Here is a 144179-nt window from a genome sequence, read left to right on the forward strand (position 1 = left end):
ACCGGTGCCACACTCCCCAATTGACTCATGGAACACCAGATCACGACCAGAAAATTGGCGTTTGGTGCGCGGTGTTTAGGAACACGAATAGTGGGCACCAATTTTCTTCAAATCAACTGTGATCACTTGGACATCTTTGAGCAATTTTATGACCAACTAACACCAGAAGAAAATAATGTACTGCTTTTTCCAACAAGATGGGGCAACATGCCACACCTCACGTGACTCCCCGGACTTGTCCACATGCGATTTATATCTGTGGGGAAAATTTAAAACAGAAAGTGTACACTAACAATCCACATACCCTGGATGAACTCAAAGAAAACATCACGAACGCTATCCGCAGCATCACCGTGGAAAAGCCGACGGGCCCAAAGGTGCATAGCCATGAACGGGGACCGCTTTCAGCACCTGTTGTAACTTGTGGGTTAAACAAACAATCCACTTGCTCGCTCATGTTGTCATACTATTGTCGGTGGTGGGCTACTTTTTTGTAGGGTTTAAGGGACAGAGCGACATGGACACAAGAAGAACATGCAAACACCAAGCTCAGGACTCTGTAGCTCCAAAGAAGCAGAACCCTCTGGCACGCCACCTCAGATAAAATTACCTCCAGTTAAAAGTAAAACAGAAATAAATGAAATTTATTGATATTCGCTTAACATTTGAAATGAGAGCTCACTAAAATGCAACATTTGCTTGCTCGCATTTTAAGGAATTTTGTTTTACGACAGAATTTGGTTTGTTCCGCTTCTTGATTTATTGCTGCTGTTCATTCCAGTTGAAGACACTGAAAACTATAATCTTTTAATAAAATGATATAAAATTGTCATATTAGTGTTTCTTAAAGGAATAAAAATGAGGTCCATTATAGATAAACAATTAAATGATGCTGGTACAGGTAATAAAAATGTTTGCTGTTATGGCACACCTTTCGCTTCTAAATCTTCATCTTTTGGCTTTTCCCGTAGTTTAACATACACGTCAAACACTTCCGGGTTTTCCTGGGCAAACAATTCCGGTGTGTTCTTTTGGAGCCAATCTGAAGAGCGCATTTGCTGCTTCAGAATTTCAATCAGATTGTCTAATCCTGATGATGTTGGCTGGGATTGGCAGGACACCTGCATGATGTCGTCTACACCGCTACCGAGTATGTGGTCAAAGCTGGCAAGTACAGTTTGTTTTGTGTCCTCCGGCGGGCTCAGCCAACTCCTGTCCTCGGACGTGCCTGACTTCAGTCTACCGTCGCTCTGCCTGCTTCTCTTTGGGTCTTCTGTCTGATTATTCTTCTTCTTTAGATCTTTGGTTAGATCGTTTTTCCTCAATTCCTCCAAGGCTTTCCGAAGCCTCTGCATTCCTAAATGGGTAAAGAAAAATCAAAAGACAATTTGAGAATTTTGTATGGAAAAAGATGTCATAATCTATTCTGCCAAGAAATGACAGAAACCAATGGGAACAGACGGAACCAGACTCATTATAGCAGACAAGAGTCAGTATTAGTGTTGTGTGGCACACCAACACTACAAAACTACCAAAATACCTAATTTTGAAAAACGTACTATACCATCATTATGCAAACTTCAGTATTGATGGCCTGACAGTTTTCTGTTGTAGCATACCCTGTGCTCTGAGTCCCAAGGGGGACCACCCCCCAAACCCCTTTCTTCAAAGCAGTATTTGTATATTACCATGATCAAAACTCCAAAGGGGAATTCAATATAATACACAAATAACAGCTCACTGAAAATTCTTAGGGGGGACCTGAGAAGAACATGTTCTCCTACAAGCCATAAACTGTAGAGGAGGTTGCGGATCCAGCACTGTGAGAATCTCTTTATTACACGTCTCTCCCTGTTGCTGAGGCCTAATGGCCTTTGAGCTTGGCTGGCAGCGAGCCTTGGACTGACCCTGGAGGAATCAGGGGGATAGTGTGGCAGTTACCTTTGACCCCAGGCTAGAAGAATGTGGCTGTCTGTTTGATCAAAGCAGTTGGGAAGTTGGAGTTACCCATAATTTGGTTCAGTATTATTAAGGCACTGGTACAGAGATGAAAAAGCTTGTATCATTACCAAAGTCAAAATTTTAGTACCGATCCAACACTAATGGGTACACGGGTAAGCAAACTATTTTTCGTTAAATTCAAAACGAAAAGAAAAAGTTGAGGTCAAGAAATCGGAAATTTACTCTTTTAGGGCGGATGTCGACTTTTGTCGACAGGAGGGGTTGAGGGCGCATGTCGACTAAAGTCGACATCCAGGGATAGAGGGCGATAATCAGCTGTTAATGGCGACAAATCTCACTGTCACGTCACAGGCATTCCCTCTGTGCTTGGAGGAATGCTAGACTCGTTGACTCGGCAACTAATCCTAGCGTGTGCGTGAGTTGCGAAATGTAAACAATGGCAAGATGGCATCGACATGTGACAAGGGAGCGAAGTGAGTGCAGAAAAGAAAACACTCGGCAGACAATGTTTTGCGCATTATCGCTGAGTCGGACTCTGATTTTTCAGAATTGGATTTTATTGACAGTGATCAGGAGATCGAGCAATAGAGTGAGAAGCCGGCATCAGCTGATCAAACACCAGCCGATGCCACGCCAGCGGATCTGCTGCCAGTTGAGCGCTTTGCGCAGCCGATGCATCTACGGCAAGGTTCGCGTGGGATAAATACACAGACATTGATCCTTTGAGAGCCGATCTGGCTACCGGACTTCACAAGACGGCATGGCTTGCTGTTGGACACGACAGATCACCAGCTGCTGTACTTCAGGCTGCTCTCTCCTGATGTTGCTTTTCAGCTACCGTCAGATGAGATAAACAGGTAGGCAGAGAAATTTTTTGAATCGCGGGCTGCGTTTGCATCGAATTCTCGTTTTTCAAAATGTAAACCCACAACTAAAGACGAGATGAAGCGTGCTGTGGTATTACAAATAGAGATGGGACAGAACTGGTGATATAACTTCAGGGAGCATTGGTCCAAACGTGCTTTGTCCCCTGGTGGCTTTGGACAGGTTATGCAGCATGGTGATAGGTACGTGCTGCTGCAAAGTTTTATTCACTTCTGTAATAAACAGAAGCAAATCCCATGGGGTGAGCCAGGCTATAATGCCATGCATAAAGTTCATAAAGTTTCAGAAGATGAAAAGAGGTGACAATACGGTTTTCATGCAGGCAGAAAACTTGGTGGCAGTGGAATGGCACGATGGCAAAAGGGTGACTTGTCTCTCTACAGTACACACTAACAATATATGTGAGAAAGTACAGCAACAGACAATTGAAAAGTAGGCACCAAAGCAACACGTATTGTAAGCAGTGCAATGTGGCAATGACTGAAATTGGCTGCTTTGAGCGAGATCAGACTTTGCTGTGTAAAATGTATGTGATATGTATGTGAAATCATAGAGTATGCAGGCTCATACAACATGCAAGACAGGAACATTTGTCAAAAGTAAATATTTGTTGTTGATTTGATATGTAAAGCAATTGCTTTGTATTCTTTTTTAAAAAATGTTAGTTTTTGGAAAAATATTCAGCCCTGGGAGATAAGAAACAAAAAAAAAATTAGCCCTAAAAGAGTTAAGCTATACACATGGGCCCTGACAAAATTCCTTCAGAAAATTAAGCACAGCCCACACAACCACATAGTGCTGCCATCTTAAATAAGGTGAATTCATGATGTCACTCACAGCAGTGCTACCAGTCACAAGGAATTGACACCATCATGTCTATTAAAGATACATGAATAAAACACACAATTGGCGGTAAGTATGAAGCTAAATGCCGGCACAAAATGTTGGCGTATGATATTATTATTATTATAACAGGGTTAAAAAAAAACAAAAAAAAAAAACAATTGAAATTAAAAAAAAAACTGACAACCGTCTCTCCACCATTTTGGAATGCAGGGCAGGTGCTGCCATCTATCGGCAGCAAAAAGAATTTTTTGTGAATTCTCTATGTAATAAGCTTAATAAGTTATAGCGTAATGAAAATTGCATAATTAGATCTGGACCACCATATCAAACAATTATTATAAAAGTAAAGCTGAATAAATCAGACATTGCAACTGAGTGAATGAAAAAGTACCACTTCTGGTTAGCGGAAATAGCTCAAAAGTTGATAAAAATCTATGTTTTGTGCCTAATACTTGTATGCAAAATTTAGTTGGCCTAAGTGAAAGTGTGCTCAAGTTATTGTGTTTACACACACACAGACATAATTCTAAAAAATGGTATTTCCAGACTCTTAAACTCAAGTCTTAAACGTCGAGATTCATCAAAATCTTGAAATCAAAAATTTGGATGATTACAATACTTTCCCTATAAATCGTATAAGAGAAAGTAAAAAACTGAAATATCCCACTGACACAAGTAGTCACAACTCTTTGCTAGGACATTTGAAATTTGTCTCAGGTGGACCCCATTCTGTTCATCATCATTGCGATGTTTCTACACTTTATTTGCAGTCCACCTTTGGTCAATTCAATGGATGAGACTGTTTATACAACTGCCTGTAGAAGGTTTCACAGTTGAGCAGAAACCAAGCCATGAGTTGGAAGGAATCATCTGCAGAGCTTAGAGACAGGATTGTGTCAAGTTGCAGATCTTAGGGAGGCCATACAAAAGCAGCATTGAAGGTTCCAAAGAGCACAGTGGCCTCCAAAACTCTTAAAAGGAAGAAGTCTGGAACAACTATAACTCTTCCTAGAGCTAAGTGCCCAGCTAAACTAAGCAATTAGTGGAGAAGGGCCATGGTAAGAGAGGTGACCAAGAACCCAATGGTCACTCTGGCTGAGATCCAGAGAACCTGTGTGGAGATGAGAGAAACTGTCAGAGTGACCAAGGTGACACATGAAAGCTTGCTTGATGTTTGCAAAACAACATCTAAAGGACTTCAGACTATGAGAAACGAGATTCTAGAGTCTGATAAAAACAGGACTGAACTGTTCAGCTTCATTTCTAGGTGTCACGTCTGGAGGAAGCCAGGCACCTCTCATCATCTGTGCCCTACCATTCCAATGGTGAAGCATAGTGGCTGCAGCACCCTTTTATAGGGTTGTTTTTCAACAGAATGGGCTGTGACTATAGGCAGGTATGAGGGAAAGCAGGAAAGGGCAAACCGCAGAGATATCTTAATGAAAGCCTGCTGTGGATCTCACACTGGGCCGAAGGTGAAACAGAATCAGAAACAATGACTCTAAGCACCAAGCAAACATAACACAGGAGTGGCTTAGGATCAACTCTTAGAATGTCCTTCAGTTGCTTTAGCAGACCCAATAGAACATCTCTGGAGACAGCTGAAAGTAGATGTCCACCAATGGTCTTCACCCAGCCTGACCGAGCTTGAGGGAATCAGCAGACAACGATGGAAAAACATATCAGACCCAAGAAGACTCCAGGCTGGAATGGCAGCCTAAGGTGCTTCAATGAATTACTCAGTAAACGGTCTGAATAACGGTGTCAATGGAATAAATATTTCAGTCCTTACTTTTAAAAAATCCTGTTTTCACTTCATCATTCTCGCAGAAAATAAACTTAAATGATTTTAGTGCAAGGTTACAATATAACAAAAGGTGACAAAATTGAAGGGATCTGAATGCACACTGGAGACACTTTCTATGTAAGAACTTACATTAATAAATGTCCATTAATGGAAATCTCAAGAATGCATAGGGCTTTATTTTTTATTTAGCGCAAAATGTTTAAAAATTATTAATAAAAAATATCTGATCTCATTAAATAAATAGCACTTGCCACACATGGGTGATAAACCACAGACAATCTTGGTGAATATGACAAAATAAAAAAAATTTGGATGTAAGCGTCAGTATGCTTTGTGCACTAGGAACCACGATACTCAAATTATTCTCTATCATTTTTGTAACTATTTACCGCTCTGATGCTGATCTTTCTGATCATAAAGTAGCAATTGATGAGAAGAATTCATCAGTAATTGCAGAATTCCGGTATTTGAGGGTTCCTCTAGAGAGCCTCTTGCACAATTTGGCTCAAAAACTAATCAGCACATCGTCATCTCATAACAGGTTTAAGTTTCGAGTTTTGGATTTTTCTGTTCAGCCATTTTAGCTCAAGAAACTGTGACACACAGACAGGCAAACATCCATCATCGAGATATCAAGGTTTTCGGTATCGGGGACCCTAAAATGTCGAAACCCGTCAAAAAACCAGAGATCAAAATTTTGGACGAATCCAAAGTTTTCGCTCCTCCCCCACAGACGATAGGTTATGGTGTGGGAGGGCGCAAAGCAAAAAAACAGTGAAGCAAAATTAATGTACTTTAAATCACACAACAGAAATAGTTTAAACCAAGGGTGTGCAGAGTATGTGAAACCTATTTTTAAACATCGTACAATTTTTGATAATGTTATAGTACCTCACAGAGTTAGATAAGACAATAAGATGAAAAAAGAAACCACTAACTGACGACTGATGCCTCAGCAGAGACGCCCGGATACGTCACGGCTGGGATGTGTATTTGAAAGACTCTGAGTTCCAGCAGGCTGCCGACTGACCTGTGACTGAGCCTACTGTCCCTGCTCCCCAGTTATAATATGCGACACAAGCGCATGAAGCACAAAATGATTAAAAATGGTGACCAGGTCCACAGAGTGCAGTACTATCCTTCACCATTAGTGACAATTACTATACACTCATCCAGGTCAAAAATTCAGTAGTTTGCTTTGTTCATAAGTTAAAGGTCAAACAAAATGACCCCTTTTATTGGCTAACTAAAAAGATTACAATATGATAGCTTTCGAGGCAACTCAGGCCCCTTCTTCCACATCTATCTATGTCACCGTTTGGGTGACGGTGCGCCCTCTGGAAGTCCACACCAGTTACACCACCTTGTGGTTGCAATGACTTTCTATACAGTGGATTCATAAAGCATTCAGATACCTTCACTTTCTGAACACAATATTGTATTGTACTGTAGGTTTAATTTTAATAACATACATTTGCCATTTTTGCCCAGCAATCTACACTCAATAACTCACAGCGACAAAGTAAAGACATTGTTTTCAGAAAGGTTCGCAAATGTATTAAAAATCACATACAGAAATCTCCCATTCATAGACGTATTCAGGCCCTTTGTGGTGGGATGCATCCTGTTAGTTTCAGTTCTCTTTGAGTTGTGTCAAGAGCTTGATTGAACTGATTGGACGTAAAAAGGCACACGTGTACCGGAGTATATGACGTTCAACCATTCACACTGCATGTCAGGACCAAAACCAATGCATGAAATCAATGGTACTCTCTGTGGCGAGGAACAGATCAGGGCAAGGGGATAAAACTATTTCTAAACATTTGACTGTTTCCAAGGGCACAGTGGCTTCTGTGAAATGGAAGAAATTTGGATCCACCAGAGTTGGCATTCCAGTGTTGGGGTGTGAAATGTTGTATACAAGTTGATAAATATTTTGTACGTCTTTATTTGTAACTTTGGAAGCTTCTCACCAATGAAGCACTAATATTACATTACTTTTTCAAAGTACACACGTCCCCATACCCCCTAGTCTTTAGGACTGAGCCTTTGTAAATTTATGACAGGGTTGGGCGAAGAGCCTAAAACCAGTTTGGCATGCAGTTCTCTGCAGGACTCTCTCAATCAACCCCCACAGGAAAGCCACATTGCCCAGCTGGCAAGCATCAGCTCAACAAATGATTTTGGGGGCAGCTGTGAAACCGTTGTGGTCTAAAGTTGACAGGTTTTACATCAGAAGCCATTAAGTACCACAAAACCCTATTGGCTGTAGGGTTTGGACCGGGAGTCTATAAATTTGCTTGCTTTACCCCTCCCTCTCTCTCTTACACCATCATCATGAAGAAGCATCCCACACAGAAGACCACACTGAGAAGCACAACTCGGCAGCCATTTTGAGACAGGCATGCGGCCTGTTCTGAAGGAAAGCTGACCACAAAATGAGGAGTTAACTGGTAACTAACAAGTCTGTGTGCCGCCTGATACTACACATCAGCATTTATCAGGTTGTATGGTTGCCAATATTCAAATGTATTTTGCTTATTGTTATTATTTATGAATTTTAAGGGCGGAGTGGTGGCTCTGAGGCTAAGGATCTGCACTGGTATCCTGAAGGTTACCGGTTCGAATCCCCTTTACTGCCATAAGAGATGCTACTCTGCTGTGCCTTTGAGCAAGGCCCTTAACCTTGAATTGCTCCAGGGGCGATGTACAATCACTGAACCTGCGCTCTGACCCCAAGGGGTATGCGAAAAACCAAGTAATTTCCTTCGGGATTAATAAAGTATAAAAAAAAAAAAATAACACATTATTTAACTCCTGCTTGTCCTTTACTACACCTAATTGCCTGAGGTTATAAATGTATAAGGGAAGGTGGGGAGAAGTTATAAAGTACTGTACAATACCTTAGAAACAGTGGTAAGTCTGGGAGATTTGAGGCATTCTGACAAAGGCTACATATTAATAATACAAAAGGGGAAAGTAGAGATTGTAATAAGTAAATAAGTTTAAAATGTCACTGTGCTCTGTACAAAAAATATTTTATAAATCTACTCAAATGTACAGCTAACACAAGGCCAGATTTAGCACACAGGGGCTCATCATTTAGAACTGCTAGGCAAACATTAGAAGATAAGAAAGGAACAACTATGAAAATGGGCATTGTACTATTTCTGTGTGCATGACATTGAATTCTCTCTTTGCCTTGTTTGGAATGGCATGATATACCAAAGTAAGGGCCTGCACATGGAGAAAGAGTATAAAGGCTTGGAACATCGCCTGGCATCCCTTTGAAGCTAACAGACGGATGGGAGATCACGTCATCCGATCCTGAAAATCCTTCCAGCGCAGCAATGAAAATGGTAGACTGTATAAAGATCCCAATTCGATAATAGTCTTGCTATGGCTTCCTTCATCTTTAATGCCGTGTAAATCGTCATTAAAGAAAGCTAAGATATTTTCTCTTATGTGATTTCTTACTGCCGTATCACTAAGTGAGGGGTATCACCTCTTTAATATTATATTTATATAGTTTCGGGTTACTTAAGACGCAGCAATTGTAAAAGAATTTATTTCAACCAGGAAGCTAGCTCCCCCTATTGGAAAACAGAGTCATATAGAGCTCTACCAAGACAAAACATGGCAAAAACAAGTGACTGGGCAAGAAGGAGCCTTGGTCTGGGAAGTGACAAAGAACCCAATGATCACTCTGAGAGAGTGCTGAGGAAAGACGACCATCTCAGCAGCACTCTGTCAATCTGGCATTTTTGCAGAGTGGCCTGACAGAAGAAGCCACTCCTTAGTATAAGGGATACTGTATGATGGCATTTAGAGAGCCTAAGAAAATAAAAGATTCTCTGGTCTGATGACAAAGAATTGAACTCCAAGCACTATGTTTGGTGAAGACCAGGAACTGCTGATCATCTGACTAATAACATCCCTGTGGTGAAACATGATGGTAGTAGCATCATGCTTATAGGGCTGCTTCTCAGCAGCAGGGACAGGCACACCGGTCTGAGTTGACAAAAGTATGAATGTAGCCAACTGCAGAGAGGTCCTCAAAGAAAAATTGTTTCAGAGTGCACATCCACCCTAGACTGGGATGGCGGTTCACATTTCAGCTCAACAAGGAGCCAATACATACAGTCAAGACAACGATGGAGTGGCTTCAGGACAAGTCCCTGAGCGTCCATGAGTGGCCCAGCCAAAGCTAAGACTTAAACCCCAAAGAACATCTGTGAAGTGACCCGAAGATGGCAGTTTACAGACTCTTCCCATCCAATATAACGGAGATGGAGAGGAACTGCCAGGAAGAATGGAATACACTGCCCAAATCTGAGTGCACAAAAGCTTGTAGAGACTTAACCAAGAAGTCTCAAAGCTGGAACTGCTGCCAAAGGAGCTTCTGCAAAGTACTGGATTAAGGGTATGAACTCTTACATGAATGAGAGATGACTTACATAGGAGAAACCTTTCTGAAGTGTCAATTGTTTGTCTGTGCTGAGTGTATTTTGTTTTCATTGTCCCGTTTGCCATACTATATGTGTGTATCAGTAATTGCTGTCCCCATCAGTTAAAAGAGGAAGGATGATGAAGGGAGACTGCAACCCCAAGATGGAAATTACCTGTTGAATCCACCAGTTACATCCGGGACATTCTGTATTTAAACAAGAGGAGCAAAAGACAAAAGAAGGAGGAGAAGAGAGAGAGAGAGAAGAAAAAGAATAATTTACGCTTCCATATTTTATCTCATTTCTGTTCATCGTACAAGTCCATTACTTTCTTCTTAAGGATCCGTATCATTATCATGACTGCCAGCACCGAGAAACACCAGGGTTTGGATACATATCAACCATTGCTGAGGACACTTCTGGTTAGGACGTTTTTTTGTATTGTCGGGAGGAAGCAAAATATCACATCAGCCAATATTCAACTATTATCGGACTTTATTAGCTTTTGGACTCATTTATCACTTTCATTTCAATTGCTGTTTATCATTCATCTGTGTTTGTGTTTCGTGTTTATTCATTTATTATTTAGGGGCAAGGTAGGGTTTTTGTAAATATTGTGTATTCATATAATTAATAATTATTCACTGGTGTCATTGGGATAGTGGTGGTTTGTGTGCATATATATATTTTTGAATATTCGTCTGTCTTCGTGTGTATTAATATTTATCACTGTCGCTCTGACGTCACATGTGATGAAGACCATGGAGCGGCTGCTGCTTCACCACCTGAGGCCACAGGTCCACCATGCCCTCGACCCTCTGCAGTTCGCATACCAGGAGAAGGTGGAAGCGGAGGATGCCATCATCATCTATAACATCTATATACCGATCCCTCTCCCACTTGGACAGAGGCAGTGGTGCTGTAAGAATTATGTTTTTGGACTTCTCTAGTGCCTTCAACACCATCCAACCTCTGCTCCTTAGGGACAAGCTGACAGAGATGGGAGTAGACTCACACCTGGTAGCATGGATCATGGACTATCTTACAGACAGACCTCAGTATGTGTGTCTCGGGAACTGCAGGTATGACAATGTTGTCTGCAACACAGGAGCACCGCAGGGGACTGGACTTTCACCGGTCCTTTTCAGCCAACATACACCAGACTTCCAATACAACTCAGAGTCTTACCACGTGCAAAAGTTCGCTAACGACACTGCTATCATGGGCTGCATCAGGAGTGGGCAGGCGGAGGAGTATAGGAACCTAATCAAGGACTTTGTTAAATGGTGTGACTCAAACCACCTACACCTGAACACCAGCAAAACCAAGGAGGTGGTGGTGGATTTTAGGAGGCCAAGGCTCCACATGGACCTTGTGATCATCAGAGGTGACTGTGCAGAGGGTGCAGACCTATAAATACCTGGGAGTGCAGCTGGATGATAAATTAGACTGGACTGCCAATACTGATGCTCTGTGCAAGAGAGGACAGAGCTGACTATACTTCATTAGAAGGCTGGCATCCTTCAACATCTCCAATAAGATGCTGCAGATTTTCTATCAGATGGTTGTTGCAAGTTCCCTCTTCCATGCGGTGGTGTGCTGGGGAGGCAGCATAAAGAAAAGGGACGCCTCACGCCTGGACAAACTGGTGAGGAAGGCAGGCTCTATTGTAGGCACGGAGCTGGACAATTTGACATCCGTGGCAGAGCGACGGGCGCTGAGCAGACTCCTGTCAATCATGGAGAATCCACTGCATCCACTGAACAGACAGTGGAGCAGCTTCAGTGACAGACTGCTGTCACCGTCCTGCTCCACTGACAGACTGAGGAGACCCCACACTATGCGACTCTTCAGTTACACCCGGGGGATAAACGTTCACATTATACAAAGTTATTGTCTATCTGTTATACCTGCATTGTTATCACTCTTTAATTTAATATTGTTTTTTATCAGTATGCTGCTGCTGGAGTATGTGAATTTCACCTTGGGATTAATAAAGTATCTATCTATCTATCTATCTATCTAATATATCCGTATTTAGTTTTACATATCTGTCTACTGTTTGCTTGTTATTTCATTGTGTGGGGAAAAATAGGACAACCTGTGAGGAGTACGGCTTGTTATTGTCTCGAGAGTCTTCAAGCTAATCCAAGGAAACAGTCTTGGTAGTGTAGTGGCCGGTCTGGGTAAGGGGTCAGCCATTACAAATTGATGGGCAAAAATGGCAAATGTATTCATTCAGAATTAAACCTACAGCACAGGAAAGTGTGCAGAAAGTGAAGAAGTGAAGAGATATGCAAACCTTTGTTGTTCCACTCTGTTTTACTCCTTCACATATCTAACAGGCACTCCCAGGGTCAAAACAGAACCACAGTACAAGTCAATGAAAGGCCGGAAGAGTCACACGAGGGTGGAAACTGGCCATTGTGTTAGAGGGTGAAACAAACCTCTGCCATATTAACTCAGTTCGCCCGCTACTTGAATGTGTACCTGGTAAGTTTGTAATCATAAAAGGACACAAATGTAAAGAAGGAAAGGAAATCATAAACACTTAACTAATCTAGAAATGAATAGAAGAGGGCGCTCTCTCAGTGTTATGCGTACTGTGAAAAAACATGGAGTCAGTATTGATATGACACTTAAAATAAACTTAAATAACGGCATTAAAGATCACTTTCCATATCATTCAAAGGTCCCCAGATGGATGCTATGTTACTCTAAGCATACATTTTTTAACCTGTTTTAATATGTTGTATTCAACTGTGGACATGCCTCGTTCTTACCTAACTGAAGACGGTAGGTCTTGTCCGCAAATACAACTCGGAACCATCCTGGCTGGCAGCAGTCAAAGGCTTTTCCACAGCTGAGCAAAATCTTGTTATTTAGAAAATGGCGCCACAAAGCAATCTCCTCTTCGGGTGTTTCTTCTTTGAGAAACTAAAATACAAGATAGGACCGTGAATGGAGCAAGACACTGCTCGGCACTTTACTTCAAAGTCTCATACACAAGTACAGGGGCATCAAGAGAACAATAAAAGGGTGTTAAGACAATCACCGCTATTGAAGTGCAAGTCTAGACCTGAGACTTGTGTCGATCACCAATGTGTTTTTCACTGCAAAGTTGCTGGTTCACCGCTGACCTTTTTGCCAAATTCTTCACTGACAATTTGCTGTGTGATTGGCTTAGATGCACTTTTTCCAGCACCCATGATGTTTTCTGAAGCCGACTTTACATCCCTGAGTTGTAGCGGCCATGTTTGATAGGGATATTACTGCCTGATCAACGCTACTTGCCCAGTTCACATCGCAGATGTGCAAAACTTCCACACATCCATATTGTAGTCCACCTCACACCTTATGGCACTGCTCAATCTGCTGCACACATGCATAAATAATTTACAGATGGACTGGCATCCCAAGAAGGAGGAGAGTTCTTTACCTGGACAGGAGGCCACACTTCAATGGACAGGCGTCCCAGTCGGGTTTACCTTCAGCACCTTTCCTGACTGGGAAGAAATGGAGAGACAAGAAAGGATCGTCTCTCTGGGGTTGGCGATTTAATCCCCTACTACGCTAAGTGACAGCTTCCCTCAGGTGGAGCCCCCATTCATACTCTCGCAGGGAACTCTGGGTAAATGTAGTCTTGGTGAGCGGCCTAGTCGAGGTGTGTGAGGTTCACCAGAGGGAGCTGTAAGAAAGGTACACACTTAGAAAGTGGTTTCACCTGATTCAAAAGTACTTCCACGCTGTAGTCACTTGACACCTTAAGTATTCCTGGGTCTGGAATAAAAAGATGAGTCGGGAGGAGTTGGACAAAGCTTGCCTGGAGGAGTGAAGGAGGATTTATTGTGGCGAGAAGTCGGTGTTTTGAAGGATTATAACCTGTATAAGGTATTCTGTATAAGGTGTTCTGTAACCTGCATATGATATATAAGTTAAGGTAAGTCATCACTTTATTTAAGCTTTTAAGTGTGTGTCTTTACTTGTGTTTGGAGTTTGGGGCTTTCGGAGCCCCCTAGTGTTCACACAGCGTATAATGCATGATGTCACTACCCATTTGCTACTCCAGCCAGATTTGCAGTATTTTCATGTGAGAGGTACATTAGCTGGCCATAATGAGAATAGTATAGAAATAAGTCATTGTTCTATATACAGTAGATTCATTGTATGTTGTGTCTTCACTGTTGGATTAAGCATCTTCTGCTCCTCAATAAGTAGCACAGATCAGGTAGTGACAGGGACAGTCCGTCCCCAAGTATATAATGCTGATCCCATGAATCACAGGAACTGTGGGTGTTAGTTAGCTATAGTGATTAGACCTCAAAAGATAAAGGATTTGGAGAACTGTGAATTCATAGTATAAATTTATCTCGAGGAAGCACGGTAGTGCAGTGCTGCTCCACAGATCGTGTCACATTATTGGACAAAATAATTGGTCCAGCAGATGTTTCCCTAATCCTCATGGACACTTAAAAGACCTTTGTACTTTTATAATCCACTAAAAACTAGTTGTTTCTCCCTCCCCATTGACTGAGTTCCCTGAAATTCACGAGTACTGTATATTTTCGAATCTAATCCGCACCTGAATCTAATCTGAATTCAGTTTTTTGCGATTTCTTAAATGAAAAAAAGTTAGTTCACGGTTCTAATCTGTACCTTTTCTTCAACCGCCCCCTTGCCAGCTCACGCCACAAGTGCACTCCTGTTGACTGTGTGAGGACTTCTGTTGCACTACTGTTCGCATGCTTGACTCTGCCAATCTCCCATCTCCTCTCCTCTCCATCCTATGGTTTCTGACTCTTTTGTTTTGAATTCCTTTCCTTTCAGCCGAAAGACCTACCCCAAGAGGTGTAATAGCTAATAGCACAAATACATCATTCTTACGGCACATACAGCTCTCGACCGCAAATCTAATCCGCATGTGATTCTAATCCGCATCTGATTTTTTTAGCCCTCTGAAGCTGTAAGAAGGGTGTGGATTAGATTCGAAAATATACAGTACCAGTAACGGCAGACTGCACGATACCATGCAGTGAATACACTTGACTTGAGCATCCCTAGTTTTCATCCTCTTTCTTTCTCTGCATGTTTACCATTCGTTTGCTCAGAGGTTGATGTGCTTGCTCCTTCTTGAGCAGCTGTTCTTTTCTCTACCCTAGAGGCCTGCTTCTTCTCTACTTCCATCGCCATCTTTTTGCGTTAAAACTCATTAAGTCAGTGTTTGTGTTGAAATTACTTAGTATGTTTTCTTTAATTATTCACTTAAGCTGGCACTCAAATCTTCAATCTGCCTCAGGTATGATTTAAGATATGAAGTAGGGGAAGTGATGGCGAAGGTGGTACGGATGAGAACGGCGTCCATATGCATGTGCCACACTGAGAGTTGATTCTAAAATAAAATAAAATCAAAATAAAAAGAGAAATAACCTTGGAGGTCAATCATCACTTCAATAGAGGATAGTAGACGTCACGTAGTATATGTATAACAAATTTCAGATCAATAGGTCAAACAGTTTTTGAGCTACAGATGAATTAAAATCCTGGACAGACAAACAGGCAGCCACGGTAGCGTATTATATATGAAGATTTCCTAATTGTAGCCGAACACAATGTGAAGCAAATTCAGCGAAATTTTCTTATCACTTCTAATCCTGGGAATAACAAGGAGTGTGTGGCTAAAGGTGGAGGAGTTATCTCAGGGATAACGCTGAAGTGGTAAGGAGGACTCGATCAGCTAGTCTAACTGTCAGTATGCATTGTGGGAAAACAAAGAACAAAATTCCCATACGCTTCCATGTGACGGATAAGGCTGAAAGACATGAAATTACTATTATGAGATAAAAATGAAAGTAACTATATGATGGAGAGATGAGAATGGCACTGTAATTGAAATAGTTTCAGAAATGAAATTACTATGGATAGATAGTAGACATTAAAGGCACTGCATTATGGATAGATATAAGAAATGCAGCGCGTAATCGATGGGTAGGTTATTCTTTATTAATCCAAGGTACGAAACACGGCTTGTTTCAGCAGGAACACATAACATGGTAACTTGTTCCCAGAAGGACTTTGGCTTTTATAGAAGCACAAGAAATATAGTGTGGAGGACTGCCAGCTTCGTGCTCCGGCCCTCACCCCCAGGCCGCCAGGAGGAGCTCTCCCGACAGCAGGATCGTGCCCCGAGTTCCAGCAGGGCCTCATGGACTATGTATTGTTTTTACACAGCCCTGCTGGATACCTTGGGGGCCACCGTGAGTCGCTGTAGGGGGGCTCGTGGGCTCTTGTGTGCCCTATAACCCGGGAGTACGTCACGGTCACGTGACAGGAAGGAACAACGTGCTCCCGGGTTGAAGAAAAGGCCTGTTTACCCTGACCCGGAAGTAATAAAGAACTGTGGACTTAATTGGGCAGGAACACCTCCGGGTCAGGGGCTATAAAACGACTACGGGCCAGTCCAGACACTGAGCTGAGCTGGGAGTTAGAGGGGCGAAGTGTCTGGGCGAGGAGGAGAGAATAGTGTTGGTGTTGTTGGGTTAGTTTATGAGTAGTGTGGAGGTTGCTTTGTGCACATTATTATTAAACAATAAAAAGTCTTGGACTTGTATCCGGTGTCTGGAGTCCTACCTGAGGGTTCAAGGGAGCACTAGCGCCCCCTACTGCCACAATAGCAACAAAACTCCAAAAAGTTCAAATATCAAACAAAGCCAACAAATTCCTAAAAGAAATATTGAATTTCAAAGCAGCAATATTGGCACTAAAACCACAAAGAAGAACAAAATAACAAAGTTAAAAGCAAAAAAATAAATCATCAAAACCAAAAGAAAAACAATAAGCAACAGCTGAGTCAAGAAATAAACAAAGAATCAGAGCAAAAATGGCCAAAGAATGAAAATCACAGCAAAGGGCTGGAAAAAAAAAAGGAGTCGAAGAGCAGAGCTAAGCAGGGCGCATATCGACAAAAGTCGTCATTCAGGGGTAGAGGGCGACAATCAGCTCTTAATAGCGACAAAACTCACTGTTACGTCACAGGCATTCTCTCTCTGCTTGGAGGAATGTTAGACTCATTAACTCGGCAACTAATCCTTGCGTATGCGTAAGTTACGAAATGTAAAAAAATGTAAACAAAGGCAAGATGGCATCGACGTCTCACGAGGGAGCGAAGTGAGTGCAGAAAAGAAAATACTCAGCAGATGATGTTTTGCGCATTATGGCAGAGTCGGACTCTGATTTTTCAGAATCTGATTTTGTTGATAGTGATCAGGAGATTGAGCAAGAAAGTGAGGAACTGGCATCAGCTGATCGGATACCAGCCGATGCCGCCCCAGCTGCATCCGTGCAGCCGACGCACCTACGGCAAGGTTCGTGTGGGAGGAATACCCAGACATTGATCCGTGGGAGCTGAACTGGCTATCGGACTTCCCAAGACAGTATGGCTGGCTGTTGGACACGACAGATTACCAGCCACTGGACTACTTCACGCTGCTTTCTCCTGATGCCGCTTTTCAGCTACTGTCAGACGAGACAAACAGGTATGCAGAGCAATTCTTTGAATCGCGGGCTGCGCTTGCATCGCATTCTCATTTTTCAAAGTGGAAACCCACAACAAAAGACGAGATGAAGGGCTTTGCGGCATTACAAATAGAGATGGGACTGGACTGGTGATATAACTTCAGGGAGCACTGGTCCAAATGTGCTTTGTACCCTGGTGGCTTTGGACAGGTTATGCCAGTGATAGGTATGTGCTGCTGCAAAGTTTTATTCACTTCTGTTATAAACAGAAGCAAATCCCATGGGGTGAGCCAGGCTATAATCCCGTGTATAAAGTTCAGCCCCTGCTTGACATTGTGAAACCAACACATAAACGATTTTATCAGCCTGGCCGTGATTTGTCTACGCATGAATCTTTGATAAAATAAAAGGGACACCTTTTTCTCTGTCAATATATGCCAAACAAGCCCACAAAGTATGGCATAAAGGATTTTGTACTGGCAGAAGCAAACACTGGTTTCTGCCTGAAAGTAATCACATATACAGGAATGTATTTCTATCAAAGACAGAGCTGCCCCTTGATAAGTCAGGTTGTGCTGGAGCTGATTCAGTTCTATGAACATTTGGGTCATGTTTTGTACATGGACAATTTTTATACATCACCAGAATTGTTCATGGAGCTACAGAGCATTGGAATTGGAGCTTGTGGCACAGTGAGGGTGAACAAGAGATACATGCCTTCATAGTTGAAGCCAGACAGGATGAAGATGAAAAGAGGTGACAATATGGTTTTCATGCGGGTGGAAAACTTGGTGGCATTGGCATGGCACGATGTCAAACGGGTGACTTGTCTTTCTACAGTACACACTAACGATATATGTGAGAAAGTGCAGCAACAGACAATTGAAAGGGAAACACCAGTGCAACACGTATTGTAACAACAACAACATTTATTTCTATAGCACATTTTCATACAAAAAGTAGTTCAAAGTGCTTTACATAATGAAAAAAATAAAAATAAAAGACAAAATAAGAAATTAAAATAAGACAACATTAGTTAACATAGAAAAGGAGTAAGATCCGATGACCAGGGTGGACAGAAAAAACAGAAAAAAACTCCAGACGGCTGGAGAAAAAAAATCTGCAGGGGTTCCAGGCCACGGGACCGCCCAGTACCCCTCTGGGTAAGCAGTGCAATGTGGCAATGCATGCCAATTGGCTGCTTTGAGTGAGATCAGACTTGGCAGGACTTTGCTGTATGTATTTGCATGTGTGTAATATGTATGTAAAATCATATAGTATGCAGGCTCATACAACATGCAAGACAGTAACATTTGTCAAAAGCAAATATTTTTTTGTTGATTTGATATGTTAAACAATTGCTTTGTGTTCTTTTTTTTTTAAAAAAAGATAGCTTTTGGAAAAATATTCAGCCCTGGGAGAAAAGATACAAAAACAAAATTAGCCCTAAAGGAGTTAATCTCATGTTCTCATGGAGAGCGATGCTGGACAACAGCAAAAAATAACATAACATCCTTTGACAAAATCTCACGTTACTTGTATCATATGTCAAGTCATTCAGCAGTGCATGAACAGGAAACACTCCGTCTCACAAGGCGGAGCGGCTGAATTTGCTACTGAGCAATTGAATTTGATATGCATATATATATAAATTTTTTTTCGCGTTTGAAACAGAAATTTCGTATGACCACGGGAAACAGAAATTACGTATGACCACAGAACATATTATAATACAGGAAGTAATCACTTTTGATATCGTCTTTACGAATTGTTATTATTTGTGTTAGATTTATTTTACTGATATTGAAAAGAAGTAAACACAAACACGTCGATCTATCCCATAGAAGTGCGCCCCGCATCACCCTCTCCCAGTCCTCCTCTCTGGACTCCAGCGCTGAGCCGTCCGCCACCAGACGCGTTTTGACAGAGAAGTTTGATTTTTTTGTCCAAGTGACTGTCGCGGAAACTGCCACATTGTAACTTTTTTTTATTTGGCAGTACTTGATAGTAGAAGAGATGAAGAAAACAGCTTTGCGTCTTTCTACTTTTTAACTGCGGCAAGCTATAAACAATATGAAGACGAGACCGCCTTCAGCGGCGAGGGGTCGCGACAACAAAGTGGGACGCTGGGAGGCGTGGAATGTTGGGCTGCTCCGCCGGGTCGAGAGCTTTGCAGTTTCGGGCAATGTCCTCTCTTTTTGCACCGTTTGTGACACTTCAAGTGCCATGTCGGCTCCTTGGACAGTGGAAATCTTTGCGAATGAGTGTAATCGGTGCCATCGAAACGTGACTCTCTTGGTAAATTGCAGTGCACGGCTACTTATTGTTCCTTAAGGTGAGTTCAGGTCACTAAAACCCTGCAACATTCAATGTTGCTTTTGTGATTAATTCTTTTAAGAAGATGGAGGGTTTACATCTAAGAAGATGTACCGACCTCTTCATGTGAAGTATTGGACTTGGGAATTGTTTGGACCTTCTGCCCGTTAAGCACGGAAGGGCAGCGTCCACATTTCTCAGAATAATTTTTCTCTTAAATCACAGGCACGTAGTGCAAGGTTGTCAAGCAGGCAGTTTACCCGAAACCACTGCAGCAGTACTCAATGTATCTTTACTTCTTAAATGTTAATGTTTTACTGTTTAATAATTTATACGCTTCTTATATGTTCTTCAGATTCTTTTACCAAAATGTTTTACTACTTAATAACTTATTTTACAAATGCTACATTTTATTTTTTTTCCCTTGCACTCAGTGAGCGAAGCCACTGGATAATCAGCTAGTTTTGTTATATTTTTTTATTAAACTCAGTTGGAATCACCATTAGTTTTACTGAATCAGCACACACTTTAGGTGTTATCTTTGACACTAGCATGCCATTTAAAACACAAATTATAACACTACCTAAAACATGTCAATAGTACTAGGATGTTGTACCATGTCAGTCATTATGAATGTGGAGAAAAGCCAAGCAAAATGACACCTTTTATTTACTAAAAAGATTACAATATGCAAGTTTTCGAGGCTTGCTTGAAGAAGGTGCCTGAGTTGCCTTGAAAGCTTGCATATTGTAATCATTTTGCTTGACTTTTCTCTAAAACATTGTGGACTGGGACCCGGACACAGGCAGACGGACATTGTTGTTACACTCAACACACTGTTTATTTTCAATCTATTTACAATAATTACGTGCAGTCTCAAACCCCAGTGCCTCCAGCACCGATTCCCCCAATGTCCAGGCCTCACAGTCTCTGTGCCTTTCTCTCCTGGCCGCCTCCAGTCCTCACTCTAGCTCCGTCCTCTTCCACTCGACATCCGCCAATGACTGGAGGGAGGCGGCCCCTTAAGTAGGAACCCGGATGGGCTCCAGCTGCTTCCCGGCACTCCCCCTTGGACACACCCCTGTGTGGCGGAAGTGCCGGCTGTGCACCCAGAAGCCGTCTGGGTGTCTCCTGTCTTCTTCCCCCCAGCACTTCCTGGTGTGGCGGAAGTACTGGGCTCCAGAGTTCCTCAGGCACCGGGGTGCCGCCTGGCAGTGGCCACGGGTCCCTACAGGGCTGAGCTTCCAAGCCCTTTACCCGAGGCCCCCAATATAACCAGGGCGGACGCCCCATCGTGGTCTGGAGGCACAAGCCCTCCTCCGGTTCTCCTGGGCATCCCGGCCAAGCTGCAGCCCCGACCGGGTCCCACACTGGATATTCCGGCATTGGGGCTCGCCTGGCGGTGGCCATGGGTCCCTACAGGGCTGGGCTTCCAAGCCCTGTACCCGAGACCCCAAACATAACCAGGACGGACGCCCCCTCGCGGTCTGGAGGAGGCACAAGGGACCACAACATGTTAAAAATGTTGGAAAATAAAGACATTTTCTAAATATGTAGGATACTGAGATATGAATTCTCGCATTTATTTCTAGCAGGACTGACTAATGCAATGCATTATTTACTGGCTTTTCAAATCTTTATTTATGCAGCTTTTAGTTAATTTAAAATTGTGCTGCAAAAATCATTACAAGACCCAGAAAGCACAAACACATAACCCCTGTCCGTGACTCCTTACACTGGCTCCCAGTGAATTTTGAGGCAGATTTTAAAATCTACCTTTTAACATATAAAAGGTTAAATGGCCAAGGCCCTGCTTATTTATCTGAAATTATCATTACCTACAAACCTGAACAAGTATTAAGATTTCAAGATATCAACCTACTTAGGATATAAAGGATTCATAAAATAACAGTGGGAGGTTGAGCTTTTAGATATTGGACAATGGTTTTTCTTCTTCTATAAGAAATATTCTTTCAGTCTCAGCTTTTAAGTCAGGGTTAAGAATCACGACTTCAGTTCCTTAGGGACAAGCTGACTAAGATGGGAGTAGATTCACACCTGGTGGCATGGATCGTGGACTATCTTACAGACAGATCTCAGTATGTGCGTCTCGAGAACTGCAGGTCTGACATTGTGGTCAGTAGCACAGGAGTGCCGCAGGGGACTGTACTTTCTCCGGTCCTGTTCAGCCAACATACTGTACATCGGACTTCCAATACAACTCGTAGTTCTGTCCACGTGCAAAAGTTCGCTATCGACACTGCTATCGTGGGCCTAATCAGGAGTGGGCAGGAGGAGGATTATAGGAACCTAATCAAGGACTTTGTTAAATGGTGCGACTCAAACCACTTACACCTGAACACCAGCAAAACCAAGGAGCTGGTGGTGTATTTTAGGAGGACCAGGCCCCTCATGGACCCCGTGATCATCAGAGGTGACTGTGCAGAGGGTGAAGACCTATAAAGACCTGGGAGTGCAGCTGGATGATAAATTGGACTGGACTGCTAATACTGATGGTCAGTACAAGAGAGGACAGAGCCGACTATACTTCATTAGAAGACTGGCGTCCTTCAACATCTGCAATAAGATGCTGCAGATGTTCTATCAGACGGTTGTGGCGAGTGCCCTCTTCTACGCGATGGTGTGCTGGGGAGGCAGCATAAAGAAGGAGGACGCCTCACACCTGGACAAACTGGTGAGGAAGGCAGGCTCTATTGTAGGCACAGAGCTGGACAGTTTGACATCCGTGGCAGAGCGACGGGCGCTGAGCAGACTCCTGTCATTCATGGAGAATCCACTGCATCCACTGAACAGGATCATCTCCAGACACAGGAGCAGCTTCAGCTACAGACTGCTGTCATCATCCTGCTCCACTGACAGACTGAGGAAACCACACAGTATGGGACTCTTCAATTCCACCAGGTGGGGTAAACGTTAATATTATACAAAGTTATTGTCTGTTTTTACCTGCATTTATATCACTCTTTAATTTAATATTGTTTTTTATCAGTATGCTGCTGCTGGAGTATGGGAATTTCCTCTTGGGATTAATAAAGTATCTATCTGTCTATTATACAGTGCCTTTCACATCTATCTACATGTATCTATCTATCTATCTTTCTACAGTATATAATGTCTTTCCTATCTATCTATCTATCATATAATGCCTTTCCTATCTATCTATCTATCTATCTATCATATAATGCCTTTCCTATCTATCTATCTATCTAACTGGCATATAGTGCCTTTCATATCTATCTATCTATCTACCCTGCCTAGAGCTGCTGTTTAGCTGTGCAGACTGCATCTCTGTTGTTAGTCATTTGTACAAAAATATAAATAATACCATATTTAAAAACCTCTATTCTGCTTTTCTTCTCTTCATCTTAATGTGGCAATTGGTACCACTACCCTACAGCCATCTCCTCTCAGATACTGGGAGCCTTGAAATTATCAGATGAAAAGATTCTTTTGTCAAGACTGGACGGCCAGCACCGACTCTGCTTATAGAATGACCAGGAGGAAGTGGGTGGCTAGTGGGCCAAGGACTCCAGGACTGTGACTCGATCTGTCTTTTTCTTTGATTTTCTGTTTTGACTGAGGACCCCCCAAAAGTTAATTTTCCCCACAGATGCTGCTGACTGGAGTTTTTGTTCTCCTCTGAACAAAGTACTGAGTTATGCAGATGATGCTGACAACCTATACAACTTTTAAAAGAACCTGGAGGAAATATTGGGACAGCTAAGCTATTAGCTAAACAAGCAAGCTTGACAGACTGAATGGTCTCCTCTCATTTGTCAACTTTCTTATGTTCTTTGAATGTTTTTCTGGGTGAGAGATGGCTGCATTTCTCATGTGAATCTATAAACTACAAAGTGAGCTTTGAGAAGCCTGAACTCGATGATAATATAATATGCCAGAAGTACCTTTCGAAAATCTGTCCAAATGAAGAATCCAGCTGGGCGATCGAGGAATGGGATGTCAAGTGCCTTCAGCTCATTTACGACGTACTGATGTGCTGCTTTCAGTCGGCCGCGGTTAGTCGGCAGGTAGACCTGATTGATCCAATCTATAGGAAATATGAAACAGGAATCTCTGTTATAATGGGAGAGAAGTTCTTGCGATAAGCAGAATGTGCCTGATGTGCGTGAATGAAGGTTGTGTATTTTAGGAACTATAAAGGTAAAGAATATGGTGGCGCAGTGGTTAGCACACTTGCCCGGTGATAGGTTCAAGCATGTATGTTTTCCTTGTTTAGTCAGGATATTCTTTGCGACTGTGTAACTTTTTTATGGGAATGCTTTCTTGTTGTGGAATTGTGCTGCATGATTTCCCGATGGGTGGATTCACCTTGTTGTCGCTGAATCGGATCGTCATGGAAATATTTTTCCTTGATTGTCGCGGAATCAGTTCACCACAGAGTTTTCATGATCTGGAGACTAGTGCCATATGAAACTGAGGTAAGATGTACTCCTAATTTAATGAAAGTAATGCCAGCTTGCGTCCTGAGAAGTTGTTTGATTAAGCATGAAGGTAAAGAAATAAGATGTTTGATGGTCTTGAGAAGTAAATAAGCATGAAGGGAAAGACGCGTTTAAGTGCGTTGAACAGTGAAACCTTATAAATAAAATAAAATGCACAACCTCAAGTGAGTTTATAGCATGTGTGATAGAGATCTCTGTGAATGAAGTGCAATTGTAAAAGAGAACGTGAGTATGAGAAAATGTGAAGATATGGAAGAAGGAAGCAATTGCTAAGAGTGTTGAAATGACTGCAAAGAGTGAAAGCTGTTTGTTTGTGAACAGTTGCTTTCTCCAGTGTGCTGAACGTTGTTTAAAGAACTTCTGCCTTAGCCAAGTAAACCACTTAGAGTGAGAAAGAAAAATTGAAGATTCATTATTCTTATTCAGAGTCTGGGGTGGCAGATGCCCTTATATGTCTTAACAGTCTGTGCTTCTGTGTCTGTCAGCTGACTAATTAATAATGTAAAGCAAAACCCTAAGAGATGGGAGACATCCCATAAAATAACATAATAAGATAGTAATAAGGGATCATATCCAAATTTAATTGTATTAGTAAATACATGTGAATATCTAAAAATGTGATCATAAGAATAAAAGAATTGGTATTGGTAATGCATCCTGTGTCTAGCCAGTGAGCCTGGAATGTCTTTGAAGCCTACAAACAGATGTAGTGTTAAATAAAACTGACCTATTGACCTATGACCTTGCAAGACAGAAGGACAGCCTGTTGCGTGGTCAGTTAAAAAAGTTGAGCATTTTAAAAATTCTGAATTTCAATAAAAGTATTATAAGCATAAAGAATATGTAACTATAGATGTTCTTTTTCTCCAGATTCAGCAAACCCTGTGACCAATGGATGAAAAATAGCGCTTATTCCTACACAAGCTGCAAGAAATAGTGTAACAGCAATTAACAGAAATTAGATATAATCTGACCAAAGGGTGGATAATGTTTGCTTATCAATCATAGATTAATGAACAGCAATTATTAGAATTATTTCCTTGCATGCTGATTAGTTGTGCAAGTGTAAGGATATAACATCCTGTATAATAATACATTAAACTAGACTAATGTCTTTTTTTAGTCTTCATATAAAATACAGTATAGACGGTTTACATATTTTGAAGTATGTCAAATGATTATTATTATTATCACTTCAGTAATAATGAAATGTATTAGAATTGAATACATGTATTCATTTGTATCTGTTAGTGATTAATTTTATGAAGATTTATTGTTACATCAATGTATTAAGGTTAGTGCTCAGTGATAATGTACATAGCTAAATGGATTGTTAAGTCACTTATACATTAGGACTATTAGTATGGTGGTCTATGGCCGGCTTGTCATCACGGCCAATACCCCCAGGCCGCCAGATGGAGCTCTCCCTGGAGCATGGAGGTGCGCCGGATACCAGCAGGGAATCATGGACTAATGAGTTTTCTCCTACAAACCTGCTGAATACCCCAGGGGCCAATAGAGGATGCTGCAGGGAGGCCTAGAGAGTCATATGTGCCCTATAACCCGGAAGTGCGTCATAGGCAAAGCGACAGCAGAAGTGACGTACTTCCGGAATGAAGAAAAGGACTTCTTATCTGACTCGGAAGTGATAAGGATAAGGATAAGGGATTGGAACACTTCCGGGTCAGGGACTATAAAAAGACTGTGACAGCTCCTAGACGGCGAGCTGAGCTGGGAGGTAGGAGGGCAACGCGTCTGGGAGTGGTGGAGAGTTTATTGTAGAGTATTGTGGTTAACTTAATGAGTATTGTGGAGAGGAGGGTGCTTTGTGCACTGCTGTGTATAAATAAAGTCAATATTTGGACTTTTACTTGGTGTCTGACGTTTGATCAGAGGTTTCAAGGGAGCGATAGCGCCCCCTATCAGTCACAGTATATATAAACTGTGCTGTTGTAATATCTTAAAAACGTTTAAGAGACTTGTCTTTTGAAAAGATACAGTGCATCCGGAAAGTATTCACAGCGCATCCATCACTTTTTCCACATTTTGTTATGTTACAGCCTTATTCCAAAATGGATTAAATTCATTTTTTTCCTCACAATTCTACACACAACACCCCATAATAACAACGTGAAAAAAGTTTACTTGAGGTTTTTGCAAATTTATTAAAAATAAAAAAACTGAGAAAGCACATGTACATAAGTACTCACAGCCTCTGCTCAATACTTTGTCGATGCACCTTTGGCAGCAATTCCAGCCTCAAGTCTTTTTGAATATGATGCCACAAGCTTGGCACACCTATCCTTGGCCAGTTTCTCCCATTCCTCTTTGCAGCACCTCTCAAGCTCCATCAGGTTGGATGGGAAGCGTCGGTGCACAGCCATTTTAAGATCTCTCCAGAGATGTTCAATCAGATTCAAGTCTGGCTCTGCTCTGGCTGGGCCGCTCAAGGACATTCACAGAGTTGTCCTGAAGCCACTCCTTTGATATCTTGGCTGTGTGCTTAGGGTCGTTGTCCTGCTGAAAGATGAACCGTCGCCCCAGTCTGAGGTCAAGAGCGCTCTGGAGCAGGTTTTCTTCCAGGATGTCTCTGTACATTGCTGCAGTCATCTTTCCCTTTATCCTGACTAGTCTCCCAGTTCCATCCCCACAGCATGATGCTGCCACCACCATGCTTCACTGTAGGGATGGTATTGGCCTGGTGATGAGTGGTGCCTGGTTTCCTCCAAACGTGACGCCTGGCATTCACACCAAAGAGTTCAATCTTTGTCACATCAGACCAGAGAATTTTGTTTCTCATGGTCTGAGAGACCTTCAGGTGCCTTTTGGCAAACTCCAGGCGGGCTGTCATGTGCCTTTTACTAAGGAGTGGCTTCCGTCTGGCCACTCTACCATACAGGCCTGATTGGTGGATTGCTGCAGAGATGGTTGTCCTTCTGGAAGGTTCTCCTCTCTCCACAGAGGACCTCTGGAGCTCTGACAGAGTGACCATCAGGTTCTTGGTCACCTCCCTGACTAAGGCCCTTCTCCCTCGATCGCTCAGCTTAGATGGCCGGCCAGCTCTAGGAAGAGTCCTGGTGGTTTTGAACTTCTTCCACTTACGGATGATGGAGGCCACTGTGCTCATTGGGACCTTCAAAGCAGCAGAAATTTTTCAGTAACCTTCCCCTGATTTGTGCCTAGAGAAAATCCTGTCTCGGAGGTCTACAGACAATTCCTTTGACTTCATGCTTGGTTTGTGCTCTGACATGAACTGTCAACTGTGGGACCTTCTATAGACAGGTGTGTGCCTTTCCAAATCATGTCACATCAACTGAATTTACCACAGGTGGACTCCAATGAAGCTGCAGAAACATCTCAAGGATGATCAGGGGAAACAGGAGGCACCTGAGCTCAATTTGGAGCTTCATGGCAAAGGCTGTGAATACTTATGTACATGTGCTTTCTCAGTTTTTTTATATTAAATAAATTTGCAAAAATCTCAAGTAAACTTTTTTCATGTTGTCATTATGGGGTGTTGTGTGTAGAATTCTGAGGAAAAAAATGAATGTAATCCATTTTGGAATAAGGCTGTAACATAACAAAATGTGGAAAAAGTGATGCGCTGTGAATACTTTCTGGATGCACAGTAAGCTACAGTTTGTTATAAGGTATAGATATTATAAGATTTTTGTTTTAGACAAAAATGAAAACACTTAAGTTCAAATATGTAACATCTTGTGACATCTGTGATGTATAACTGATGCAATGTGTTCATTTTGTTTAGTGTATTATCCTACTGAAGAAACATTTTCACTAGCCTGTTTTAAATGTAATAATTTGCCATATTAATTTATATCTAACTGTTATTTATGATATGAGACTGAGAACTGAGAGTCTAGGATTGTCATTGATAGTGCTGTATTGTATTATAGATATATGATTGATAAAGCATTTTAGTTTGGCCACTCAATTTAGTAGTTGTTAAGGCCTCTCCAACTCAGTGGTGAAGCTTTTATCAATGAAGAAAAGGTGGTGTTTTACGAACGAAGATTTAATTTGACTGTACTGCACTAATGACTCTTGGTCTGCTGCACATATCTGATAATAGCTGGTGAAGAAGTGACTCACTTGTCCAGAGTGGAAGGAGTGCGGAATCAAAGAAAGATTCTAAGTTCAGCTAAGTAAATCTGATGCCATGACATGGTTGTGCAGACATTTGCTGCAGAAACAAAGTTTTATGGACTTTAACACAAACAGACTGTGAAATGCCACTGAAGTGAGATGATAGCCATTGAATGCGAAGGGCTCCCTTGATTGACTGCTGTATCCAGTGCAGGACAAGTGAAGTGTTCCTCTGCTGAAAGGACAGTCACCATGTGGGCATCCCATTAGCTCTCTAATGGCAATCAGACTGTTTAGTTTCTGTTCCAGTAATGGCAAAGACTTTAGTTCCTGTACCAGCCACACGTTTGTTCGGAGGGATCTGCAAAGCCACCAAGCAAAATATTTTATCTACAAACCACTGGGTTGGACAAGGCAAATATATGGACAGCATAGGAATATACTTGAGAAATGTTATAAGAGGGGCTCAAAGGTATGAGGATATGCATAATTTACCACCAATGATGTTACATTGTAAATTGAAAGGGAATATAACAGCCGATAGTGAAGTTGGGGAGGATGAAAAATAGTGTACAATTATGGAATAATTCTAGTTAAAAACAATTATTAATAGCAATAGATCTAGAATAGCATCTGATTTATGTTGCAACTATTGTAACTCATATAAAGGGATCAGACACCAAAGGCTGGGGCACATATATCAACATACTTTAGCTGGAAATGTTATGAGTGCCAAAGAATAGTGAAGTCCATCAAGATGCTAAATAGATTTATAATGCAATCTGAGGCTATGGTACCCACTGCATGGGCTCAGTGATATTTAGTTACAATCGTGCCACATAGCTGTAGTGCTGTAACTGACGCTCCCACACAACGCAGGTAATGTGCCTCATTCGGGACTCCATGAGCAACCGCTCACTCGACACAAAGTCAAAGGAGCAGTGAAGAAGATGAAGAAGGACCCAAAAATACCCGTAATGGTAAAGAAAATGCCCTTTATCATACAACTTACAGCAATTTCCTCCTTGTCACCTTCAGAACACTCACCCTGCAATGCACTGCACTTGTCCCAGCGATTCCCCCATTCCTGTTAACATTTCCTACAACTCCTCTTTTGTTACCGTGTGTGGAGCATCCTGCCTTTAATATTTTTTTTTTCTGAATTTATTTTATGGTAAAAATCCTTCAGTCTCAATATTTGTATCAAGGACAAAAAGAAGTTACAGGGAGTGGGATCTAACAGATACAGGGTGTGTGATGCAACAACCACATAATTTTTGGTCAAAAAGGCTTCGACTGACGATGCATTGCGAGCAGATACGCTATCAGTTTTGTTTGTGTGGCTTCTCTGGTTGTATTTACCTGATGCTTTCCTGTAGATGCTACAGCAGTTCAGTGTTAATGTTGCTGATTATCAGTCAGGAAAGAAATTCTTTATGAACAAGTCTATCAGTGTTGAAAAAAAGTCTGTTTAAAAACACCCACAATAGCACAGAGAACAAAAAATCATCCAAACCTCTTGCGATTCTAGAAAAAACATCAGATATACGCACTCAGTCAAGCTCATCACTATGCCACTAGGCAGACTGATTAATCAGACGGTTGGCATATGATGCCCAGTGGAATACTCAAGAAGTACGCCCTACTCCCACGGTATGGACCGATTCTGAGAACTTTTAGTTTCCCCCATCTTAGAAGATGAGACTGACACCCTCTCCATCATTGGTTCCTGCCCTGTACCAGTGCTGCCAGGCTAGGCCATGGACCCGCAAGACTGGTTGCACGGAGCTGACAATGGACAGATGGAGGAGGTTTGAATGTTTTAAATAAACTTCTTTTAAAGTGACATTGTGGTCGGATTTAGCTTACCTCTGTCATGAAGTAGCTGGGCTGCCTGATGCTGAGTGGTACCAGGAATCCCATGAAAGACAGCTAATGGCTCCATAGCTCCAATCACATCTTGGTTTTCTGTATAAAGACAGCCAACGCGCATGCCACAAACAGCAAAATCCTACAAAGAAATTCAACCAGGATTAGTTTCACTAGGTTTACTTATACTTCATATTAACTAGCAATACTTTTAATTTTCTAACATTAGAAACTGTAATATCAATCAATATATAAAGTCATATATGTAAAAAGAAGGGTTACAGGCAGGTACGGGGCACAGGTCATATAAAGATAAAACAGATAGATAGATAGATAGATAGATAGATAGATAGATAGATAGATAGATAGATAGATAGATAGATAGATAGATAGATAGATAGATAGATAGATAGATAGATAGATAGATAGATACTTTATTAATCCCAAATTATCACTCAACCCCTCAGAGTGTACCTCTACAATACATCATTTTCTGTCCCTGGCCTACTTTCTCCTCTGCTCACCAATCGACCTCAACCCCCCATCAAGGATAGTGGTGGCTTTTCCTCCACTTTCTCCATTTCACACCGGAATCCATTTTCACCAGGCTGAAGACAGGAGGCTTCTTTTAAAGTGTGACCCTTGACTGCTTCCGGGGTCGCGACCCATTGGCTGACCAATGGTTCCAGGCCAGGTGCTCCTGTATTTGGCAATAACCTGGGATTAGTTTTGTGCTGCTCTCTTGGGGCTGAGAGGACTAATAGGTGTTCTCCAGTTCTCTTTTGGCTGCCTCCACTTCTCCATGCAGGATGGGATCTCCAATCTCCAGATCTCTCTTTTGTGTTCCATCCGGGCAGTGGTCCCGACCAGCTCCCAAATGGCAGCTTGGATTCCCAGCCAGGCTGGGCATGAATTGCATTATATACACTGTATACTGTGTTACGTGTCTCACAGATTTCCGGCCTTTGGCATTAGAAAGGACAGTATGAAAAATGTTTGTTGGTTTTATGTGCTATTTTGATGCCCAATTTGGAGAGGATTTGCGCTGTCCTTTCTGATGCACTGTGATGATAAGGAAGGGTGCGCCTGGTGGAATCGGAGTTCAGGTTGGAGTCGATTCTTTGCCTAGGTACGTGGTGTCTCCTGTGTAAGCATTGTGTTATAAATGTTTTGGGGTAGCCGTTTGATGTGAGCAGATGGAAAAGATAGCGTCTTTCATTCTTTTTGAATTCCTTTGCCTTACAATGAATGTCGAATCTTCTGAACAACTCCATTTTTGTGATGAGGGGTGATTGCTAGAAAAGTATAACATTTTGTCCATGTAACATTCCTTGTGACAAACACTTGTAATCAGAGTGGTGTTGCTCGCTATTTCAGTGGAGATGTCCAGGAAATTGATGCCTTGGTTCATTTCCCTTTCCTTAGTGAACTGGACTGCAGGGAATATAGAGTTGATGTGTCAGTGGAATTCATTCAACAGGTCATTTTTGATATGATGAGTGAGTCATCGACATAGCGTATCCAAAGTTTTTGTGTGAACTTAGTTAGAGCCACGGTTTCATGTGTAATGAATCAATTAATGGTTTTTCTTAGCAATACTTCTATAGACATTACTTTTGTTTTGTCTGATAAATTATCATTTGTCCTAAACTCATAAATGACTTTTAATACCATAGGGTTTTCTTAACTTTCTTTATACTTGTAAACCAAGAAGACAGATATAGAGATGTGATCATTACCTTTGTCATTCCCCACATCACATGAGTCCGCTGTGGGTCAGGAAGTCTGCAGCAAAGAAAAAAAACAAAATAATTATATCTATATATTAAAATGTGATGACTTCATTTTAGAATTAATTTAAAAATTTTACTTGCACAAATAAGATACCAATTCACAAAACACATTAATGGGAAGACAGTGTAGAACTGCAGGAGACCACTTCAGCCACCTCAGCGAGACTGTTCACTCTGACTATCTTCTTCTTCTTCTTTTGGCTGCTCCCATTAGGGGTTGCCACAGCAGATCATCTTCTTCCATATCTTCCTGTCCTCGTCATCTTGCTCTGTCACACCCTTCACCTGCATGTCCTCTCGCACCACATTCATAAACCTTCACTTAGGCCTTCCTCTTTTTCTCTTGCCTGGCAGCTCTGTCCTTAGCATCCTTCTGCCAATATACCCAGCATCTCTCCTCTGTACATGTCCAAACCAACACAATCTCACCTCTCTGACTTTGTCTCCCAAATGTCCAACCTGAGCTGACCCTCTAATGTCCTCATTTCTAATCCTATTTCACATCCAATGCTAATCTTAGCATCTTTAACTCTGCCACCTCCAGCTCTGTCTCCCGTTTTCTGGTCAGTGCCACCGTCTGACTGACTGTCCTATTATATATATTCCCTCTATAGAGAGGGATACATTGTTGACTCATGAGATAAAAGACCAGTTTTCCTGGTATGGAATTTTGCTGATGACATTGTGTTGTGTAGCACAAGAAAAAAGGAAACAGAGTGGACACTGGAAGAATGGTGAAGGCTTTGGAAGATGGAGGGCTGAAGATAAATTGGAAGGAGAAGACGGAATACCTGAGACTCAATGATGATTTAGAAGTTAGCCTGCATGGGTAGCTATGGAAAAGAGTGGACATTTAAATATCTGGGATCTGCAGTTGCTCAACATGCAAAGTTAGATCCAGAGATAACCCACAGAACAATTGGAAGAAGGTTTCAGGAGTATTTTGTGATCGAAGAATCAAGCTAAGGCTTAATGGTCAGGTTTTTAGGACAGTGGTAAGACTAGCAATGATGTATTTAGCCGAGAGGTGGGCAGAAAAGGGAGCGCAGCAGGAGAAAAAAATTAGAAGTGGCAGAGATGAGAATGTGGAGATGGACACGTGGAGTTACGAAAAAGGACAGAATAAGAAATGAGACAATTGGAGGTACAGCAAAAGTAGTGGAGCCCTCTAAGAAAGTACAGGAGGTGGTATGGACATGTGATGAGGACAGACTATGAATATGTGGGCCAAAGACTGATGGGAATGGAAGTCCAGGGGAAGAGAAAGCAAGGAAGGTCAAAGCTGAGGGAAAATGGTGTAACTGGGGAGGAGGTGCAGGACTAAGGTGTATGGAAAGGTTTGGTCAGGCACATTGACCATACATAGTGGGAAGAGACGAAATAAAGGCAATTTGAAAATTATGCAGTAGCTGCGACAGATAGAAGCTGATGCAATACAACATGTTGGCAATGGCTTATGTGTGGTTCAAACACGCATGGTGCAGTGCTCTGCCACAAGTCTGTTTCAAGCCAAGGTCTAATGAACATGGATTGCACCATTGTTGAACAACACACCATAGTGAGATTTCGGAGTGAAACCTGCTGAAATTCACCAAAGGATGTTAGCTTGTGCAGATCAGTAAGCTGTTTGGGTACCCATCTTGCACAAATTTTATGGTACCTCAAGTCATCGTGCACTATGGCATGTTGCAGACTCATAGCTGATATCCAAAAGTGCAGCAACAGTAGACAAGGCAATCCATCGGTCTTCTGTGGTGAAGGCAATTATCACGTCAATGTGTGTGTGATGTTGATGGTCAACGAGATCTGGCTTCTTTGGTTACACGTGTTCTTCCTGCTTAAAACCTTTCTACCCCTTCATTAATTTTTTATTGAGTCGTGCTGTTTTCACTTCCGTACACAGCCAACATTCTTCGGTGGATAGAAGCCCACTTGGAGTTTACAAAAAGGCACCTAAACGACTCTCCAACTACGAGAAAGAGGACTCACTGGCCTAATGAAAACAAGATTGAACTGTTTGGCCTCAATTCTAAGTATCACATCTGGAGGAAATTCCAGTGGTGAAGCATAATGGTGACAAAATCATGCTGTGGGGTTGGTTTTCAGCACCTGGAACTGGGAGATTAGACAGGTTTGAGGGAAATCTGAATGAAGCAAAGTGCAGAGATATCCTTAAATAAAACTTCAGTCTGCAGCAAAAATTTCCATTCTAACAGGACAATGACTATAGGCACAAAACTAGGAGAGCACAGGTATGGCTTTGGGACAACTCTAGGAATGTTCCTGAGTGGTCCAGGCCAAGCACAGACTTGAACCCAACTGAACATCTCAGGAGAGACTGAAATGAGTGGTCCACCAATGGTCTCCATCCAACCTGACAGAGCTGAGGGGGATCTGCAGAAAAGAATGGAAGAAAATCCCCAAATCCAGGTGTGTGAAGCTTGTCACATCAAACCCAAAATGACTTCAGACTTTAACCCGGATCTTCAACTAAATACTGTGTGAAGCCAGACCTGGGCACACACAGGCAGGACACAGGTTCAAACACAACACTACAATAAAGTGTGCACAAATCACCAACACTGCAACTCATAGTCCCTTCTTGCCACCAGTCCTTCCGCTGCCACTTCCTCCTCAGGCTTTGTCTTCTTCCTCCTGACTCTGGTCCAGCCGAGTACTGTCTGCTGGCTCCTTTTATATGTTACCCGAAAGTGCTCCCAGGTGCTTGAAGACCTACTTCAGGAACAGCTGTGGAGCCCCCGGATTCCAACAGGGCTGTAGACAACTCTATCTCCCATGAAGCCCTGCGGGAGCCGAGGCACCGCTGCAACCCATGGGGGCTGCCATCCCAGTGCCCTGGGGGAGGTAAGGTTCTGCCCACGCTTGCTCCCAGCCTAGGGTTGCCAGACGTCCCTTATATATGGGACATGTCCCATATTTCAGAATTTTGTCCCCTGTCCTGTACTGACATTTCAGGGACACCCAAATGTCCCGTGTTTAGTTCATTTTCAAATTTCGTAATTCTTCTTACGATGCTTACTTAAAATAACCCAAATGTAATGAGGAAACGAGTGTTTGCTGCCTGTTTGTAACTTGTTCAGTTGCTATGGTTGGCTGAGGACAGAAACACTTTTAGCGTATTGCTCTCCAGTCGCACTGCTGTGTAGTTCTGTATCAGCATGTATTGTGATGTAAGATTTTGCATATAACTTGATAAATGTTTTGTATGTCTTTATTTGTAATTTAGGCGAAGCAATGTAATTTACTGTTACTTTGGTGAGAGGCATTCGTGTTTTCCCAATCCCCCCCGGTTTACCACTTTTCTTTGTAATTTCTTTGCTAAAGTCTTTCTCTCATCCCCCACACAAAGCCAGGTTATCTTAACAAATGGTCTTGGGGGGTTGCAGGTGTTAAGATGTAATACAGTATTTCTCCCATTGGTCTGAGATATGGCTGTCTGGATTGGCTGTAGGGCTTGGACAAAAAACCTATAAATTTGCTTGCTCAACCACATTCTCTCTCTCTAACCAACATATGATGAAGAAGCATCTCTCTTGCTAACCTGTGATGATGTAGAAGTATCTTTCTCTAGCTAACAACTGAAGAAGACCATCACACCATGAACTGAAGATAACACAATGAAGAGCACAACTTCAGCCATTTTGAACAAACATGTGACTAAAAGCTGAGCACCAATGATGCCTTAACTAGAGACATTAAGTGACTACAAGTCTGTGTGCCACCTGAATTACACATCACCATTTTATCAGGTTGTATGGTTGCCAATATTCAAATGTACTTTGCATTTTGTTATTATTTATGAATATTATCAGTAATACATTATTTTATGTGTAACTTAACTCCTGCTTGTCTTTTTACTACATCTAATTGCCTGAGGTTATAGATATAGAAGGGAAGGTGGGGTTAAGTTATATACAGTATACAATAATACCTTATAAACAGTGGTAAATCAGTGAGATTAGGTATTCTAAGGCTACATGTTAATAATACAATAGGGGAAAGTAGAGCAATATATATATTACTCTACCAAGATAAAACAGCATGTCTCTACTTTATATAATATATTGGTCTGGGTGTGTAGGGGGCATGTATAAATTTATATACAGTATATAGTAATACAGAGAGAGATTTTAAGAGTGTCCCGTATTTCTCATTTTCTAATCTGGCAACCCTACTCCAGCCGTCTGCGACAACTGAGAGAATGATCGGAATACTTGTGTCAATGTGGTATTTCAGTTATTCTTTTTAAATAAATTTGTAAAATTTAATTTTCACTTGGTCAGTTCATATTTTCACTGTTATCACTGGTGTCAATGCCTGAGCGTCTTCTGTCATGCCGCCAACACAAAGAAGGAGCCTTCCCTCCTATAAGGACCAAATATTTAAAACAGGATTGAGATGCAAACATACTTCAGTTAGTGGAAAAAAGAAACAAGACTCTGTGTGTGGAGAGCTGGGGGTTCCCAAATGGGGGTAAATTTCGCCAACTTGGGCAGGTAAAGAAATCGCAGAGATCTCGATCAGTTCCCAAAGACGACATGAGATTTCAGCTCTTTCAACAGCTGTGCCAAGAATATTCAAAGTTGTAGGTGAAAATCAAGAAAAAGCGTCTCATTGACTGATGTACTCTCATCGACTCAGTGTGTCTAGTTCTGGTATATCAATATCTTTTCATCATTAGTTGCTTTAAAAATAAGTGACTTAGCATTATTACACACTTATTATTATTTTCATTATTTGAACTTAAAATAACAATTCTAAAAACAGTATCTAAAAATTTCCCCTTTGTTGATCACTTTATTAAGGAAGAAGACCAAACTCAAATTACTGAAAAATACAGAGTGGTGGTGGGGGGTGGAATTTACTTTTGAAAAGAGGGTGTACAGCAGTGGTCCCAAACTTCTGTCCAGGAGGGCCGCAGTGGCTGCAGGTTTTCATTCTGAACCTTTTCTTAATTAGTGACCTGTTTTTGCTGCTAATTAACTCCTTTTGCATTCATTTTAATAACCCAAATGTAAAAAGGAAACGAGTATTTGCTGCCTGTTTGCAACTTGTTCAGTTGCTATGGTTGGCTGAGGACAGCGACACTCTTATCGTTTTCCTCTCTAGCCACACTGCTGTGCAGTTCTGTATCAGCATGTCTCTCCTTTTATATAATACTAGGGGGCTCTGCCCCCTGCTCGCTTCGCTTGCTCACCCCCAGGTTTTGTTTACTGGATATACAATTAAAAAAAAAAAGAGAAAGAAGTTAATGGGAATTTTTACTTATCCATTATTTTCACTTTTATTTTGAAACTTTTGTAAAAACGGTACTTTATTTCCGGCCCTGGGCGTGGTTTCATCTCTTTCTCGCAGGGCGTATAACGCTGCTCGTACTGTTTAGGGGGTGCGGCTGAACGCACGCTAAGGAGATGACGTCGGCTCATCTGCTGTCTTTCTGCTGCTGGCGAGCTGCCCGATCATTTCAAAGCCTGTACAGCATCTGTCATTTTGCCACTTTGCATCTCTGTCGCTCGCATTGTGAAATGGCGAGGGTTAGTTTGTCTGAGCGCACGGCTAAGGAGAAGCATTCTGATCATCGGTAGGCTTTTTGCTGCTGGCGAGCTGCGTGTTTTGCTTGTCTCTTGTCATTGTTTTCAGAGCTGGGAGCACATGATGTGTGTCTTCCAACAGCAATCCAACAACTGCTAGGTCAGATGGACCTGTTTTAAATGATGTCTCACTTCCTTGTCTCGCGTGACGTTGTAAACACAATACTTGTCCTTTATTTCCATTTCTCAGGGCGTATAATGCTGTGCTATAATGTATAAATCTTGTGGGCCGCTGAACGCATGCTAAGGAGGTGCCATCGTGTTATTATCAGTCTTCCGTGCTGTACTCTGCCCTCCCTCAATCGGACCTAACAGTCACTTAAAACAAAAAAGGCTTCAACCTGGTTGGGACGCTACAATACTTTCGAATTTTACTGCTTTCTTATTCTTTACCTTTCTCTGCATGTGTATCGCTCCATCGTTTGTTTGAGCCTTTCGAATTCTACTTCTTTCATAATCTCTTATCTGCCTTTTTTTCCCTCCAACGCTTTTGGGTCTCTTTTCTCCTCGTTGCTCTTTCTTCTTCTTTCGCTGACGTTTCATCTAGAATGCATTGTCCTCATACGCTTTATATGTGCTGAGAGCACAGGATCTGTGTGTGCTATGTGCCTTTACACCACTGAGTGTTATTTGATATTGTTTGCATCTCGCGGGTCTTTTAAGTGTCTTCCGAGAACTTCCGAGAAGATCACGTCACATAGCCCTGCTTTTCCTTTCCAGGATTTTTTTTTATAATAGAGAGATATTGGTCTGGGTATGTAGGTTTTCATGTATACATTTATATATATAGTAATATAATTAATTAATTAATTAATTGACTTGCTCTTGAAAACTCAGACCCCTTAATTGTTTCTTTTTCCTTAATTAGCTGCCAAACAATAATGAGATACAAACTAAGCCAAAACAAGACCAGCAAACTATGACCGTCACACAATATCTGAAAATAAAGAAAGATGAAAGTCTCAGGAATGTCGATCTGCTCAGGTCCACAAAACATTTCACCAGTGCTCTTAGAAAATAGAAAATGAATAATTTCAGAAATATCTGCTATTGCACAATGAGAGTAGCAACAAGCCATGGCATTAAAGAACAGGTTTAATGAATGAGGAGACTCAGCACCTAAATAAACGACTGGTTGGAGCGAAATTGGTTGGAGTTTGAGGCCCTGACATAGTTGGTCTTCTGTTGGCTCCCTCACTTCACATTTCATTTCATTTCTGTTTGGGTGCCATTTAAGGAAAGAAATGAAGAAATTCAGAGGAACGATGAAGAAACTCAGGGGAACAAATCTTAAAAAAGCAATTCAATTAAAATAAATCCACAACAAGTTAATTTGCAGAAAAAAATGGTCACCAATTAAGAAAAGGGTTAGAATGAAAACCTGCAGCCATTGCGGCCCTCCAGGATTGGAGTTTGAGACCACTGGTGCAGAGCAACGATATATAATATAAATAAAACATAAGGCTTTAGAGAATAGTGGAACTTGACGCTGTAGTGAAAGCATGAGGTTAACCTTCAATTATTTTCCCTTTTTGCACCTGTACCCCTGTAGGCTAGAATTACAGTAAGGTCATTGTCCCTCTTGAGTGTTGTAAGAAGTGGCTAATGGAAGCTGGCATCAGGAAAGCTGTAAACATTTCTACTCCAATACACCTTTGGGGTGGGTACAATCAGGGCTGGTGCCACTTTTAAGGCGAATTAGGCTTTTGCCTAGGGCGCAGATCACAGGGTGGGGGGGACAAACCCAGACGCACAGGTTAGCTACCAAACAGTCGGCTGTCACACTGATAATGCTTGGCCTAGGGCACAACATAACCCAGCACCAGCACTGGGTGCAGTCAACCAACCCAGGTGAACCAGGACAATGGCCATTAATTCAAGATAGGTAATTCAAATATTCAATTTGCTAAGCTCAAGTGTTCAACCAAGGTAATCAACAGAGATGTTTTACATCTGAGATAAAAAAACTGAACTTACTTGTTGAAGCTTAATACACTGTGAAAGGTGGCATCCTCGTCAAATACAGACAGCATATAAATCTCATCCACAAAGACATGAAGTTTATGTCTGTAATTAAAAGCAAAATATACAAACAAAATTATTATGATTATCCATCCATCCATCTATTTTCATAACACACTTATGCAGGGCATTATCGTGGGGGAGCTGGGACCTATCCCAGCAAGCATTGCAAGGCAGAAACATTCCCTGGGCAGACTGCCCGTCTGTTAATATTATTTATTAATTTTTTTTTTATTTTTATTAATTTTATTACAATCCATACAAAGCAATCAAGATTTTACAAAACGAAAAATTGAGTTAAGAACAGATCGATCCCCACCCCTGAGAGAGAGAGCAAGCCAAATAATGTTAAATTTAAGGCTTGTAAACATACCTAATTTAAAAAAAAATTCTCTGTGCTTTATGAACTTATTTTATAATAATTTCGGGCCAAACCCAAACTTCTCCAATGTAGTAAAAAGGTATTTCCATTCAATCATGTCGAATGCTTTTTCTGCATCCAATGATAATAATATTTCTGGGGTGTTTGGTTTAGTTGGTGAGTATATTACATTAAACAGGCGTCGAAGATTTGAAGATAAGTGTCGGCCCCTAATAAATCCAGTTTGGTCTTGTGATATTACGAGGGAGCACTTTCTCCATCCTTCTAGCTATGATTTTAGAGAGTATTTTAACGTCATTATTCAGAAGTGAAATTGGTCTGTATGATGCACATTGTAATAAGTCCTTATTTTGTTTTGGAAAGACAGTGATTAGTGCTTGGCGAAAGGTTTGTGGAAGAGATTGGTTATCTCTGGCTTCTGTAAATGTTGCTAATAGGAGGGGAGCTAGCTGAGCGGAGAATTTCTTGTAAAACTCTGCAGGGTAGCCATCAGGGCCTGCTGCTTTTCCACCTTGGAGTGACTTTATAGCATCTAGTAATTCTGATAACGCCAGAGGTTTATCAAGTTCCTCCACACTAATAGCGTCTATTTGTGGTATCTGTAATGTATCCAGAAATGCATTAGATTGTGTATTGTCTTCTTTAAACTCAGTAGTATATAGGGATTTATAGTAGTCTCTGAAAGTGTGCATTATATTTTTGTGTTCGATGATTTTATCTCCATTCGTGTTAGTAATTACGAGATTGCATTGCACTTCTTGCTTGTGAATTTGTTGAGCTAAAAGCTTATTAGCTTTCTCTCCATGTTCATAGTAATGATGTCTGGATTTGTAAATTAGTTGTTCAGTTTCTTTAGTTGTCAAGAGGTTTAATTCTGAATGTAGAGCCTGCCTCCTCTATGTAGAGTCTCGCTTGGTAGTCTGGCATGTTCTTCATCTATTTTAGTAATTTGCTTTTTATCTCTGCTACTTTCTTGGCTTGGATTTATTTCTGTGGGAAAGATATGAGATAATCTGTCCTCTTAAGAAGGCCTTAAGAGTTTCCCAGAGTATTCCTGCAGAGATCTCGGGGATGTATTTGTCTCTAGAAAGAATTTGATTTGTTTGGATATAAATTCAGTACAATTCTCGTCAGCTAATAGAAGCGGGTTGAGGCCATCTCGGGGTGAGTGTATGGGGCTTAGTAATTTTAGCTCCAAGATCATAGGTGCATGGTCCGAAATAACAATAGCATCGTATTTACAAGATTTAATCTTAGGCAAGAAGTTATTGTCTATAAAGAAGTAATCAATCCTTGAGTAGCAATGATGTACTGGTGAGTAGAAAGAATATGTTCTTGAATTTGGGTTTAAAAACCTCCAGGGATCTGATAAGTTGTGATCAGTTATAAACTTTGTAATTATCTTTGCAGTGTTAGATACTGTTCCCCCTGTGGAGGAAGTCCTATCTAAAAGTGGATTTAAACACAATTAAAGTCCCCAGCCATTATAACTTTATGAGTGTTCAGATTGGGAATGGATGCAAATAAATTTTGTATAAATTCCTTATCATCAACATTAGGTGCATAAACATTTATCAAAATCATTTTACAGTTAGATAAGTCTCCCATGACCATTACATATCTCCCTTCAGGATCCAATACTACATCTGATGCTACAAATGGTACTGTTCTATGTATGAGAATTCCCACACCTCTAGTTTTCTTCGTAAAACTAGAATGGAACATTTGGCCAGTCCAGTCTTTTGCAGCGGAACTGATCCTTACTTAGTAAGTGGGTTTCCTGTAAAAATACTATTTTAGCATTTAGACCTGTTAGGTGAGAGAGTACTTTCTTTCTCTTTAATTCGTGATTCAGGCCTTTAACATTCCAGCTTACGAAGTTAACTGTCCCATCATGGAGACACTGATTCTGAGTTTTTGATGTCATTTTATAGTCTTAACTGGAAGTGAGACAGCTTCGGTCTTAATTTCCTATTTCCCCTAGAGTTGTTGCCATGCAGCTTATTATTACGTTGGTAGTTATAATTATAAAGATTGAGAGGATAGGTTAGGTATAGATCAGGCCTGCTGGCTTGCCGTAACCGCTGTTTAATGTTATAGAAGGCTGCGCGTTTAGTAGCTGTTGCTGGAGAGAAGTCAGGGAAGATACGAATGTGGTTATTTTCATATGTAATATCTTCCTTTTTTCTGAGGAGTGCCATCACCTCTAGCTTAAATGCTAATCGTTCAAAACAAACTATAAAAGATCTTGGTCGGGGTCTAACGGTGTTTGATCCGCGTACGCGCTAAGCCGCTGCTATCTCAGATTCTGCTTTAAAGTCCTCCCGATTATTTTGGAAAAAGTTCAGCTGCGAATTTCACAGGGTTTGAACTTTCTCGATTCTCAGGCAGACCTTCAATTCTGACATTATACCTTCTACTCCCATCTTCCAAAGCAGCCAGTCTGTCTCCGAGTTTTTTGCATTCGGAGCTGACATTAACTGCTTTTTCCTCGGCACTGGCAGCTGCCTTTTTGGCCATTTCAATCCGATACGTGAATGTCTCCTTGAGATCCTCCAATTGATCAGTAAGCGTGCTCAGTCTAACCGAGTTTTCCTGAATGCGCTCTTCAATTTTACCGAGCACCTGTCGCTCAAGTTGCACCTCTTGATGCAGCCTTTCCATCTCCTGTTTCAAATCCTGTTTCAGTCTCTCAAGTGCCTTTGCCGTTGCTTTCTCATTAGCCTTCTCGCTTTTCTTTATATCTTGCGTGAGCTCAGCGAACAGCACCTTCAGTTCAGATAGTTCAATTGTGCTTTTTTGTACGAAGATGAAGCAGCAGGCTCTGCTGAAGCCGGTGTCCCTGCTGCTCCCGGTTTGCGTAGTTGCGTAATTGAAGCCGCGGACTTCAAGGCCCTTTCCAGCTTCAGGTGATCTTCTCCGATCGGCGAGCTATCCAGATCTGCACTCACGATTGTACCCTCGCTCCCCTTTTCGCTCTTAGCCGGCGACGATGTAGCGGACCGTGGTCCCGAGGAGTCTGTACTTTCGCCCATCTGATCCAGGTCAGACTCTGAGAGGCCGTATCTCGAGCTAGGGCTTGCTGATCGTAGCTTGGATGTAGCTTTAGTCTTCGATTCTTTCGGACCCCCTTCTTGTTGGCCATGTTTATATGTGCTTACATATACTGTAGCAGTCCCTCTCAGGTTGAATAAATACAAGATATCTCAGGATAATAAGCAAATAATATGAAAAATAACACCACTGCTAGCGGAGCTCCACTTCAGATGTCCATCTCTCGCATCGGACGAGACCAAAATATTATTAATATTATACAGCAGATGCCTTATGATTATACTATGCACAATCAAATACAATAAAAATGAACTATACCAGTAACAGTTGTGACAGATGGCTGGGGCGTCTGTGCAGCCGGGATGCCTGGAAGGTGGAAGGATCGGGAGAGGACCAATACCTCCCCCGGGTCACAATAGGGCAACCTCCCTGGTTTGGTGGTGGGCCACACATTCATAGCTGGGAAGCTCCACCCGGTTGGGGCACGTGGCCACCACCAGGGTCCGCCCAGATATTCCCACAGTCATGGACGGCAGCACTTCCGGCACAACAGGGAGTGCTCCTAGGCCAGGAGGCAAATACACTCGGTGTGCTTCCGGGTGCTCAGGCAGCACTTCCGCCTTACCCGGAAGTGCTGCAGGAAAATCGCCAAGATGCACCTGGAGCACATCCGGGTACTGCATAAAAGGGGCCGCTTCACTCCAGTCGAGGAGCCAGAGTTGGGAGGGAGCAAGACGAAGCTTACGAGAGAGGAGTGGAGGCGGCAAGAAAATAGTAAGAGAAAAGACTAAAAGAGCAAAGGACTGTGAGCGATTGGTGCACTGTGCGTATTTTGGAAAATAAACGTGTGTTTTGGAAATAAGCTGTCTTGGTGTCTGTCCCCGTCGCGGCTGGTTCTCACACAGTCCATTTGTCTTTAGATGTTGTCAAATTCATGGAAAGTCTGCTTTTTACTGAACAAAGAGAATCATGGGAGATGATTTCAGACTTTCTGCTTCTTCTCTATCAACCCAGAAGAATAATTGACCCTCAGCTAGCTCTACCTACCGCCGCCATGTCACATTTATTGTTAAAGAGGGAATTTGCAATACGAAGTCCACTTTAGCTATTTTTCATGTTGCACTTTGGTGGTCCGCATATGTGCTGTATTCCAGGGAGTCATCGGGCATTTAAAAAAAAATTTACTCAGATCTTGCAAGACTCCTTGGATAAAGCTATCGATCAAACATAAAATGAGAACTAATAAATTAACTCAGATGGGAAAAAAATAGTCAGATTCATAAAGGTAGGTGCTGGTCAAAAATCCAGCCAGACCTCTTAATTAAGGTGTTCAAACAGCGGACCTGATTATCAATTTCATTGTTGGGGAGATGGCAGGATGACAGAGGCTCCAGTTCCCCTGCGGCCTGGTTGAGGATGAAGTGGCTTTAGAATATGTATGAATTGACAAATGGCATGACAACAGTTTGATACCTGCAGACTGTATCATAAGGAGCAAGCAGTTTCATCCATCTGATCCATCCATCCATCAAATACTCGCAAACCATGGGGGCTAGAACCTTGATCTTGCTCTTAATGGAACATTTATGATGTCATATGTAATGGGGAAGCCAACAATTAGGGTAGTGGCAACTTCTGCAAAGTTAATGGGGTTTGCAAAGTTTCTGGGATTCACATGCTGCTTGAGAGGGTGATATGGGAGAAAGGAAAAGAACTGCAGCGACATCTGCTGAGCATGTAGCATTTTACTGAGACTAGAAAATAGCAGCAGCATCTTCTGAGTGTCAAGTATGGTGTACAGAATGCATGTACGACAGAGAGAGACCAATGCATGTGCAAACTGACCTGGGCTCCTGTTCATTGTTTAAATGATCACAAAACGTAGCGCTACATACTGCGATGGCTCTAAAAAGAAATCCAGCAGTGACGTCCTCTGGGCATCAAGCCAAACTCAGGAGGTGCTTCAGTAATAGAGAAACGATCGGTGGTATGCCTGAATACAGAGCTATTGAGCAGCTGGCTAATACTATGGCTCATCGACATGCCAGATACTAGATACTCCATGATGCAGAAGGCAAGAGCGCCAATGACAGAGAAATGTATGGCGACAAATGAGAAGATTGTCACATACTCACAACTTCCACCCAAGTCCAAATATTGCTTTTACATCCTAACGTCAATGTTTGGTTAAGAACAGCACTACTTATGAAAGGTAGATCAGCAATGTGCTCACTGTGGGGTGGTATTGTAAAGTACATACTGAAAACAAATGCTTGGCCAAAGTGGAAATGTCCAACTTGTTCCATATCAGATTAGGTCAGGTTAGGTTGGGGAGCATGAACTGGTACAGCGCATTGCCGCACCCACCACACAACGAAACAGCTCGGGATCCTGGTTGGCAACCCCCAAAGGAGACACACAGTCCAGTCCCACCCTCCAGAAATGACCCTCTATCTGCCGCAGCCAGCGTGTTTAACACATGGGCGTCCCCTTGGCCTGGTCCAGGCACTCGAGTCCTCAACAATGATCACTCTCGGGGAATCGCACCACATGGCTGTAGTGTCATAACTGACGCTCCCTCAAAATGCAGGTAATGTGCATCATTCGGGACTCCGTGAGCAACACAAAGTCAAATCAGAGGTACCCAAGGACTCTCTGAAGAGACACAGTACCAAAGGACTAATATGAACCACCTTTATTTGATGACCAGAGGGCCACATGTTTCCAAGTACCAGATAATTTAAGGAAGCAGTCGCGTGTATCGAATAACATAGAAAACATGATTACAACAGCTGTTTCATGAATCTAGCATCCTGGGTAGTGATAGGTGATTTGCGAACAATTTGATCTTTTTGAAAAACTAATTTTATTGAATCATATGAATAAATTCATGAACACAAACAAATTGATTCTGTGGTCCTCAACAGGAGAGCTAAAGTGCATGCGTGTCCTGCGTGATGCTGTCAGCATCTGTTGTTTAGCTGACAGATGTTTAAAGTGAGGGTAGGCATGGTGGCGCAGTGGGTAGCGCTGCTGCCTCGTAGTTAGGAGACCTGGGTTCGCTTCCCGGGTCCCCCCTGCGTGGAGTTTGCATGTTCTCCCCATGTCTGCATGGGTTTCCTCGGGTGCTCCAATTTCCTCCCACAGTCCAAAGACATGCAGGTTAGGTGCATTGGTGATCCTAAATTGTTCCTAGTGTGTACTTGGTATGTGTGTGAGTGTGCCCTGCGGTGGGCTGGCGCCGGGGTTTGTTTCCTGCCTTGCGCCCTGTGTTGGCCGGGATTGACTCCAGCAGACCCCCGTGACCCTGTGTTAGGGTATAGTGGGTTGGGTAATGACTGACTGACCGACTGACATATATATCAAATTAACGAACAAACGTTTAAATTATACAGTATATCTGTGATGCGATCAGAGGGGACCGGACTACCACTCTCCTGCTTCCCACATATGCCAGACTCTAAATGAATCATTTTAATTAAACAGGTGGTCTGGAGTCAGTATATAGAGTGGGAGAGCACGGGGGGGTCATGAGGTTACTGGAAAGGGGTGTGTGGTGCTCCCGATATCTTTGCAAAAGAACAAAAGTCCAAGTCTTTAGAGGCCTGGTACCTCCTGTTTTGTTATGTGGCTGCAAGACATGGACGCTATCCAATGAGCTGAGCTGAAGACTGGACTCTAATGGTACGGGGTCTCTTCAGAGAATCCTTAGGTACCGCTGGTTTGAATCTGTGGAGTCCAGAATGAGGCACATTGTAGGGGAGCGTCAGGTACAGTATTACGGCCATGTGGAGAGATTCCCAGAGGGTGATCCCCACTGTTGAGGACCTGAGTGGCTGGCCCGTTAATGTGCATGACTTCATATAGGAAGTCCTCCCAGATGTGCTAAGTGACTGGCGATTCCAAATTATCTGTGGTCCGAGTGTGAGAGTGGGTGTGTTTGTCTTTGACTGGGTCCTGTATTGGCCACCCATGCCCGTGGCTGCCAGATTAAGAAGATCTTAAACTTCGTAAGATTAAAATGAGGCTTCCGGCGCATAAACAAAGCAAACGAAAATGTGGACACACATTGAATAAAATGCAACAGCCAAACCAAACAAACCTCTTTGCAAACTCAAGGAACTGCATCATCTCTGCTTGGGTGTAGATTTCTCCCAGGGGATTATGGGGGTTTATGAAGACTACAGCTTTGACATGGATGCCCTGTAGGGAAACAAAAGTTTATAAGCACAATGTCAGAAAAAAAATATGCTTCTCCTACAGTTAAATCATTCAGTGTAAACCTCGACAGATATATGGAGGATCTCCCACCCATTAAGTTTCCCACAGTGTACTGCCGATGATTATAGTCCACCTTTCTATCCTTTTGCTGAACTGACGTAATCCAGTTTGAGATGCATTGAGAGCTGAAGTCTATCATGAAAATGGGCACAAGATAGAGACAGACACTAGATAAGGGTGCCCATCCATTGGTGTGGCTTACTTGGACCTTTCAATTGAAGATATTGGATCCTTGGCATGCACTGATAGAGAAAATGTGCTACATACAGACCAAAAATATTATAAGTTTTTCCCATAGGTCTTGTTTATTGAAATCTGTATTCACAAATTATAAACTTCATCACAGTCCATAAGGATTAGCCTCATTGGTTCCCATTCTAATGTTCGTGTTGCCACATCATAGTTTCTAATGTAGAATTCACAGGGCAACAGTCCATACCAGCACCAAACCCCCTAGTGATATCACCCAGCTACTCTCAACATAGATCATTTTTTAGATCATCATTTTCCATGTACCTGTATGGATTAGTCTGTTGACCAACCAATCTCTGTTCATGGTGTGGATTGTGGACCCTCTTCATCATCAGCTTAGCATTACTAACACAAGACCACCTTCTTCTTCTTCTTCTTCTTTTGGCTGCTCCCGTGTGGGGTCGCCAGAGCAGATCATCTGTTTCCATATTTTCCTGTCCTCGTCATCTTACTCTGTCACACCCATCACCTTCATGTAAACTCTCACCACATCCATAAAACTTATCTTAGGCCTTCCTCTTTTCTTCTTGCTTGGCAGCTCTATCTTTAACATCCTTCTCCCAATATACTCAGTATCTCTCCTCCGCACATGTCCAAACCAGTGCAATCTTGCCTCTCTGACTTTGTCTCCCAACCCTCTAATGTCCTCATTTCTAATCCTATCCATCCTCGTCACACCCAATGCAAAATATAGCATCTTTAACTCTGCCACCTCCAGCTTGGTCTCCTGCTTTCTGGTCAGTGCCACCATCTCCAGCCCATGTACAGTGCATCCGGAAAGTATTCACAGCGCATCACTTTTTCCACATTTTGTTATGTTACAGCCTTATTCCAAAATGGATTAAATTCATTTTTTTCCTCAGAACTCTACACACAACACCCCATAATAACAACGTGAAAAAAGTTTACTTGAGGTTTTTGCAAATTTATTAAAAATAAAAAAACTGAGAAATCCCATGTACATAAGTATTCACAGCCTTTGCTCAATACTTTTTCAATGCACCTTTGGCAGCAATTACAGCCTCAAGTCTTTTTCAATATGATGCCACAAGCTTGGCACACCTATCCTTGGCCAGTTTCGCCCATTCCTCTTTGCAGCACCTCTCAAGCTCCATCAGGTTGGATGGGAAGCGTCGGTGCACAGCCATTTTAAGATCTCTCCAGAGATGTTCAATCAGATTCAAGTCTGGGCTCTGGCTGGGCCACTCAAGGACATTCACAGAGTTGTCCTGAAGCCACTCCTTTGATATCTTGGCTGTGTGCTTAGGGTCGTTGTCCTGCTGAAAGATGAACCGTCGCCCCAGTCTGAGGTCAAGAGCGCTCTGGAGCAGGTTTTCATCCAGGATGTTTCTGTAGATTGCTGCAGTCATCTTTCCAATTATCCTGACTAGTCTCCCAGTTCCTGCCGCTGAAAAACATCCCCACAGCATGATGCTGCCACCACCATGCTTCACTGTAGGGATGGTATTGGCCTGGTGATGAGAGGTGCCTGGTTTCCTCCAAACGTGACGCCTGGCATTCACACCAAAGAGTTCAATCTTTGTCACATCAGACCAGAGAATTTTGTTTCTCATTGTCTGAGAGTCCTTCAGGTGCCTTTTGGCAAACTCCAGGTGGGCTGCCATGTGCCTTTTACTAAGGAGTGGCTTCCGTCTGGCCACTCTACCATACAGGCCTGATTGGTGGATTGCTGCAGAGATGGTTGTCCTTCTGGAAGGTTCTCCTCTCTCCACAGAGGACCTCTGAAGCTCTGACAGAGCGACCATCGGGTTCTTGGTCACCTCCCTGACTAAAGCCCTTCTCCCCTGATCGCTCAGTTTAGATGGCCGGCCAGCTCTAGGAAGAGTCCTGGTGGTTTTGAACTTCTTCCACTTACGGATGATGGAGGCCACTGTGCTCATTGGGACCTTCAAAGCAGCAGAAATTTTTCTGTAACCTTCCCCAGATTTGTGCCTCAAGACAATCCTGTCTCGGAGGTCTACAGACAATTCCTTTGACTTCATGCTTGGTTTGTGCTCTGACATGAACTGTCAACTGTGGGACCTTCTATAGACAGGTGTGTGCCTTTCCAAATCATGTCCAATCAACTGAATTTACCACAGGTGGACTCCAATGAAGCTGCAGAAACACCTCAAGGATGATCAGGGGAAACAGGATGCACCTGAGCTCAATTTGGAGCTTCATTGCAAAGGCTGTCAATACTTATGTACATGTGCTTTCTCAGTTTTTTTATTTTTAATAAATTTGCAAAAATCTCATGTAAACTTTTTTCACGTTGTCATTATGGGGTGTTGTGTGTAGAATTGTGAGGAAAAAAATGAATGCAATCCATTTTGGAATAAGGCTGTAACATAACAAAATGTGGAAAAAGTGATGCGCTGTGAATACTTTCTGGATACACTGTATCTTAGCTGGTCTCACTACCATCCTGTAGACCATCCCTTTCACTCTTGCTGATACCCGTCTGTCACAAATCACTCCCGACACTCCTCTCCACCCAATCCACCCTGCCTGCACTCTCTTCTTCACCTCTCTTCCACAATTCCCATTACTCTGTACTGTTGATCTCAAGTATTTAAACTCATCCACCTTCAACAACTCTACTTCCTGCATCATCCTCACCATTCCATTAACCTCCCTCTCATTCACACACATGTATTCTGTCTTGGTGATCCTACTGACCTTCATTCCTCTCCTCTCTAAAGCATATCTCCACCTCTCCAGGGTCTCCTCAACCAGCTCCTTACTGTCTCTATTAACACAAAACCACCATAGATCCAGCATGGTTTAGTAACAGGGCACTAAATATAGCACCTTCAGAGCATATTCAGACCACATTTTGTTATGTTCCAGCCCTAAAATCATTCAAATTCATTTTATTTCTCTCATCAAGTAACACTCAATACCCCAGAATGACAAAGCAAAACACAGGATTTTACTAATTTTTGCGAATCACATGCGTACAAGTATCCAGACTCTTTACTATGATACTATGCTTTCTATTGATCATCATTGAGATGTTTCTAAGCCTTGTTTGGAGCCCACCTGTAGTCACCTAAATTGATTGGACTGATTAGGAATGGTACACACCTGTCTATAGAAGGTCCCCCAGTTAAGAAAAAAACTAAGCCATGAAGTCAAAGGGATTGCTTAGACGCAGGACGTGTGGCACACATCTTGGGAGGGCTATGAAAAATTTGCAGCAGCATTGAAGGTCCACAAGAGCACAGTTGGATACATTATTTCCTAAATAGAAGAAGTTTGGAGCAACCATGACTCTTCCAAGAGCTGGTCTTCAGGCCAAAGTGAGCAATCAGGGGGAAATGGGCCTTGGTAAGTGAGGTAGACAAGAACCCAATGGTCACTCAATGGCTGAGCTCCAGAGAATCTGTGTGGAGATGAGAGAAACTCCCAGAAAGGCAGTCACCACTTTCAGCACTCCACCGATCTGATGGAGAGGCCAGACAGAAGCTTCTCCTCAGTAAAAGACACATGGAAGCCAACTTGAAATTTTCAAAAATGTACCTACAGGACTCTCCGACTGTGAGAAACAAGATTCTCTGGTCTGATGAACCCACGATTAGCATCACATCTGGAGAAAACCTCTGCAATACCACTCCAAAGGTGAAGCATGTTAATGGCAGCATTAGGGACTGGGAGACTCAACTGGGATGAAGGAAAACTGAACTAAGCAAAGTACAGAGATATCTTTAATGAAAACCATCTCCAAAGCAATGTGTTAAAAAAGCTCATAGTCTACTAACATTCTATGATATCCTATTGTCGCTATTATTTTTGAAGTTATAAAAATATTTATTAAAAGAAAAAAAAAGTGACTACTGACTCTTGGATGAAGTCAATAAAAATGTGAAATGCTCCAACTTTTGTATCACTTCATTTAATCACCAAATGCACCTGAATGTTAGGCAATGCCTACATCCTTTAACTTGTTTATGACTAACTTAACTGGAAGTTCACTGACCTGGACATTTTAATGTCCAACAACTTGTGCTTGGAGTGCTCTTTTGCCTTCATTATGTAGGTTAGCCCACCATACTGACTCACCACAAGTTGGCCCTTCCACATTCAGGTGCATTTAGATGACAATCAAGTGAAACCCCAGACAGGTGACCTCTACTTAACTAGACCTCAGTGCAGCATTTGACACTCAGGTCAGACATGACATTGTACTGTCCAGAATGGAGAACATACTGGTTATCTCTGGCACTGCCCTCCAGTGGTCCAAGTCCTATCTGACTGATTGGCAAGAGTTTGTTAATCTTGGCAACAGCAGATCCAGGTCGGCGCCAGTCACACAAGGAGCTCCTCAGGGCTCTGTCCTCGGCTCTCTTCTCTTCTGTATTTATATGCTCCCCCTTGGCCATATTTTTCGTAGCTATGGACTGGGTTATCATTTTTATGCAGACGATACTCATCTCTATTTCAATGTTAAAAGTGGAACTTCATCAGAGCTTTCTCAGCTCACAACTAGCCTCTGTGAAATTAAAACCTAAAGGGAGCAAAACTCTTAAAAATTAAATTGCAACAAAACTGAACTCCTGCAAGTTGGCACTAAAGTGTTACTTAAGAAAATGAGCTCCTTTTCAGTCACTCTTGACGGTGATCTCCTCAGACCTGCCTCTACTGCAAAGAATCTTGGTGTCATTTTTGATTCGTCCATTTCTTATTCCGCCCACATAAATCACATTAAGAAACTTTCTTACTTCTAACCTCCGTAACATATCCAGTGTTTGCTCCTTCCCCTCCTTTTCTAACACTGAGAAACTTGATCCTGCTTTTATCACATCCCTCATCGATTATTGCAGGGGTGCCCAATGCGTCGATCACGATCGACCACAAGATCGCAAAGGTAGTGCAGGTAGATCACGTGCAATAAAAAAAATGTTTTTAAACGGTAGTCTATCATATATCCTCCCTATGGCATTTGCCACTTGATTGACATACAGGGAGGCCAGTCTGAGATCTCTTTTCTTCTAAAACACTGGTCATCCTGCACACACGATCAAACACGCAAGCTACTGCAAAACTCCAGCTATCTAAGTGATCTAGTTAGCCTTCCAATTGATAACGACTTAAGAAGGGATTTTTTTTTTTTTAAATTGTTGTTTATGGGCTGGATGTGGAATTGGAAGAGGAATTTTATCTCTCACAATGTCACAATCGAAGTATGTTTGTCTGATCTGTCAATCTATCATTGCTATTCCAAAGAAGGAAAATGTGGAAAAGCACTTTCAAACAGTTCATTAAAAACTACAAAACTGACTTCCTTCTGAAAAGCAATCTGAGAAAGAGAAAGAGAAAGGAGAGAGAACTAAAATCACAGTTAATCGGATAGCCGTCATTTCTCACTAAGCTGAATTCAAAAGCAAAGGCTGACACACTGAAGCATCATTCCGGGTGAGTCACTTGATCATTAAGCATAAGAAGTTCTTTCAAGATGGAGAGATGATAAAATATGCCGTCATTGAGGCAGATGGCTAGGGAGAAATTCCTGCTGAGATTTCAAGACCCCTGGCCGGAGAAAAGGAGTTTCTCCTTGTCATTAAACATGCAGAATACAAGCAACTTAATAACAATCAATGGCCGCTAGACTGATCTGACCAACATGTTGAATGAGCTTAATTTACAGTTGCACGGAAAAGGGAACTCCATGGTCAATATGATATGCTCAGTTAATGCTTTCAAACGAAAAATGCAACATCTGTCCTCAAGGCTGCAGCACCTTGATTTGGGGAACATCCAAAATATCACGTCAGAGCTGGAGACGCAATGGAAGGCGTGTGCGCAACGTGACAGCATACACTACAGAGCAGATTGAAAATTGTCTATCAGACTTTGACAGACGGTTTCAAGATTCAGCTTTACTTGAGCCAATCGCTACATTTAAGTGCTATCCATTTAGGGAAGATGTTGAGTGTGATTCACTTGCATCAGAAATTGCAACACTGTTTCACCTAAAACTCCTCTACAGTGGAGGATGAGATTTTGACACTACAGGATGACATTCAGCTGAAGCCTGGGGCTCATGGACAGTTTTGAAACTTACACACAGAGGAAAAGTACCCAAACATGAGGAAATATGCTAACTCCTTGACTGCATTATTTGGCTCTACTTGTTTATGCGAGGCAGCCTTTTCCCACATGAAGGTTATCATATCCAAATACTGTAGTGACCATAAATGTTTTGAATTGTTATTGTGCCATAAAGGTTATTCAGTGATGCAAGGTACGACAACATATATTTTATGTATAAAGTATACTCAGTATATATATACAGCAAAAAAAGAAACGTCCCTTTTTCAGGACTGTGTATTTCAACAATAATGCTTTAAAAATCCAAATAACTTTACAGATCTTCATTGTAAAGTGTTTAAACAATGTTTTCCATGCATGTTCAATTAACCATAATCAATTAATTAACCTGTGGAATGGTCGTTAAGACCTTAACAGCTTACAGAAAGTAGGCATTTAAGGTCACAGCTCTAAAAACGCAGGACACTAAAGAGACTTGTCTACCGACTGTGAAAAACACCCAAAGAAAGATGCCCAGGGTCCCTGCTCATCTGCGTGAACGTGCATTAGGCATGCTGCAGGGAGGCATGAGGACTGCTGATGTGTCTAGGGCAATAAATTGCCATGTCCGCACTGTGAGACACCTAAGACAGCGCTACAGGGAGACAGGAAGGACAGCTGATCATCCTCGCAGTGGAAGACCACGTGTAACAACACCTGCACAGGATCGGTACATCTGAATATCACACCTGCGTGACAGGTACAGGATGGCCACAACAACTGCCTGAGTCACACCAGGAACACACAATCCCTCCATCAGTGCTCAGACTGTCCGCAATAGGCTGAGAGAGGCTGGACTGAGGGCTTGTAGGCCTGTTGTAAGGCAGGTCCTTACCAGACATCACCAGCAACAACGCCGCCTACGGGCACAAACCCACCTTCGCTGGACCAGATAGGAGTGGCAAAAAGTGCTCTTCACTGATGAGTCACGGTTTTGTCTCACCAGGGGTGATGGACGGATTCGTGTTTATCGTCGAAGGAATGAGTGTTACACCGAGGCCTGTACCCTGGAGCGGGATCGATTTGGATCGATGGCTAGGGCCATTCCCCCCAAAAATGTCCAGAAACTTGCAGGTGCTTTGGTGGAAGAGTGGGGTAACATCTCACAGCAAGAACTGACAAATCTGGTCCAGTCCATGAGGAGGAGATGCACTGCAGTACTTCAAGCAGCTGGTGGCCACACCAGATACTGACTGGTACTTTTGATTTTGAGCCTCCCTTCATTCAGGGACACATTGTGAAACATTTTTAGTTTATGTCTTATGGTGTTGACTCTTTTAGTGTTCATACAAATATTTACACATTAAGTTTACTGAAAGTAAAAACAGTTGAAAGTCACAGGACGTTTCTTTTTTTGCTGAGTATATATATACTGTATATATATATAGCATTTTTAATGTAGGTAGATCATTTTGACCTGGGGCATACACACGCAAATGTTGTGTAAGAACGTTTCCATGCTCAAATCGTGATGTATAAAACCTACACTTGCCGTAAAGCCACGCACTTTTCCACGGTACCTCATACCCTGTCATACGCAAATTCTCTGCTCAGTTTTGCAGACTGCCGGCACCCAGCGTCAGAGCAGTGCTACTGTTCCTGTGAGGTTACCCTTTCTTTCTTAGATGCACATATCTGACACGGCTTTATAACTACACTGAAACTAACTGCATATTGTTTATTAGTGTAATACATCTGATTGTAATTAACATGTAACAATATAATGGTCCAGGGAAATAGCCATAGTATTCCAAATACCATAACTGCTTTAGCGTTGTTACTCTCACTGCACCTTCTTCTTTCAGCTGCTCCCATTAGGGTTTGCCACAGAGGATCCTCTTTTTCCATATTGCTCTCACTGCACCACTCGGAGTATTTATATCACTGTATCTGAGTGTGAATCACAGCAGCAGCTGATCGGAAAGAGAATTATCGGGATACAGCATCAAGCACACGCTGCCTCAGACACGGCAAAACGTTTCAAAGCCTTTCCTGTACGGACCTCGCGGTTCAGAAACAGTTTCATCCCAAGAAATATAAACGCACTCAATCAATTGCTCCTTGTAGAACTGTTTGTACTTATAAGTAGAATCACCTCACTGTAAACTTGCACTATAGTTATAATATCACACAACCTGAGCCACTTTATAAAGCGCGTATTTACATATGATGACGGTATCATTTGTAAGATGAAATGCAGCAAAATATGTTTATTATATTATACAGATAAAACTTCAACTTCATTTAAATAAGTGTATTGTTTGTTAATAATTAAACATGTGAGGACACGGTGTCGCAGCGCTAGCAAGTTCACGTATTGTTCCTGCCTCGCACTGTATATTTGCTGAGGCTGGAACGACACTAGAAGGACAGACGGATAGAATAATTAAACATGTACTACGAAGATATTTCAATGTTCCTTAAAAGTTTTGAAGAATCGGCATTCTAAGCTTACAGATGGCTTAACGTCTAACACAGAGCTGATTGTGTGGCGATTGGGTATTTGGAGAAAGAAAAAGAAGGACAGGAATTGGAGGTTAGTACGTTTGAAAGAGACAGTACTGCTACAATAAATTATTTCATCGAAGGTCGCGCATGGTGCAGCAGCATCTTGTGTGAGACATGAAAAATCACTGCGCCATCGTCTTCCCATGTTTAATAACATGCTTTCATTCCAAACATCATGAAAATGATATCACATATACATCTCAGTATTTTAATTATTCAGACAGCCGTAATATCACAAATGTAATGGATTCTGTGTCCTGTCGGAGAAAGAGAAAGAAAGGAAGCACGTAGTGATTCACACACATAGAGCACACAGAAGATCAAATACAAAACAAAGCATTTAACGTGCAACTTTAGTTACGATGGGATTTGAGAAACTAGTTAAACAATTTTAAGATGAAGTTTTTGATGTTCTACTTTAATTACATAAAACTATGTGATTAAAGTGGAAATGTTGAGATTAAAGTTGACATTTCGTGCTTTTTTCCCCACGGTGTGCCTATTTTTTCCTCTGTACCCTAATAAGCTTTCATCCGACACTCAGACAGTGGGTTACAACTCGCTTTTTCACGGCGACTTTGATATGTGACTTCCTTTTTATTTTGGCACTGCGCGACTTTGTGAACTTGAGCTTTCGAGTTTCTCCAACATGCTATGTCACTCGATCAACTTCCTTTTGTTGATTATACCACGGTTTAAATAAACAAATAGTATGTTTTTCCTTTGCCTCCACTTGATATTCGCTGAAATTCTTATATTTTCCCCCATGCTTTTCCCATTGTCTTTTCACAGAACGCTGAGCTTAAGGGCTATTTAAATTGATTTGCATATTCAAATAGGTGTAATTATGGGAGGAATTGGGGTGGGACAGCAGGCGCGTGCACGTGCGTTACTTTTCACGTTGACCGGGATTTATGTAGCGGAACAATGTGGAAGTTGGAGTACGCACAGAGTCCTGCATCTGGATTTTTCTGTGCGTAAGCACATTTCGGCTTTTGTGCTTACGTCATGTTATAGTGCGATTTCTACGCACAGCGTTATGCATGAGGCCCCTGGTCATTTTAAAAGTAGCTCACAAGTCGAAAAAGTGTGGGCACCCCTGGATTATTGTAATTCCCTACTGGCAGGTGCCCCTTCTAATCTTATATCACAGCTCCAGCTTATTCAAAACTCGGCTGCAAGAGTCCTTACACAGACCAGCAGCAGCGAGCACATCACACCCATCCTGCTTCGCCTTCACTGGCTCCCTGTGTCTTACAGAATTGAATATAAAATCCCTCTAATAACCTACAAAGCCTCAAACGACCTCGCGCCAAACTACATCAGTGACCTTCTCCATCACTATGTGCCTGCCTGCCCACTAAGGCCCTCTGATTCTGGTCATCTTGTTGTGCCCCACACTAATCTACACTCCATGGGTGACAGCAGGGCCTTCAGCTGTATAGCGAGTGCCCAGACTCTGGAATGACCTACTGAAATTAATCAGATCAGCTGACTCCATGAATTCTTTTAAAAAACAACTCAAAACTCATCTGTTCAGGAAGGCTTTTAGCCCTACTTGACTTCATTCCCCTTCTCTCAATTTACCTCTCTGTCAAGAGGCTCATGTAACCTGTGTGTGTGTGTGTGTGTGTGCTAGACCATCAATTATGTTGTCTGTTAGGTTTTTCTCTGAATTTACTGTCTTACTCTTCTTTATTTATTTATCTGGTTTAGTACAATGCTATGTGCTGTGTATACCCTGCCGTTCTTTCTTAAACTCTGTGAAGTGCCTTGAGCATGGGAAAGGCGCTATATAAATAAAATGTATAATTATTATTATTATTAGTCAAGTTACATCTAAAACCAATGGACTGCACCAGTGAGGATTTAGGGGTGTCATATTAAAGGGGTGAATACTTATGCCCATCAAGTATTTTGTGTTGTGCAGAACTCTTACATTAACATTAAAGCACATTTTTTGATGATCAGTGTCACAAAAGCCCGGTTAAATCCACTTTGATGTATAACAAAAAAAATTTGGAACGGCCGACCCCTTACCCAGACCGGCCACTATACTACCAAGACTATTCCTTGGATAACCTAAAGCTTCTTGATCTAATAACAAGCCGTACTCCTTACAAGTACAAACACAGAATACCTTTTATTATGTAGCCACACTACAAATTGAAATCATCCAAGGAGATGAATACTTTCTATCTGCACTCTAATAATGTCAAACTATTTCATACGCTTACCTCCAGTGTAGCTTCCTCTAAAGCTTTCTCCATCTTTTCTACCGTTAACTGAAATGGCCGTTCATCAGTAGCACTCATCTGGAAAATAAAAAGAAAAGAAAAGACAAGCAGCTGTCATTAAGGTGGACTGGTTGGTGGCTCTGAGGCTAAGGATCTGTGTTGGTATCTGAAAGGGTTCCTACATCCGCTGGGAACTTAACCTGAAAATTGCTCTGACCCCCATTAAATTATCTGGAGTTTGCAAAACTGGAATTGATTACTAAGGTTAAGATATTTTGTCACATTAACACAAGAAAAGATTAAATCCATCTTCCAATTTGTGTCAACAGACAAAAAAGTGTATAAAGACAACAGATATAAATTTCACAAAAGTCATACACGTTTATATCATTTAAACACAAATTGTACTTTAGCAGGTGACAAAAGGTCTCTCTAAGGTACATTCACCACACTCACGAAAACCATCTCTCCACTCCTAAAGCTTAGTATACTCTTTGTGGGTAGCCATTTTGTTTCTTACAAAGCCATATGGCAATGTGGAGAAAGCCATTTCAGGATCTTCAAAGTGACTGGCCTCCATGATTTCCTGCTGCATTTAAAGGGGAGCTGTAATAAGCTGACATGATTCTTCATTTTGTTTTTTGTCACTCCTCTCTCATCCTGTCTTGCTATATGGTTGCGAGACATGGACCCTATCCAGTGACCTGAGATGAAGACTGGACTCCTTTGGTGTTGTGTCTCTTCAGAGAGTCCTTGGGTGCCACTGGTTTGACTTTGTGCTGCTCACAGAGTCCCGAATGAGGCAGATTACCTGCATTGTGAGGGAGCTTCAGTTAAGACACTACGGCCATGTGGCGCGACTCCCTAAAGGTCATCCGGTTCACAGGACCCTCATTGCAGACCAGGCTAAGGGGAGGCCCACATAAAACATGGCAGAGGTAGATAGATGGTAATTTCTGGAGGGGGGAAATGGACCGAGTGTCTGCCTGGGAGTTGCCAACCAAGATCCCAAGCTGTTTCGTTGTGTGGTGGGTGGAACAAAGCACTGTACCAGTGCATGCTTCCCAACCGGACCTGGTCTGGTCACCTGATGTTGCTTCTCAATATTCTGATTTGTCAGACCACCAAACCAACCAATGGATACCTAGATGTGAAGACAGATTGTGTTAAGAGGGGTCCAGAAATTGATGGAGACTGGAACTAACGATGCAGTGACAGAATGTGAGGGGGGATGATGTCCTGGTGGGTTTAGCAGACCACCAGCAGGGAGCGCTATTCTCCAACTGTGCAGACATCCAAGATCTGTTCATCCCACGGGCCAAAACTATTACTGGTGGAAGTTTGTAGAAACTCTTCAGTTAGACAGGGGCAGCAGACAGTTGACCCCTTTATGGGGCAGGTAAGCCGGCCTGTTTAATATCCATGCTTTGTTACCCTGTTGTGTTTATTGTCTTCATTGTGCAGGTTAGCCCACCATACTGATTAACCACAAGTTGTCCATTTCACTTTGCAGGGTCAATTTGTACTACAATTAATTGAAAGCCCAGACTGTTGACCTCCATTGAATTAATTCCATGACTTCAAAAACCAATTGGCTGCGATGAAGATTTAGGGGCGAATACTTATGTAATCAATTGAATTTGTTTTTTTTTTTTAAACATTCATATGAAAAAGTTTGGGAATTAATTCTTTGGATTTTTGTTTCTCATTGGCTGAGCTTTCAAAGTAGCAACTTTCTTTTAATATACGACATGCCTTATGGAAACAGTAGGATTTCAGCAGTGACATTAAGTTTATTGGATTAACAGAAAATATGCAATATGTATCATAACAAAATTAGACAGGTGCATAAATTTGGGCACCCCAACAAAGATATGACATCAATACTTAGTTGAGCCTCCATTTGCTCCTTTGAGCCTCTCGACGCTGTCCTCCTATAGCCTTTGATGAATGTCTGGATTCTGGATGGAGGTGTTTCTGACCCCACTCTTCCATACAAAATCTCTCCAGTTCAGTTCAATTTGATGGCTGCCGAGCATGGACAGCCTGCTTCAAATCATCCCATAGATTTTCGATGATATTGAAGTCAGGGGACTGTGACGGCCATTCCAGAACATTGTACTTCTCCCTCTGCATGAATGCCTTTGTTGATTTTGAACTGTGTTTTAGGTCATTGTCTTGTTGGAATATCCAACCCTTATGTAACTTCAACTTTGTGACTGATGCTTGAACATTATCCTGAAGAATTTGTTGATATTGGATTGAATTCATTCGACCCTCGACTTTAACTAGCCACACAGCCCCACAGCATGATGGGACCTCCACCAAATTTGACAGTAGGTAGCAGGTGTTTTTCTTGGAATGCGGTGTTGTTCTTCTGCCATGCAAAGCACTTTTTGTTCTGACCAAATAACTCCATTTTTGTCTCATCAGTCCAAAGTTCTTTGTTCCAAAATGAATCTGGCTTGTCTAAATGAGTATTGGCATACAACAAGCGACTCTGTTTGTGGTGTGAGTGCAGAAAGGGCTTCTTTCTAATCACCCTGCCATACAGATGTTCTTTGTGCAAATTGCGCTGAATTGTAGAACGATGTACAGATACACCATCTGCAGCGAGATGTTCTTGCAGGTCTTTGGAGGTGATCTGTGGGTTGTCTGTAACCATTTTCACAATCCTGCACATATGCCCGCTCCTGTATTTTTCTTGGCCTGCCAGTCCTGAGTTGGTTTAACAGCAACTGTGCCTGTGGCCTTCCATTTCCTGACTCCATTCCTTACAGTTGACACTGACAGTTTAAAGCTCTGAGATGGCTTTTTGTAGCCTTCCCCTAAACCAGGAGACTCAACAATCTTTGTTTTCAGATCTTTTGAGAGTTGCTTTGAGGATCCCATGCTGTCTGTCACTTTTCAGAGGAGAGTCAAAGTGAAGGAAGCACAACTTGCAATTGACCACCTTAAATACCTTTTACCACTCATGATTGGACACTCCTGTCTATGAAGTTCAAGGCTTAACGAGCTCATCCAACCAATTTGGTGTTGTTGTTGCCAGTAATCAGCATTGAGCAGTTACAGGCATTCAAATCAGCAAAATGACAAGGAGACCCACATTTGTGCACAGCCAGTTTTTCACATTTGATTTAACTTCATACAACTAAATACTGCTTCACTAAAAATCTTTGTTCAGAAAACACCGCAGTACTCAGATGTTCCTAGGAAATGAAAGACATACCACTGTTATCTTTTTTGTTGAAAGGAGAGTCAATTATAATGCAGGCTGAGAGGGGTTCCCAAACTTTTTCATATGAATGTATATTTGTAATTAATTGAATCCATTGTGCAGAAATGTGTTTTCACTTTACCATTAAAGCGTATTTTATGTTAGTCAGCTTAAATCCACTGCATCTCCATGTTGTTTAACAATAAAAAAGGGGTATATGTTTTTATAGGCGCTCTACACTAAAGTTTTGGCAATGGATAGGTCACAGTCACCTCAAATCAGACATGAGCCTGTAGGTGACAACACGTCTCTGTATCTGCAAAGCAAAGGTGATAGACCTGTGCCCACAGCCACTGGAGCACCGCACGAACTAACCCAATGTACAGGGTGAGCCAAAAAGAAGGACCACATTACAAGCTTTTATTCTACAAAAACAATACAAGATAAAAATAAATTTCATTACGACGCAAGAAAGGGGGTAACAAAAATTATGTCTTCAAGGTGGTGGCCATCATTAGCAATGCGCTCTCCGAGAAAATTTCTGAACAGCCACATGACTCATTTAGCCATTTCAATGGGAATAGCGGTGATTTCGTAGTGAGTAGCGTCCTGGAGGGCTTCAAGGTTTTGAGGTCAGTGTGTGTATACCTTCGACCTGAGATAGCCCCACGAGGAGAAATCGCACGGAGCGAGATCAGACGAACGTAAAGGCCACCCGACATCGCCACGCAGGGAGATCAGCTTCCCCAGAAACATCTCCTGCAAAACTTGCATGGATCTCCGCGCAGGCAATATGAGCTGTAGCTCCAGGCATCCACCATATCCATTTCTTCCAGTTGAGGCCGTAAGAAGTCCTCTTAGCATTTCAGTGTAACGTCCTGAAGTGACGGTGACCATTGCTTCCCCCTACTCATAAAAGTAAGGGCCTACAATGCCAAATTCTGCAACGGCATACCAAACTGTAACACGTGTGCTCACTGTGCAGGGGTCTCTGATGAAGTTCACGAGGGTTGGTTTCAGCCCAATAGTGAAGGTTTTGCGTATTTATGCAACCATTCAAATGGAAATGTGCCTCGTAGCTGATGTCACATGACGATGGCATCTCAATGAATAGTTTGCAGAATGTTCGCTCACAACTCTCTGCGGCTCTCCCAGTCTTCTTCAGTAAGTTCCTGCACTACCATCATTTTGTATGGATGGAAATTAAGGTCCTCATGGAAAATCAAAGACGTGTTGGAAATGCGTAACGCAGAAGGGCGCTGAACGTTTAGGAGATTGAAAAACTGATGCTCTTACAGCTTGGATATTTTCAGGCATTCGTACATTCCGAGGATAGCCTGGAGATTATCTGTTCGATGTTGTACCCTTCTGTCTAAATTTAGCCACCTACTGAAGAATTGTTTTCCGATATGGGACGTCACCGTTAAGAGGAATGCTGAAGTGCATTTAGAAGGTGTGTGGCGTAATTATGTTACGTAATGATGGATTCGTTGTTTCTGAAGAACGCTTCGACTGCGAAAGCACGGCGCGCACCAGACCAAGACATGTTGGTGACTGAAAATTACAAGGCAGCACCTGTCAAAGGACCACCCTACCCCGACCCACCTCGCTCAATAACCTTGAGAAATGGGGTACTTCATTTTGGCTCACCCTGTACAATGTGAGGTCCTGCAACTGCACTTTTCGTCAGGCCTGAATAATCGGAGAAGGACTGGGAGTAGATTGAGCTCTTCTGAATTTCTAGAAAATCTCTCTACTTTCCTTTATTTAAAAATAAAAATGAAGTCCCCTACAAAATGACACCCATTTTTTGTATCCAGCACAACAAGAATAATCAAAACCTGTCAATGAGTTCAAGGAAGGCACATGGTAGCTCAGAAGTTAGTGCTGCTGAGCACTTAGGGCCCAAGGGTGAGGCTTGAATCCCATGTTCAGTCATTGTCTACACCAGGGGTCACCAAGTCCGGTCCTGGAGGACCACCGTGGCTGCAGGTTTTCATTCTAACCCTTTTTTTTTTTTTTATGAGTGCCCTGTTTGTGCTGTTAATTAACTTCTTGTGAATTAATTTTAATTGAATAATTGCTTTTTTAAGATTTGTTCCCCAGAATGTCTTCATCTTTCCTCTTTATTGCTTCATTTCTTTCCTTAAATGGCACCCAGACAGAATGTGAAGTGAGGAAGCCAACAGAAGACCAACTAAGTCAGGGCCTCAAACTCCAACCAATTTCACTCCAGCCAGCTGCTCAATGAGGTGCAGAGTCTTGTTGTTCATTAAACTCGTTCTTTAATTCCATGGCTTGTTGCTGCTCTCGTGGTTCATTAGCAGACATTTCCCAAATTGTTGATTTTCTCTTTTCTAAGAGCCCATGAAAATTTTTTGGGGACCTGAGCAGACCAACATTCCTGAGACCTTCATCGTTCTTTATTTTCAGATATTGTATGATGGACACCAGTTGTTTTGGCTCATTTTGTATCTCGTTATTGTTTGGCTGCTAATTAAGGAAAAAGAAACAAACAATCAAGGGGTCTGAGTCTTCAAGAACAAGTCAATTCAAATAAGTTCGAAAGAAGTTAATTAGCAGCAAAAACAGGTCACTAATTAAGAAAAGGGTTAGAATGAAAACCTGCAGCCATGGTGGTCCTCCAGGACCAGGCTTGGCGACCCCTGGTCTGCACCACAGGTGTCAAACTCCGGTCCTGAAGAGCCACAGTGGCTGCAGGTTTTCATTATAACTGTCTTCTTCATTGGTGACCTGTTTTTGCTGCTAATTAACTTCTTTCGCCTTAGTTTTAATTAACTTGACTCAGGCCTCTTAGTTGTTTCTTTTTCTAGAATTAGCAGCCAAACAATAACGAGACACAAAATGAGCCGCCACATGACCAGCTCACCTTTACTCATCACACAATATCTGAAAATAAAGAACAGTGAAGGTCCCCATAAGGTTAATCTCTCAGGTCACCAAAACGTTTTGATGGCGTTCTTAGAAAAAAAAACAGAAAAATCGACAGTTTTGGAAATGTCTGCTGTGTCAGAATGAGAGCAGCAACAGGCCATGGAATTAAATAACGGGTTTAATTAACAGCAAGAATCGGCTTCTCATTAAGAAACAGGCTGAAATGAAATTGGTTGGAGTTTAAAATCCCGGTTTAGCGGGTCACGAGCTGTTGGCTCGTTTCACATCTCATTTCTGCTTGGCTGTTATTTAATGAAGAAAGGAATTAATTCAGAGGACTGAATCCGTAAAAAGAGGGCTATTAAAATGAAGGGGAAAGGAGTTAATTAGCAGCGAAAACTGGTCAGAGATTAGGAAAAGGGTTAGAATGAAAACCTGTAGCCACCAGGCCCACCATGCCCCAGAGTTTGATACCCCTGGTCTGCACAGTCTTTTCATATTCTAATTATATCTGTCTGGGTTTTCTTATCCAAATATTCAACTTTCCAATATGCCCAAATGCCACGGCGCTAAGATAATTGGGGACTGTGAACTGACGTGGTATATGAGATGGGCTTGTGACGACTCTTCGGTTCCTTGTGTGTTCCTGATGATCCCGTGTTAGACTCTGACCCCACTATAACCCCAACAATTGGGCTGAGTGACTTTAGGCGTGGATGGGTGGATTGACATTCCTTGCAGACACAGACATACAAACATGGTGAGGACATAAACCTGTTAATAAAACGTCCACATTTAAATATGGTGGAACAGGTTCACTTCCTCAAAGGCTAAAAAAGCAAGTACCTCACTCTCAAGATGGACGTGGACCGTCCTGACATTGCTGTACAGGAAAACGTCACGAGCAATCGCCCCATAAGCTGGTGTCGGAATAAGAATTGCATCTGAAAAAAAAAGGTGATAATGCAAAGAAAGCATTAGCTAAACTGCAAACATGGAAGTATCCGGGTGAACACGTGAAGACTACAGTGACCGGGCAAATTATTAAAACACCTGCTTATTCAAACAATGATCTAATTATCTAATCATGTGGCAGCAGCAGAGTGCATACAATCCCATAGATATAGGGCAGAAGCTTCATCCATCCCTGTGGCATCTACACACTCCAACCAATCTCTTAACGAGAAGATGATTCTTGCTGTTAATTAAAGCCGTTATTTAATTCCATGGCTTGTTGCTGCTCTCATTCTGCCACAGCGGACATTACCAAAACTGTTGAGTTTCTGTTTTTTTCTAAGAACGTCGTCAAAATGTTTTGGTGACCTGAGAGATCAGCCTTACTGAGACCATCACCTTTCTTTATTTTCAGATATTGTGTGGCGGGTACAGGTGAGCTGGTCATGTTGCAACTTGTTTCGTGTCTCATTATTGTCTGGCTGCTAATTAAAGAAAAAGAGACAACTAAGTGGCCTGAATCAAGTTAATTAAAATGAAGGCAAAAGAAGTTAATCCACAGCAAAAACTGGTCACTAATGAAGAAGATGGTGTCACACACGTGCGCTTAGGAGGAAGCTCAACGGACCTAACGAAGGTAATTCCATTCCAATCCTTGTGGGGTGGGGCTAGTGCAGTAAAACCTTCCTCTGTTATTTCTGCAGACCAAATACAGGATATTCTGCCTGATTCAGCCTTGACAACATCACTTCTGGTTCCAGCACCAAGAAAAATGTCACTTCCGGTTCCGGCCTAAATTACATCACTTCCTGCGAAGACCTTTAAAGTCGCCATCTTTGGCTTAACTGAGACAGTTCAGTTTCGGACTCCAACCAATGCACATCAGTGCTATTTTTCAAGCCCTTTTTGCAGCCAGGGAAATTATACGGGTGGCTGTCCCAAACCTTTTGGAGTGCGTTGAGTCTGTTAATTTTACAATGGTTAAAATGAAAACCTGCAGCCACTGCGGCCCTCCAGGACCAGAGTTCGACACCCGTGGTTTACAGGATACCTCCAGAGGTCATATTTTATCTATTTTATCAGATAAGCCTTGAATTGTTGCGTAAAAACACCGTTCCTTTGGATATTTACCGGTTAATGAATCTTTGCTTTTTCCTTTTTGACTTAGAATTTTTGATTGCATTTTGGTTTTAATCTGACGTTTACCTACAGTGGTGTGAAAAACTATTTGCCCCCTTCCTGATTTCTTATTCTTTTGCATGTTTGTCACACAAAATGTTTTTGATCATCAAACACATTTAACCATTAGTCAAATATAACACAAGTAAACACAAAATGCAGTTTTTAACTGATGGTTTTTATTATTTAGGGAGAAAAAAATCCAAACCTACATGGCCCTGTGTGAAAAAGTAATTGCCCCCTTGTTCAAAAATCACCTAACTGTGGTGTATCACACCTGAGTTCAATTTCCGTTGCCACCCCCAGGCCTGATTACTGCCACACCAGTTTCAATCAAGAAATCACTTAAATAGGAGCTGCCTGACACAGAGAAGTAGACCAAAAGCACCTCAAAAGCTAGACATCATGCCAAGATCCAAAGAAATTCAGGAACAAATGAGAACAGAAGTAATTGAGATCTATCAGTCTGGTAAAGGTTATAAAGCCATTTCTAAAGCTTTGGGACTCCAGCGAACCACAGTGAGAGCCATTATCCACAAATGGCAACATGGAACAGTGGTGAACCTTCCCAGGAGTGGCCGGCCGACCAAAATTACCCCAAGAGCGCAGAGACGACTCATCCGAGAGGTCACAAAAGACCCCAGGACAACGTCCAAAGAACTGCAGGCCTTACGTGCCTCAATTAAGGTCAGTGTTCACGACTCCACCATAAGACAGAGACTGGGCAAAAACGGCCTGCATGGCAGATTTCCAAGACTCCAAACCTCTGTTAAGCAAAAAGAACATTAGGGCTCGTCTCAATTTTGCTAAGAAACATCTCAATGATTGCCAAGACTTTTAGGAAAATACCTTGTTGACTGATGAGACAAAAGTTGAACGTTTTGGAAGGCAAATGTCCCGTTACATCTGGCGTAAAAGGAACACAGCATTTCAGAAAAGAACATCATACCAACAGTAAAATATGGTGGTGGTAGTGTGATGGTCTGGGGTTGTTTTGCTGCTTCAGGACCTGGAAGGCTTGCTGTGATAGATGGAACCATGAATTCTACTGTCTACCAAAAAATCCTGAAGGAGAATGTCCGGCCATCTGTTCGTCAACTCAAGCTGAAGCGATCTTGGGTGCTGCAACAGGACAATGACCCAAAACACACCAGCAAATCCACCTCTGAATGGCTGAAGAAAAACAAAATGAAGACTTTGGAGTGGCCTAGTCAAAGTCCTGACCTGAATCCAATTGAGATGCTATGGCATGAGCTTAAAAAGGCGGTTCATGCTAGAAAACCCTCAAATAAAGCTGAATTACAACAATTCTTCAAAGATGAGTGGGCCAAAATTCCTCCAGAGCGCTGCAAAAGACTCATTGCAAGTTATCGCAAACGCTTGATTGCAGTTATTGCTGCTAAGGGTGGCCCAACCAGTTATTAGGTTCAGGGGGCAATTACTTTTTCACACAGGGCCATGTAGGTTTGGATTTTTTTTTCTTCCTAAATAATAAAAACCATCATTTAAAAACTGCATTTTGTGTTTACTTGTGTTATATTTGACTAATGGTTAAATGTGTTTGATGATCAGAAACATTTTGTGTGACAAACATGCAAAAGAATAAGAAATGAGGAAGGGGGCAAATAGTTTTTCACACCACTGTATGTATGTAAAAATAGAAGAATAAGTGACACCTAAATGCAAAACTTGTATATGCATTTTTACTAAAATTCTGTCCAGCAGACTCTACTTGAAAACTAAAGCATTGTTGTCAAAAAAAATAATTTTTGAAATGAGAAAAACGGCATAAATACCTTCAGGATCACAGATGACAGCAGCAACAGCACTGAATGTAGACGTGCAGCCATTCAGCACCACCACCTGCCAAAAAGAGGGAAGAATCAGAAAACAGCACATGCCCGCATATGCACTGCACGGTTTGCATTTAGTTAGACAAATTATTAACAACTGTCTAAAATCCGGTATATAATGCCAGACAACTTTAAACATGCAATTGTTCAGCCCACACCTGATCCTACAGCTCTTTCAAACTATAGGCCTATTTCTAAGCTCCCATTTCTGTCCACAATTATGGAGAAAGTGGTTTCTTTGCAGTTAATTTCATATCTGGAGGATAACAATGTATGTGATGTGTTTCAGTCAGGTTTTAAAAAACTTCATAGTACTGAATCGGCTCTACTGAAGGTAACAAATGATGATATTCTATTAACTTTGGACTCGGGCTCTTCTGCAATCTTGGTCTTGCTGGATCTCAGTGCGGCATTTGACACAGTGGACCGTGGAGTTCTGTTAAAACGGCTTGAGGATGAAGTAGACATTCAAGGCTGTGCACTGAAATGGTTTGTGTCCTACCTGAAAAGCAGATTTATGTCCGTTAACCTACAATATCTCACAAAGTGAGTACAGCCCTCACATTTTTGTAAATATTTTATTATATCTTTTCATGGGACAACACTGAAGATATGACACCTTGACACAATGTAAAGTAGTCCGTGTACAGCTTGTATCACAGTGTCAATTTGCTGTCCCCTCAAAATAACTCAACACACAGCCATTAATGGGCACAATGGGCGGTCGGAAAATCGAGCGTACACCTTATGAGAAGGATTTAGGAGTCATAGTGGACTCCAAGCTATCAACTTCCAAATAGTGTTCAGAAGCCATTAAGAAGGCTAACAGAATGTTAGGTTATATAGCGCCTTGATATGTGGAGTACAAGTCCAAGGAGGTTATGCTCAACCTTTATAATGCACTGGTGAGGCTTCATCTTGAGTACTGTGTGCAGTTTTGGTCTCCAGGCTACAAAAAGGACATAGCAGCACAAGAAAAGGTCCAGAGAAGAGCGACTAGGCTGATTCCAGGGCTACAGGGGTTGAATTATGAGGAAAGATTAAAAGAGCTGAGCCTTTACAGTTTAAGAAAAAGAAGATTAAGATGAAACCTGACTGAAGTGTTTAAAATTATGAAGGGAATTAGTACAGTGGATCGAGACTTGTATTTTAAAATGAGTTCATCAAGAACACGGGGACACAGTTGGAAACTTGTTAAGGGTAAATTTCGCACAAACATTAGGAAGTTTTTCTTTACACAAAGAACAATAGACACTTCGAATAAGCTACCAAGTAGTGTGGTAGACAGTAAGACGTTAGGGACTTTCAAAACTCGACTTGATGTTTTCTTGGAGGAAACAAGTGGATAGGACTGGCGAGCTTTGTTGGGCTGAATGGCCTGTTCTCGTCTAGATTGTTCTAATGTTCTAATGTCTAAACCGCTGGCAACAAAAGTGAGTACACCCCTAAGTGACAAGCGTCCAAATTGTGCCCAATTAGCCATTCTCCCTCCCCGGTGTCATGTGGCTCATTAGTGTTACAAGGTCTCAGGTGTGTTAAATTTGGTGTTATCGCTCTCTCACTCTGGTCACTGGAAGTTCAACATGGCACCTCATGGCAAAGAACTCTCTGAGAATCTGAAAAAAAGAATCGTTGCTCTCCATAAAGATGGCAGAGGCTATAAGAAGATTGCCAACACCCTGATACTGAGCTGCAGCACGGTGGCCAAGACCATACAGTGACAGGTTTAACAGGACAGGCCTCGCCATGGTTGACCAAAGAAGTTGAGTGCAGTTGCTCAGTGTCATATTCAGAGGTTGTCTTTTGAAAATAGACGTATGAATGCATGCACTTAGGACCTTTGGCAGCAATGATTCATAATGTTGTCAGAAACCGAGGTGTCATCTTTGAGTCATCACTAAGTTTTGAAAAACAAATCTCCATGGTAGTAAAGTCCAGGCAAATTTCTAAACTAAAATCCTTTCTATCACAGAAGGTCTTGGAAACAGTCATTCATGCCTTTATTACATCTCGACTAGATTATTGTAATACCTTCTATGTGGGTCTGCCAAAATCTGCTCTGTCGCGCCTTTTTGATTGGGTCAAGAAAAAGGGATCACCATCCATCCATCCATCCATTATCTAACCCGCTATATTCTAACGGGTTAGATCAGGGTCACGGAGGTCCACTGGAGCCAATCCCAGCCAACACAGGGCGCAAGGCAGGAAACAAACCCCGGGCAGGGCGCCAGCCCACCGCAGGGCAAAAGGGATCACATCTCCCCCACTTTAGTCTCTCCATCTCCACTGGCTACCAATGAGGCATTGCTTTGATTTTAAAATCTTGTTGTTTGTTTTTAAAGCCTTGCATGGTCTCGCTGGCTCCAAAATAGATCTGTGACCTCCTTCAACCCTTATGTGCCACCAAGAGCACTGAGGTCATCTGGACGACTGCTCCTTGTAGTGCCAAGATCTCAGCTGAAGTCGAGGGGAGAGACCGAGCGTTTTCAGTTGTTGTTCCACGGCTTTGGAATGACTTGCCTCTTCACATCAGGTCTTCATCCTCGATCGAGGTTTTTAAAAGTTGGCTTAAGACCTCCTTGCTTTCTTCTGTCTTTCAATGTGTATGATGGGATTGTGGTGGATGTCACAAATTGGTTGTTTTATTAATCTGCTTTTGCATGATTGTTTGTATTGTGTTTATTTTAATGCTTTATTTGTATGGCACTTTGGCGCAGCCTCTGTTGTTTTAACTCTGTCAGGGTGGATGTCCACTTTTGTCATCAGGAGGGGTTGAGAGCAGTAAGCAGCTGCAAATGGTGACAAAACCCGCTGTTAGGTTTTAGTTTCGACTCTCTTTGCTAGAAGGAAAGTTAACTTCATTGGTTTCACCAAGTGAAGAGCAAACAACGACAAAAATGGCGAGAGATCGAAGCGAACACACAAAGCAAACTACTTTGGGGATGAAATTTTGTATGTTATTGCTGAATTGGACTCTGACCTGTCGCAAGTGATCTAGTGATTGGGATCGAAAATGAAAGTAAGGTACCGGCATCATCTGATTGACCTCCAGCTAATCGTGGTGCTGAACACGTTTGTGGAGATGAAGACCGCCACTCATAATGACATGAGGTACAAACCAGATTGAGTTGTGCTGTGGCCACGACCGCTGCTGCTGTCCCCACCACCATCACGCGAAGACGGCCTGCCAGCCATCATGCCGCCTGTGAGCGTCTAGAGCCACAAGAGACTGTGAACTAGCGGCCAAAGCACCCAGCAACTGATCATTTAGATTGATTTATGTGGGAGACCCTTGCTTTGGGTGCTTTTCAGAAAAAATATTCAGCGCTCAAAAAGTTAAATGTGCTTTTATCTACACATAATCTAATCTAATCTAAAGAAAATGTTCCTTCATTATTATGGGGTTTTCGGCTGACGTCTGCGGCCAACGGGACTTACCAGGGCAGGATATAATGCAATGTGACGGTTTACACTTCTACAGTTGGAGTGCAGGTTGGCTCGGGGTCACAATAGGAGTCTGGAGCATTGGTGCCCTTATGGCTGAAGGTCCAGAGCCTTAACCGCTACGCCACACTGCCTGCCCAAAAGAAAGCCTTCTGCTTTGGACTGCGGCTAAAGACAGTGGTGGGCAACCTCTAAAAGGTTCCATTGACTACTATAGGGTGGTCCAGATCTAGTTATGCCATTTTCATTACGCTATAACTTCTTAAGCTTATTACACAGAAAATCACCCAAAAAATCCCAGACCATCGAGAAGTGTGCAAACTGACGACATGAAGAATCTTCTTCGCACCGAACTGGAATCGTCCCCGCATAAATCAAAGACATCCAGACAATGTGGGTCTGCATAATTAGATCTGGACCACCCTGTATGTAGGGAAGCCTCAGGGATATGAAATTTGTATTATTATAGATTATAGATACTTCACATCCAATCCAACATAGACTGAGAAGCTCTGCCAGGAAGAATGGAATAAACTGCCCAAATCCAAGGGTGCAAAACTTCTAGAGATTTACAAATGAAGACTGGAAGCTGGAATTGCTACCAAAGGGGTTTCTACAAAGTACTGAAGTAAGGGTTTCAATGCTTACATGAATAAGAGATTTTTGTTTTTGACTTTTAATATACAGGTACTCCTCACTTTACGACCGAGTTCTGTTCCTACGACTACGTCGTTAAGCAAGGAGCTTGCACCGAGAATATAGGATCGAAACTTTTTATGCATTTTTTTTCCATATGCCTTGCATACACTTATCTGTCACTTCATCCCAAGCTGATTTCATGTTTTTAATGCAATCTAAAATACTGTACGATTTCCAAAAATCACGAAGGGTTACTACATCATTTTCTGTTGCTGCTACAGCTTGGGAAAAAGTCGTGCGCAAATAAAATGCTTTGAACGTAGCTACAGCGCCCTGCTCCATTGGCGGTAGGACAGCAGTTGTGTTTTTAGGAAGATACACTATCTTTACATCTGGGTTTAGATCAAGATGCTAAGGGGTGGCCTGGAACATTATCAAGCAGGAGAATAATTCTTAAAGGAACTCCCAGTTCCAGACAATAATGCTGGACTGAGGGTATGAAGCAGTTCAAAAACCAATCCTTCATATAAAAGCGGTCGGGATTGTCCTTCCGTTCCGTGAGTGCTACGCAGGCGCGGAGTTTCACACACGCCCCATCCATTTTGCAATGCACGATGGGATTTGTAGTTTCGTTTTTCCAGGTAAAAGATGATTTTCTACTCCAGACTGTGCGATATCTTCTTCTTCTTTCTTACTATATAAAAGCAGTCGGGATTGTCCTTCCGTCCCGTGAGTGGAAAGCGTAGCGGTATTCCGCTTATCACAGACTTACTACTTGCAGCTTGCGATGACGGCGACATGATGTGAGCAGAGTTCTGGTGCTGTCATCGTTCCCTTGCTTTTGTGCGCGATGCGCTAGAAAAATAGACAAAATGATGTCTCTGGAAATAATTAATGTTGATGGAGTACAAATGCCTCACCGCGGAGTAAATATCAGGGGTTCAAAGGCGACCTCAATATAGAAAAAATGTTTAAATTTCATCACAAAAATAACAGAAACTATAAGTATTAAAGTAATACCGCTCAAATGCAATATAACCAAATTAATGAGTTTGTATAAAATATCAAATTGATCTACATATTGAATTGCCTTAAGAAGTGGTCAACTTAAAAGCCGCTCGCCTTAAAAGGCGGGTCAGCCTAGTCTTAAAATAAAGGTTGCGTCATCCATGGCTTTTTATTTGCACGGTAGTAAACGGGCAGACGCTCTTTAATGCACGTGGGTTTTCGGAGCGATATACCACGAAAAGGCTTTAACTTGAACCCAGCGGCATTCCCTCCCAACAACAACGTGGCCCTGTCTTTAAAAGCCTTGAAGCCGGGCATTGCCTTAGCTTCTTTGTGCATATAGGACCTTTCAGGCATTTTCTTCCACCAAAGCCTGGTTTCATCCACATTGAATTATTCCATCCAATTCGTCAACAAATTTTTCTGCTGGTTCTACATCCATGCTTACTGCCTCACCGCTGATTCTCCAATTATGCAGGTTGAACCTCCACCTAAACCGTTGAAACCATCCATGGCTTGCTGTAAATGATTCTGTCGATTTTTCGCCTTCACATGCCTTCAAAGTCTCAAAGATACTGCATGCCTTAGCTTGACTTATTAAAAGGCTTATCGGCATATTATTTTGCATCTGGTTGTCAAACCAGATCGCCAATAATTTGTCCATCTCATTACTAAGACCTTTTCGCTGCCTAGTTATTATGGCTTTAAATCCTATCGATGATTTCACCTCCTCTTTCACTCTAACTTTATCCTTTAAAATCGTTGAAATTGTCGAATGTGCCAATTTCAAGTCACATGCTATTTCTTTAACCGTTTTACCAGCTTCGTAGTCTTGTATGATTTTTATTTTCATTTCAAGGTCGATAGCTTTCCTTCGTTTCTTAACAATTTCTCCAGATGATGCCATACTTTTTCTTTTCGTCGACATCTGTACTATTTTGGGGTTACAAATATGTAAAAAAACAAGGTTACACAGTAACTGCTTGTAGGAATGAAACTGACTGAAAAAGCACATAGCAAGTCTATAGTTCGCTCAGTGCACTTGTCACTGTCACCACTGACCGACACTCAGGCTGAGAAAGGGGATTCCACGAATTGCAGGTCGAAACTCGATTGGTCGTAAGTGCGAGTGGTCGTTAAGCAAATAGGTCTTAAAGTGAGGAGTACCCTGTATTTGTTAACCTTTCTGAAATCATGTTTTCACTTTGTCTTAATGGATCACTGATTGTAGACTGAGGAGCAAAAATGGCAACATTATTCATTTAAAATTAAATCTACTAAACATAATAAAATGTGCAGAAATTGAAGGGGTCCAAGTATGTGACGACTAGATTACTGTAACGCACTCCTCTCAGGACCACCCAAAAAAGACATCGATCGATTACAACGAGTGCAGAATGCAGCTGCTAGAATCTTAACTAGGAAAAGAAAATCTGAGCACATCACCCCAGTTCTGGTGTCACTACACTGGTTACCTGTGTCATTCAGAATTGACTTTAAAATACTGCTGATGGTTTACAAAGCCTTCAATAATCTCACTCCATCTTATATCTTAAATTTCTCTCACCTTACACTCCAAATCGTAACCTTAGATCTTCAAATGAGGGTCTGCTTAGAATTCCAAGAGCTAAACTTAAAAGAAGTGGTGAGGCGGCCTTCTGCTGATATACATCTAAAATCTGGAATGGCTGACTGATAGAAATTCACGTGAAACACATTAGTTTCTCATAGCTTCATTTTAGTTTAATCCTGATGCTCTGTATGTTCAATTAATTATCATTATCACTCATGGTGGCTCCACACTCCGTATTAACCCCTACTCTCTCTGCTGTTTTTTTTTCCAGTTTTCTGTGGTGCCGATCTGTGCCACCACCACCTGATCAAAGCACTGTGATGTCCCTACATTGATGGAGTGAAGGCCAGAAGCCCATATGACCGTCATCATCAAGTTCTTCCATGAGAACCCTGAATACCATGAGGACTGATTGAGGTCATTGATGTTAGGTAGAATGCCTAGAGGGGGCTGGGTGGTCTCGTGGCCTCAGAACCCCTGCAGATTTTATCTTTTTCTCCAGCCGTCTGGAGTTTTTTTTTTGTTTGTTTTTTCTGTACTCCATGGCCATCGGACCTTACTTTTATACTATGTTAATTAGTGTTCCCTAATTTTAATTCTTATTTATTTTGTCTTTTTTCTCTTTCCTCATCATGTAAAGCACTTTGAGCTCCATCATTTGCATGAAAATGTGCTATAGAAATAAATGTTGTTGGTGTACTGTTGGAGGAGGCAGATTGAGTGATTTGCTCAGGGTCACACTGTGACGTCAAGAATATTCAATGAAACATGCAGACTGAAATGTGCATGTCCTGGATTAAATGTGAAAAACATATGACAATCATAAAAGGAATGGTCATGGAAGTATAAAAAGAGCTGTGACTCACATTTTCCACCTTTAGAGGGCTGGGTGCCTTGCAATAGTAGGATAGGAACCTGGCGACCTCTTCTCGAAGGCTGGAATGAAAACCACAAGAAGGAAAAGGTCAGTAGTGAAAGCTCGCTGGCAAGAGTGGGAATGGTGCCCTGACCGTAAAGTGGCTGAAACTTTCATTTTAAAAACTGTATGCCATACCCAATTTGAAGACGTCTTGTTTTCTGTGTTGCCCCACTATAGGATACACTCTATAGAACAAATCATAAATCTTACAGAACCTACCACACAGCGCCTTCAGAAAGTATTCACATCCCTTCAGTTTCTTCACATTTTGCTACATTACATTACATTTAAATTCACTTTGCCCAGAAAAAAACAGCATACAATAACTCAAACCAATGGTATCCAAGGATTCTCCGAAGAGACACAGTACCAAAGGAGTGCGGTCTTCGTTTCAGGTCACTGGATAGAGTCCATGGCTCAGGACCATGTCAGAGGTCATTAAAGGCCTGGCTGTTGGTTTTTATCAGGACACTCACAATCCCAGACAGTCAGACTCCTCGCTCAGTCTCGCGAGTGCCCAAATCAGAGCCTCCATTGACTCCATGAAGATCATAGCATCATCAGCAAAGTCAAGATCAGTGAATCTCTCTTCGCCAACAGACGCCCCAGAGCCACTGGACCCCATGACTCAACCCCATGACACCCATTGAACAGAGTAGGAGCAAAAACACACAACTGACAAACATATACACTACTGGTCAAAAGTTTAAGAACTTTGAAGAGGAGACTTTCTGTCCAGTCTGCAGTAGTCCACAGCCAGTATGTGGATGTTCAGCCCAGACAAGCAGACACCGATAAGTCCAAGACACACATTTTTTATTTATACTATTTACACCAATAAAGTCCCGTACAGCACACAGTGCCCTCGCACCAAACACTCTTAAGTCCAGGCCTCTCAACAGTCCTTCCTTTCACTGCCTCTGCTCCTCTATCAACCACCTGGACCCACCTCTTCCTATGCCTTAAACCGGAAGCGCCACCGTGTTGGGACAGTTCTGTTTCAAATGCATGTCTGTGGAGACAACTCCGCCATAATTGGGAGTTTTTGTTGATTATGGGGAAACCGATTATATGGGGCACACCAGGCTGGTAGCCCAATTCTTTATTTGTGCCCTCTATTTCTATCACACTGTCTATTTTGATATACTTTGATGGCTTAGTTATCTTTTCAGTGTGACACTCCATCATCAAAAAGTAAAAAAGTGGTAGGCCGTGATCCTTACAAACACTCAGCATAAACCACCTAGCAATACTGTAGACATCTATCTTTATCCAGATAAGACCCACAGGGCCAAGGGACAGGCCCTCAGAAGATTAGGGTCAAGAAAGCTACCTCCCTGAAACTAACCCTAACTGGATGCCTACAGGGCCAGAGGAGCCTGGAGGACGACGATCAAGCATCACGTCCAAAGGGACAACCCAATTCTAAAGTCAAAAGAGGCCACATGGGGGACTGGGGTTAAGGACAGAAAATAAACCCTTTCTCTAAGGAAACTCCACCACCTGCAACCACCTTGCAATACCATAGACATCTATCTGTATCCAGACAAGGCCCTCATGAGGTCAGCACACAAGGCCAAGGGAGAGAAGAATTAGGGGCAAGAAAGCTGCCTCCCCGAAACTAACCCTAACGGAATGTCTACAGGGCCAGACAATCCTGGAGGACGAGGATCAAACATCACGTCCCAACGGACTAATACAACTCTAAAACCAACACAGGCCACACGGGGGACTGGGGTTAAGGACAGCAAATAAACCCCTACCTCTAAGGAAGATATCCGCCATCTACAACCACCTTGCAATACTGTAGACATTCAGGAGGTGCGCTATATGTCCAGTATAATTATGGTAGATGATGGGGTAGATGATGTGACGCATGCAAGATGGCCTATTGAGCCAGTGGTGGGATCAGCTGTATAACCTCCATAAAGTTCCTTGTCATGATACAAATCAGAGATGATTAATGAATGGATTAGTCTGCTACTTACAAACTGTGCCCTTTCCAGTCTCCATACTGAAGCAACGGAGGGTCAATCTGGAACATATCCGACTGTGTTAACTGAAAAAAACACAAAGAAAAAAAAATTAAAGACTGTCATGCAATCCACATAAAGCAACACAATGTCATGTCCAGAATCAACAACAGTCGTGTATGGCCTAACTCTCAGAGCTCAGTACATCAACTGAGTGCCACGTGGAGTCCAGGATAAGGTGACAAAATGATCTCAAAAGCAGCAAAATTACATTTTTTTTTCTCCATATAAAACAAATTAGAGATGGATGAAGAAAGGGACATCAAACAGAAGATAAACTCAATACTTGATGGCCAGCAGAGCCTGCCATCACAGGACAAAGCCTCCTGCTGGCTTCCCCACTTTCCCCTTCCACTCACCATGTCCATGGTATGTTAAAACTCCTAAGAAAACTGTTATAAACGATTTAGAAAACATGACAAGTATCAAAGGCTCCTTATCTTTAGCTCGGTATTTATTTGCACTTTGTTTTAGGACTGTAGGTTCACGTCCTTCACTAGTTTAACAACATTTCAGCATAAATTACCTGCGTTTTGCACCTTGTGAGCATACAACTGGATGCCTTGACATGTGAACTATGTGACACGATTAACCTGAGATTTGTGTCATGGATGTTTTGGATATAGTTTGTAATTGTCCAGTGCTGGTGACTATAGGTGCCCGTTCTATCTGAAATATTGTTTAACTCTTTTAGGGCTAATTTTTGTCCCATTTTTCTAGAAAGCACACAAAGCAGTGGTGTCACACATAAATCAACATAAACCACTTCTTTATGACAAATGTCACTTTGTTTTATGTTCCATGACCCCCTACAGTGTGTAAATTCACATAGTTATAACATCATCAGTCATAGGCTTGCAATGGCTGGCTACTGTATGTGTAGTGCCCACTAGCACACCGCATAGTGTGGTGAAGTCCCACTGCCAGTTTGGCCCCCACAGATCAATGTCAGCGTGGTCCTCCGAGGCGAGCATCACCCTTGGTGTGTCAGCTGCATGATCATCTGGGGAATGATCAGCTGATGCAGGTACCTGACTTTCATTTTTTTGATCTCCAGATCACTTGCATCAGAATTGGAGTTTGATAAGTCAGAGTCTGACTGAGCGATAATGCACAATAAATAAATAAATAAATAACATGCGCAGAGAATTTGCTTTGTGCAGTCACTTCACTCTCTCGCCCATTCTAGACGTCGTTGACTCTACACAGCTCCTGCACACGCAGGGATTTAACGTCAAGTCAAGGAGTCTAAGGCCGGGTTTATACTTCACGCAATGCTTTGCACGCTCCAGCGGACGCTCCTGCTACACAAGCGTTGTACCGTTTATACTTGCGCGCGTACTTTACGTAAATCTGGAGGAATCCAGCAGGTGGCAGTGCGAGATATTATCACGGTAAGAACAGGTTTGGCTTGGCTGTGTTGTGAATTGCCTGGAACGCCCATTAAATTCCGAGGACACCTTACCGCAATATCTCTGAAAAGGATGTTTAATGATTAAATCCATCAATCCAGAGATGTGCCCATTCTAGCTAGCATTGGGCACGAGGCAGGAAATATCCCTAGACGGGGCATCAGCTCATCACAAGGTGAATACAAGCACACACATACACTGGCGTCATTTTAGTGTCACTACATCTGCATATCTTCTTAAGGAAACCGGAGCATACTGTGGAAACCCAGCAGGAAATACCAGCGACGTGACTCCCTGCGTGACAGCAGTGCTAACGCTCCGCTACCGTGTCACCCCCATGTGTATAATTATTAACAGTATTCATTATTTAAACAAAATTAACGATTTATCTGTAAAATGTAACATACATACTTTAATGCATTTCATCATGAAAGTGATATCAAGTATAAATCTAAGGATTCTAAATGTGCAGAGCGTTGGAATCTCATAAATGTAATGTGCTCTGTGTGGTAATCTATTGCTGTTTGCCGCTACTGTCAGGACCGGAGGAAGCCCCAGAAAAAAAAGACGACACAGAAGATGGTATGTGAGACTTTAAAAATGTATCATGTCATTACGATTGGGAATATGCGACGCTTGAATATAAAAGCACCACGAATGCATCTGTATGTCGGCATTTTGCTTCACTACGTTGAACCATTCATCAAACATCTAAGCACGCACATCGATCTCGTAGGATCCACATAGTGACTTTCTGTCACATATAGATAGTAAACAGAGACTCTGACGTCACTCCTGACTTTTATCACACTGCGCCCCCCTCCCCCCCGACTTTTTGCTGGTACTGCAACTCACGAACACGTCGCGTTAATTTCTGAGGACCTGCTCAGAGGACGCGTCAAATGAATGCTGACAATGCGTGGCAGCCATGATGTGTGCACGTATGCATTCTGAGCGTCAAGTACAAATGAGCCCTTACAGTCCTCCAAGTAAAGAGGGTCTACCTACCACGTAACAGTTTTACCGAAATTTAAAGCTTTTATCGTCCTCTGCTCTGGATGTCAACATCGTCGACATGCGCCCTAAAAAACATAATCTCATGTTTAAGTGGAGAATGGACATTACATTTCTCTTAGCCGTAACTACAAACTCCATGGAATAAGTAAGTCAGTCAGTTGTTCTCCATCCCGCTATATCCTAACACAGGGTCATGGGGGGTCTGCTGGAGCCAATCCCAGCCAACACAGGGCGCAAGGCAGGAACAAACCCTGGGCAGGGCGCCAGCCCACCGCAGCCGTGGAATAAGTAAAATATAAAAATACTGTACATCACTGTTGATATGGAGTATCCCTTCAAAGGTAGCAAAGTGACCTAAAATCTTGATTAGGCCTCAAGGGTCCTGTCTGTACCAGTGGGCAGGCATCTGCGGCTTCTGTTACTGTTAACCGTGAAATGTCTGGAGGAGACTTCACCTCGGGGTACTAGGAATGACCGCCCCCGCAAAAGGTGCTTCTGTGTGTTTGTGTTTTATTCCCTCCAAGGTATACCACACAGTGAGAGTGTGTCCTGCCTGTCCATGTTAGCGTGCAAATCATTCCATCATTTTCTAATTTTACCTCGGCAGCCTTTCGCAGGTACAATTTTAACAGGGCTTAGGAAAAAAAATCCCTTTGAAAATTGTTATTAAAATGACTATTTTTCAAACATAAATCTATTTAGAAACAGTAATCAAGTCTGCCAATGATGAATGCGGTCACGAAGGAGTTTGACAGACCACACTGCAGCAAAGACCGCTCATACTTAAATATTCTTAGGAAATTCAAGGAACAACATGTTCAAAATGTACTTTGGACAGACATTTTTATAGGCAGGGCCTTCCACCTCACCCGTTTAGACAGCAGGTCAAAGCACAGCTTGTTCTCACTGGTTCCCAAGTTAATAATACCCTAAAATAGAAAAAAAAAAAAGAGCAAAGGTAGGTTAAGTAAGTCATACACATGAGCTCCGTAAAATCACAGACAGGCATCGGAGGATTTCAACTTGTTGAACCTAATCGTCGCAGTACAGAGCCACGGTAGGCCTTCACTTACCCCAGCAGGATCCAGTACTTGGTGGGCCACTTGCTTGATACACAAACACGCACGCACACACACACGCACAGGGTAGATTTAGAGGGACCAATCATCATAAGCCGCATGTCTTTAGGGTCTTGGTGAACAGGCACACTCCACCCGGACTAAGGCTGCTCGATCTTTTTTGTTTTCTACTTAAGAGTTGCAGCTCTAGCTATCAACAAGCTAAGTGGGATACATAATAAGAAATCAACGTTTCCCTGAAAAGAATACCAAAGGTTAGGTTTTCACAGAAAAACAAAACATTTCTGATGACCTCAAAGTTCGTTTAATCATTTTTGAGATCAATCACATATAATTAAATGGTAAGGTCTGCCAGTCTGTCACGCGATTACTCACCAACTACTGGGGCTAGAATCTTCATCTTGGTCTTAATCGAAAGCTTACAGTATGTTTTAGCACTGAGGGTCCACAAGCTTCACTACTTCTTTATTAAAAAAAAAATCACCAATAACGAAGAGCACTGAAGAAACTGGAAAGCCTTTTGACAATCAGTAAGAACAAACCTTTTAATTAACTCGATGGCTGCTAACTCGTATTGGGACCTCTATAGGGTGGTCCAGATCTAATTCTGCAATTTTCATTACTCTATAACTTATTAAGTTTATTACATAGAAAATCCCCCAAAAAATCCCGGACCATTAAGAAGAGTGCGAACTGACGGCATGAAGAATCGCCTTCAATTCTTAATTAATTGTGAATTTCTTCTTTGGGATTAATAAAGTATCTATCTATCTATCTATCTATCTTCACGCAAAACTGGAATCATCCTCGCATAAATCAAAGTCATCCAGACGATCTGGATCTGCATAATTAGATTTGGACCACCCTGTATAGACGGACAGCACCTACGAGTTATCTCGTTAACCGTCTTCAGGGCTCTGGCATCAAACATGAGCATGTTAGTGGGGTAACTGTGGTGTAGCGGGTCCACTTTTTAAATAAAAAGTCGGCTTAGAGAGGGGGCGTGGTAGCGTGGCCGGAGCGATTCCCGGGTGAATTCGTGATGCGGGCACTCCTCGCTTAAGTGCACAGGAGAGGAGTTGTCCGCATCTGCAATTGATGGCGGGAGCTGCTAATTACCACACCTGATCCACGTCCCAGTGATAAATAATAAAAGCGCGAGGCGGCTAGTGGGGGGAAGAGGAAGAAAAAAGACGAACGGAGGTTACAGGAGAAGAAGAAGGCAGGAAGCAGGGAGGAAAAAGCCAGTGCGTGAACGAGTGAAGGTGTAGCCGAGCAGTGAGCCTGGGTGTTTCGCCTGCACCCCGGGAGCAGTCAGTAGTGGTCACTCCCGCTGAGCATTAGTGAGGAGCAGGAGTGATCGGAAGGAGGATGGCTCACGGCATAAGGCCAAGAAGGAAGTGGGAATTGGGACTTAGGAAGTGAAAGCCCCAGCATGAGTGCCCTAGTCCCTGAGGAGCCCAAGTCACGGTCTGATGATGCCCAATGGAGCCAGGGATTGGAAAGGCGAACAGACCAGCAGTAGAAGGCAGAAATAAGGTCAGCTGCAGGTAGGGAAGCCCCCCGGTGCATAGCCTGGACAGGAGAAGCAGGGGAGTCACCAGCAGAAAGGCACCGGGATCTGTTTTTAAAAGGATGGCTTCCAACCATTATTTTAACCTCAGGTTTTTAAAGGATTTTTTTTTCTATTGTGTTTTTAACCTCCATTGTTCACTCGTTTTTATTGGATTATTTATTTACTAAAACATTTTTGAAGCACTGCACTTTGGCCACTATTTGATTTTATTGTTTTTAATAAAAGCACTTTGCACTTTTTGCACCATCCCCATATCTGAGTATACGAGAAAGTCTCCCAATTTTATTTAAACGCCATTATAAACTGTGGGTTCAGATGATACTGAGACCCTTTTTCTGCCCACTTTATTGCATTGTAGATTTAATATAAATAAGATACATTTGCAATTTTTGCATGTCAATCTACACACAATAACCAATAATGGCATAGGGAACACATGATTTCAGAAAGGAAAATCAGTAGATATGAAAGACACCAGATCACAGAAAGAAAGACATGAAAGGCGTATTGCAAAAGATTAATACATGGATAGTTACAGTGGATTCACAAAGTGTTCCAACCATTTCACTTTCTGCACATTTTATTGTCTCATCAGTTTAATTTTTAAATTTGCTATTTTTGCCCATTACTCTTTACTCAGTGAGCCATACTGACATGTTTTCTGAGCGGTTTGCGAATTTATTAAAAATCAAAAACTGAAATCTCCCCTTCCTAAAAGTATTCAGGGCCTTTGCTGTGGCACTCCACATTGTGCTCAGGCCCGTCCGGTTTGCTCGAATTACATTTTCAGATGTGTCCACGGAGTCCATCAGTGGCAAAATTAACTGATTAGACGTCATTAAGAAAGGTACGTGTGTAGCTGTGTAGAGAGGGTCCACGATTCACACTGCATGACAGGACAAAACCCAAACCATGAAGTTCAAAGAACTCTCTGTAGACCTCCACAATCAAATTGTGGAAAGGCAGTGATCAGAGCCAGGGGACATGCCATTTATAAAGCTCTGAGTGTTCCCCGGAGCACAGTGGCCTCAGTAATTGTGCAATGGATGAAGGGTCGAACCACCAGGCTCCTTCCTAGAGTTGACCATCTGGGTAAACTGGTTAACAGAGCAAGAAGGGCCTTAGCCAGGGAGCACACAAATGGCAAATATCATCCCGTTATATAAAAAGAATGACAGGGCAGATCCAAGCAACTATAGGCCAGTAAGCTTAACATGCATCACAGGAAAATTAATGGAAGGAATTATTAAGGATAAGATTGAACAACACATGGCAAGGACAGGAGTTTAACTGAACAGTCAGTGTGGGGTCAGAAGAGGGAGGTCGTGTTTTACTAACATGCTGGAATTCTATGAGGTTGCAACAAAAGGATACGATCAAAGTGGAGCAGATGATATTATTTATCTGGACTTTCAGAAAGCATTTGATAAGGTGCCACATGAGAGGTTGGGCATCAAGTTAAAAGAAGTGGGAGTTCAGGGTGATGTTTTTAGATGGGTGCAGAATTGGCTCAGACAGAGGAAGCAGAGGGTGATGGTGCGAGGAACCTCATCAGAACTGGGCGATGTTAAGAGTGGTGACCAGCAGGGGGCAGTGCAGGGGCTGCTGATATTTTTAATAAATACAAATGATTTAGATAGGAATATAAGTAACAAGCTGTTGAAGTTTGCAGATGATACCAAGATAGGTGGATTAGCAGATAATTTGGAATCCGTTATATCATTACAGAAGGACTTGGATAGCATACAGGCTTGGGCAGATTTGTGGCAGATGAAATTTAATGTCAGTTAATGTAAAGAATTACACATAGGAAGTAAAAATATTAGGTTTGAATACACAATGGGAGCTCTGAAAATTGAAAGTCCACCTTATGAGAAGGATTTAGGAGTCATAGTGGACTCTAAGCTATTGACTTCCTGACAGTGTTCAGAAGCCATTAAATCAGCTAACAGAATGTCAGGTTATATAGCGCCATGATGTGTGGAGTACAAGTCACAGGAGGTTCTGCTCAACCTTTATAACACACTGGTGAGGCCTCATCTGGAGTACTGGGTGCAGTTTGAGTCTCCAGGCTACAAAAAGGACATAGCAGAACAAGAAAAGGTCCAGAGAAGAGCGACTAGGCTGATTCAGGGCTACAGGGGTTGAATTATGAGGAAAGATTAAGAGAGCTGAGCCTTTACAGTTTAAGAAGATTAAGAGGAGACCTAATAGAAGTGTTTAAAATGATTAAGTGAATTAGTACAGTGGATCAAGACGGTGACTTTAAAATGAGTTCATCAAGAACACGGGGACACAGTTGGAAACTTGTTAAGGGTAAATTTCGCACAAACATTAGGAAGTTTTTCTTTACACAAAGAACGATAGACACTTGGAATAAGCGACCAAGTAGTGTGGTAGACAGTAAGACGTTAGGGACTTTCAAAACTTGACTTGATGTTTTCTTGAAGGAAATAAGTGGATAAGACTGGCGAGCTTTGTTGGGCTGAATGGCCTGTTCTCGTCTCATTAGAGACTAATGTTCTAATGTGACCAGACACCCAATGGTCACTGCAGCAGCACTTCAGAAGTCTCTGCTGAGTTTGAAGAACCTGTCAGAAGGAGGGCCATCTCAGCAGCACTCCGTCAATCAGGTGTTTATGGTAGAGCAGTCAGACAGAAGCCACTCTGGAGTTAAAAGTCACCTCACTACAGAACTCTGAGAGCCTGAGGGAAAAAAGATCCTCTGGTCTGATGAGACAAAAATTGAACTCTTTGGGCAGAACTCCCAAGTGCTACATTAGGTGAAGACCAGGCACTGCTCATCACCTGCCTAATACCATCCCTATGGTGGAGTATAGTGGTGGAGGCATCATACGATGGGGGTGTAGGAGGACAGGTTGACTGGTCAGAACTGAAGGAAGGATGAATGTGGCCAATTATAGAGAGGACCTGGAAGGAAACCTGCACCAGAGTGCACATCACCTGAGACTGGGGGGATGGTTCACCTTCCAAGCATTGACAATGAGCCAAAGCATAGAGCCAACACAAGGATGAAGAGGTTCCAAGACAGGACTCGGACTGTCCTTGAGTGACTCAGCCAAAACCCCCACTACAGTTAAGACCCCTTAGAACACGTATGGCGAGACCTGAAGGTGGCAGTTTACAGACACTTCCTATTCAGTCTAATGGAGATTGGGAAGATCTGCCAGGAACAATGGGATAAACTGCCTGCAAAGCTTGTAGAGACCCAATCAAGAAGACCTGAAGTTGCAATTGCTGCCAAAGAGGCTTCTACAAAATATGGAATAAAGTAGGGGGCCGCCAACTCCAGTCCTGGTGGGCCGCAGTGGCTGCAGTTTTTCATTCTAACCCTTTTCTTAATTAGTGTCCTGTTTTTGCTGCTAATTAACTCCTTTTCCATTCATTGTAATTGACTTGCTCTTGAAGACTCGCACCCCTTGATTGTTTCTTTTTCATTAATTAGCAGCCAAACAATAATGAGATGCAAAATGAGCCAAACCAACTGGTGTCCATCATATAATATCAGAAAATAAAAAGGGTGAAGGTCTCAGGAATGTTGACCTGCTCGGGTCCACAAAACATTTGACTAGAGCTCTTAGAAAAGAGAAAATCCACAGTTTAGGAAATGTCTGCCATTGCACCATGAGAGCAGCAACAAGCTATGCAATTAAAGAACGGGATTAATTAATGGCAAGACTCAACGCCTGATTAAACAACTGGTTGGAGTGAAATTGAGAGAGTTTGAGACCCTGACTTAGTTGGTCTTCGGTTGGCTCACTCACTTCACATTTCATTTCTGTTTGGGTGCCATTTAAGGAAAGAAATAAAGCAATTCAGAGGAACAAATCTTAAAAAAAACAAGTCAATTAAAATGAATTCAAAAGAAGTTAATTAGCAGCAAAAACAGATCACTAATAAGAAAAGGGTCAGAATGAAAACCTGTAGCCACTGGGGCCCTCTAGGACCGGAGTTGTGGACCCTCTGCTTTATTCCATACTAGCAAAATCGCAGCGGCAAAGTACTGCATTAAAATTTTATTAAGAAGAAAATTAAACCTTTTTAAACTGAGGGAAAATATGCCAATAATTATTTGTGAAGGATCTCTTTGTATACCATGTTGTCAGTTCGGCCCTCCGGTTGTAACATGACCAAGCTGTGCGCTGAGCTTACTCTTTAATCGGTATCAGTTTCATGGTTTGTTTCAATTACGACAGTATTTGCAGGACTTGTTGTATTGAAGTGACATTCGGCATCTGTCAAGCGTTGTAAGCACACAACCGGTTTCATCAATAAAATCACATCCAGCTTTTGAGAGTTTAAACATTCATAAACATCAAAGTGTCCACTACTGAAATCGTCACCTGTGAATCTAAGATGTTTAAGAGGCATTGGCGGTTGTCGAAAGGTGTAAAATATTTGGCCATTTTGGTACACTTGAAAGTGACAACCGAACAATTCAGTGGCAGCCATCAACTCACATGCAGAACCATAGGTGAAGGGCTTAAGCATTTCACTCTTCTAGTGCTCCTGTGTAGTATAATTATCTCCTGTACCATCATCAGTCCACACAATGAACATGTCCCAGTCATTCAATACATAAGACACAATGTTCCTCCAGATATCAAGAGTGAGCCTGATATGGCCGTGCAATATGTAACAAAGAGAATGGAAAAGGTAGGTGCCATCTCCAGGTATGGAAACCACTCAGTAAGTGACAGTTCTTTGATTGATGGTGATCACCTCGATAGACATGTTAATGGGGGTACGGTTGGAATGATAAAGGAAATGGGTACCTGAGAAATGTAAAGTAAGTCTAAAATACCTATACAATTAACTATAATTGTAATAAACAAACAATAAAACAGCGGAGAAGCCGTGGATTAAACAAAAAGGCTGTAGTTCTCAGTTGGGAGACGTGAATCCCGTGGTGAAACAAGGAAGGGAATGTAGAGACCGGAGCAACGGACGGTCTTATATAGGCAGGCAGCCAACAACGTGGGAGGCGTTGGGATGGGGGACCCAACGCCGCCTCACACGGTGGCCGAGCTGCAGGCTATGGATGTATATATGTACGTAAGTAGGATTCAGTTAGCGTTGGGAACCCGTGTACCAAATTTCTTGAAGATGGGCCCATAAGTAACAAAGACTGTTGAAAAGTTCAATATGGTGGCCAACAGTGGCATCATACCACCGAAATAAGTACGTACATTGGTTTCGGTTAGTGCAGGGAAGCCGCCTACCAAATTTCGAGAAGATGGGGCCATAAATAAGAAAGTACAACATGGCGGACGTTGTTGATCGTTATGACTATTACGTGTAGAATTTCGAAATGAAACTTGCTTAACTTTTGTAAGTAAGCTGTAAGGAATGAGCCTGCCAAATTTCAGCCTTCTACCTACACGGGAAGTTGGAGAATTAGTGACGTTGGAAAGTTCAATATGGCGGCTGACTGTGGCGTCATACCACCGAAATAAGTACGTACATTGGTTTTGGTTAGCTCAGGGAAGCCACCTAACAAATTTCGTGAAGATGGGGCTGTAAATAAGAAAGTTCAACATGGCGGACGTTGTTGACCGTTATGACCGTTACGCGTAGAATTTCGAAATGAAACAGGCTAAACTTTTGTAAGTAAGCTGTAAGGAATGATCCTGCCAAATTTCAGCCTTCTACCTACACGGGAAGTTGGAGAATCAGTGACGTTGGAAAGCTCAATATGGCGGCCGACAGTGGTGTCATACCAACGAAATAAGTACCAAATTTCAGCCTTCTACCTACACGGGAAGTTGGAGAATTAGTGACGTTGGAAAGTTTAAAATCGCGGCCGACAGTGGCGTCATACCATCGAAATAAGTAAGTACATCGGTTTTGGTTAGCTCAGGGAAGCCACCTAACAAATTTCATGAAGATGGGGCTATAAATAAGAAAGTTCAACATGGCGGACATCGTCGACCGTTATGACCGTTACATGTAGAATTTCGAAATGAAACCTGCTTAACTTTTGTAAGTAAGCTGTAAGGAATAAGCCTGCCAAATTTCAGCTTTCTACCTACATGGGAAGTTGGAGAATTAGTGATGAGTCAGTGAGTGAGTGAGTGAGTCAGTCAGTAAGTGAGGGCTTTGCCTTTTATCAGTATACAGTAGATTCTGTAGAAGCTCCTTTGGCAGCAATTTCAACTTCAGGTCTTCTTGATGAAGTATCTACAAGTTCTGCAGACAGTTTATCCCATCGTTTATCCCACTGTAGCTCTCCAGGACCGGAGCCTGGCACCCCTGAAATAAAGGGTCTGAATACTTCCAAGAAATGAGAGGCTTCAGTTTCTGATTTTGAATAGATTTCAAAACCTTTTTAAAAATGTGTTTCCACTTTGTTATTATGGGGTAGTCAGTGTAGGTCAATTGGCAAAAATGGCGAATGTGATCAGCTTAAAATGAAATGCATAACACAATAACGTGTGCAGAACATGACCCTGGGTCACTCAAGGACAGTCCAAGTCTTGTCCTGAACCTTTTCTGAATGCACTGTATTTAGCCAAGTAGCTACTGTAACTGTTTCCATTTTTCTCCGGCTGGACCCATGATGGGCTTCAGGGGCACAGATTGAGTTAATGGTAGGACAGAACCATCACACCTACAGATTACAGCCCACCTCCTTACCCACCAAGAGGCTACCATTAGGCTAAAACCCTCAGATAATTATCACCAAATGCCAAAAGCTGGTGTGTTCATAACCACTTTATTTGAGGTGGCACTTGATTCACTTACGGTGGGGTTCTTGTCCTCATCATGCTTGTCTTTGCTATACATGACGAAGCCTTCCTGAAGAATGTCTTCATAGTCACGGAGCAGGTTTCCACGTCTCGACAAGTACGGACTCGGCTTCTGGCTATCAGCTCCAGCCCAGCTGTGTCCCGCAACGTCCTCTTCCTCCCTCCTGGCTCGACCAAAGTGAGGCGACGACACAGAGCTAGAGTCGGGCCGGAGTGCACTCACCATGTGAGCAAAGACACTGAACATGCGGAATTCGTGCTGCCGCTCCATCTCAGCCCGCCGCTGATCCAGCTGGGCCCGCCGCTCCTCAGCCTCCGCCTCCCGTTGGAGGCGACACTCTTCCAAAGCCAAGAACCGTTCTTCGGCTGCCCGCTGCGAGCTGAGGAAGCGCACTAGAGCTTCGTCCAGACTCTCCCTCGGCCGGCCTGCTTTCCGGCGCTTGCGAAGCCGTGGGATCGTTCCTAGGGATGAGCCTGGTGGGGCACCGGTGCCACCTGCAGGTCCTGCCCCAGATAAGCATGCCACATTCCTCTCACTAAAACCTGGAAGGGGAAACAGCAGGAATAACATTCATTAGAAGTCCAGCTCTGTAACATCATGGCAGTCAAGACCTGGTGATAGCTCATGCAAAAACAAGATACATCGTTGTGCATCTGAGCTTTTGGTCACAAGGATTATATTTTTTATTGCAATTTAACTTTTGAAATTGTGTTTTGAAGTTAATAATTTTTTATCATTTCACTGATGACTAGCGTTAATCGGCGAAATTCGCCTTAGTGTGTTTCACAGTCAATGTGTTGGGTTTTTCGGTGACCTTGTTCGCCAAATTTTTTCACAGTGCCCCATGATGCCTTGTGAGTGCCTTATGACTGCTGATTAGTTTTTGAGCCAAATTGTGCAAGAGAATCAGGCACTCTAGAGGGACCCTCAAATACCATAATTCTGCAATTAATTATGAATTCTTCTCGCCAGTTGCTATCGTAATGGCCTATTTTATGATCAGAAAGATCAGCATCAGAGCTGTAAATATTAATTAAATGTTAGAGAATGGTTTAAGTAACTTGGTTCCTAAGGTACAAAGCCTACTGAAGCTCACGTCTGAATTTTTAGAAATGCCAGCTGAATAAAGCTGGTGTTGCTAAAGTACTGCGACTCAGCTTCTCGTGTTTTGGGGTGGAAGACAGGGACCTCCATTAACGTTAATCTGATCTTTTAGGATTCGCTCTTGTGGCGCCTCACTGCACCACTGTGGCCACAGACAAACAATCTTCCACAGACGCAGCAATCGTGCTTCGAGTAGCACTTCAGCGTGACGTTCCCGTTGGGTGGGGGCGATCCCAAAAGAGTCCAGAAACCTCACAATATGAAGAAGAAGAAAAGGATGATTCGGCTTCTGATTGATAACTGTGCTGCCCACAATATGCCTCCATATTTAGATAATGTTCGCATTGAATTCCTCCCACCCAATTGCACAACAGTGCTTCAGCCATTGGATATTGGGCATCATTTGCACCCTGAAAGTGTATTATGGCAAGGAAATGCTGAGAAAAATTCTTGTCAGCATAACTTGTAGGCAGGAGAAGATTAAAATTAACGCGAAAGAAGCTCTTGAAATGATTGCAAATGTCTGGACGCAAGTTAAAGAAAGCACTATAGCAACAAATACAGATTCTCATTACAATAAAATATTTTTTAGGTCCCTGGAAGTTCGTTGTAATGGAATTTTACCTGTATATATCTATATATTGTGAACGGGGGGCTGCCCTCTTAAACACTGATACAATGGGAATAAAAACAGTTTACCTCCTTTTTTTTTTTTACCTCCATTACTAGCGTCTCGTACAGCGCTTCACATACTTAAAAGTCTGAACAGCACCTGTCCCTGTCCCCAATGGTGGTTCCGCTTCTGACGCGCACCACTATGATGAGGAAGATGTTTTTGCATTCTTTTAACTGAGAGATGGAACTGTCACCTCTGTCTTCACATGGATTTCGTTTTACTTTTGAAAGAGACACGTGTTCATTTGAAGTGTTTGAATAAAGTTCCTGTCTCTACAATCTCCTGTGTTTCTGTGCAAATCTGTGACAATATCTAAATATATATATATATATATATATATATACAGTGGAACCTCTAGATACGATCATCTCTGTATACGAGAAATTCAAGATAAGAGGAAAGTATGAGCGAAAAATTCGGATCTAAATACGAGCATTGGCTCGCATAACGAGCCACGAGCCAGGCTGTGGTTATGCGTGACGCGTTTCTCAATCCGCCTCGACTCAGGGAATCACCCAAGCTGACGCTGCCAGCCCGTCACCTCACTCAGTGTTCCTTGTTCTCCCGCAGCGTGAGGATCTACGCGTTTGTGCGCTTGTGATTTCATTGTTTCGCTGTAGCAGTTCGCCGTATAAGCGTATCCAAAAATATTGCGGACATGCAGACGGAGAATAGGAGACGATTGCCATCAAGAGTAGTACTAGAGTGTTGTACCGTGTTAGCCATTATGAATGTAGAGAAAAGCCAAGCAAAATGACACCTTTTATTGGCCAACTAAAAGATTACAATATGAAAGCTTTGATTACATCTTGCCTGAAGAAGGGGCCCGAGTTGCCTCGAAAGCTTGCATATTGTAATCTTTTTAGTTAGCCAATAAAAGGTGTCATTTTGCTTGGCTTTTCTCTACCCTCAAGAGGAGAGAGGGGCGCGCGTGAGCAAGAGAGATAAGGAGAGAGAGAGGGGCGCACGAGAGAAAAGAACCATCAGCTCAGTTATGATCACATGACGCTCAGCAGACAAAGTGTATCCACACTTATTTATCAGTGTTATTTGTTAGGAAAATTGATTTTTATGTTGATATTTTTGGGGTGCGGAACGGATTAACTGGATTTCCATTATTTTCAATGGGGAAGTTTTGTTCTAGATACAAGAAATTCGCTATACAAGCTCAGTGCTGGAACGAATTAAACTCGTATCTAGAGGTTCCACTGTATATACAGTATATATAAACTGCTCAAAAAAATTAAAGGAACACTTTGAAAACACATCAGATCTCAATGGGAAAAAGAAATCCTCCTGGATATCTATACTGATATAGACTGGGTGATGTGTTAGGAACGAAAGGATGCCACATCGTTTGATGGAAATGAAAATGATCAACCTACAGAGCCCTGAATTCAAAGACGCCCCAAAAATCAGAGTGAAAAAATGATGTGGCAGGCTAGTCCATTTTGCCCAAATTGAATTGCAGCAACTCCAAATTGTACGCAGCACTTTGTATGGCCCCTGTGTTCTTGTATACATGCCTGACAACATCGGCATGCTTCTAATGAGATGACAGATGGTGTTGTGGGGGATCTCCTCCCAGATCTGGACCAGGGCATCACTGAGCTCCTGGACAGTCTGAGGTGCAACCTGGTGGCATTGGATGGACCAAAACATAATGTCCCAGAGGTGTTCTATTGGATTTAGGTCAGGAAAGTGTGGTGGCCAGTCAATGGTATCAATTCCTTCATCCTCCAGGAACTGCCTGCATACTCTCACCACATGAGGCCAGGAATTGTCGTGCACCAGGAGCCACTGTACCAGCATAGGGTCTGACAATGGGTCCAAGGATTTCATCCTGATACCTAATGGCAGCCAAGGTGCCTTTGTCAAGCCTGGTCTGTGTGACCCTCCATGGATATGCCTCCCCAGACAATCATTAACCCACCACCAAACTGCTCATGCTGAATGATGTTACAGGTAGCATAATGTTCTCCATGGCTTCTCTAGACCCTTTCACTTCTGTCACGTGCTCAGGGTAAACCTGCTCTCATCTGTAAAAAGCACAGGGCACCAGTGGTGCATCTGCCAATTCTGGTATTCTATGGCGAATGCCAATCGAGCTGCATGCTGCTGGGCAGTGAGCTCAGGGCCCATTAGAGGACATGGGGCCCTTGGGTCACCCTCATGAAGTCTTTCTGGTTGTTTGGTCAGAGACATTCACACCAGTGGCCTGCTGGAGGTCATCCCTACAGATTTTATTATTTTTTCTCCAGCCGTCTGGAGTTTTTTTGTTTATTCTGTCCCCCCTGGCCATTGAACCTTACTCTTATTCGATGTTAATGTTGATTTATTTTGTTTTATAATTGTGTCTTTCATTTTTCTATTCTTTAATATGTAAAGCACTTTGAGCTACTGTTTGTATGAAAATGTGCTATAGAAATAAATGTTGTTGTTGTTGTTGTCATTTTGTAGGGCTCTGGCAGTGCTCATCCTGTTCCTCCTTGCCCAAAGGAGCAGATACTGGTCCTGCTGATGGGTTATGGACCTTCTATGGCCCTCTCCAGCTCTCCTAGAGTAACTGCTTGTCTCCTAGAATCTCCTCCATGCCCTTGAGACTGTGCAGGGAGACACACCAAACCTTCTGGCAATGACACGTATTGATGTGCCATCCTGGAGAAGTTGGACTACCTGTGCAACCTCTGTAGGGTCCAGGTATCGCCTCATGCTACCAGTAGTGACACTGACTGTAGCCAAATGCAAAACTAGTGAAGAAACAGTCAGAAAAGATGAGGAGGGAAAAATGTCAGTGGCCTCCACCTGTTAAACCATTCCTGTTTTGGGGGTCATCTCATTGTTGCCCCTCTAGTGCATCTGTTGTTAATTTCATTAACACCACAGCAGCTGAAACTGATTAACAACCCCTCTGCTACTTAACTGACCAGATTAATATCCCATAAGTTTCATTGACTTTATGCTATACTCTGATTAAAAAGTGTTCCTTTAATTCTTTTGAGCAGTATATATACATAAACATATATATATATATATATCTACACACTCCACCCCGCCTGCGCTCTGCACCAGCAACTTCGCGTCTCTGCCACTCGCGTATGTGGATTTCACTTTCACCAAACAACAAATCTTTTCATTCTCATGGATAAGCCTCTTCATTGGGAAGAAACACTACTTTTCCCTGATGGCAACAAAAATTAGATGATCTACAAGTCACCGACTTAAAGTTTAAATCTGAACAATATCTGCATACTTTAGTCATATCACCTATGTCCATATATTCGATCTCTTTTTGCTTTTACCTTTTCATCAATATCGCTTTGAATTTTGATCCCGTGTTTGGAATTACATCGTGATAAAGCACCATGTGTGAATATGGTTTCTTTCTCTCTCCATGAACTATGCCTGACAATAGCCTTCACACAAATGAGAAATGATTGAACCGTATACGAGGTTGTAAATGTTTTAGATGTGGTCAGGACTTTTCCAAATCTCTTTGCATAAAGTCTTGTCTCATGGGGCTTTAAATTTTCTCTTACGGGATTTCACTTTCACCAAACAACAAATCTTTTCATTCTCGTGGATACGCCTCTTCATTGGGAAGAAACACTACTTTTCCCTGATGGCAACACGAAATAGACGATCTACAAGTCTCTGACTTAAAGTTTAAATCTGAAAAAATATTTTCGCTCTCTTTTCACTGTTCCGTTATTTCACTGAGTAATAATTTCCGTTTGTTTGCGCTAATGAAATCTTTACTATCATTTTTTGGAGACTTTTCGATTTTTCGTACTTCCATTATCTCTAAACTGCTCTGCATGTGTACCACGCCAACGTTTTTGAATTCTTTACGACTTTCTACTTTGTCATCTACTCTTTGTCTTTTATTTCCGGCCTCAAGTGTGGTTAAATCTCTTGGCACAAAGTCTCGTCTTGCAGGACGTGAAAGTGTCTCTCTGAGAAAGTCACGTCTTGTCTCTCTTCCTAAGATTTTTTTACTATCTATACTAATAAAAGGCAAAGCCCTCACTGACTGACTCACTCACTGACTCATCACTAATTCTCCAACTTCCCGTGTAGGTAGAAGGCTGAACTTTGGCAGGCTCATTCCTTACAGCTTACTTACAAAAGTTGGGCAGGTTTCATTTCGAAATTCTAAGCGTAACGGTCATAACTGGAACCTACTTTTGACCATCTATACGGCCATAGCCTGCAGCTCGTCGTGGTGTGAGGCGGAGTTGCGTCACGCATCATCACGCCTCCCACGTAATTGAGTGCCTGCCCATATAAGGTAAATATTCGCGGGTGAAGGACTGCGCTTACGCAAACGAAGATGAGATGGTCAGGGATAGAATAGTGTTAGGCACAAACTCAGCGAAAGTGCGAGAGAAACTTTTAAGTGCCGGGTCTTAGCTAACATTAAATAAAGCCGTGGACATCGCACGAGATAGCACAAGCACAGCTAAGAACCTTCAATGCATGTACGCCGAGCGGCTCACGTGAACTGACTGTGAACGCAGTACGCAGACAAAAAGCAAGAGCTCCAAAGAGCGCTGAACAAAAAATGCATTACACTATTGAGAAGGCAGCAAAAGAATATGAAGCGAGTCACGCATACAAGCATATTCATAAGTGCAGCTACTGCGGAAACAAAGCACACGGTGTAAATCGTAAGTTTAAATTAAGTTTATAGACACGCTGCCGCTGGCGCTGTGCTTATGCAAAAGAATAGAAAGCAAATGTTACGTTATTTTTAAAATGTTTCCTTTTCTTTTTCATAACTTCTTTAACACAATTCTTCTCCGCTGGGAAGCGCGGGTATTTTGCTAGTAATATATAAAATCCAACATCTGTCTGTCTGTATGTCTATCCGCTTTTCACGAGAGAACTACTTAACGGATTTAGATCAGGTTTTTTTTCTATAATTTGCTTGAACATTCCGGTTGATTTTGCGCCTCCTCTCATCAAGCTAAGTATCATAGATTGCTTGTGGTACCGATTTATCTGCGCAAATCGGAGACAGACGCAGCAAGCCGAGGGGAGGAGGAAAGAGTCCTCCTCACTCACGTCCCAGCCTCCATTCAAGTTGCTCTACCTCTCGCCACGTGTTGGGAGTGTCCCTTATCTCCGCTTAGCTAGCAATACCTGTTTGTTTAGCAGACACTATCATCTAGAGAATGCTAAGGAGTAACGTTTGACGTTTTTCAGAGAGAGATCACAGCTACCTGTGTTTTAGAGGGTAGCTGCTGATTGCCAGAGATGTCACGGTCATGTGCTTTTCTCCCCACACGAGGAACACTCTCCCGTCAGAGCTGAACACGATCAGATACAGTGCCAACGTCTGATATTGGAGTGTACCGACCTTCCGCTTGGCCGTGATTACATTTTATTTTACTTTTTTTTATTGATTTTTAGAGTTTGTCCTGTTTCATCACTTCTATGTGGATGAAGCCGCGGACGACAGCTAGTATATATATAATATTTAAATAGTCTGCCCTCAGCTATTTTCACATTATCAAATCAGGACCCTTTAGGTTTTGACACCCCTGCCACAATGCTGCACATCCTCTCTGTGACACACTAACACTGAGGACTTGGAGCCAACCAATTACTTAGCACAAGTGTGTGAAGAAACACAACTAGGGGGCTCCTTATGTGCCAACAGTAATACACCTGCATTAGTGCCTCCCAGGGACTGGCACTGCCAAGTCACAGGTTTTCTTTTTTTTTTTTTTTAATTTTCTTGCTTTATAGTCATTTTGATGTGTGTTCATACTAAAGTGTGTGTGTGTGTGTGTGTATTTTTTAACTTGCACTGCGCTTGTATTGCTCTTTAATTTAATATTGTTCTTAATCAGTATGTTGCTGCTAGAGTATGTGAATTTCCCCTTGGGGTTAAATAAATTATCCATCTACCCATCTATCTATTTATTTATTTATTTACTTCTCTAACTATTACATATTTAAAGAGCTTCTGAAAAAAAAGCCACATTTCGCCTCCTGGGAACAAATAAAAATTGTATTTTTTAAATTGCCCACCACGGCCTGGTCATTCTGCCCTCCTAATCATCCCCTGTCTCTGATTGGCTCTTTCTCTCACCACTTCAGCACTTTAGAACACAAGAAATTGCTAAAGAAGGCCAAGCTGAGGGTTGTTATTAACATTCTAATAGTAAGATAAATTACAGAATTCTGCACGACATCTAGTGGTCTAGTGGAGATGTGCCCATACCACCTGCATGTCAGAACAGGTCATCCACCTGAAGCTAAGTATGTTCAGGCCTGGCCAGTACTTGGATAGGGAGAGACCATTTAGGAAAAGCTTGGGCCGTGCTGGAAGAGCTGTGGGTGAGACCAGCAGGGGGCGATTACCCGCTGGTCTGAATGTGGATCGCAATGCCCCAGCGCAGTGACGGGCTCATCGTGCTATACATACGGTGCCATCAAAACTGAGGCCCTGACTCTCTGTGATCATAAAAGTTACCCGGTCATTCTTCATAAATAGCAGGGTGTATGCCGATGTCCTGACTACATTGCCCACCACGGCTGTGTCATTCTGGCCCCCTAATCACCCCCTGTCTCTGATTGTCTCTCTCTCTCAACACTTGATCACCTATCAGCCAATGTGTGGAAAGCGCACTGGCACAATAATGGCTGTCGTCACATCATCCAGGTGGGTGCTACACATTAGTGGGGCTTGAAGATGCTACCCTCTGCTTAAGTGTTTTGAGTAGCGTGAAAAGCAGTAAATAAATGTAAAGAGTTATTAATCTTATTGCTATATTATTTGCCGCCCATTTATAATTCACGTGTATGCACTGAACAGGATCATCTCCAGACAGAGGAGCAGCTTCAACGACAGACTGCTGTCACCGTCCTGCTCCACTGACAGACTGAGGAGACCCCACACTATGCGACTCTTCAATTCCACCCGGGGGGTAAACGTTAACATTATACAAAGATATTGTCTGTTATACATGCATTGTTACAACTCTTTAATTTAATATTGTTTTTTATTCAGTATGCTGCTGCTGGAGTATGTGAATTTCCCCTTGGGATTAATAAACTATCTATCTATCTAATTGATTTCTTGATCACTTTTGTCATTTAATTTTTTTCTCCAAAGATAACTCTAAGTCTACTTGTTTGTTGTTCAATGTCTTGTTTCTATATTTTAGCAGTCTCCTTACCTCGCTTACCATTATGCCAGCAAAACAAAGGAGCTGGTAATTGGCTTTCAGTGCTCCAAAGAGCCTCTATGTCCAGTCACTCTTCAAGGAGTGGAAGTAGAGGTGGGGCAGTCCAGCAAGTAATAGGGGGTCCGTATCACTGACAGGTAGGACTGGTCTCAGAACACAGAGGAACTGTATAAGAAAGGGCAGAGCAGACACGTCTTCCTTAGCTCATTGTGTTCACTTAACGTGGGATGTGATGTCCTTCACATCTTCTATTACTCTGTGCTGTCCTGAGTTGGTAACATCACTTCAAGATAAGCCCACCAAATCAACAAGCTAAGTAAAAAGTGAAACACTTAGTTGTCGTAGTAAAGGAGTGAATTAAAATAAAACTGAGTGCCATTATGAACAACGCTGCACATCCTCTCTCTGACACAACAACACTGAGGACTTTCAGCCAATGAATTACTCGGCAGAAGTGTGTTAAGAAACACAAAGGTGGGGCTCTAACATACCAACAGCAATACGTTTGTATAACGCCTCACTGGGAATGGGTCTGCCAAGTCCGAACTTTGCTTTCTTTTTTGAATTTTCTTCTTTTTTAGACATTGTGGTGTATATATATATATATATATAAGTCTGAATCACAATCTGCTTATATGGATGGTTTCCTATCAGGTAATGCTTGTTGTCGGTCAACCAGTTGGCAAACATCCACCACGTCCTTTCAGTTGTGACAAATAGACTTGATTTATCTAGGAAAAACACTTTTTCTGTACTCTTTCCTTAATGGTGGTAGATTTGTACATTCGAGTAATACACACAACCACTACAAACACCAATATTCAAATTAAGCCTCTACCCTTTGGTCCCGGGTGCATACACCAGGCAGCATCCGTTAGTGGTGGTAGGCAAACTCAATCGCCCCAGAAATTTAAACTTCACTAAAACACTCCCATTGCCAAATGCTACAAAGCAAAATTAAACACAACTGTTTGAAAACCAACATAAAATAAATCATAATTCGAGTCTTAGTTTAGGTGTAGCGCCGCAGAGCCTCTTGGGACGTCAGCGCCGTCTGTCGCTACGATATATATCGATCTATCAATTTATGCATCTATCTGTTTATGTATTTATTCATTCATTTAAAGAGCTTCTTCGATGACAAATAAAGCACTATGCAATTCATGTGTAATCTTGATCATGTGTGCTCTATTTCTAAAGTCAAATCTTCCCTATCAGCCAATTTCCCACACTCTTAACGCTGGCAAGGCAGTTAACACAGCAACTTTCTGAAACTTTCTTTCAGTTATTCATTCAAGAGCCAAACAAACGGACAGCGTTTCACCTGAAACTTCTGATAAACGATCCGCTCTTTCTCTAAATGTTGAAATGCTGATGCCACTCGATCTTCTTTCCGGACGCTTGAACCCGTTTCTATATATCTGACTATAATCCTCAAACTGCGCTGCCTATCTCTGTATCCGATCACCATATACTGTACTGTACTTTGAATGAACGCCTCGGAATCGGAGGAGCGAATTCTATTGGGTCGGAGCGATCTACGTAGACTCCCCTTCGCCCCGCCTACCTGTGGGTGAGATCCCGACGTCCGCTGCGCCGTCCTCTCGTATTCCCGCTGCGGACATGTCCTGCTGCTCAAGCTCGAGCTCTCTGACACCCTCGGGTTCGTCTCCGGAGCCGACGTGGTACATGAGCTCGGGCGGCGGCTCAGGGGTTAGGCCCGGCTCATCCGAGTCAATTTCCTCGCACTTGATCTCCGTCATCTCGCCGGCTTTCGGGGGGTGTCCAAAAATGAACGCGCCAGACGGTGGTGAGCCAAAGGCAGAGAGGTGTGGAGCGTGCAGGTGGTAGCCCTCCATGCCCACGGCGCCCTGCAGGACCTGCTGGGCGATCACACTGCCCCCGAGGGAGCCGTAAGACAGCGACGGGCGGTTGGTGAGAACCCGGTCCATCACCTCGTAAAACTTCCACGCGCGCCCGCCCCGCACGATTTTCTGGTTGTCTTTGATGCGCCGGTACTCGAGCTTCATCTTCTTGATTTTCTCCCGGCACTGGTCCCCGGTGCGGTGGATGCCCTTTTCTCGCAGCACCTCAGCGATGCGATTAAACACGTGCTGGTTCCGTAGGCAGCTCTCCAGTTCCATCTGCACCGAGTCGTTCGCCCAGAGCTGCAGCAGCTCCACCACCTCCGGGTCCGACCAGTTGCTGCCCCGTTCGTACTTCTTACCCCTGAAATCCATTTGCAGGGTCACCTAGCCTTGGCATTCGCATAAAGGCTGAAACGAAAGGAGGGTGAGAAAGTTTGTCAGTGACTGGGGACATTGGGGACAGCAAGGCAGCCACACCTACAAAAAAAAGACAAGAGACACAAGACGACGCAGCGTCAGAATTACCTCTCGAGTTATCCCGAGACACATCGCCGAAGCACCCCGACTGTCACTCGCGGGTTTGTGTTGCTCGCTTTGTTTGTCCTGGTGGGCAGTGAGCTGCCAGACGACGAAATTCGCTTCCTGGCACTCCAGTGTCAACCTGAATTAGCGATCGGGTTCGCCCAGCCCGGACTGACCCGGGTCAGTCAGCAGTGCCGCTCAGCAGCCGATCGCTTTTCTTTCAAAGTCTGCTAATGTGTAGAGATCATGTTTTGATGGCACAGGCAATAAAATGGAAGAGAAAGGGCGTAAATTTTACATCCGGGTTGACGGCACATGCGTGCTGTCCTTATTCCGGGATAACTTTGGTCCGTGTCAGTCATTCGGCACAGGCGAGGGGGGGTTATGAGGGTGCGGTAAAGAGACGGCTAAAGCGACGCGGGGCCAAACAACACGGCTAAGAACGGCACGTTGGCGCCCTCTGCCGTCAGCGAGTGGAGCTTATGATTTAAAACGCGTCAAAATCCGACCGCCACTCCGCTTACGCAGTTTGTGTCTTGACAACTCGAAGGCTTTGAAGATCTTCGCATTGTTGTTGACCTCATATAACAATAACAGTAATCGTGTAACAATGTCACATCAATTAGCCTGTTCAGAAGTTTTCTTTTTAGTTTTCTTTCTTTTTTCATAATTCTTTTGTGTATATTAGAATATTTATTTGTTGGGCTTCTGTAAAAAGCTTGGGTTGGCTGGCAACGGGCTCCGTTTGAGCTTCGGTTGTCTAGCTGTCTGCCTGTAATCTTTGTTATATCGTGTCTTTCATAGCTACCTATATATGACGCTGACAGAGAGATTAAGTAGATGGTGTTTTTTAGCTCCCAATATAACTAATCACAACGAAATATCGATATAAAATCACGCAAATCTCAACATTTTAAAGCAAATGTTTTCATCAGGAAAACAAAATCTCTGACAGGGCCACCATAGTTTGCACGTTGGAGATTTTTTAAATATCATTCAACTTTAAAATATATTAGTAATACATTAGTATTACATTAGTAACACAATCTATAGCATACAATTATTAAAATAAAATAAATTATAATTAAATAAGTAAACGAGAGATTTATAGATTAACATTACAGACTGTCTATTTTCTATTATGTTATCTCCAGATTTATTATAAATAGAAATTAATGACTATAATTAAACAGATTGAGGCATATTTTTTGTCATTTCGAAAATAATAAAAATGTATTATAACAACATTATCTATCTGTCTATCATATAGTGCCTTTCACATCTATCTATCTATATCTATTATATAGTGCCTTTCCTATCAATCTATCATATAGTGCCCTATCTATCTATCTATCTATCTATCTATCTATCTATCTATCATATAGTGCCCTACCTATCTATCTATCTATCTATCTATTTATCTATCTATCTATCTCTCTCTCTCTATCTATCTTTCTATTTATTATATAGTGCCTTATCTATCTATCTATCTATCTATCTATCTATCTATCTATCTATCTCTCTCTCTCTCTCTCTCTATTTATTATATAGTGCCTTTCACATCTATCTATCTATCATATAGTGCCTTTTCTATCTATCTATCTCACTCTCTCTATCTATCTATCAATCATATATTGCCTTTCACATCTATCTATCTATCTAAACAGGAGGAGAAGAAAATGAAGGCAAAACTGAGTGCCATTATGAATACTGCGGCCCTTCTCTCTCTAACACCGCCAACACTGAGGACTTTCAGCCAACGAACTATTCATCAGAAGTGTGCCTAGTCAGAGGTCTTTCTTTCTAGTTATTCTAGTGTGTATTTATTTATCTATTTATTTATTTAGCGTCTGTAAAAAAACAGATATTTCCCTTGGGAACGAATAAAGTGCTCATCTTCTTCATCATCCTACCTACGAATGGACTGATTAACACTTGGCTGACAATTATTTGTGATTATGAACTGAACCTCTTTATTCTCATTTCCAGTTCATGCAGCGTGTTTGTCTAACACCGCCCTGTAAGTACGTTACGTTAGAGAGCAGCCGTTTGTTTTGAAGTTTGTGGACACTTTTTTTTTTAAGGCGGTACTATGAAACGCACACGAGTCCAACCCATTGGCCACGTGTCTGTCAGTCATTGTATCTATCCAATCACATTAGAGAACTGCTTTGCCTGTCGTGGCTGTATACACCAATCGCTTTGCGAGGATTTAGCCTGCGTGTTCTACTCGTGTCATCAGGATCCTTAACAAAATGCCAGCCGTGCCGCTCTGCCGCCTCCTCCTGCCCTTTCATTTGATTGCAGTTTTCAAAAGGGCCAGGTTGGACTCTTCTCGCATTATTCATTGGACACACGTGCATTTTTTTTTTATCTTCGACACTTTAAGACTTTTGGTTTGAAATGCTAAACCGCCTGGATTACCCGGTTTGAGGGCACGCGAATGTCCGGCCGCATTCTTCAGAAGCTGTTTAGCGGGGGGAAAGGAGCCCACCTTTGAAAAGGCCGTCAGTCGTTGCGAGACTGAATTTTGCTTTTTATTTGCAGCTGCTTTTTCGATCGCAGCCATCCACATATTCGCAATTTTGACGCGAACCAGCAACTTATATCATGTTAACATTGATATATATATATATATATATGTGTGTGTGTGTGTGTAATGTTTTTAATGGATAGTTATATACTGATTTGTGTCATTACCAAATAAGCAATGATTAACAAATTAAATGCTCCACCTTTTGATCGCATGTGAATTTTGCCCGGCGGGTGCATTGAGCAGATCGCTGGCACATATTGGCACACAGCGAGGTTTATACTGTAAAGTCTTCCCCTGTTAGGCGGCTTTAATCCCCACCTTGAGAGGCAGGCAGACTCCTCTGTGTAGCGCTGTAGAAAGTACTCAGCAGCCACACTCCAGTAATAATAGAGACCTTTTGGAGCAGTGATTTAGGTAAAAGAAAAAAATGCCCAGGCGCTAACATCACTCTCCAAATTAAAGGTGCCACAGAGGTGCTTCAGAGCGAGGCCACAGGGGAACCATTTTTGGTTTCTAAAAGAAACATCCACATGAAGGTCCCAGACAGAATCTTTATTTATTAAGATCCAGAACAGACTCCATAAAGTAAATAGCCATGAATAGATGGTAACAGATTTGTGAAATGCCAGTAGGACCCGACTTTAAAAGGGCTATTTCTGTATATGTACAGCAACACCAGCTAAGGCCAGGATTTTTTAATCTTGTTACTGTTCTGTAGCCTACCCTAAATTCAAGATAATTTTTTTCTTTTTTCTACATTTTAGGACGTTTTTCAAAGCAAAAGGAACCAAGCTCATATGCAAATAACCTTTCCCAGAATGAAGTGGTGCTTTGTCAAGCAATGCCACAACGGGGAACCACACAACCCCTGGTTTTAAAATATATGATACTAAGTGAACTCACGTATAATCAAATGTATAGGACCTGTCCCCGTTTCACATCTCTCCGTCCATCTTCAGACCCCACTTACTTACTGCCCCCTCTGTGTGGCCCACGGCGAGGTGCACCAATGATCGGCTGGCATCACTAGTGTGTCTAACGGCTCCTACTACTTGAAATGACTGACTTTTCACTTGTTATTCACCTTTGACAGCCCCATCTTTTGTTTCAGTGTCCTAATGATAAAACCCCCTTAGCCGATCCTTAATTAGGCATTTATTTTTAACCAACCGGCCACAGCCGGTCAGGATGAGCCCCCACCATTACCCCCATTCAGCGCAGGAGCTCTGCATGGCTGCGTGTTGAGCCTTTTCCTTTACTCTCTCTGCATTATACATACGACTGCATACCAGCCCACAACACCAATGCCATTATTAAACTCGCAGACGATACCACAATAATGGGGCTGGAGATGAGTCTGCCTACCAGGAGGAGGTACAAAGACTGACAGACTGCTGCTCAAAAAATAACTTGATACTTACCACCAAAAAAATTAAAGAACTGATCATTGATTTCAAGAAGAAGCAGGATGACCACTGGCCACTGAATATAAACAGTGACAGAGTGGACAGAGTCTCTAGTTTTAGGTCCTTGGGTACCACAATCTCTGAAGATCTCACATGGGCAAGAAACACAAACTCGCTGGTGAAAAAGGCTCAACAGTGACTTTACTCCCTGAGAAATCTCTGGAAGATTGATGTGTCAGTAAAGCTTCTGGTGTCTTTCTATCTTTGTTCCATTGAGAGTGTCCTGACTCGTGGGGCACTCGTGTGGTACGGCAACAGCTCAGCAGCTGGCAAAAAGTCTCTGCGGAGAATCATAAACACAAGTTACTAACACACCTTTGCCTAACTTGGAAGACATCTGCACCTCTCGACGTCTGTGGAAGACATCCAGCATCATAAAGGACTTGTGGAGCAGCACACAAACTGTTTGGGGTCCATTAGAGTGCAGACCACAAGACTGATGAACAGGTTCTACCCCAAAGTGATTACTACACTAATTCCTGTAATGAAATCACACACCTCATAGAAATAAATGTGAAATATTATACAGTCCTGCCTGCGGTTCACAAACACAATCCGTTCCTGAAGGAATGAAGGAATGCATGCGATTGGTTTCTCCATACAGGAGGTGTCTTGAAGCTGTCGTTACCAACAAAGGCTTTCCTACTAAGTATTCAATACATTTCAGTAAGTGTGTAAGTGTATTTGTATTACACATAACTTCATTTATGGACTTATTTATTTTGATTTCTTTGTATGTGTGGAAGGTCGGCACGGTGGCGCAGTGGGTAGCGCTGCTGCCTCACAGTTAGGAGACCCGGGGTCACTTCCCGGGTCCTACCTGCATGGAGTTTGCATGTTCTCCACATTTCTGCATGGGTTTCCTCCGGGTGCTCCGGTTTCATCCCAAAGACATGCAGGTTAGGTGCATTGGCGATCCTAAATTGTCCAGTGTATGTGTGTGCTTGGTGTGTGTGTGTGCGCCCTGCGGTGGGCTGGCACCCTGCCCGGGGTTTGTTTTCTGCCTTGTGCCCTGTGTATCTATCATATAGTACCTTTCACAAATCTATCTATCTATCATATAGTGCCTTTCACATATCTATCTATCTATCTATCTATCTATCTATCATATAGTGCCTTTCACATATCTATCTATCTATCTATCTATCTATCTATCTATCTATCTATCTATCATATAGTGCCTTTCACATATCTATCTATCTATCTATCTATCTAACTGGCATATAGTGCCTTTCATATTATCTATCTATCTATCTATCTATCTATCTATCTATCATATATTATATAGTGCCTTTCACATCTATCTATCTATCTATCATATATTATATAGTGCCTTTCACATCTATCTATCTATCTATCTATCTATCTATCTATCTATCTATCTATCTATCTATCTATCATATATTATATAGTGCCTTTCACATCTATCTATCTATCTATCTATCTATCTATCTATCTATCTATCTATCTATCTATCTATCTATCTATCTATCCTGTATATATATATATACACACTTTTTTAACTTATTGCTAGTGTGTGGTTATCGTTCCATTTGCGTCTTTTGTTGTTTGTGGTACGGTGTTGAAGTGGTTGGCTCTTCCTGTCTCCCAGCTCTGGTCCCATTTTCTGCCACACTATCTGGTCCAGCATGGCTGATAAAGGCTTCCCCAGCCCTCAGAGACATTTAGCCCACCACTGCGCCATTATAAGCTTCTCAAAGCTTGTTCAGTCCCCCCTTTTAACTTCAATGCTTTCCAAGGAGTTTGGCAAAGTTCACTAATTGACCTCCACGGGTTCGCTCATCGCTCATCATCAGACACATCCCATTTCCATGCTGAATGGGGTTTCTCCTTTCTAAAACAATTTATTGTATTTTTGAGGCGCCACCCAGTGATGAGTGCAATAAATAAATAAACAGCACTGAATTATATTTAGAAAAATTGAATGTTCTTCCTGCGTCCATTTAGGAATTTTGTTCTGATCCTGAGGTTTTCCTCACACAGCCTAAACACAAATGTCTTACATTAAATGGTGAGTCTGTTTCTGTTCCCATGTGAGACTGGCTTTGTGTGTGTGTGTTAAAGACTGGCGTCCCATGTAGGGTGGGCTCCGGCCTTTTGTCTTGTGGTGCTGGGAGAGTCTCTGGCCCCCTGCAATCCTGAACTGGATTAAATGGGTTTCAGAATGTTATAATAAAAATGTAATAAAGACAAAAACTGTGCTACTTGCCACACATTATTTTGACAATACTTGTGTCTCCCCTAACAGTAAGACAAAGTCCTTAATAACCAATGGACGTCTGTCACCCTGCTGTATGCGGTGCAAGGCGCAGCTCTGCCACTGCTATGATGTCCACGTCTGGCTTCCTCAAACAGCTTTGTTGTTTTTTCCATCTCGGATCAGCGCCCAGTACTCAGCCCTGGCAGGACACCATGTGACTATAATCTTGTTATGCTTGGCCACTCTGAGAGCCAAAGTTCAAATGTTAACAATTCAGTTTGCTGGCGGCTATAAATAAAGAAGAGTCTTGTTTGAAAGTTTTATGAAACAGCTGAAGCGCTCCTGTGTTTCTCAGAAGAGCTGGTGGCCAGTGAGCAGATGTCATGGTCAGCAATGGGCAACTTGGGATGGAACTGGAAATTCCCTTGTTAGAAACATTTGGGCACCTTTGGGGGGCTCCTTTTCAAAGTGGGAGGGTTTTTCAGACTTTTGATTCTTTAGTCAAAAACAAGTTAGTAAATGTACACATGGCACGTGCAGGCTCTGTAGCCCTCGATGAATTGGGTTCAGTAGGTCAGTTCTAGAACCTTCTCAGTCCACTTCAGGATTGTGCAGACCAAAGGGCTATCCCAGCAGGATTGGGCAAAAGGCTGAAAACAGGACTGGACAGGACTCTGATACATCACAGGGACCACTCACACACACACTCACACACACACACACACACATGCCATATTCACACATAACCTCAATCAATAAAATAAAAACCTTTGTAATGAATTCCATCTTTGCCTTAGCATGTCTGGTTGTCACAATTGTCACAAGAAGGGACTTGCAAAGCTATTATGACAAAAGTCAAAAGCCAAACTTTATTGCAGTGAGTGACCATTAGGGAGATCAGGTGAATGTGACACTCTGATGATATATCATAGGGTGACCAGGTCAGGTTAGGTTGGGGAGCATGCACTGGTACAGCATGTTGCAGTACCCAGCACACGACAAAACAGGTCCAGGTGCTGGTTTGGCAACTCCCCTGGCAGACCAGACCCACCCTCCGGATGTGACCATCTATCTGTCAAAACCAGCCACTCGAGTCCCCAACAATGAGGATCTTACGAGCTGGATCACCCTCAGAGAATCACTCCACAAGGCCGAAGTGCCGTAACTGACGCTCCCTCACAATGCAGGTCATGTGCCTCATTCAGGACTCCATGAGCAACACAAAGTCAAACCAGCGGTACTCAAGGATTCTCCGGTGAGACACACATGAAGGAATCCAGTCTTCATCTCTGGTCACTGCATAGCGTCCGTGTCTCACAGCCATATAGCAAGACAGGAAGCACCAGGACTCTATCGTCCTTTGGCAGAGATATCTGGAGCGCCACACACCCCTTTCCAGTTGATCTCATGACCCCCCATGCTCTCTCAATCTGTTTACTGACTTCATAGGAAGAGTCACCAGAGACATGAATGTCACTGCCAAGGTAAGTAAACCTCTCAATGATGAGGTCAACACTCTCTCCACAAACAGACACACTGCTGATGGCCGTGCCCAAGAGGTCATTAAAGGCCTGGCTGTTGGTTTTTATCAGGACACTCACAAGCCCAGACACTCAGACTCCTCCCTCAGTCTCTACAGACCCCCGATCAGAGCCTCCATTGACTCCATGAAGATCACAGCATCGTCAGCAAAGTCAAGATCAGTGAATCTTTCTTCACCAACAGATGCCCCAAAGCCACTGGACCCCACGGCTCTGCCTAACACCCAAAACATACAAGCATTGAACAGAGTAGGAGCAGAACACACCGCTGATGAACCATAGAATCAACTTGGAAAAACACAGAGGGTCTGTCTCCACTCTACAGAGCACTCACAGTACCAGTGTACAGGCCGGCAACCCTGAGGGGATCTCACGAACCCTCAGGATGTCCCACAAGGCAATTCGATCAACTGAGTCGAACGCTTTGCGAAAATCGATAAAGGCTGCAAAGAAACTCTGTAAAACCCTGTAGTTGCTGCAATCCAAGCGATCACCCTTTCCAGATAGGGATGACCAGTCCTGCTTATCAGTCAGTTGGGATGATGCCAGTCTCCCAAATGGAACCAAAGATTGTTTGCAATGCCAGGAGGACTGCCTTACCACCAGCCTGGAGAAGGTCACCTCAGATACCACAGATCCCTGCAGCCTTTTCTCCCCTCCGCTGATTCACCACCTGTCCTGTGAAATCTCAATGAGACTGGGTGGTTCACAGCTAATTGGAGGATCAGCCTCAAGAATCGTGGACCCAGACACTTCCGGTCACAAAGGTGTCATTTCCGGTTCTGGCCCTGTCGATGTCACTTCCCCTGCTATTGCTTAAAACGGTCATTTTGTCTCCAGGCCAGTCAGTTCTGTTTTGGACTCATTTCAAATACACTTTTTGCAGCCAGGAAAACAATACATGGGTGGCTGCCCTAAACCTTTATGATGTCTATGACTCATTCTTATGACAAAGGCAAGTGAAATGTAAGGTTATATCAATCATGGAATTCTATGAGGTTGCAACAAAAGCATACAATCAAAGTGGAGCAGATGATATCATTTATCTGGACTTTCAGAAATCATTTGATAAGGTGCCACATGAGAGGATGGGCATCAAACTAAAAGAAGTGGGAGTTCAGGGTGATGTTTTTAGATGGGTGCAGAATTGGCGCAGACACAGGAAACAGAGGGTGATGGTGTGAGGAACCTCATCAGAACTGGCCGATGTTAAGAGTGGTGACCAGCAGGTGTCAGTGCTGGGGCCGCTGCTATTTTTAATAGATATAAATGATTTAGATAGGAACATAAGTAACAAGCTGGTTAAGTTTGCAGATGATATCAAGATAGGTGGATTAGCAGATCATTTGGAATCCGTTAAATCATCACAGAAGGACTTGGATAGCATACAGGCTTGGGCAGATTTGTGGCAGATGAAATTTAATGTCAGTAAATGTAAAGAATTACACATAGGAAGTAAAAATGTGAGGTTTGAATACACAATGGGCGGTCGGAAAATCAAGAATCCACCTTATGAGAAGGATTTAGGAGTCATAGTGGACTCTAAGCTATCGACTTCCAGACAGTTCAGAAGCCATTAAGAAGGCTAACAGAATGTCAGGTTATATAGCGCCTTGGTGTGTGGAGTACAAGTCACAGAAGGTTATGCTCAACCTTTATAATGCACTGGTGAGGCCTCATCTGGAGTACTGGGTGCAGTTTTGGTCTCCAGGCTATGAAAAGGACATAGCAGCACAAGAGAAGGTCCAGAGAAGAGCGACTAGGCTGATTCAGGGCTACAGGGGATGAGTTATGAGGAAAGATTATAAGAGCTGAGCCTTTACAGTTTAAGCTAAAGAAGATTAAGAGGAGACATGATTGAAGTGTTTAAAATGATGAAGGGAATTAGTCCAGTGGATCGAGACTTGTATTTTAAAATGAGTTTATCAAGAACACCAGGTCATAGTTGGAAACTTGTTAAGGGTAAATTTCGCACAAACATTTGGAAGTTTTTCTTTACACAAAGAACGATAGACACTTGGAATAAGCGACCAAGTAGTGTGGTAGACAGTAAGACATTAGGGACTTTCAAAACTCGACTTGATGTTTTCTTGGAGGAAACAAGTGGATAGGACTGGTGAGCTTTGTTGGGGTGAATGGCCTGTTCTCGTCTAGAGTGTTCTAATGTTCTAATAAAAATGTTTAAGTCAAGGTGTGTTATGCTCAAATTACTGTATATCATGCACTAGTAAGACCCCATCTGAAGTCCTGTGTGCAGTTCTGATCACTGCAGTACAAGAAAGACATAGCAGCAGTTGAAGCTGTGTGGAGGAGAGCAGCCAAGTCCCTCATGTCCTACTGTGACAAACTCGGAGAATTAAACTTATTTAGTTTAGTGAGGGAAGAATGGAGCAGGAGGTTGACAGACGGATCAGTGAGGAATCCGCAGTAATGTGGGCTCTGCAGCGGTCTGTCGTGGTGAAGAGAGAGCTGAGCCAAAAGGCGAGGCTGTCGATTTACCAGTCAATCTACGTTCCTACCCTCACCTATGGCCATGAGCTTTGGGTAGTGACAGAAAGAACAAGATCGCGGATACTCCACAGGGTAGCTGGACTTTCCCTTAGAGATAGGGTGAGGAGTTCAGTTATCCAGGAGAGACTCGGAGAAGTGTCGATGCTCCTCCGCATTAAGAGGAGTCAGTTGTGGTGGTTTGGGAATCTGGTCAGGATGCCCCATGGATGCCTGCCTGGGAGGGTGTTCCGGGCATGCCTCACTAGGAGGCCACGAGACAGACCCAGGACATGCTGGAGGGATTATATCTCCCAGCTGGCCTGAGAATGCCTTGGGGTCCTCCCAGAGGAGCTAGAGGAGGTTGCTGGGGAGATGGAGGTCTGGGCTTCACTGCTTAGGCTGCTGCCCCTGTGACCCGACTTCAGATAAGCAGTGGATAATGGATGGATGGTGTCAGGGATGCCAGAGGCGATGATCCGGCCGGGACAACCTGAGGGTCCGGAAGAAGGCGTGCGCCCACTTGGGATCACGTGGGGGCCGCCACCCTGATTATTTTGGGGGCCATGGGTTAAGGGCTTGGAAGCCCAACCCTGTAGGGGCCCATGGTCACCGCCAGGGGGTGCCCCAATGCCTTGGGAGCCCTGGACCTCAGCACTTCCGCCACACCAGGAAGTGCTGGGGGGAAGAGAAGGACACCCGGAGTGCTTCCGGGAGCACAGCCGGCACTTCTGCCACACGGGGGTGAGTTGGTGGGAGATTGCCGGGGAGCACCTGGAGCACATCCGGGTGTGGATAAAAGGGGCCGCCTCCGTTCATTCGAGGCTGGAGTCGGGTGGAAGAAGGACAAAGCAGAAGAGAGTGTGGAGGCGGCCCGAAGAAGAAGGCATTGAGTGGCCAGGACTTTTTGGGTTTGTGTGGCACTGAATATTGTAAATAGACATTGTAAATAAACGTGTGGTGGTGTAAAAACAACATGTCTGCCTGTCTGTGCCCGGGTACCGTTCACAATGGATAGTTTCGAGCAGAGGAGACTTCATGAGGACCTCACCCAGGTCTTTAAAATCCTCAAAGGCATTGATAAAGTCAATCCAGAAACATTCATTCAGCTTAATGGTGAATCACGAACATCAATGGAAATTAAGGGCAAGTGCATTTAGGATTGAGGCCTGGAAGCACTTCTTTACACAAAGAGTTGTGGGAATCAGGAACAAACTACCGAGACATGGAGTTGAAGCAGAAACCACGACGACCTTTAACTCTTTTAGGGCGGATGTTGACTTTTGTCAACGCATGGGCTTGATGGTCGGATATCGACTAAAGTCAACATTCAGGGACTTAAGGCAATATAAGCTGTAAGCGCTGCTGTAAATCTCACCATTACGTTACAGGTAGACCTTCTTTGCTCGGAGGACCCTTAGACTTGTTGACTTAACGTCAGATCCTTGTGTGTATGTGTGAGTAGCATAGAGAAAACAAAGTCTAGAATGGCAGCAACATTGGGCAAGATAGCAAAGTGAATGGGCAAAACAAAATACTCTGTGTATATATATAATAGGGGGTTCGCCCCCTGCTCACTTTGCTTGCCAACCCCCTCGGCTTGCGCTACGTGCCAGCCACTTCGCGTCTCTGCTGCTCGCGTTGTGAAGGGGGGTGATGAACGCACCCCAAGGAGATGCAGTCGATTTTTTTTTATTATAAAAGAGAGATATATCAGGTCATAAGTTTTCGATTAAGACTGAGATGAAGGTTCTAGCCCCGGTAGTTCATGAGTAATCATGTGTCAGAAAGACAGATCTTAGCATTTTTATATATAGACTAGGGGGTTCCCCCCGCTGTCTCCTCTTGCCAGCCACTTTGCGTCTCTGCCGCTCGTGTTATGAAGAGGGGGGCTGAACGCACCCCAAGGAGACGCAGTCGCTCCTCCAAAACCCCTTCTTAAACGGTGATACAATGGGGAACAAATAGGTTTTTTTACCTCCTCTTTGCTCGATCAGCTGCTGCTGCTGCTGCCGCCGTACTGCATGGTCTGCATCTCACGCAGCACTTAAATCATTTAAAAGCCTGTACAGCAGCTGTCCTACTCTTTGTCTTTTATTTCTGGCCCTGGGCGTGGTTAAATCTCTTGGCACAAAGTCTTGTCTTGTGGGACGTGAGGTCTTTATAATTTTTAGTTTATAATATAAAAATAGAATAAGAATCTGAAAATCTAACAACATCACATTAAAGTTTGATAAATTCTGGAAAGAATGATACCAAACATTGTGGAAAGCGACCCGGACACAGACAGGCAGACATCGTAATAAGCACCACCACGCGTTTATTTACAATTACTAATATTTACAGAGTGCACACAAACCCCAAAACTCCCCAAAAGTCCAGGCCCTCACATAACGCCTCTTCCTACTTCAGGCCGCCTCCTCTGCACTCCCGACTCCAGCCCTCGACTGAAGGGCCCCTTTTATAGTCACACGGATGTGCTCCAGGTGCCTCCCGATTATCTTCCGCCGGCACTCCCAAGTGTGGCGGAAGTACCGGCTGCACACCCGGAAGCACTCTGGGTTTCCCTGGTCTTCTTCCCCCCAGTGTTGCGGAAGTGCTGAGGGCCAGGGCTCCTCAGGCATTGGGGGCGCCCCCTGGCGGTGACCACGGGCCCCTACAGTATAGGGTTGAGCTTCCAAGCTCCATTCCCGTGGTCCCAAAAGCCACCAGGGTGGTCACCCCCTCATAGTCTGGAAGAGGTGCAAGCCCTCCTCCGGTCCTCCTGGGCGTCCCAGTTGGGTCCCAACCCCAGCCACTCGCCACAACATATATATTCAGCAAAAAAAAAAAAGTCCCTTTTTCAGGACTGTGTATTTCAACAATAATGTTTTAAAAATCCAAATAACTTTACAGATCTTCATTATAAAGGGTTTAAACAATGTTTTCCATGCATGTTCAATTAACCATAATCAATTAATTAACCTGTGGAATGGTCGTTAAGACCTTAACAGCTTACAGAAAGTAGGCATTTAAGATCACAGTTCTGAAAACGCAGGACACTAAAGAGACTTGTCTACCGACTGTGAAAGATGCCCAGGGTCCCTGCTCATCTGCGTGAACGTGCATTAGGCATGCTGCAGGGAGGCATGAGGACTGCTGATGTGGCTAGGGCAATAAATTGCCATGTCCGCACTGTGAGACGCCTAAGACAGTGCTACAGGGAGACAGGAAGGACAGCTGATCATCCTCGCAGTGGAAGACCACGTGTAACAACACCTGCACAGGATCAGTACATCCGAATATCACACCTGCGTGACAGGTACAGGATGGCCACAACAACTGCCTGAGTCACACCAGGAACACACAATCCCTCCATCGGTGCTCAGACTGTCCGCAATAGGCTGAGAGAGGCTGGACTGAGGGCTTGTAGGCCTGTTGTAAGGCAGGTCCTTACCAGACATCACCAGCAACAACGCCGCCTACGGGCACAAACCCACCTTCGCTGGACCAGACAGGAGTGGCAAAAAGTGCTCTTCACTGATGAGTCACGGTTTTGTCTCACCAGGGGTGATGGACGGATTTGTGTTTATCGTCGAAGGAATGAGCGTTACACCGAGGCCTGTACCCTGGAGCGGGATCGATTTGGATCAATGGCTAGGGCCATTCCCCCCAGAAATGTCCAGGAACTTGCAGGTGCCTTGGTGGAAGAGTGGGGTAACATCTCACAGCAAGAACTGACAAATCTGGTCCAGTCCATGAGGAGGAGATGCACTGCAGTACTTCAAGCAGCTGGTGGCCACACCAGATACTGACTGGTACTTTTGAATTTGAGCCTCCCTTCATTCAGGGACACATTGTGAAACATTTTTAGTTTATGTCTTATGGTGTTGACTCTTTTAGTGTTCATACAAATATTTACACATTAAGTTTACTGAAAGTAAAAACAGTTGAAAGTCAGAGGACGTTTCTTTTTTTGCTGAGTATATATAGGTTTTAAAATAAGCCTGATTTAAAGCATGACAGAAAATGTGACATAAAATTGCTGCACTTTTAGGCTTAGGATTTTATATAGAGAAAGTAGATTTATTTTTGGCATATTATTGCTGAACCGGACTTTGACTTATTGAATTCCGATTTTGTTGCAAATGACGTGGAAATCGAAAATGAAAGACAGGTAGCTGCATCAGCTGACTGGCACCTAGCTGATTATAGTACTGACCACGCTGGTGTCGCTAAGGCACCAATGGTAACGTTCTCCTACACGGGCGTAGATCTTTGGGAGGCAAGCTGACTACTGGACTTCATCGAACGACACGGCGTGCTGGCGGACACTTCAGATTACCAGCCACTTAAGTACTTCAAGCTGATATTTTTTTTCCAGAAAGTGCCTTTCAGCTTATGAGTGATGGAACAAACCGGTATGTAATAAGTCTGGGAATTTACACACTGGCACATAAAACTGGTGACATTTGTCATAAATAAGTGTTTTATGCTGATTTAGGTGTGAAACTATTGCTCTTTAGAAAACTGAGTTTTTTGGAAAATATATTTAGCCCTGAGCCAAAAGGAAAAAAAGAGTTAAGAAGAACCTGGATGAGTTATTGGGAACAGCTTAGCTATGAGCTAAACAAACGGGCTTGATGGACCGAATGGTCTCTTCTCGTTTGTCAGATTTCTTATGTTCTTATGGACTGGAGTGGACAGAAAAGAACTGGTTAGTGGCAGCGCCCCCCTCTTGTCCCAAGGGGGGATCACTTACGACTCAGAGCCTGAAAAGTGGTCTCCAGTATTATAGGACGTCGGTCAGTCAGTCACGGCTGTCCTTCGATCCGATGATCACGCCGTCCATCCATTTGTCCCAACTAACAAGGAGTTAAATGGTAAATAAATTGTTAATATATGCACAATCACCAGGAGGAAAAATGCAAAGACCGTGAATAAATAGCACAGTGCCTTGAATTTCCAAACCCAACAAATAAACAAGCAAACACCCACTTCTAACACTGAAATAAATTATCTGCCTCAAAAGGCTAAGCCGGTCCAACGCTATGAAGAGTATGGCCAAGGGGAAGCCTGTAGACCACAGATAGGCTGAGGGCCCACGGAGGGGGGGAATAATCCTGACAAAGGAAGAAAGCTTTCGATACTTTATCAATTTCTCTGGGCCCTCTTTTCTATTTTTCATAAATTGCTTTCTTTCTTTATTTATTTATTTGCACAGTTTCTCTGTTTCTTCTCCCACTCGCCAACTTCATTGCCCTCACTTTCCGGCTTTCCTCGCCTCCCACGCAGCTTGCTGCATCCCATTTTCCTATGACCTACTTTTTCAAACCCTTACAAGGATTTCCTTCCTCTGTCTCCAGCGTCGGCACTTACATCGAAGGATCTCCTCATGGACCCGATCGAGGTGTCTGATAACCCGCCAGGACGAGAGGGTCTGCCGTCGCTAACTTCCTCTGCTCCTTCACTCCCCGCAGCACCAGAGAAACTGCCCAGTGAAGGCACTTAGCCCCACCCCTTCCGATTTGTGCACCATAAGAAGCCCGGCTGCCCGGAAGGAGGTGTCATTGACACTTCGAGAGACCCACTGGATGAGGCTCTTGTGGTCGACCCCTCATCCTGACAGCCGAAGAGCTTGTTTTTTGTACTACTGCCTGAGAGACTCTTCTTACTTTGTCACCTAAAGGCATTAAATGGGACAACCTGGTTGGTGTCCCAAAGTCTCCTTTGTTGCTTCCGACCTGTCATTCCTGCACCCAGCCACACCACTATGGACAAAACTCATGTGAAATGTTGCATCGATGGAGATTATCCATACTCCCGTTTGTCATCGTGTTCTGCCCAAATCGACTGGCACTCCGTCCAGTGTTGGTTTCTACCTTCTCAGGGCTGACATCAGACTCCCTTACCAGGTCCTTTGTTTACTTTCTCATTGGCTTTGTTGGTAGATTTTGTTGGTAGATTTTGTCTGAACCCATGTGCAGAACTTGGCAGAGCAAAGACAACAACTCCAGGAACAACCAGCAGAGGAAGAAGTAAGACACGCTGCTGAAAACACCCTGGCTGATGGGAAAACTCTCAAGCTTCTTTAAAAAAAAAGTGAGAGGGTACAGCAGCAGACCGTTTAGACTTTGAGTCCACCATTAACTGCCAGGGATGGACACAGATGGAGTGGACTCATGTGATCCCTTGACACGTGTTTTTAGGAAGTCACTGGGCACTGGAGAGATTCTGAAGGGCTGGAAAATGGCAAATATCATCCCGTTATATAAAAAGGGTGACAGGGCAGATCCAAGCAACTACAGGCCAGTAAGCTTAACATACATAACAGGAAAATTAATGGAAGGAATTATTAAGGATAAGATTGAGCAACACATGGCAAGGACAGGAGTTTAACTGAACAGTCAGTGTGGGTTCAGAAGAGGGAGGTCGTGTTTTACTAACATGTTGGAATTCTATCAGGTTGCATCAAAAGGATACGATCAAAGTGGAGCTTATGATATTATTTATCTGGACTTTCAGAAAGCATTTGATGAGGTGCCACATGAGAGGATGGGCATCAAACTAAAAGAAGTGGCAGTTCAGGGTGATGTTTTTAGATGGGTGCAGAATTGGCTCAGACACAGGAAGTTAAAGGTGATGGTGTTAGGAACCTCATGAGAATTGGCAGATGCTAAGAGTGGTGACCAGCAGGGGGCAGTACAGGGGGTGCTGCTATTTTTAATAAATATAAATGATTTAGATAGGAATGTAACAAACTGGTAATATCTGTAGATGATACCAAGGTCAACAAAATTAAGAACCTGTTAAATCATCACAGAGGGACTTGGATAGCAGACAGACTTGAGAAGATTTGTGGCAGATGAAGTTTAATGTCAGTAAATGTAAAGTATTACACATAGGAAGTAAAAATGTGAGGTTTGAATACACAAGGGACGGTCGGAAAATCGAGAGTCCACCTTATGAGAAGGATTTAGGAGTCGTAGTGGACTCTAAGCTATCGACTTCCAGACAGTGTTCAGAGGCCATTAAGAAGGCTAACAGAATGTCAGGTTATATAGCGCCTTGATGTGTGGAGTACAAGTCACAGGAGGTGACACTCAAAGCTTTATAACACACTGGTGAGGCCTCATCTGGAGTCCTGTGTGCTGTTTTGGTCTCCAAGCTACAAAAAGGACATAACAGCACAAGAAAATGTCCAAAGAAGAGCGACTAGGCTGATTCAGGGCTACAGGGGATGAGTTATGAGGAAAGATTAAAAGAGCTGAGCCTTAAAAGAAGATTAAGAGGAGACCTGAGTGAAGTGTTTAAAATCATGAAGTGAATTAGTCCAGTGGATCGAGATGGTGACTTTAAAATGAGTTCATCAAGAAACTTGTGAAGGGTAAATTTTGCACAACCATTATCAAGTTTTTCTTCACACAAAGAACGATAGACACTTGGAATAAGCGACCAAGTAGTGTGGAAGACAGTAAGACATCAGGGACTTAATGTTTTTTTTTCGGAGAAATAAGTGGATAGGACCGGCGAGCTTTGTTGGGCTGAATGGCCTGTTCTCATCTGGATTGTTCTAACGTTCTAATAGCCTTGCCTTGTTCCTCACTGGAGAAGCTGAAAGAGCACATTATGACCTAGAAAAGAGACTGCGCTGGACTATCTGCCAGGGATAAAATGGAAATCCTCATCCATCCATCTATTCATTATCTAACCCACTATATCCTAACTACAGGGTCATGGGGGTCTGCTGGAGGCAATCCCAGCCAGCACAGGGTGCAAGGCAGGAATAAACCCTGGGTGCAGGGCACACACCCACACACCAAGCACACACTAGGGACAATTTAGGATCGCCAATGCACCTAACCTGCATGTCTTTAGACTGTGGGAGGAAATCGGAGCACCAGGAGGAAACCCACGCAGACACGAGGAGAACCCGGGTCTCCTAACTGCAAGGCAGCAGGGCTACCCACTGCACCACCATGCCACCCTATCCTCATCCAGTATGGTGTAATTTCAGACATACAAGTGTCTCTTTGATTGTGACCACCCAGTCAGAGCCCAAGCTTTTGACCTTTTGGGAAAAAAATGACACCTTGGCTACGTCCTGGGAAAACGAAAGTAGAAAAGTAGATCAGAATCGCTGCTTATGATTTTCCATTCCATGCTCTCCCTGATTTGGTTAGACGACAGTCATGGAAGGTTGTGGAAGATTTGGTGGATATTACTGAAGGTCACCAAATTACCATGGGATCTGAAAAACCAGAGGGAAAAAGAAAACTTCAAACATCAAGGCTTTCACCAACTGTTAAGGAAGATGCGGGCCTTGCTATACGACAAAACGTTTTCCCTCTGCTATGAACTACTAAAGTGATCTACTATGAAACTGAAGAAGCGTAAGCCCCAGGGCCCTTAATTCAAGAGGGTCCCCAGAAGGAAGTTACATTTTTAAAAACGTTTGTGGTAATCTGTCACGGAGCAAACCCATTGAAGAAGATAACAGTGGTTACCCAGACCTCATTGCTGGCTGCAAAGGGGCCTCATAACAGTTCAGGGCCCCAAAAATGTAGGTCCGCCACTGTCCCTTCCCATTGAATATGAGTACTTCATTCCAAACTGTCCACACATGGAGAAGCCAATGGACACGAGCCAGGCAGTACAACGTCTATCATCTTTTCTAACTCTTTTAGAGATGCAGCCTGCGTCAGTGTTGTGCATGAATGAGTTCAAAAGAGTGCGTCCATTGAAAAAGCTCGTTTTTCTAAGAACGGTGAGCTTAACGTAACGTGTTTGCAAGTGAAGAACTTGAACGTGAGCCAGTTCAGTTTTAGGTGACATTCTGGATCTGGTTAAGGTCCGGATTAAATGTTTTGCTTTACGCTGTGATGTACGGGGAGCCGAATCCGAATACGGCATTGGGATAAACACAAATAGTGGATTTTTATGAATATTTATTTTGTACGAATTTTTTGCCATTTATTTGTTTTCGGAAAAATGAACATCAAATCAAATAGGCACAGTCTGTGACTGCCTGCTTGTGTTTAAGTTGCACCCCTACGGACACGAGCATGCGGTGAAGCTCCGCTTTTGCATTTAGGAAAATGTTGTACTTCACGAGGCCACTTACGTGCAATACGTGACGTGAATTTTAACCGGCGGCGTAAAAGGTTAGTTCACCTACACGTCGGCTCCACAGTCACCATTTGTGTCACACACTGGAAATAGAGCGGTAATTTATATGGATACTTGCCATCCATCCATCCATTATCCAAACCGCTATATCCTAACACAGGGTCACGGGGGTCCGCTGGAGCCAATCCCAGCCAACACAGGAGGCAAAGGCAGGAAACAAACTCCAGGCAGGGCACATGGATACTTGCATCTATTTAATTTCTTTTTTGACCAGGAAGATATTAGCATATATGGTTATATGTGTTTGTTGCTGGGCATAACTCAATAAAGTGTATCTCTCTATTATAAAAAAAAATCCTGGAAAGGAAAAGCAGGGCAAAGATGACGTGATCTTCTCGGAAGTTCTCAGAAGAAGACACTTAAAAGACCCGCGAGACGCAAACACTATCAAATAAGAGAGCACAGCCAGCAAAACATTCAGTCGTGTAAAGGCACGTAGCACACACAGATCCTGCGCTCTCAGCTCATGTAAAGCGTATATGGACAATACGTTCTAGATGAAACGTCAACGACTAAGCAAAGAAGACAGAGCAGCGCGGAGAAAAGAGACCCAAAGCGTTGGAGAGAAAAAAAGGCAGATAAGAGATTATGAAAGCAGTTGAATTTGAAAGGTTCAGACAAACGATGGTGCGATACACACGCAGAGAAAGGTAAAGAATATGAAGGCAGTAAAATCTGAAAGTATTGTAGCGTCCCAGCCAGGCTGAAGCCCTTTTTGTTTTAAGTGACTGTTAGGTCCCATTGAGGGAGGGCGGAGTACAGCATGGAAGACTGATAGCGGGGTATTGATTGATACGGTAAGGGAGGAGGGGTTGGAGAAGGTGCTAGAAAGTTGTGTTTGGGGTTAAGAAGTCGGCGATTGTTCAAGTAAAACTTCTGTGGCACATTGACGCAAAGCAAAAGGTAATTAATCATCAGAACCAGGTGTAATTGAAAAAACAGCAGGACAAAGTGAGGTCAGAAATAAAAAGCAAAGAGTAGACAACAAAGTCTTTTCGGCTTCGCATCATTCAATGCACAAAACGTAGATTTACACAATAATGGACCATACGCTATGAGAATCTGTGGTCCCGCAACAGTTAAAGCAACGACAAGTTTAATTTCAAAGAAAACAAAATTCTGTCAGGTGTATATTTATGATCACGGAGAAGCGATGCAAATCTTAACAGGTGACAAGAAAGGTGATGTATATATTCCGGGAATAACATTACACACCAAAGGAGATCTTGATATGCCATTCGTATTAAAATGTTTACAGTTTCCCGTGAGAATAGCTTGACAATTAACAAATCACAGGGACAAACATTAGAAAAAGTCAGATTATTTATTAGAGAAACAGAAACAATATTCACTCACGGGCAGTTATACGTTGCATGTCACAATGTGTCACCAAAAAACGGAATCAAAATTCAATGCGATCTTGAAATAAAGGTAATTCCAAATATTGTTTTTAATGAAGCGTTAACATTTTTTTTAAATTGTATATCCGATTAACCAAACACAGTGGTTGGCGTGCGAAGCGAGTCTTAACAACTGTTGTATTTTTATTCAAGAACACTCTAATAGCCTAATATAAGGCATGCAAAATTGAAAAAAGTAAACTCATGGGACATTTAATCTCACTCCTTAAAAAATACAAAATGAACTGAACATGAACTTGTTCAGAATTGAAATGGTGACCTATGAACGTGAATTTATTCCTTTTAATCTGTGTGAACTGAACTTTGAGCGAGTTCTTGTGCGGTGTGAACTTGCACAACACTGGCCTGCGTCACCAACTACCGAGTGACGGCCTCACCATTGTTGCTAACTGACTGGTCTTACAACACAACATTATCGGAATAAAAAGTCCAATCTCAGCTGCACTGAGTCAACTTCTTGATGGCTGTATGGACGCCTCGGCAAATGCAGGGAGTCATGACGCATTCGACAACAATCCAAATATTCGTATAATAATCTCAAAGCTCCCATATTCTTTACGAGATAACTGGCGAAGCTGGGCTTTTGAATTTAAACAAAGGGAAGACATAAGGGCAGGGCAGAGTTCTACCTGTCTCCAGCCAGACAACCACTGAGGTCACTTCTTGTGGCCATGACATTCCACCCCTTCTGGTCAACACGGTTAGAATCAGAGTCCATTATCATGCCATTCATGTAGCGATGCAGAGTTTCACTCCTCTGAAATCTTTCGCTTTGTTTTCTACAATGGTGTTACATTTCTACAATAGCGAGGATAATGTAAATAGTAAGGTGGAAAACTTTAATACTAAAGTGAGAGCTGCTGCTGACATAGTCACACCTGAAAAGACAGTTAACAAATCTTCTTAGCACTGTTATACCATGGAAGACCCAAAGAGTGTCTGATCTAAAGAGAACATGCCGTAGAGCTGAATGTAAATGGAGAAAAACTAAACTAACTATCCATGATGAGATACTGAAGATTGAAATAACAGAATACAATAACACAGTCCATCTTGAGAGGTGTTGTTATTTCTCTAGAATGATAAATAACAATGCTAGTATTCCAAGTCTTATTCTCTACAATTGATCGTCTGCTAAACCAGGTAACTCAATGGAATGCCTTCAAAATAGTTCCAGTGAAACTTGTGATGCTTTTGCTGTATTTTTTATCACAAAATTAATGATATTAGAAATAATACAGTATATCTCCCCAATACTGATCCTCTTAGACCCAGTACTCCATTTTAAACAAATTAATTCTTTCACCAGGATAGATTCACCTGATTTACATAAAATAATTTCTCAACTGAGACCCTCCACCTGGGTCCTTGACCCAATACCAACAAGTTTTTTTAAAGAAGTATCAGGCGTGCTAATTGATAATATTCTTGACATAGTTAATTCGTCATTAGATACGGGGGTCTTCCCAGACTGTCTTAAGACTGCTGTAGTTAAACCCCTACTCAAGAAACATAATCTCGACTCCTCTGCTTTTGAAAATTTTAGACCCATCTCTAACCTGCCTTTCTTAAGTAAAATTCTAGAGAAGGCAGTCATTATGCAGTTAAATGACCACCTCAATAAACCTGCTATTCTTGATAAATTTCAGTCAGGTTTTAGAACAAATCACAGTACAGAAACTGCACTCGCTAAAGTAGTAAATGACTTGCGGGTAAATGCAGACAGAGGCCATTTATCTGTTCTCATCCTCTTACATCTGAGTGCTGCATTTGAAACCATTGACCACAAAATTCTTAGAAATCGCCTTAGTCAATGGGTGGGCCTCTCTGGCAGTGTCTTAAATTGGTTTGAATCCTACCTGGCAGGTAGAAAATTCTTTGTGAGTTGTGGTAATCAAATCTCAAAGACACATGATATTTTGTATGGTGTTCCACAAGGCTCTATCCTGGGTCTGCTGCTCTTTTCGATCTCCATGCTTCCGTTAGGTCAGATTATCTCAGGGCACAACGTGAGCTACCACAGCTATGCTGACGACACACAGCTGTACTTATCAATAGCACCTGATGACCCCGACTCTCTCGACTCACTGACCTCAATGTCTCACTTGTCTTTCTGAATGGATGAGTAGTAATCTTCTCAAACTAAATAAGGAGAAAACAGAAATTTTTGTGAAAATTGATATAATGAGGGTATTAGAAATAAACTTGATGCATTAGGATTAAAAGTCAAGATGGTGGTAAAGAATTTAGAGGTAACTATTGAATCTGACCTGAATTTTAAATCACATGTTAATCAGATTACCAGGACACTTAAGAAATACAGTGGAACCTCGGTATACGTCCTTAATTCGTTCCAGACCCTTTGACTTATACCAAACAGGACGTAAACCAAACAAATTTTTCCCATAAGAAAAAATGGGAAAATGATTAATCCGTTCCCATGAAAAAAAAAAATTCTATTGCTATTGGCATATTATACATTGATGGGGTTGTATAAAATAATTTAAACACGGCTTAATACTAAAATACATAAATACAAAAGCAATTAGATGAAATAAATGAAAATTTTACCTCACTTTACTTTTTAATAACGTCTTTGTTTTTCACAATCGTAGATACCGTCGTTCTCGCAAAGCGGTATGCAACAGCCATGTCCCGGATACGCATGCCACCTTCATACTTTTCAACAATCAATTCAAATTTACATGAAAAAAAACACAAAATCACGTTGTGACGATGCAGGTTTGCTGTATGCTCCCATCTGCTGCCGGAGAGCCCTTGAATCCTACACCGCTGGTAATGTGCCTCGCTGCTAACCTCATCGGTAACAACAAAGCAAGGGGATGGTGAAAAAGTGCAAAGTGCTTTTATTAAAACAATTAACAAATCAAGGTGTTCAAATTAAAGTGCAGTCTCCAAAGTCCCAATAAATAATCCATAAAATCAGAAATGAAACGTGGAGGTTAAAAACAATAGAAAAAAGTCTTCTTAAAAACAACGAAGTTAAAAGCAGGAAGCATTCTTTAAAAAAACAAGAAGCCCAGTGCCTGCTTCTCAACTGGGGAGTCGCCCTACTCGCAGCTGACCTTCAGACTGCCTGTTTCAGCCACTTCATCCATGCTCTCTCGCTCTCTCTCTCGTCCGTTCTTTCTTTTTACTCCCCTTCAAGCCAACTCGCGCTTCTGTTTATCAAGATAAGCAGCCCCAGGAACAATCATGAATGTGGACGGCCCCTCACAAGTGCACTTTGCTGAGAAACGGCCACATCGCTATTCGCCCTGACAACCTTCAGCCACATAACCACCACGTCCCCTCACCAAGCTGCGAGCGCGGTGATTATTTATTTAAAGCTGGACTTTGACAGGAGCTGTGGACCCGCTATATCACACATGTGAAAGTTCACAGAGAGTTATAGCGCGGGTTGTTCACTGAATGCTAGCAACTGGCGCACTAACGCTCGTGGGCAGTCGTGGCTTTGTCTCGAGAGAGGTAAACAAGGTTAGCACGCGAGTCGGATTCCAAACAAAGGTCGTATACCAAGCAAAATTTTTTGTGTCCAAACAGGACGTATACCAAGTTGGACTTATTCCAAAGCAGACGTATACCGAGGTACCAGTGTACAGCAAAAGTTAGATCTCTTATAACATTGCAAGATGCTGAGAAATTAGTTCACACGTTTGTTTTCAGCTAGATTACTGTGACGCACTCCTCTCAGGACCACCCAAAAAAGACATCAATCAATAACGACGACTGCAGAATGCAGCTGCTAGAATCTTAACTAGGAAAAGAAAATCCGAGCACATCTCTCTAGTCCTGGTGTCACTACATTGGTTACCTGTGTCATTTAGAATTGACTTTAAAATACTGCTTATGGTTTACAAAGCCTGGGTTACAGGACCCCTGCAGATTTTGTTTTTTTTTCTCCAGCCGTCTGGAGTTAGTTTTGCTTTTTCTGTCCTCCCTGCCCATTGGACCTTATTTTTATTCTATGTTAATTAGTGTTCCCTAAATTTTCTTTCTTCATCATGTACAGTAAAGCACTTTGAGCTCCATCATTTGTATGAAAATGTACTATATAAATAAAAGTTGTTGTTGTCAAACCTTGTTAAGCACCCTTCTGCTGTCTACTTTTCATAGTTCAGAGATATAAATTACAACCCCAAATCAGAAAAAGTTGGGACAGTGTGGAAAATGTGAATAAAAAAATAAAGCAGTAATTTACAAATTTCCCTTAACTTTTATTTCATTGCAAGCAAGTTATAAATTCTTCTCAAATTTTATTTCATTGCAGACAGTATGAACACAAGATAATTCATGTTTTTTTTTGGTCAACATCATCTGATTTGTAAATAAACATCCATTCTTGCCATTCAGGCTGGCAACACATTCCAAAAAAAGTTGGCAATTCAGGGGTAGTAATGAGGTATAATAACTAAATAATGACGTGATTTGAAACTGGTGATTGCAATCATGATTCGGTACAAAAGCAGCATCGAGGAAAGGCCTACTCCTTTAGGAGCAAAGATGGGCAGAGGATCGGCAGTTTGCCACCAAGTGCGGGCAAAAATCTTTGAAATGATGAAGAAAAACGTTTCTCAAAGACAGATAGGAAGAGATTTGGGCATTGCTCCCTCTACAGTGCAGGACATGGTGAAAAGAATCAGGGAATCTGGAGAAATTACCGTGCGCAAAGGCCAAGGGCGCAAGCCTAAACTGAATGGCCGTGATCTCGGAGCCCTCAGACGGCACTGCATTAAAAACCGTCATTCATCAATAAATGATACAACTGCGTGGGCTCAGGACTACTTCAGGAAGTCACTCTCAAGCACTACACTACGTAGTTACATTAGGAAATGCCAGCTAAAACTGTACTGTGCCAAAAGGAAGCCCTACAGAAATAGTGTCCAGAAGCGCCGTCGACTTCTCTGGGCTCGGAGGCATCTGGGATGGTCCATTGTGCAGTGGAAACATGTATTGTGGTCAGACGAATCGGTTTTTCACATCTGTTTTGGAAGAAATGGACACTATGTGCTGCGGACTAAAGAAGAAAAGGACCATCCAGACTGTTACCAGATACAAGTCCAAAAGCCAGGGTCTGTCATGGTATGGGGTTGTGTCAGTGCCTTCGGCAAAGGTAACTTGCACTTCTGCGATGGCACCATCAATGCTGAGAAGTATATCTCAGTTTTGGAGGAACAAACGCTGCCTTCAAGACGACGTCTTGTCCAGGGACGCCCATGCTTATTTCAGCAAGACAATGCCAAACCTCATACTGCGTTCATAACAAAGGCATGGCTGCGTAAGAAGAGGGTGCGGATGCTTGACTGGCCTGCCTGCAGCCCCAAATTGTCTCCTATAGAGAATGTTTGGCGCATTTTGAAACGAAAAACGTGTCAACGAAGACCCCGTACTGTTACGCACCTAAAACGTTGTTTGCAGGAAGAATGGGACAAACTAACACCTGCAACACCCAGTCACTTGATTTCTTCAATGCCTAAACATCTTTAAAGTGTTGTTAAAAGGGATCTGTACAAAGTGGTAAATGCTGTACTGCCCCAACTTTTTTTGAAATGTGTTGCAAGCCTGAATGGCAAGAATGGATATTTATTTACAAATCAAATGATGTTGACAAAAAAAAAAAACATGAATTATTTTGTGTGAATACTGTCTGCAATGAAATAAAATTTGAGAAGAATTTATAACTTGCTTTTGTCTTTTTTTATTCACATTTTCCACACTGTCCCAACTTTTTCTGATTTGGGGTTGTAAATGGGGGCAGTCTCTGGGACCCCAATCCTCCTTACCGTGTCCTTTGTTTATTTTCACACCATCCATAACAGCCATCCATGTATCAGTAAACCCGCGTTAGCTAATTTGTTGTCGTTATACTGCCTGTTAAATATGTCCATCAACCTACCTAACCCAGCTCGGAGACAATTAGTTCATTTATCCGTTCCTTTCCGTTGACTTATTTGGCTGACGCCTTTATAAAAGGCGACTTACAACATTTATGATGCAATTGGTTACATTTCTTGGTTTTCCAATTGGAGCACAGGCAGGTCATGTGACATGCTCAGGGTCAGACAGTGGTGTCAGTAGTGGGATTTGAACCCGCAACCTCAGGGGTCAAGTTCTAAACTGATCATTTAGGTCATTTGAAAGTTATGGAAGCCAGCGGTAAACCAATCAAACAGCCCTATTAACATAATTGAGTGCGGTGGGGTCCATAGTAAGCCCCCATAAACAGTTCCTTTTAGACTGCCAAACTAATGCTCAACTCCTTCAAAATGATTTTTGAATAGATTAAACGATACGTAATACTGGTATGGGTTTCATTTCTTTAGTGTCCAGGACCAGTGGGACGTGGGGGTATCCCTGAAGGGTCCGCAATCCTCTAAATAACCCCTTGGGCCTGAAAATAACAATTGTGAGGGTTCCCTGGAAAATAAATTTTAAAAACATGTAAATCACACACTGGCCAATACTGGGTTTGAGATCAAATATTGTAGCAGACTGGTCCATGTTGGTGGGTAGAAAAGCCGCTATCATTGAAACTCCTTACAGGTGGGGCGGGGCTAAAGGCTTGATTGGGTGGGGTTACTTGAGCAGCCGCAAACCACCCAGTATGTCAGTGACTGAATTGCAGGTGAAGGAGATCCTTAAATTGGGTCTTACCTGAGATAATGGGGTGAAAAAAATGCTACAATTTATCCCTCGAGATGCCAACAAAGAGAGAAATTTCAAAATTTAATTTTAATGGAAATTAAAATCCTATCTTTAATTGATTAAAGACAGGGTGAGAAGCTCAGTCTTCTGGGAGGGGCTCAGAGTAGAGCCGCTGCTCCTCCGCATTGAAAGGAGTCAGATGAGGTGGCTCGGGCATCTAATCAGGATGCCTCCTGGGCACCTCCCTGGTGAGGTGTTCCAGGCATGTCCAACCAGGAGGAGACCCAGGACACGCTGGAGGGACTATGTCTCCCGGCTGGCCTGGGAACGCCTTGGGATTCCCCCAGAAGAGCTGGAAGAAGTGGCCAGGGAGAGGGAAGTCTGGGTATCTCTGTCAGTGCTCAAGCTGCTGCTCCCATAACCCAACCTCAGATAAGCGGAAGAGGATGGATGGATGGATAATTTTAATGATATTATGAAATAAATAAATAAATAGATAGATTTAAGTGCCTCATGGAGGAGTGCAGTACTCTCTAACAGACGCACCCGCTGAGATGGGTTTTGCCTTCTGTGTTCCCTTTACTCACGAGCGGCCAGCTTTCAAAATGACCCTCTGCGACTCGAGACATGCGACATTGAACTTAAAACGAATCTGACTTGCACCAAGGTGCTTAAATGCTCCCTTTAATAAGAATCATCAAAGGTAATTATCCCCCATTGAAAGGTAAAAAAAAAACTGGGGTCCTGAGGGAGAGAAATGAAATGCGCATTCAAATAGGACAGCGCCCAGGGCTTTGTGCCCATCAAGCAGGCACGCACAACATGGTATCCACATTCATTTTATGAAAAGGAAACCAAATGACTCTAATAATCCATTATAGTATATTAGTGGATTTCAAAGAAGAATGGCCTTGGTGTACGTTGTAATTAAATCGCACACATCGATAATTACAGCAGCAGTAGCCTGAAGATTTGAATGGGCTTCTCAATGTGTAGGTGGTCAGGTCTCTGACGCCTCTCTTTCTCTTCCTCTCCCCCTCTCTTTCTCCTCATCTTGCTTCCCACTCACTTACTCCTGGGTCTGCTCTTGGCATCCATCTATACGCTCCCCCGCCTTCCTCCAGCTCCATTACCTGCGATTCCCGCTCTCCATTTCATTTTTCCAGTTTCTTTTACTCCTTTCTGATTTTATTACAGTTTTTTCTCAGTAAGCATTTTCCACAGCATTAGTGGTTGCTGGGGTTAGGAAGAACAATGTAAAACTTGGCACAACATGTAGAAGGGTCAAAAATATCCATCCATCCATCCATTATCCATCCTGCTATAACCTAACCACAGGGTCACGGAGGTCTACTGGAGCCAATCCCAGCCAACACAGGGCGCCAGGCAAGAAACAAACCTCAGGCAGGGCGCCAACCCACCACAGTCAAAAATATCAAAATGATAATTAAATAATTTGGACGTAAACAGCAGTAGGCTTTGCACCCTAGGAACCAAGTTAACCGAACAATTCTTTAACAGTTCAGTAATTATCTACTGCTCTGATGGTGATCTTTCTGATCATAAAATAGGCCATTACGACAGTAATTGACAAGAAGAATTCATAATTAATTGCAGAATTACAGTATTTGAGAGCTCCTTTAGACAAGGAGAGATACTTTTACAAAATGAAAATGGCCGAGAGCTCCTCATGTTTTCTAACGTTTATTCTCATCGCTTATTTCAACCCAAACAAACTGAATAAGCTTGTTTTGCCTGAACATTTACAAAATGTCAGTGTCCACAACTTACATTTTGCATTAAAATATCACAAAAAAATATTGAGTTCACCTGCAAGTGCATTTTGTGTGTCTCTGTACATTTTCTAGTGTATCTCACACTATTGAATTAAAACACAAATGTTGTCAAAATAAAAAAAATGCAATTCCAAATCCACAGATATTCCTTATTCATTTGTCATTTTGTCACATGTCACTGTGTCACTTTACTCACAGGTCCAGTTGCGTGTGAGACGTGTTGTTTAGTTAGTCAGATGACTCAACAAGAGAGGCAGGTGTCTGGTGGAGTGGAGCCACTGAGGTCTTGTCCTTTAAATGTTCGTCTGTCAGTCTTGTTCTGAACTTTGACTTCATGACATTCACGTCAGACTCACAGAGGTATGGAGACCCAAACAAAGCAGACATTTTTAGGGCTGCTTGATGAAGACTCTTATAGTTATCGGGCTCCACTGAGCTCCAGAAATGCTGAGAATGCTGTTGAGACTTTAACTGCACGTTATTTTGAAGGTTTACTCATATATCTATACTAATAAAAGGCCTCACTGACTCACTGACTCACTCACTCCTCACTAATTCTCCAACTTCCCGTGTAGGTGGAAGGCTGAAATTTGTCAGGCTCATTCCTTACAGCTTACTTACAAAAATTAGGCAGGTTTTATTTGCAACATTGAAAAGACAGATTGCAATTCAGATTGTGGATCAGGATTTTGTGTTAAAAGGATCGTGGTATGATTTTTTGGAAAGATCGCCCACCACTAATTTGACTAATCAAGTTTTCAAATTTATGTAGGATTCATTAACCCTTTGGCGAGCTACGTGGAAAGAGGTTGTGAGCTATGTGTTGGAGACCCCTGTTCTAGAGTGCTTCTTTCTCTTGCAAAATTTGGCTCAAAGACTAATCAGAACATCGTCATCAACAACAACAACAACATTTATTTATATAGCACATTTTCATACAAACAGTAGCTCAAAGTGCTTTACAAAATGAAGAATAGAAAAATAGAAGACACAATAAAAAATAAACATAAGTCAACATTAATTAACATAGAATAAGTAAGGTCCGATGGCCAGGGTGGACAGAAAAACAAAAAAAAAACTCCAGATGCTGGAGAAAGAAAATAAAATCTGTAGGGATTCCAGACCAAGAGACCGCCCAGTCCCCTCTGGGCATAACAGGCTTAAGTTTCAAGTTTGGCATTTTTCCATCTAGCTGTTATAGCTCTAGACTGTCCTCAACAAACTGTGACACACACACCCATAACCGAGATATCAATGTTTTCAGTATCAGGGCACCCTAAAACATCGAGATCCGTCAAAAACCGGAGATCAAAATTTTTGACGAATCCGAACCTTTCACTCCTCCCCCATAGACAATTGGTTATGGTGAGCAGAAAGACCAAATAAGGCCATAAAAATAAAAACAAAATGGTCTTATTGGACTATTCTTTTGTTGAGTGTGTCAGGGGCAACGACCCAGCCAGGACGCCGTGAAAGACCGGAAGAGGGTCAATGCCCACCCTGGATCACGTGGGGGCTGCCTTCCTGTTTGGTTTGGGGGCCACGGGTAGAGGTCTTGGAAGCCCAACCCTGTAGGGACCAGTGGTCTCCGCCAGGGGATCCCCCAATGCCTTGGGGACCCTGGACCTCAGCACTTCCGCCACACCAGGAAGTGTTGGGGGGAAGAAGAAGAGGGACACCCGGAGAGCTTCCGGGAGCACAGCCGGCACTTCCGCCACACGGGGGTGAGTTGGTGGGAGATTGCCGGGACACACCTGGAGCTCGTCCGGGATGAGGCTGGAGTCGGGTGGAAGCAGGACAAAGCAGGAGAGAGAGAGTGGAGGCGGCCCGAAGGAGAAGGCATATTGTGGCCAGGACTGTGTTGGGGTTTGTTTGTGTGCACTTGATCTTATTGTAAATATTGTAAATAAATGTGTGGTGGTGTTTAACAACATGTCTGCCTGTCTGTGTCCGGGCCGCGTCCACATCTGGCGTAGTCGGCAGGATGCTCCGACTGTTTCAAGGCGGGGACCTGCACAAAAATATCTTGTTGTGGACGGCCCGGCGCAGCAGGGGACCCACCCACGTGCTGCGGGAGCTGCGTGCACACAGCCCCGCGGGGTAAAGGTACCCCACGGACCGCCAGGGGTCCGCAGGAGAGCCGTTTTCCCCATCGACGGATCGACAGTGTGTGGAGCCGGACTGCAGCAGGCTCCTGTGGGTGCACCGTTGCTAGAGGCGCCTGGGACAGCATCGTGTCTACGGAGGCCACACCGAGGACGTTTCCTTGGTTGGACGGGACCCGGGAGGTGAGTTTCCTGCCGGTAGGCAGCCGGCCCTGGGGAGCCGGGTGTATGCTTTATTTTGTAGGCAGGGATAACCCGGTTCCGCGTCAGTAGCAGACGCATGCTGGTCGGTGGGGCTTCGATGGCACGGTGGCGCCTGCAGGAGCTGGTGAGAAGTAGCCGCTGCAGCCTCAGCAACAGCAAGGCTGCCGGCAAGCACGTCGCCGCCGCTGGAGGGGAGGCAAAATGGCCGCGGACCGGAAGTCTCTTCCCCTGACAGGCATGTGATTGGATGGTGTGTCTTGCGTGCCCGCCGATGACCGGAGAGAGGCAGGACGAAGGAATGTCAATCACGTGCCGGGGGGAGACCTGATTGGGCCAGAGGAAGAGGCCCACAGGAAGTTGCCGGCATCCGGGGCTGACGGACAGGTAAGCTCCGCGTCGGTTAACTTCCTGTCTTTGCCGGCTGCTCTGTCAGGTGCTACGTGCCCTCCGGGCAGAGTTGCGGGTACTGGAGATAAAGGTGGTCGCGTCTATGGAGGAGCTGCTAACGGCGATCAGACGGTGCGATGCTGGATTCTTCAGCTGGAGGTGTACGGCGGGGAAGGTAAGTTCTGCTGTCCCCGTACAGCATGAAGGAGGGTCTGCTGAAAACGGCTGTGAAGCTAACGAGCAGTATCAAGTAAGCAGTCCTCCGACAGTGGATGTGGCGCAGGGGGCTGCGCGCACAGTAAGGGGAGAGACAGCGAGGGGGCTGGCAGGACACGGGCTGTTGAGTGCCCCAGGTCCTAGCGCCCTCCACCCCAAGTCGGTGGCAGTCTCGCGCCACTCTACCGGGACGCAGACGGGAAGGAGTCTCTTTCTTTTCAATAAGGAGACTCAGACCGTCAGGGCGTCCCAGAGCGACAGGAGGAATTGGAGGCTGAGTGCCGGTTCCTCCGATAGGATGAGACGTGGTGCTGGGTGCACACATCCATGTTCTGGCCACCCTCTGCGGGGGCAGAGGGAATCCTTGAGGTCAGCGGAGTGGAAAGGAGTGCAGGCGGTTCCGTCAATTCCAACCACAGGAAGGACACGGAACCCGTGGAGGGGGTGCCGAACAGGCAAGTGCCGGGGTGCCGGATGGAGGGGAGAACGCTGCCAGTGCGTGGCACAGAGGGACGCCAGGGAAGGGTGTCCAGGCAGCGGTTCTGCCCTTTTCTTTCTATCTGTTTCAGGGCCGGACCCCAGACAAGCAGTAGGACCCACTTCGTTGGGGACCTGCCCTCAGGAGACGGGCCGTCTGTTGGAACGACTCTCCGCTAGTGAGGGGGTGCTGCCACGGCTGGCGGAGCCTGCGACGGAGTGAGTGGCGCCAATCAAAGGGGCGCGAAAACCTCGGAGGGGGTGCCGAAGGAGTGGGCACCGGGGTGCCGGTAAGAGGGGGGATGCAGCCTGTGCGAGGCACAGGAGAGCACCAACTGGAGGTGTTCAGGTGGCGTCTCCGCCCCTATCCCTGTTTGGAGAACAGGGCCGGACCTCGGTGGCCCAGGAGTAGGACCCGCTTCGGGGGTAAGCTGCCCTCGCGGGACGTGTCACTCCTCCCGAGTGGTCTTCGCTGGCTGTGGGGCTCTGTCAGGGATGCCAGGGGCAACAACCCGGCCGGGACGCCGTGAAGGACCAGAAGAGGCTCAATGCCCACCCTGGATCATGTGGGGGCTGCCTTCCTGGTTGCTTTGGGGGCCACGGGTAGAGGGCTTGGAAGCCCAACCCTGTAGGGACCAGTGGTCACAGCTAGGGGGTGCCCCAATGCCTTGGGGACCCTGGACCTCAGCACTTCCGCCACACCAGGAAGTGCTGGGGGGAAGAAGAAGAGGGACACCCGGAGACACTGGGGCGTGTCCAGGGAGGAATGCCGGGACACACCTGGAGCTCATCCGGGATGATTTAAAAGGGGCCGTCTCCCTTCATTGGAGGCTGGAGTCGGGTGGAAGCAGGACAAGACAGGAGAAGAGAGAGTGGAGGCAGCCCGAAGAGAAGGCATTGTGTGGCCAGGACTGTGTTGGGGTTTGTGTGCAATGGAAACTTGTAAATATTAGTTGTAAAATAAACGTGTGGTGGTGATTTACAACATGTCTGCCTGTCTGTGTCCGGGCCGCGTCCACAAGTGTTATACACTGGCCATAGAAGCAAGGCAGAGACTTGCACCCGCTCAGGCCACGTGAACAAGATTTATTGCTATAATACTATTGACAGATAACTGTGCTTTGTTGTGAATCGCCCAAAACATCCTTTAAATTCCCAGGACACCATATCTCTGGATGTTTAATGATTACATCCATCAATCCCGAGACATGCCTATTCCAGTGAGCATCAGGCATGAGGCAGAAACAATTCCTGGATGGGATATCAGCTCATCGCAGGATGAATACAATAACACACACATACACTAGCGTCATTTTAGCATCATCAAATCCACAAACCTGCATGTCCTTGGAAGGAAACCACAGTGGAAACCCACCAGGAAAATATGAAAACTAAAGGCAGGGAACACCAGGGATGTGATTCTCTATGAGGCATCAGTGCTACTGCTCTGCCACCGTGCCGCCCCTACCTGTGTAATTATTCACAGTACTCATTATTTAAAAGAAGTTAATGATTTATCTATAACATGTAATATACATGCTATAATGCACTTCATCATGAAAGTGATATAAAGCATAAATCTAAGTATCCTAAATGTGCAGAGAGCTGGAATATCATACATTTAATGTGTTGTGTGTGGCAATTGCTGCCTGCCGCTGCCTTGACTAAAGGAGGAAGCCGCAGAAGCACATAGCGATTAACGACTGGGTTGGTTTTAAGAGAACGGTTACAACAGTCTACTTTAATGATAAAATAAACTATGATATTAAAGTGGACATTTCAAGATTAAAGCTGAAATTTCCTCGTTAATCACAAAATAGACCTTTTCACTGTGTCCCTAATTTTTTTTTCTGTGGCTCAAATACACTTCCACACATTCTGATGCTGTTGTGAAAGTGCCAAAAAGATGCCACATTAGATGGTATGTGAGACCTTTGAAATGTATCACGTCATTACCATGGTGAATACAGGAGAAAGTAGGGTGAAATGACACCTTTTATAGGCTACTTAAATAGATTACAAATGCAAGCTTTCGAGGCAGCTAAGGCCCCTTCATCAGGCAAGGATGTAACCAACCATACACACTTACAATAGCCGATTTGCACAACAGCTATGAATCAGAAGCTCAGAGAGGCTACAAAACCATCTAATAAAAAAATTTGCTACCGATTTAAAAAGAATATCCAAGAAGAGGTTTACAACTTCATTCTTCTCCTGGTGAACAACTTGCAAGATATGGTTAAAGAGTTGCTGTTATATTACAAGAGACTCCAGGTTACACCTTGGCTGATGAAGGGGCCTTAGCTGCCTCGAAAGCTTGAATTTATAATCCATTTAGTTAGCCAATAAAAGGTGTCATTTCACCTTACGTTCGCCTGTATCAATCTATGGCTACAACAACAACATTTATTTCTACAGCACATTTTCATACAAATAATGTAGCTCAATGTGCTTTACATGATGAAGAAAAGAGAAATAAAAGATAAAGTAAGAATTAGAATAAGACAACACTAATTAACATAGAATAAGAAAAAAAACTCCAGATGGCTGGAGAGAAAAATAAAATCTGCAGGGGTTCCAGGCCACGAGACCACCCAGCCCCTTCTGGGCATTCTACCTCACATCAATGAAACAGTCATCTTGGTATTTAGGGTTCTCACGGAGTCACTTGATGTTGATGGTCAGACTTCTGGCTTTTAATCCATCAATGTGGGAACATCACGGTGCTTTGATTTGGTGGTGATGGTGCAGATTGCCACCACAGAAACAGAAGAGAGAGTAGGGGTCAGTACGGATTTTAGAGCCACCATAAATAGTTATGATAATGAACTGAACATACAGAGTATCAGTATTAAATGAAGGTGAAGTTATGAGAAGGCCATGTTAAAGTAATGTGTTTTCAGCAGTGTTTTAAACTGCTCCACCGTATCAGCCTGGCGAATTCCTATCACAGGCTATTCCAGATTTTAGGTTGTAAGAACTGGAGACCAGAGGCGTGGAAAGGTTTGGGGCAGCCACCCGTTTAATGCGGTTTCCCGGCTGCAAAAGTATTTGAGGCATTTTCAAACAGTTGTTCACACAACAGAGTCCAAAACAGAACTGCCTGCCTAAGCAAAGGCAGTGAGCTTTATAGCTCAGAGGGCGGAAATGATGTCGTCCTCTGGGCCGGAACTGGAAGTGACATCACCCTTGGGGCGGAACCGAAGTGACCTCATTCTTGGGGCGGAACCGAGGTGGTGTGTCCTTCCTGGAAATGGCGGCTCCTGGTGGGATTTCCCGGGTAAGACCTGCAGAGAACTCAGAAAGAGCGTCAGCGTACCCCGCCCCCCCCTGGGCAGATGTATAAACAGTATTGTCTAAGCCCTTCAGCTGCTTCCCATGCACACGTGTGTGACAAGACTCCCCTCAGCCCAGACCCGCCGGGTCGGGCGACCTGCACCGAGAGGTCGTGGGCCCGGGAGAGGGCATCGGCGTTGGCATGAAGGGACCCCTGTCGATGAACGAGCGTATATTTGTACTGCTGCAGGTCAAGAAACCACCTCGTGACCCGCGGATTCGACTCCCTGTGAAGGGCCATCCACTTTAAAGGCGCATGATCCGTCACCAGAGTGAACACGCGACCCAAGAGGTAGTAACGCAGCTGCGTGCACGCCCATTTGATCGCCAAGCCTCCTTCTCCACCGCCCGCGTACCTGGTCTCCGTCCAACAGTTTCCGCTCAGGTACATAACGGGTGTTCAACACCGTCGGCGCTTTGGCTCAACACGGCTCCCAAGCCTGTGTCCGGCGTCCGTCTGGAGGACAAAAGGAGAGAGAAGTTAGGGGAGATTAAGATAGGTGCTGAAGTCAGAGCCCTTTTAAGTCACTGAATGCAGCCCCGCTTTATCAGACCATACCACCGTATTAGGAGCTCTTTTCTTTGTCAAGTCGGTCAAGGCGCTCTCGGAGAAGCGAGGCACAAACCGGCGGTAGTACCCGCCAAACCGAGAAAGGATTGGACTTGCCGCGGGGTTTTAGGACGGGGCCAGGCCATTATGGCTTGCAACTTGGAACACTGTGGCCTCACAGTACCCCGCCCACTAGGTAGCCCAAATATTTGGCTTCTCTCAACCAAGTAACATTTCTTGGGGTTGATGCGAGCCCGCCTCTCCCAATGTCCGTAATACTGCTGTGACCTGCTGTATGTGCTCCTTCCAGGTGCTGGAATAGATGACAACGTCATCCAGATAGGCAGCACAGAGCGAGTTATGGGGCGGAGCACTTTGTCCACCAGGCGCTGAAAAGTCAGGCCCGTGTAACCCGAATGGAAGGACACGATACTGCCAGTGTCCGCTAGGAGTGCTAAGCGCGTTTTTCCTTCGGACTCCGTTAAAGGAACCTGCCAGTACCCCTTTGTCATGTCAAGTGTAGTCAAGAATTTGGCTGGTCCCAGTCTCGAGGAGGTCGCCCACGCGAGGCATGGGATAAGCATCAAATCGGAAACTTGGTTGAGCCGGCGGAAGTCATTGCAAAACCTCCAACTGCCGTCAGGCTTAGCAATCAAGGCGATGGGGCTGGACCAGGGACTACTACTTTCCTCGATCACTCCTAGTGCCAGCATTCGCTTGATTTCCAGTTCCACTTCTACTTTCTTTGCCTCCGGGAGTCTGTAGGGTCGCTCACGGACGATCACCCCGGTCAGTCACTATGTCGCGCAATCAGAGAGGTCCGACCTGGTTGTTCACTTACCACCTCTGGGACCGGCGGATAGCTGCTTGAGCTCCTGTCTCTGTCTGGGAGATAGCTGTTCGCGAAATTAAGGGCACTTACTTCCGAGAGAGAGCAGGGCTGTCCGGAGGAGGGATCGGGATCCCTCTCCTTCCACGGTTTCAGCAGGTTTACATGATATATTCGCTCAGCTGGTCGGCGATTGGGCTGTTTCACCAAATAGTCGACCAATCCCTTCCTCTCCTTAATTTCGTAGGGGCCTAGCCAATGTGCGAGCAGTTTAGAGTGTGAAGTAGGAACCAATACCATGACGATCCCCGGTTGGAACTCCGGAGAGTCGTACACGGTCATACAGGCGGGCCTGTGCTGATTGTGCCTCCTCGATATGACTTTTAGTATAGGTCTTATTACATCAAATCTATCGCAACTGGGCGATATACTCCAAAATGTTAGTGGAGGGCTGTGCCTCCCCTTCCCAGCCCTCTTTTAAAATATCTAATAAGCCCGGGCTGTCTTCCGTATAGTAATTCAAAGGGAGAGAACCCGTAGAGGCTTGAGGACTTCCGGTAGGCAAAGAGGACAAGGGGGAGGAGTTGGTCCCAATTCCTCCCATCCTTGCTGACTACCTTACGTAGCATTTGCTTGAGAGTTTGATTGAATCTCTCCACTAGCCCATCGGTTTGAGGATGATACACGAGGTTTTAAATGCTTTATTTTCAGTAACTTGGCAGTCTCCTTGAGCGTTTCCGAGGTGAAAGGCGTTCCTTGGTCCGTCAGGACTTCTCTAGGAATGCCCACGCGTGAAAAGACTCCTACTAGTTCCGTGCAATATTTTTAGTGGTAGCGGCGCAATGGAGCGGCTTCAGGGAATCGGGTTGCATAATCCACGAGGACGAGTATATATTTATATCCTCGGGCTGAGGGCTCCAGGGTCCTACTATATCCACCCCAATCCTGTCAAAGGAACGTCAATAAGGGGAAGGGGAATCAGAGGAGCACGGTCCTTCCTAGGAATTTGCCGCAGTTGACACTCCGGCAGGAAATGCAAAAGCGGCGAACCTCCTCATTAATCCCGGCCAAAAAGCGGAGCTTAATGCGCTCTAATGTTTTATCGGGCGAGATGGCCTCCAAGAAGGTGAGAGTGGGCTAACTTCGCAAACCTGCCGCCGGTAGGTCGCGGGACTAGCAACAACTTCGGACCTTCCCCTCATGTTCAGCAACCCGATACAATAATTCATTATCCATGACAAAGTGAGGTCCCTGTGGCATGGGCAAATGCGTCGTTGGCGTTAACGAGAACCACTGCATTCTTTATGTGCTTCAGAGAGTCGTCATTCCACTGTTCTCTCTTGAAAGAAGCCGGAGTCGCTCTAAACTGAAAGTGCAACTCAGAGAGCGGGTCGGTCTGACCTCAAGGCGGAGAATCCTCCTCGCTGCCGGGCGCTAGTGGATGGCGTAGTAGCCCGCGACGGTCCGGGAGTATCTTCGTCACTCTCTTGGCCTACCGCCCCACTCCCTGTCGGCTGATTACGGTGTGGAAGCAGCTTGAGATGAGTCTTTATCATCTATAACGAGGCCAAAAGCTTTTGGGAATGCTTTCTAAACTACCGCGTTACTGTCAGACCAGTCCGCCCGAGGATTACGGAAGCGGAGGATCGGGTGTACCGCACGTAAAGCGCGAAGGGTTCCTCCGAGACATACGTAACACCGGGCGGTATTGTACGAGCGGATATCTCCGTGTATACATTTTAGACTGGTCTTTTCTTAATCCATTGTTGCGGTAGAACAAAGCGGCGAGCAACGACAGACACGTTACTGCGGAATCAAACAGCGCTGTTATCATATGTCCATTAATAAGAAGCTCTCCGTATGTTTATCCGCCAGGGATTGCTAAGGGCACACAAACAACCCGCCATTGTCCCCTACGGTCCGCCTTGTTCCCGACAGGTCGCAAGCCAGACGGCCCGGCGACTTCGAACAGGCTCTGGATTGCGTGGAAGGGACTGCTTTTGTAGGACATAACTCCCGGGTAGTCCACAGAGCGGCTGTTCTGCCTCCCGGTTTCACAGCCGGCCTCTAGGGTTGCAAGAGCTGTAGCAGCTCGTCCATGGAATGGAATTCGCCCCAGGCCGGCTGGGCAAATTCCTGGGGTATCGCTGTAGCAGCAAAAACAGGCCACTTGCTGCACTATTTGCAAGGGGTCAAATCAAATGGCGTAGCCACTCACCCACCTGTTGCCAGAGAGCCATAGCCTGCTCTGACAGCCCTTTAGTTGGGTTAAACTCCCAGTCTATTATATTCTTCACCTGCCGGCCTGGGGACAGCCCATCGTTAACAGGGACCTTGGTCCCGATGGGCGGCTCGGCTTTCCTACCCAGAAGAGCATACTGAGCCACTCGTGTGTTTTCCCCAGAAGCCAGCCCACGCCTGTGGGTCCCCTCTACCTTCTCCACGAGATGGGTTGGTAGCCCGGGTTATGCTCGTGGAGCAGAGCCTGCACCGCGTCCTTCCTGACCCTCCGGCACTCCCTGCCCAAACTCGGCCCGGTACTCACCCACCTGGTTCCTTGAAAGTCCGTGTCCCGGGTTCTTCGGGGACACCATCCTGCCGACTACGCCACTGTAAGAACTGGAGACCAGAGGCGTGGAAAGGTTTGGGGCAGCCACCCGTTTAATGCGGTTTCCCGGCTGCAAAAGTATTTGAGGCATTTTCAAACAGTTGTTCACACAACAGAGTCCAAAACAGAACTGCCTGCCTAAGCAAAGGCAGTGAGCTTTATAGCTCAGAGGGCGGAAATGATGTCGTCCTCTGGGCCGGAACTGGAAGTGACATCACCCTTGGGGCCGGAACCGGAAGTGACCTCATTCTTGGGGCCGGAACCGGAGGTGGTGTGTCCTTCCTGGAAATGGCGGCTCCTGGTGGGATTTCCCGGGTAAGACCTCCAGAGAACTCAGAAAGAGCGTCAGCGTACCCCGCCCCCCCCTGGGCAGATGTATAAACAGTATTGTCTAAGCCCTTCAGCTGCTTCCCATGCACACGTGTGTGACAAGGTGCATAACAGCAGAAGGCCGCCCGCCTCACCACTTCTTTTAAGTTTTGTTCTTGGAATTCTAAGGAGACACTCATTTGAAGATCTAAGGTTACGATTTGGAATATAACGTGTCAGGCATTCCGATATATAAGATGGAGCGAGATTATTTAAGGCTTTATAAACCATAAGCAGTATTTTAAAGTCAATCCTGAATGACACAGGTAACCAGTGTAGTGACATCAAAACTGGAGTAATGTATTCGGATTTTCTTTTCCTAGTTAGGATTCTAGCAGCTGCATTCTGCACTTGTTGTAAACAATTGATGTCTTTTTTGGGTGGTCCTGAGAGGAGAGCATTACAGTAATCTATCGACTGAACACAAAAGGGTGAATTAATTTCTCAGCATCTTTCAATGTTATAAGAGGTCTAACTTTTGCTATGTTTCTTAAGTGAAAAAATGCTGTCCTAGTGGTCTAATTAATGTGCGACACGGCTAACACAAGGCTACCGCGGTACAACACTCGACTGCCATGATGAATATGCGACGCTTCAAAAGAAAAGCACCTCGAGTACATTTGTATGTCAGCATTTTACTTCAACACATCGGATCATTCATCAAACATCCTGTAGGATCTGTAAAGTGGCTTGTTGTCACGTGTTGATAGTCAATAGAGACTCTGACATCACGTTCCATCTTGAACACACTGTGCTCCCCGATTTTTTACTGATACTGCAACTCACGCATACATCACGTTACTTTCTGAGGACGTGCTCAGAGGACACGTCAGATGAAAGCTAGGAATGCATGGCAGCCATGATGCGTTCTGAGTGTGAAGTATAAACCAGTTCTTAGGATAGTGGCTCTTCCGTACTTAACTCTTTCAGGGCTGATATCAACTTTTGTCAAAATTCAGGGGTAGAGGACGGTAATCACCTGTAAAACTTGCCCTTACGTTTTAGTTTGACTCTCTTTGCTAGAAGGAAAGTTACATAGCTTTGCTGATTTACTTTCGATTCCCTACGCGTGCATGAGTAGCGAAATCAAACAACCTCTAAAATGGCATCAACATCTGGTGAGAGCCCAAAGCGAATGTACAAAGCAAAATATTCCATGGACTTTTTAATTCGTAACTTCGTTTTAAAGGACTCTGACTTGTCGGACTCCAAGTTTGATGCAAGTTATCTGGAAATGGACATCAAAAATGAAAGTGAGGTACCGGCATCATCTGATTGGTCCCCAGCTGATCGTGGTGCTGAACACTTTCGTGTAGCAGCATTCGTCTGGGAGGACCACCACTTATGATGACAAGAGGTACAAACCATATTGTGTCACACTGAGACGACTACTCCCACCTTCTGCTGGGATGCCGAACATGCGCCAACCGCAGCCACAACACATAGCAACAGACAGTTTATGTTGATTTATGTGTGAAACCATTGCCTTGTGTGCTTTACAGAAAACTTCAGGTTTTTGGAAAAATAATTCAGCCCTCAAAGAGTTAAGGTGCTTTGGGAGGAAGAGACGGGTCCAGGAGGACGAACTCCAGAGGTAACGTCAGATGGGATGGTGTCAAGGGAAGAAGAGAGAGAGAGAGGTTAGGAGCCACCACACAACAAACCAACTCAGGACCCAGATTAGGACCCGAGCTCAGCCATGCAACGGGTGATACCTCAGCACCACACTAGTTCAGATGGAGTGGAACAGTGGGAGGTTTTTTTATGGTGGCAGAAAGAAGAGCGGTCATTAGTACACAGTGCCACCTCCTGTCCCAGCGGAGAATTACCGTCCCCCACGCCTTCAAACTGTTTTCCATGTGTACGTGTGTGACAATAACTACAGTGTACGGTAAATTTGGAAGCGTCTTAATTTTTATTGTTTTTGCTGTGCTATCGTAGTGTTATTTGGTTGATTCCTTGTGTCTATTTTTGTGGCATTTTCAATGATGCATTGTTAGGACGCATGTCCCCAGAAGTCATTAGTATATCATCATCAGTTTCAGACCAAGATGGTAAGGGTGGTTTTGGAACTATTGGAGGTGAGGTCATTGTGTGCTAATGTCACAGCAGTAATGACTTCCCAAGGCCAAATTGGTTTGAAGCCACCAGAAATAAGCTGAGGAGCATGATAGAAATGCCACCAGTCTGCCCAAAAAAGGTGCAAACAGCGGCTCCAACTCTACTGGCCGATTTCAGCATACACTGGGCCAAAATGCACTTCAGCTTCCACAGCTCAAAAATAGGCTTCAAAATCTCAATAATTCAAAGTTTCTCAAGGGAAAGGCTAAATACCACAAGCAAAACATTTGACTCATTTTCAAAACAGTCCACAGGAATTTTTATTAATAA

The 144179-nt window shown here is 43.3% G+C and overlaps 1 protein-coding gene across 1 annotated transcript; it reads right to left on the reverse strand.

The window, feature by feature from the left end:
- Positions 1-616: 616 nt before the first annotated feature.
- LOC120523160 (1-aminocyclopropane-1-carboxylate synthase-like protein 1) lies at positions 617-101713 on the reverse strand. The gene is made up of 16 exons (XM_039744185.1): positions 101409-101713; positions 100583-101291; positions 90031-90578; positions 81480-81539; positions 78137-78207; positions 76096-76165; positions 68509-68575; positions 65426-65523; positions 58468-58545; positions 47199-47299; positions 39616-39705; positions 31973-32018; positions 30234-30375; positions 23703-23845; positions 12732-12885; positions 617-1357 (listed from the first exon to the last, which is right to left on the reverse strand). The coding sequence occupies exons 2-16, from the start codon at positions 101253-101255 to the stop codon at positions 921-923; spliced, it is 2778 nt and encodes a 925-aa protein (XP_039600119.1). The 5' UTR covers positions 101256-101291; positions 101409-101713; the 3' UTR covers positions 617-920.
- Positions 101714-144179: the final 42466 nt, after the last annotated feature.

Source organism: Polypterus senegalus, chromosome 1 (genome assembly GCF_016835505.1).
Source record: "Polypterus senegalus isolate Bchr_013 chromosome 1, ASM1683550v1, whole genome shotgun sequence".
Lineage (NCBI taxonomy): Eukaryota > Metazoa > Chordata > Cladistia > Polypteriformes > Polypteridae > Polypterus > Polypterus senegalus.

What these genes read in the sequence shown, in the direction of transcription:
- LOC120523160 (XM_039744185.1), bottom strand. Translation starts at nt 101,255, where the DNA reads ATGGATTTCAGGGGTAAGAAGTACGAACGGGGCAGCAACTGGTCGGAC. An exon ending in TGATGTGGGGAATGACAAAG is followed by an intron (nt 30,376 to 31,972) that starts GTAATGATCACA and finishes ATTTCTTTGTAG; the next exon opens with GATTTTGCTGTTTGTGGCAT. An exon ending in TTTGGACAGATTTTCGAAAG is followed by an intron (nt 12,886 to 23,702) that starts GTACTTCTGGCA and finishes CTTGTATTTTAG; the next exon opens with TTTCTCAAAGAAGAAACACC.